General features: G+C 42.3%; 7 protein-coding genes across 16 annotated transcripts; 4 read left to right on the top strand and 3 right to left on the bottom strand.

Moving 5' to 3' along the window:
• Positions 1 to 1,891: 1,891 nt before the first annotated feature.
• On the bottom strand, positions 1,892 to 11,938 carry slc13a1 (solute carrier family 13 member 1). Of its 3 annotated transcripts, none has more exons than XM_061037078.1 (15): positions 11,618 to 11,938; positions 10,377 to 10,505; positions 10,048 to 10,184; positions 9,599 to 9,765; positions 8,857 to 8,896; positions 8,657 to 8,738; positions 8,241 to 8,398; positions 7,843 to 7,962; positions 6,672 to 6,770; positions 6,341 to 6,442; positions 4,617 to 4,708; positions 4,224 to 4,318; positions 3,288 to 3,449; positions 2,675 to 2,812; positions 1,892 to 2,577 (listed from the first exon to the last, which is right to left on the bottom strand). In XM_061037078.1, exons 1-15 carry the CDS (start codon positions 11,720 to 11,722, stop codon positions 2,434 to 2,436), a joined length of 1,770 nt encoding a protein of 589 aa, XP_060893061.1. In that variant the 5' UTR covers positions 11,723 to 11,938; the 3' UTR covers positions 1,892 to 2,433. The 3 variants fall into 3 exon arrangements, with proteins under 3 accessions (XP_060893061.1, XP_060893062.1, XP_060893063.1); XM_061037079.1 differs by having other exon boundaries at positions 7,843 to 7,899; XM_061037080.1 differs by lacking the exon at positions 11,618 to 11,938 and having other exon boundaries at positions 10,361 to 10,491.
• Positions 11,939 to 12,991: 1,053 nt separating this feature from the next.
• On the bottom strand, positions 12,992 to 28,186 carry iqub (IQ motif and ubiquitin domain containing). Its single transcript, XM_061037071.1, has 14 exons — positions 27,782 to 28,186; positions 26,073 to 26,189; positions 25,654 to 25,755; positions 24,283 to 24,417; positions 23,221 to 23,388; positions 22,729 to 22,904; positions 20,032 to 20,187; positions 19,285 to 19,495; positions 19,022 to 19,197; positions 16,630 to 16,800; positions 15,418 to 15,594; positions 15,065 to 15,313; positions 14,773 to 14,958; positions 12,992 to 13,207 (listed from the first exon to the last, which is right to left on the bottom strand). The coding sequence occupies exons 1-14, from the start codon at positions 27,945 to 27,947 to the stop codon at positions 13,055 to 13,057; spliced, it is 2,343 nt and encodes a 780-aa protein (XP_060893054.1). The 5' UTR covers positions 27,948 to 28,186; the 3' UTR covers positions 12,992 to 13,054.
• Positions 28,187 to 31,827: 3,641 nt separating this feature from the next.
• Positions 31,828 to 40,726, top strand: LOC132972977 (ankyrin repeat and SOCS box protein 15-like). 2 transcript variants are annotated; one of them, XM_061036147.1, is made up of 10 exons: positions 31,828 to 31,904; positions 33,540 to 33,647; positions 33,750 to 33,802; positions 34,133 to 34,264; positions 35,428 to 35,592; positions 36,438 to 36,683; positions 36,829 to 37,000; positions 38,563 to 39,088; positions 40,144 to 40,297; positions 40,409 to 40,726. In XM_061036147.1, the coding sequence occupies exons 2-10, from the start codon at positions 33,544 to 33,546 to the stop codon at positions 40,582 to 40,584; spliced, it is 1,728 nt and encodes a 575-aa protein (XP_060892130.1). In that variant the 5' UTR covers positions 31,828 to 31,904; positions 33,540 to 33,543; the 3' UTR covers positions 40,585 to 40,726. The 2 variants fall into 2 exon arrangements, with proteins under 2 accessions (XP_060892130.1, XP_060892131.1); XM_061036148.1 differs by lacking the exon at positions 31,828 to 31,904 and having other exon boundaries at positions 33,755 to 33,802; positions 40,409 to 40,725.
• Positions 40,727 to 42,125: 1,399 nt separating this feature from the next.
• On the top strand, positions 42,126 to 47,792 carry LOC132972976 (ankyrin repeat and SOCS box protein 15-like). 6 transcript variants are annotated; one of them, XM_061036140.1, is made up of 10 exons: positions 42,126 to 42,213; positions 43,714 to 43,812; positions 43,902 to 43,939; positions 44,223 to 44,354; positions 44,548 to 44,706; positions 44,798 to 45,043; positions 45,468 to 45,639; positions 46,148 to 46,691; positions 46,818 to 46,971; positions 47,050 to 47,792. In XM_061036140.1, the coding sequence occupies exons 2-10, from the start codon at positions 43,718 to 43,720 to the stop codon at positions 47,205 to 47,207; spliced, it is 1,698 nt and encodes a 565-aa protein (XP_060892123.1). In that variant the 5' UTR covers positions 42,126 to 42,213; positions 43,714 to 43,717; the 3' UTR covers positions 47,208 to 47,792. The 6 variants fall into 6 exon arrangements, with proteins under 6 accessions (XP_060892123.1, XP_060892129.1, XP_060892126.1 ...); XM_061036142.1 differs by having other exon boundaries at positions 42,155 to 42,213; positions 43,717 to 43,812; XM_061036145.1 differs by lacking the exon at positions 42,126 to 42,213 and having other exon boundaries at positions 43,722 to 43,810; positions 43,904 to 43,939; positions 44,223 to 44,358.
• Positions 47,793 to 53,619: 5,827 nt separating this feature from the next.
• On the top strand, positions 53,620 to 60,572 carry lmod2a (leiomodin 2 (cardiac) a). Its single transcript, XM_061036139.1, has 3 exons — positions 53,620 to 54,120; positions 55,717 to 56,922; positions 58,791 to 60,572. Exons 1-3 carry the CDS (start codon positions 53,854 to 53,856, stop codon positions 58,809 to 58,811), a joined length of 1,494 nt encoding a protein of 497 aa, XP_060892122.1. The 5' UTR covers positions 53,620 to 53,853; the 3' UTR covers positions 58,812 to 60,572.
• Positions 60,573 to 63,808: 3,236 nt separating this feature from the next.
• wasla (WASP like actin nucleation promoting factor a) lies at positions 63,809 to 90,387 on the bottom strand. Of its 2 annotated transcripts, XM_061036137.1 has the most exons (11): positions 89,724 to 90,386; positions 82,840 to 82,974; positions 81,434 to 81,520; positions 80,484 to 80,580; positions 79,289 to 79,312; positions 72,509 to 72,710; positions 72,051 to 72,093; positions 68,029 to 68,182; positions 65,418 to 66,043; positions 64,765 to 64,873; positions 63,809 to 64,401 (listed from the first exon to the last, which is right to left on the bottom strand). In XM_061036137.1, exons 1-11 carry the CDS (start codon positions 89,826 to 89,828, stop codon positions 64,340 to 64,342), a joined length of 1,644 nt encoding a protein of 547 aa, XP_060892120.1. In that variant the 5' UTR covers positions 89,829 to 90,386; the 3' UTR covers positions 63,809 to 64,339. The 2 variants fall into 2 exon arrangements, with proteins under 2 accessions (XP_060892120.1, XP_060892121.1); XM_061036138.1 differs by lacking the exon at positions 79,289 to 79,312 and having other exon boundaries at positions 89,724 to 90,387.
• Positions 90,388 to 98,741: 8,354 nt separating this feature from the next.
• On the top strand, positions 98,742 to 110,142 carry hyal6 (hyaluronoglucosaminidase 6). The gene is made up of 4 exons (XM_061037087.1): positions 98,742 to 98,869; positions 105,454 to 106,422; positions 107,407 to 107,496; positions 107,971 to 110,142. Exons 2-4 carry the CDS (start codon positions 105,487 to 105,489, stop codon positions 108,451 to 108,453), a joined length of 1,509 nt encoding a protein of 502 aa, XP_060893070.1. The 5' UTR covers positions 98,742 to 98,869; positions 105,454 to 105,486; the 3' UTR covers positions 108,454 to 110,142.
• Positions 110,143 to 114,512: the final 4,370 nt, after the last annotated feature.

The raw sequence follows: 114,512 nt of genomic DNA, 5'->3' as shown, positions 1-114,512 counted from the left end.
AAAAGACCTTACTTATTGCTATGTTACAAAGATCCGGCCTATCCATCATGAGCACTTTTTGTTCTGGCAAGCCGTCAACCGACGATCTTGAGGAGCCTAGGAGAGCTCAAGAGCTCCCAGGAAAGTAGGTGGTTAGTGACTGAGATTTATAGATAGATACATGCAGTAATATGATGTACTGTATATGCACAGAGAGAGAGAGAGAGAGAGAGAGAGAGAGAGAGAGGAGCTCAGGGTGCCAGTTCCCCCGGTAGTCTAAGCCTATAGCATCATAACTAAGAGCTGGTCTACACCAGCACCAGCCCTAACTATAAGATTTATCAAAAATGAAAGTTTTAAGTCTATTCTTAAAAATACAGACTGTGTCTGCCTCCTGGACCCCGGCTGGAAGGCGGTTCCAGAGGAGAGGAGCCTGATAACTGAAGGCTTTACCCCCCATAGTACACTTGGAGACTGCAGGTACCACTAGTAGGCCTGCACTCCGGGACCGCAACGCTCTCGAGGGACAGTACGGCACTAGTAGCTCCTTCAGGTAAGATGGTGCCTGGCCATTTAGAGCTTTGTAGGTGAGAAGAAGGATCTTGAATTCTATTCTAGACTGTATAGGGAGCCAGTGCAGAAAAGCCAGGACAGGAGTGATGTGGTCCCATTTCCTGGTTCTGGTCAGTACACGAGCTGCAGCATTCTGGACCAGTTGAAGATTCTCTAGAGATTTGCCAGAGCACCCAGACAAAAGAGAGTTACAATAATCCAATCTGGAGGTAACAAATACATGAACTAGTTTCTCTGCATCACTTTGCGACATGATATTCCTGATCTTGGATATATTACGAAGGTGAAAGGTCAAAACTAGAGTTATAACAATAGAGTTATAACACTTACAATGTAGTACTCAAACTGTTAATGTATGGTTTAGACTTTAAGCTACACATTTTGTATATGTTTATTATTGCACATAAATATGATAATAGATCTGATTATCTCTGGAAATACCGTGTATGGAATTGACTGTACCTCGCTACTATTCTTGTACTTTTATTCTTTGTCTCGCGGTTTAGATAGATTCTGAATTTAGCAGGTCTATAGGGGTAAAATTTTGCTTTACTGTGTGATACCTCTTCTTGAATAAACTATCTTTGATTGTAAAAGGTATTATACAGTCTATGGAAGCAACATGTGTAATATTTACAGTCTATGGTTCCATCTACGTTTTAATGAGGGGTCTGCACGGTGGTTAGCACTGTTCCCTCACAGTGAGGAGGTTCCTGGTTTGAATCCCCGTCTCACAGGAGCCTCTCTGTGTGGAGTTTGCATGTTCTCTTCGTGCATGTGTGTGTTCTCTCCGGGTGACTCTAAATTGTCCGTAGGTGTGAATGTGAGTGTGGCTGGTTGTCTGTCTCTATATGTCAGCTCCTCTGTGATTGATTGGTGAACAGTCCAGGGTGTAACCCCGCCTCTCATCCAATGACAGCTGGGATCGGCTCCAGCCCCCCACAACCCCGAATCGGAAAAGTGGTAAAGGTAATGGATGGATGGATTAACGATTGTGCAGACGATATTAGAAGCACAAGTAACAGCTTCCATCATCACCATAAAGTTGAATTAACACTGTTCTATAAATTGTCTTCTATAGATATACGATGCATCCAAACTTTTAATGAGAAAGAAGTTAAAAATGTTAAAATGTTTCAGTGTGTTGCTCTAGTTCATATTTTGTTTATGCAGAATTTGTTCATGGTCTGTGTTTACAGGCTGTGATTCAGAGACTCTGTGTCCACCAGAGGTCAGTGTTTCTGTGTTGTTTCTTTCACTGACTTCAAAAGCCTTCGTGTGTGAGTGAGTGAGTGTGTGTGTGTGTGTCAAAAGATAACCACATTGGAGCTAATCAGCATCACATTCTCAATAGGTAGTGTTTTATTAAAAACTAACACAACATAGAACAAAATGTATAAAAATATACATAAAATTTGCATATGAATATTAAACCCAACATGATTTAAGAGTTATCTTTATGTCAGATTAATACTTTATTTGGTACGGCAGTAGCTCAGTCTGTAGGGACTTGGGTTGAGAACCGGAGGGTTGCCGGCTCAAGTCTCGGTGCGGACCAAGTCTGGAAGTTGGTCTGGTAGCTGGAGAGGAGCCAGTTCACTTCCTGAGCACTGCCGAGGTGCCCTTGAGCAAGGCAGCACTGACAAGTCATGTAAAAGTTAGTAAAAAGAAAACTACAATAACAATTTTTACAGAGAAACTGTTGGGGCTTCAGGTGACAAAAAGCTGTAAAATAAAAGTTCCTCAGAGTGGGAGGAGCTTTAAAACACCTGAAGAAGAATAAATACGCTCTCTCAGCATGAGGAATTCCCAGAGAGCCTCTGAAGAGTCCCAGCTCGGTCCCTGAGCCTCCCACTGAGATCTGTTTTTGGGCACCATTCATCACGGCATGGTGGAGTTGAACCCCGGGAGGACTGGCGCCCATTCAGGGTACGTATCCAGAGAGAATAATGGAACTCCCCACGTTGAGACGGCCAACAGCGTGGCAAGGACGCCTATCATGTTGACGCCGAGCCCCGCCTTCACCTGCAGCAGCAAATACACCCCGAAGATATGGTTAGTATTTTACACTGGATATTTCTGCCTTCAGTGAGCGTGGATCATGTTGAGCGTCTGGACTCACCATGTCCAGGATGTCGATGTGTCCGTAGGCGAACACGACAGCGTTGGGCGGGTTGGACACCGGCAGTAGGAAGGAGAAGGATGTGCAGAGGGTGGTGGGGATCAGGACGTACAGAGGGTTAACGTGGATGGCCTCAGCCTAAAGAAAAAAAAACAAACACAGAGATCTGTCTATCTTATATAAAATAAAGATCAGGTTTGACTTCATCATTTAACAACAACGACAGTGATAAGATGAACAAAGTGCTTCAAAACAAAAAATACAAAAAAACTTGACAATGGACTGTATAAAAAATGGACGCAGTCTCAGTGAAGTCATCCATTTTGTTTCTGAAGAGCCATTATGAAGCCCAATGATGCCAGTCGCCATATTGGAAATGCTGTCTACACCTCACAAAGAGGCAAAGAGGAGGAGCTGATGCAGCCTTAATTCCGGATTAGACGCGGATTAATAATAGACTTCACATTAGTTGTATCAACCAATGCCTGCAGCTTTTATTGCTAAGATACTGTACATTGTTTTTTATAATTTGCAGCAACATTATGGAGGAAAAAAAGGCAATGACATTAGGAATCGTTTGTAAAGGTCAATAAAAACATTACAGTGAACCCACCAAAGGAGAGAGGATGGGGAGGAAGATGGTAATGGTGGCAGCATTGCTGGCCACCTCCGTCACTGTGGTGACGATGATGCAGGCGACTGTGATAGTGGCCAAGACTGGCAGGTCACCCAGAGGTGTCAGCAGCTTGGCAACCCACTGAGAGAGGCCTGATACCTGCACACACACATACACAAACAAACACATATTACGACCACTGAATTATCAGTCAGCAGGATTTCAAACTTGTTTAAATGTCAATAGTTGAGCACTAAGCAGAAGAAGCGGACATAATTGTTCTGTGTTTGAGCTATAATCACCTGTGTTCTGCATTGTTGTTAGCATGCTAATGTTAGCGCTCTTTAGTTAGCTTGTAGCTTCACATTGCATGTAAATTGACAAAGAACGACCGTGATCTAAAAACTCTGACTTACTAAATAATCAGTGAGTATGTTCTTCTTCTCTCTAGTCCTTGACTAAAACAGCTTTTATACACAAGGGGAGGAGCCGGCCGTCCCGTCCATGTAAACATGGCTCTGACAACAACACAGCCAGCGGGACTCGAGCTTCTCACTCATTGTAGACAGTCATGACTCAAAGAGACATTTACACAGGATAGACTTGATGTCTGCTTTATTTATGTGTTTACATGTTGCACATTCCACATAGGTAGTTAACTTTTGTTTTTTTTTACATTTTAATTGTTGATATTCTTTCGGAAAGTGAAAGTTGCTCAAGCGATTTAGGTCGTCTTGTATTGATTTGAGTAATGATGCGAAATTTAGATTTTACTACTTCTAATATAGGGGGACTTGAGAGATCCTGTACGGGCCTTTTCCATGTTGTGCCTTGTCTTCCCTGTGACAAGGCATAAAGATAAGAACTGTTTGACATGATTGGGAGCTTCAGGAGAGCTGGTCAATAAACCCTGAGGTGAGAATGTGTTTTCACCTCTGTGCCTTCAGCGAGTGCAAAGCCTCCACCGACCAGCAGGGCGACCTTCCAGGGCATGGAGACCTGGAACTCTTTCCAAGAAATCATGGTCTCTGGATGGAGAGATAAAAAAAACATCCTGCTCATATCTCTGCCGACAGACAGAATCCCTCTCTCGGTACAAAATCAGCACCATAAACACTCATTAACATTCATCATGTTCAGGATATTATGGGCTATATTTATCAGACACAAAGAAGAAGGATTAAAACGAAGAGTATTTTCCTCTGAATTGATCCAATATGAAGTGGAAAAGAGCAAAATAAACAACTTGAGTGAACGCACTTCATTACATAACACGTGAATAACCCTTTCCGATCCCAGATGAATTGTTATATTTTGTGTATTTACCATATTTCTGCGAGGGTCCGCTGGCAGGTACGATGAAGAAGAGGAGACCCAGCAGCAGAGCTACAGTGGCGTCGGTGATGTAGCCGGAGGGACTGCAAGAATCAAGGACAAAAAAAGTTATAAACCAGGATTTTTTATTATAGCAAAGACAGGAAAATGCAGGACACAGCTATTGTTTTGAGGAGCTCTGAGACTTATTTAAACTGGTTGAAGAGGAGTAGAATATGTCACCTTTAAGACACTTTCTGACTTCCCTGTTAGCGCAAGTGAAAAATATTTAAAGAAGGCTTTCAGTCTGGAATTTGATAGCTGGATGTTTCCTACACTGAATTGAACAAATACAACTGTTGTGACGGTCAGAGCCTCACCTTTAACCGCCAGGCTTCTACTGATATGTTCTCTCTCACTTGTTCTCAGAGGAATCAGTTAGCCAGATTCAGAGCATCTGGGCCTGGTGGTCTCATGGCGTCAAGCCCAGTGTGTGTGTCTCTCTCTCTCATCCAAACCTGGCTCCTCAACATCCCACACTTCATTATGCCACACATCCACATGCACACTACTGACAGACACACTCCACATTTGCAATCACCCTTTCAATTGTTTCCTTTAAAAAAAAATGTTTTTACAATAATTAATTACTATTTGCAGTCAAATATCTCATCCTTATGCCGACTTATGACACCATGCATGACACAAAATATGTTATTTTCCTGACAATTAAATAATGTGATATGTTTCCTAAAGTGTTTGAGTACTAAAATAGAGGGACGATTCAAATGATCTTAAAGGGTAATGTAAGGCTGTTTTCGAAACCGCGTACTACATACTACTATCTAAATCAGTATAAACTGTATACTGCATACTGAGTTCAACAGTAGTATTTAGTATGACTGCCAGTCGTCGGTTATTTTGCAGTATGCAGCTTGGCACGGTTAAACTGGTTTCCGGTCCTGGAATGCGGAAGTAAACAACAGCCCATCTGGAGATAGTTAACATAATTCAAATAAAACAAGTCTACAATCTCTCATATATTCTGTCATTTATACACAATGCCCTGGGTTGAAATATGATTGGCATGCTATTAAAGTTGTAGTATACTTTTCAGACATTCAGGTTTAACAATAATATGTAGTAATAGAACAAGCCAAGGACCCTGTAACTGCAGCTGCTGCTCCAGCTGTGGCACATGCACTGTACAGTCTAAAAAGCAGGAAAATCCGAGGTGGTAAGACATATACTGTAGGCCAAATATATAAACATTTCATATTTGTTACTGGTTCATGCCCATTATGTGCCGAGATATTCAGTCACCGCCACCGACGAGATCAAACAGCTGCGCTCCGGCATTTTGATCTCTGACCTGGCACTTTGCATTTTGGGGAAACAGTACGCGAGGTAGACTGGTCCGATGCATACTGTACATTTTTCCTGAATCAGTATGACATCCTGGTATTTTTGGCATACAGTGGATCTCGCGGTTTCGAAAACAGCCTAAATGTATAGTTTCTTTATTAAAATGGATAAATTTTCCCTGAGATTATCCTACTTGTGTCGTGTTTAGCAATCTTAACACAAACAGAAGTTTCATTTTGTATATTTTCAGCTGCAGATGAATCCACTTTGGTGCTCGGTGGAGGGACTGCAGTCTCTTGCGCTCTTTTGCACGCTCTGTGGAGATCTGTGTTCAAATAAATCACAGTGAAATAAATAGTAAAGTGACTCACTGAGGGAAGAGAGAAGCCCAGCCCGTTATGAAACCAGGAGATCTGGTCAACCACAACAAAACCATCAGCAGGAAAACTGAACCAGTGAAGATCTCCTGAGGACTGAACGGAGGGAGGGAGGGGGAAAGAGAAGTCATGATTTATTTTGTGGATGAGTAAAAGAAACAATACTGCATACACAGAATCAATGTGAGAGAATGATCAGATGTTTATGGAAGCCTTAAGAGGACATGCATCCATACATTTTATTACTCCTGCACACAAAGTTTACATTCATGAATAAAACTAAATTAAAGAGAGAGAGAGAGAGAGAGAGAGAGAGAGTAATCACCTCATGGGTCCCAACGACCTGTACTCTTCTTCTATCACTCTCCTGGCTGCCCGGTCGCCCTCGCTCTTCCTTCCTCCACATCTCCACAGGAACCTGAAGCTGTGTTTGTGTGTGTGTGAGAGAGAGTGTGTGTGTGTGTGTGTTCAGGGCACACACGCTGATTATATGATTGCTAGCAGACAGAAAAATGCTCACATTGATCTACATTGATTGACTGTGATCGGGTAAAATGCATACTGTGTGATGGTCACCAGCGCCCATAATTGACCTTTCTGACCTTCCATCACACAGCTAATGCTAACATTAGCATGATGACCATGCATCGTTTGCAGGTTGTATTAGCATGAAAGAATGGAGTTCTGAGATTATATCCAACATTTGTAATATCCATCTAGAGTTACTCATAAAGTCAGTTTGTTTGAAAGTATTTTTACTCCTTCAAGACTCAGAGTTAAACCTAAGAACCACCACCAACTCCTTCATGAAAAATCACAACCCAAGTTTCTGTTATTTTTCAACAAGTCATATTTATTGAAAGGTCACATATTCTGCAAAAGACACTTCACCATGTTTCCTAACACTAATATATGTCACTAGTCTGTCTACAAAGTCCATCCTCTCCATCTTTCGCCTGCTCCACTTTTCAGAAAATGTGTGCTCAAACAGGCCGTTTGGAGATTTTGTCTTTATGACATCACAAAGGGCAGTAACCCCTCCCCCAGGTGGGTGACACTCCCACAGCTAGGTGTTTGTTCTGCCCTCTGAGTCTGCCTTCTCACCATAAACAATAGGATATGGAGCGAGAAAGCCCGAGACACCCAAGCCCTTCTAGAGAGGGGGTGTGGTCAGACACACCTCATTTACATATTTAAAGGTACAGACACAGAAACAGCCTGTTCTGAGCAGGGCTGAAATAGAGGGGTTTACAGGTATGCAAACATTTTTATAAGGAAAAAGCTACTGACTATATCTTTAAATATGTAATATTCATTCAAACCAAGCGACAACCTCTGGAATTGTAAAATCATGCAGTTCGTCGAGTGTCCATTAGAGGCTGGCTGCAGGAACACCGGAAGTCACATACACACCACAGACAAAAAGGCAGTTTTTACAGCATAAATAAACATATTTGCAGCATGGTACAAAAAAACAAAATAGGGGGGACACTCACTCTGAGCCAATGAAGAGCCAGCACAGCCAAATCCATGTGAGCAGCAGCATGATCACACTGATGGGCAGACACAACAGGAGCCAGTTCCCAAAGTTTACACAGTTACAGTTTGGGTAAATCCTGGATTCAAAAACAAGGATTGAAGATTAAATTCAGTTTTTTTAAAAGCACATCAAAGCTTTGAATGCATGCAGTTTTAGATTTGACAAATGCCAACCCTTTCACAGATTGAGTTATTTTCTATAAATTTTTCTCGCCTCAAAGCCTTTACAGGATTCTCTGTTTTGTCTGTCCCTTCTTTTTTGACTTTTTCCCCTTTCCTTTAAATGTGACGGCTCCTTTTCTCTGTTTCATACCCACACCATACACCCAGCATGTCAGGAGCACACAGCACTCACTGGTTGAGGTACTCGGAGAAGATGAGGTTAGGCGAGGTGCCGGGCAGTGTGCTGATGCCTCCGATATTGGAGGAGTAGGCCACACTGATGCACATGGCTTTACAAATCATCAGGTCACGTTTACTCCTGCTGGGAGCCGCAGGCTGACTCATGGCAACCTGCAAGACAAAAATTATAGTTGAGAAACAGAGAGGAAGGAGAAGCAAACACAAAAGTTGGTCTTAGTAAGAGAACAACAATCTGATTCATTAGCAGTGGCTTTAGTGGCATTATCGACATTTATTGTCAGTCTCTCTAGGTGTCATTTTTAGGGCTATATATGTACTTGTGGTTAAAGCATGCGCAGCACCAGCAGTTTGAAACATGAATAATAATTGATTCTACAGGGATGAATGAATCTGTAAGTGTTTCTGTACCTGAGCTGCAACGGGCTGAGACACTGTCTGTATCTGAACACAAGTCAACTTTTCTTCAGGAACATCTGGACGCTTCTGGTTACTGAGAGACACAGATGTAATAAATCTCCCACAATGCCCCGGGACAGTGAAGGAATCACAAAAAGACTACAGTGATCACTGAGCAACAGTGACCATTAAGGAAGCATATCTTCTCATACCTCACATTGTCCTCCATCTTTTCAACATGGCAGTCAGTTTCTGCAAGAAAAACAGACCTGGGTTGACTTCTCTCTCTTCTTAAGGTGCTGCTGTGAAGTCATTTCATGGCAATTAACTGGAAAGGGTGGAAAATTACCTCAACAAGCACCTATGATGCTTCGCTCCCAGGGTGATAATTATCACTTTTCTTTCACTCCTCTGAGCTTGAGTGAAAGTGCTGTTGGTGTTTTTTTTTTTATTGTTGAACTTTATTTCAGGTTGGGAAAATATGTGACCTTTGAGTATCAAATGCTTGGTAGCTATAAGACTTATAGTTAAAACTTTTATTAAAAGGTATACATAAAGACTTGTTCTTATAGTTAAAAGATCAAAAGATGAGTGGTGCCAATTCGCTGTAGAGTAATTTTTAAAGTTAAAATCTTGTTATTACTCGATGATGAAGAATTTGTAAAGTTAAAATCTTGTTATTACTCAATGGTGAAGCTTAAACAAACAATTCCTTCCCAATAAATTAAAGCCCTAACTAATACTTTTTATGTGACAAAATCAAAAAGCTCAAGTGCTAAGTGTTGCTTTCAACGCAATGTGGTAATACGGACACATTTCAGTAAATGTACTGAGGAAAAGTACTGAGGTTGGAGTTATATGTGGAAAAATTACGAGTAATGGTAGTGACATAATCTCAACTACTCTTTGATCCTTCTTTTCGGGAGGATTTATGCTATTAATAAATCCAGGTACCATCAAGTTGCAGATTGGGGTTGACTTCACCAGCGCCTCCTCCTTCGTTGGCCTTTAGGATCTGCTGGAGAACAGCCTCCACGATGGGCATCACCATGGTAACGGCTGAGGTGTTCTGGACCCACATGGAGAGGAACGCACAGCCGGACATGAAGCCCAACATCAGCCTGGAGAGGGCAACACACGGCCTCCTCAATAAGCAACTTAATACTGTCAATGTTACTATCTAACCTCAAGAGAATCCCTTGATAGAGTGCACCGATCGAAATTAAGCAAATATAGAGAAATGTAAAATGGCTGAGAGTCAAGGGCTGAGGGAATGGAGAGATTTTGATTTTATTCTAGTGTGGGACGTGTTGAGGTGATTTTTTTACCACATGAGATTGTGTTTCCACATATAAAAGACGATATTAAAGTCATATTTTGGAGGAGAGAAGGGTGTTGCTCACCATGCAGGGTTGACTCCTACCATGAGGACGAGCCTCAAGGCGATTCTGCGGTGGAGACCCCACTTCTCAATGGACGTGGCGAGGCAGGTCACGCCCACCAGCAAGAGGTGGAAGTCTTTAAAGTACTCCTTTGCCACCTGGAGGAGAAACAGAGAGCGAGGGATAGGAGAGTAAAAGTGTAAATGATAGAAAGCAGTAAAAAGAAACGTAGATTTGCACACAGCCAGGTGCTATATGTTGGTGATGTAGGGATATTAAGAACTAAAACTTTTTAAATGTTTTTAAAGTAACACAAATAGTGTGGCCTGCTTACAGATACATGGACTCACATCTGACGACTTCATGATGCCAAACATGGGGAAGAGGGCGGCGGGGAGCATTGCGGTCATGGACAGAGGAATCACCTCCGTCACCCAGTACGTCGCCAACAGCAGCAACACAAAGGCACATTCTGCCTCCTACAGTGCACAAAACACACACACACACACACACACACACACACACACACACACACACACACACACACACACACACTGGTGTATCAGCTTCGACTTTAACCTCCACATAGAAATATTATACTCTACTTTCCCGAAGACAATCCCAGCAGTTTTGATATCTCTCACTCTGATCCTGTATTTGATCATGCCTATAAACCCCTCTATTTCAGCCCTGCTCAGAACAGGCGGTTTCTGTGTCTGTACCTTTAAATGTAAATGAGCTGTGTCTGACCACGCCCCCTCTCTGGAAAGTTTGGGTCGGCTCGGGCTTTCTCGCTCCATGTCCTATTGTTTATGGTGAGAAGGCAGACTCAGAGGGCAGAACAAACACCTAGCTGTGGGAGTGTCACCCACCTGGGGGAAGAGTTACTGCCCTTTGTGATGTCATGAATGGAAAATCTCCAAAAGTGGAGCAGGCAAAAGATGGAGAGGATGGACTTTTCTCATCATTGGGGGGTTTGTAACACAGACTAGAGACACATATTACTGTAATGAAACCATGGTACTGTAAAGGGCATTTAGCACAATATGTGACCTTTAAGAATCTGAAACATTTTTATTGGCCTGTTGGCTCACATATACAAAGAATATGACTTTGATTAACTTTGCTCTCAACATACAAATGGATAACCTAAAATATTAAACAAATAAACAAAAACTGAGACTAAAAATGTATTTATAACCTCCTCTGCAATGATTAGAGCCACCTGTCATCACAAAATCTTCACCCTTTTAACACAGTAAGAATTGATTCTTGTATTTTCTTACGCAGGTTTTCTGTAAGTTTGGTTCAAATTTGCACCATAATTCAAGGGAAATCTGGCCTCTGTGTGCTGACGCTGCTTGAGCTCAGGTACGATGTATATGTTTGTTTCCTGAAAATCTGCTAAACAATATTGGAAAAACACAGAAAAGTAACTCCAAAGTAACTGTAAACCCTAGGGATTCAAATCTGTTACAGAAGTTCTTTCAGCTCAGTTTAAATCGGCTCATGAACTCTAATGAATGTTTTTTTTTCTATTATAATCATTGTTGCCCTCATAGCAATGGTCTTTTATTTAAAGGAGAATCACCTTTGTACCGATGACAAGAGGAAGAGGAAGCAGCAGCAGCGGCGTCAGAACAATCACGGCGACGCTGCGATAGTACCACAACCTTCTGCTCAACCTCTGCAGCATTTTTCACGCTTCCCTTTCTTCTGTTTGGAGGGTTCTCGCTGTAATCCTGAGGTTGTAGGTAGGAAGACTGAAAAGCCGATGATTGTTACCACGATGTTTGCAGGTTGACCTTTGGAGACTCCAATCAAACACAGTTGCAGGTTACGCGTTCGTATCTGCAGCAGTTTTCTCCAGCAAAGATACCAAAGCTGGTTACTCATTGCTGGTTATCTTTGCACCGACACAGAAGTGGGACAATAATGTGACACAACCTCTTATTTATGGTACTTTAAAGAGTGTGGGATTTCACACTTTCTACATTCACACACATCTGTGGACGAGGAAGAATGTTTGAGTGGTTCACTTTAGAGGTTTTGTGACTTTTTCCAAATGTTCACAGCGATTGTAGGAAGCAGTTGAAAATGTTGCTTTACAGTTTTTCCTCGTCAAATTATTTACGGTTGATGAGATGCTAATAGTCTAGTGTTTGTGCTAAGCTAGGCTAAAACAACGTTTATGACCTTTTTGCAACTAGTTTAAATCTTCATTTACATTTTTTAATTCAGACCAATCTGCTAAAAAGAGATTAACATCTTTCGGAGTGTTTTCTTAAAAGTATAAAAAATGCATTTCTTGCTGGTTTTTTAAATATGTCTGAAGTATTTAGTGAATGATTGATTCAGGTGTGTCAGTCACCTGAAAGACAACAGAGGTCAGTGAGTTCAGTTCACATGTGTAATAAATGAGAGCTTTACTCACGGTGTTGAGCAACCATTCAGGCTCCTAAAGGAAGTCATTGCTGAGGATTGCTGTGTTTCTTTCAATTCAATTCTCAATTCTTTCAATTCTCCACAAATTTATAACAGATTTTAACTGGATCACATTACAATAAAACAGTCCAGGGTGTAACCCCGCCTCTCGCCCAATGGCAACAGGGATCAGCTCCAGACCCCCACCACCCTGAACGGGAAAAAAAAAAACGGGGGTGAAACTCGGCATGTTTTCATCCATGCTGAATTCATGGAAGGACATAAAGATCTAAGTAGAAGTTGTGGTAAACTTATACTTGTATATGATATTTGTAAAATCATGAGCGATTTAAAAATCTATCGTTCTTTTAAGGGAGTTTTGTGACTTTGTTCCTTTCAAAACGTTGCTGTCACGTTCACTTTCTGTCAACGTGACTTGACCTTGGATAAGCAGTAGAATATATATAGATAGAAACTACACTGGAATTAATTGTAATATAATGAACTTTATTCCAGATTTCAGACAAAATGTTTTTTAAAAGTGATGGACAGAATGAAGGAGGGAGGAAACAGTGACAAAAGAAAGGAAACAAAGGGTTCTTTCTTAACGAGCCGAAGCAGGTGTGCTGTCGGTGGTGTGCTTGTCCGTGGCTGGCTGAGGGTCCAGGTACTCAGCCATGACGGAGATCTGGCTGAAGTGGCGACGAGCCAGCGTGTGTTTGTGTTGGATCCTGCGGATGAACGTCCCCTCGTACGCCTGAGACACACACACAAACACACACACACACACACACACACACACACACACACACACACACACACACCCATACGCACACACACAGGAGGGAGACTCTGTTAGTGTAACAGCTGGAGTTCCAATTTAACCAGCTGTTTTTCACAGTTTGACCAGATAAACAAAGACACCAAAACAAAGTGTCAGAGTGATCACCATGGTTTGTTCACAAGGCAGGAAGCATGTTTATTTTTTTTTACCATCTATTAGAGGTTACATACAAGATGACCTTTATTGTGGAACACTTTGCAGAACTAGTCTAACAGGAAACTGCTTCTTTGATCCGTGTCAGATCCATAAGGAAACGATTGTACCAGAGAACGTCTTATTACATTTCTCTTAAGAGTGTGTGATTCTCAGTGCAGGTAGAGGACACGTCGTACTCTCAGATGGAAAAAGAAACCATATCTACCAAATGTTTTGAATTCCCCTCCAGGTGTTGAAAAGGACAGACGTGGACCTTAGTCCACAAACATCTTATAATTTCATCCAAGAGGGAAAGAGAAAGTTTATTACAAATTTGAAGATGTTCCTTCAAGGTTTTCCAGAGATCAAATTTTTTTAGAAGAACAGAAAGAATGAACGGAGGGACGCATACACGGACAGAAGAATGGACAACCTGAACACAAAATGTCTGTGGCAAAGACGTTCACCGGAGCAGAAGAATATAAGGTGGACGTGGGAAAAGTTTTGCTGATGAAGAAATTAATTTCCTCATTTCAAGGTTAATAAATAGATCAAAACATTGACAGGAACTGAGATGAAGTTGTTAACTTTATTGTAATAAACTGTTCTAGGGGTTAGCAGACATTTCAGAAAGTCAACCTTTTCCTCAACAGGAAGTTATTTACCTCTTAAAGTAAACTCAACTAAGGAACTTAATCATAAACCATTACAGCTGGTAAGCACAAGCTGTACCAACTCATAGTTCTGACCACCCAGTTCAGGAAAAGTACTTCTCTAAGAGCCTGGGAACTATATTTGATTATTAGATTATTTTTAAAGTGATGATTCAAGTTTTGGTGAGTCCAACTGTTTTACAACACAACAAAGATCATTTTTGATCCTATCAGAATGTGGTCAGACTTAAAGGAAGAACGTGCAACTTTTGGATCCAGTAGATGTCGCCCTTGAGCACCAGCATGAAACCAAAACAAACTGCTGTTTGGCCACACCTCCTCCATACTGAAGCCTCCTCTCTCCTCCAGAGACACACCTCCAACCCCCCTCCACTCGCGTTTGCACAAAGGAGTAATCAAATTGGAACGCACATTATTTAATCACTAAGCGCAAGAGGCTGACAAAATTGTCCTTGTCTCGAGCTGCATTGTTGTGTTAGCATGCTAATGTTAGCACTCTTTAGTTAGCCCGTAGCTTCACATTGTATGTAAATTGACACAGAATGACTGTGATCTAAAAACGCTTATGTGACATTCTAATTAGCAGTAAGTATGTTCTTCATCTTCTCTCTAGTCCCTCACTTAAACACGGTTCCACATATGGGTGTGTAAGTGTTTACTTGGACACACCTTGTGGATGTCTTCGACCTCCAGGTGAGCTGAGGTCTCTTCTTTGGACAGCAGGATACAGTTCCAGGGGCTCCAGTCTCTGTGACGCTCCCAGCGGACAAACACAAGGCTGAAGAGGTCGCTGCTGCCGTGGAGGGCGGAGTGGGACGCCCAGATCACCTCCACCAGGTACCTCACATCCTCCACCTGGGAAGAGACACATGTAGATGTAAAGGTTGGTGTATAATATATTCTCTATATCAGAGCCTACTGTGCAGGAAACGGGAATAAACTCTCTGTGGTTTGGGTTCACCTGCAGCAGGTAGGGGATCTTGGCTTCCGGGTTGGTCTGCTTCTCGTCGCCTCTCAGCCTCCTCAGGATGTTCTTGTAGCAAGATACGTCACTACGGGGTCCGGCTATGTTTTCAAGTCCAATGCAGTCTTGGCAACGACCGTTGCGACGGGCGTTGGCAGTTGGGCGGAAGTTGGCAGATTGTAGGTAGCGATTACAGCCGCCGCAGAGAAACATGTTGTCCTTCAGCTTGGAGGGATTCTGGGGAACCTGGGGTGTATTTCACATCATATGGATATAATTATACATTATCTATCTGCAGGAGTTCACACGGTGTACAGTATGACCTCAGACCAGCAGGGCTCTTTGTTTACCTTCAGCAGCCTGGCAGCCTCGGGGTTAAACGCTGGTTTTTTGATATACTGAAGCAACAAAGTGGAGATCCTCTTCCTCAGTCCCTCCAGGCTGGCTGCTTTAACCCCCCGAGTCATCAGGTCCACCTCTCTGTCAATCAAATCCATGATGTCCCGGGTCAGCTGACACTCATGCTCCTGTCCAATAGGATGGAAACACTATTTTTTACACATTTTGAGCAAGATTGTGTTCCCAAATTAAAACTAAAGTGATGACTTTAAAGCAGCAATGTGCAGGAATTCGGTTTGGAGCCCACCAAAGGTTATTACCAGATGTTTGCTCGGGGCATTTCAGTTTAAATTTCTTTAACTTTTCAGAAAGATGCTGTTGATGTAACCGGCGCTTTTTTCTAACTGTATGATATCCCCCGTAGTTTTGCCGCCTAAAGATCGTGTCTTGTACCCACATCCTCTTGGCTCCGTGTCTGATCGGGAAATAATCTATCTCAAATAAAAAAAAATTCTGCTAAAAGTAACGGAGCAGTGTTGGTCATACAGCGGCCGTTGCCATAGGGACAGGACGGATGTGCAGAGCTTTTCTTCTCGCTTCATGCACCTGTTCCTAAACGCACAGCCAGCGGAAAAAGACGCTAGGTGGACACAAGGCCTAACTTGATCATTTCCAGGTTTGGGACTCGTTCCTGCAGCACTTTTTTTAAAAGTACTGTTCAGTGTTTTTTCACTTCCATTGGCTTTCCTCAGCCTTGTCATTCTGGGCTTTTCTCTGTGGAGGCTTACCGAGCTTTTATGCAAGAGAGGTCCTCAAAGTTGTTGTTTTTTTTAATCTGGTGCCTTGCAAAAAAAAGTGCTGAAAGACAGCCAGGGAAAGTGTGCTTCTCGTACAACATATAACACAGTGCAAAGGTAGAAACAATACTTAAGGGACTGCAGATGAGAATTAGCCACTGTGCATTGTCCCTGAAACTTTAAAATGAATGAACATCTAAATAAATAATGTTCAGAATAGCTCACTATACTGAGAATAAATTGTTTCCCTGAATGCAGAGAAGCATTAAGAAGAATTTGGACTATACACGCAGACAAACACAGATTCTGCATCATAAATTATTAAAGTGTGAGCTTGCAGGCAGGACAGGAATGTGTGTGTGTGTGTGTGTGTGTGTGTGTGTGTGTGTGTGTGTGTGTGTGTGTGTGTGTGTGTGTGTGCTGTACCTTCACAGTGTGTTTGAGTGTCATGAGGACGTGGAGTCTCTCCTCCTGGTTGACAGCGCTCAGGTTGGTGTTGTTGTAAAGTTCTTTCAGCTCTCTGGCTCGGATGGTGTGTTGTGTGTCCATCTCGATCAGTCGACCGTCTGCTGCTCTCCACTGATGAGGAGCTGCAGACTGTAACACACAATCACACTGTTAGTGCGGCTGATCATGGTGTGAAAAAACATCGCTGCTAACAAAACTGCACTAATCACTTCTACTGCCAGTACTATAACGGCTCGTGAAAATAACAGTTATTGTCAACAATCCTAAGACCATTACTACTACGCATAATGAAGTCCTTCAGCTGGCATTACAAGCACAACTTTAACTACTACTGCTCTTTCTTTTTCTTCATCTCCTACTACCACTCATGCAACTTCAAGATGAAGCACAAGCTCAAGTCCTACTACACCCGTTAAAACTACAACTTCTTCCATAACTTCAACCAAGTGTCCTACTACCCCTTGAGTTCCTCTCATGGTACAGCTAGTAACAATCCTCTCCTCCTCCTCCTCCTCCTTTTATGAATGCTACACATGCTACAAATCTATATCAACTATTGATGCTACTTCTCCTGCACTATTTTCTCCTCTACTAGTGTCATTCCTGCAACTTATATAACTACTACCTGCTTTAGCTTCTGATATTACCAAACTTCTTCTTCACCTAGAGCTACTCTAATTTTATTGAATAAAATGTACCAAAAAAACTCAAAACAGTGATGTATTTTATTTTCCCGTGGTTTAATCACTACAGTGTTTCAAAGCCACTCCTCAGAGCTGTAACGTATTTAGTAAACTGGAACTGTAGAATAAAAATATAATTTTGATTAATGTGGTTTACTCAATGTTCTCCTTAGTAAGCTTTTATGGGGCGCCGATTGTAAAGTTGCGCACACTACAAATAACAACAATATTTCTCCACATTTAGCCCTAAAACATCACTTTTTATTCACATTTAGAGAAATATTTGTGAACTTTGTCATATTTACTTTTGTGAATAAAAATGTAAGATCATTTCATTGACAAATATAAATGTTAAATATTATATCTAAATGTTGAATGTTTTATCTAAATGTTAAATGTTATATATAAATGTTAAAAATACATGTGCTGATTCTAAATATTTAGCTACATTTCTAAACATTTAGTTTACATTCTAAATATTTAGCTTTGATCCTATATATTTAGCTAAGATTGTAAATATTTATAATCAAAGCTAAATATATAGAATATAAATTAAATATTTAGCAACGACTTCTAAATATTTAGCTAAGACTCTAAATATTTAGCTTTGATTTCTAAATATTTAGCAACGATTTCTAAATATTTAGCTAATATGCAAATTCACTCTACCGCCCACCGGAAGCACCAAAATAAAAGTTTGAGGAAGCGATCCAACCATTGTCTCCTACAGGAGACTGGTGGGATTTTGAAAATGTCGAACGAATTAGCGGAGAATATTGGAAGGGCCGTTTTGGCTGCAATTCAGGGTTTTCAAAGCACTACTTCTTCGGTGTCGGACACAGGATCTTCCACAGCGCCATCACAGCACTTGGTACGTTTCTTTTCTAACGGCTTGGATCGCTTCCTCAAACTTTTATTTTGGTGCTTCCGGTGGGTGGTAGAGTGAATTTGCATACATTGCATGTAGAAATGTAGCTAAATATTTAGAATCAGGACATGTATTTTTAACATTTATATATAACATTTAACATTTAGATAAAATATTCAACATTTAGATATAATATTTAACATTTATATTTGTCAATGAAATGATCTTACATTTTTATTCACAAAAGTAAATATGACAAAGTTCACAAATATTTCTCTAAATGTGAATAAAAAGTGATGTTTTAGGGCTAAATGTGGAGAAATGTTGTTGTTATTTGTAGTGTGCGCAACTTTACAATCGGCGCCCCATAAGCTTTGACTACGCAAACTCACCCTGACTCTGTCTTTGATGAAGAATTTACTGAAATAAAGTTGAATCATTAGACTGAATATAAGAAGTGGATGCAGTGTTAGTTTAGAAAACTACAGTCTTGTTTAGAGTAAAATGTATGATAAAGCAGAGTATGCTTTAGGGTGTGGTTACCTTGTGAATGACAAAATACTATTAAATCAATATGTCAACCAGGGATAGAGGTTCAGAGGTTGTCAAAAAGCTCAATTCTGGCTCCACAAATGTTTGTGGTGATCTCCAAATATCAAGACTGAGGCCTCAAAAATCCACACATCAACTCTTATGCAGTGTCTTTTTGTGTAGCCTTTTATGTGCAATGTTGTACATCCAACATACGACTTTTCAGGAGTGGGTTTGGAAACCTGGAATCAGATCAGTGACTTCTCACCTTGTCCAGGAAGCTCCTGACTGTTTTGTCGTAGTTGCTGTTCTGTGCGGCGATGCGATGGCGTCCAATGGCGCCGATGAGCTGAATCTCCTGTTCCAGCAGAGAGCAGAGAGCGGCCTTCCTCTCAGCTCCTCTCAGGGTGGCGTTAATCTGCTGCTCCTCCTCACACCTCCACTCTGAAACACACATACACACAACATTTGACTCTCCAGCTTCAACACACAGATTTACTTCCGAGTGAGACCTCCTCATGCACAGCTTACTCTCTAGAGCGTGGAACAGCAGGTTGAAGTCCTCCCTCCTTTGCGGGTTCATCCAGCGGTGGCGGCGGTCTCTCAGCTGTTCCTCCTTCTCATCCGTCCTCCTCCTGTCCTGCAGCTCCAGCCAGGCCAGCCGCCGTTTCCGGTCACTCTTCAGCCGTCTCACCTCCTGCTGGGCCAGCCAGCGCCGAGCAAACGACTGCAGACGGATCACCTGGGGGGGGCCCGGCGAGAGAGCAGGGACACATGTCACCACAGCAGAAAGACAAGCAGGAGGCAGCACAAATAAACACATGCACCTGTATTGATTTTATTCATTTTTATTTGAAAAACGTGTTTCTTTAAATATTTTCAGTGTAAAACTATTGTATGTTGAGGGTGAGGGAACGGCGCTAGCCACTGCACCTCCATGCAGGCTTGAATGATGACTGAAAACCTTTCAACATTTATTAAAGTCCATATATGAAGGGATTTTACACCTCAGGTGGGACATTACATTCGGAAGAATTTGATTCAAATGTTGAAAAGTGCATAAAAACTTCGAGACACACCAACTGTTGCTGACTAACTAACTCATGAACCTTAACTCTGCACCTCAAAATGAGCAGTTGACCCCCTGACCTTTCCTTCAGTGCCACTATCCGCACAAATCTTCTACTTGTGTTCAACTTTGAACGAGGCTCTAATTAATTTTTTTGCATCACATAAATCAGGCAATATAATCACACAACACACTCGCTGTTCACCTACAGCTTTCAGCCTACTGTCGTGATACTCGTCAGCGGTGATGTAGTTGCCCGGGGCAACCAGCTTGTCGCTCATACAGGAGACGTAGCAGCCGATCCCGGACATCTGGGTGGAGACGTCGACTGCACACTGCTGGACCTGAGACTTCATCTCTGCTGTCTGATTGGAGAATAAACACACAGAAAGGCACATTATAATACATTCAACTTAAGTTTCACTGATTGATGCCTTCTGCAGAGAATAAATTGACCCCGGGCGCTGTATCAAATTTCACATGCAAATGATCCCTGCAGCCAATGACAAATTTATATGCTAAAACATTACTCAGTTTTCCCCTGCAGACAGCCTCAGTGCCGATATGGATGAGCTGTATGATGCAGAGAAGCAGGGCGGCTGTGAACACCTCCGGGCTGAAGCCGAGGTCACAGGCTCGAGGCTGAATATTAAGGTTCGGAGCAGGCGGGATGAGGTGGGCAGTAACATTTAACATTTTCCAGGCTCCAGACACAGATTGATGATACTGCTAAAATAAATGTTAAAGAAGGAAAGCTGTTTAGAGTCAGAGAGCCCTTTAATTATTGCTGACCTTTAAAAGATGTCTGAAACATTTTCTGTGTGTGCAACAAGATGCTACACGCCTTCACATGCATGTAGCAGGTGCACTCGTTATATATGTGCAGCTGTATCATACGCTTCAGTGCAGAGACCATAGAAATGAGTGACAAACAAAAGGTGGCTCTGTGAGTGTTGACATTGGTTTCCCTACAGAGAGTGACCCCTGACTGACTGACCGACTGCTTTATGACGGACATGAACATGACATGTTTCATTAAAGGAAACTCAAAGCTCACAGGCTGTGTCACTAACAATCCCAGACGTTTGTCTCTCTGTTTGACTTGGGCTTCTAAGTGAGAGATATTGCTTTTCAACTTTAAAAAGGTAAGATTGCAAGACTTGCATACCGCCATTACCCTTAGCAGGATCAGTCAGTAAAACAACATAAAATCAATATCGTCCGAAAAATCCTTTGATCCACTAAGAGATAGGGATTAATCCAGACAGCACAGGTGCATATTTTCTGTGAAATGTGATTTTAAAAAGTAATACAAACTTTGTTGGTAGTCTGACTGGCGGAGCTGCGATGTGTCTGTTTTAATTTAGCTTCATAGTATCTAATATAGTATCTTAACCTTACCCTCAGAGTCTTTGTGCCTGTCAGATCTGTGGTTGCTCAACCCATGTGCAGCACAGTGTGCTTCCACCAGGAGTTAAATGTTATGTGTTTAAGACCCGATTCTGTAGCCTGGGTTTTGTTTGTTGAGAGATAGTAAAGTACAAAGTAAAAGAAAAAAACTTTTAAAGCTCAAGCCAGGGTCAAGGGTCACCTTATCTTGACAGCTTACTGAATAGAGAGTTCAAGTAACCATGACCATCAGTGTCATTTGAGCTGTTCTTGTTCATTTTGAAAAAGTGACTTAAACAACCTAACCTGGTTCCTGGTAAATGAAACATTTAAAATGAAATGCGAGGAAAACGATAGAAGGTATATTGATGTGTGATAAAAGGAAAACCCAGCTCGGAATAAAAGAAAGACATCATGGATCAAGAGGCCAACAGGCTGCTGTGCTGTGATGTGTAAAAAACTTTAGTGAGGGGCAACAGGTCAGCTCATCACTGTGACAACATACATACACATACACATACACACACACACACACACACACACACACACACACACACACACACACACACACACACACACACACACACACACATACACACACATACACACACATCTCATTAGTGCAGCACTGACTGTCTGCCCATATGTAAGTTCAAAACAAGCCAACCATCATTATATCATTGTGTGAGCAGGCATGTGTGTGTGTGTGTGTGTGTGTGTGTGTGTGTGTGTGAGGTGTGATCCAAAGGTAGAGGGCAGTTGTTTGCAAAAGATGAATCGTACACAATTAATACTTATACACTCCCCCTATCTGATGAGGTAACACACACACACACACACACACACACACACACACACACACACACACACACACACACACACACACAGCCGCACTGATTGACAACATCCCTGCAACACAGTAAGCTCTACCTGATCATAAACAAGCCGGCCTTGTCATTTCTTTCTGAATCACAGCAGGCGGAGCTCTCTGCATTATTGCTGACCTTTAAAGAGGTCTGAAACATTTTTAAGTCATTTCTAAACTATAAGTGTGTGCACATTTTTTTTTAAATGTTGTAAATTGTCCTTTCTTATTTGTTAAAATAATTGCACAACAATGTCAGAAATAAAGTAATTAAAGTAAAACCCTGACGCTCAGCGGAGAGGTGTGACTGTGACCGTTTGTCTTCTGTTGTCTGGTTCAACGAGCTCATTTGCATCCTTTCTCGCTGTAATTACATAGTTTAATTTGCACATGGAGTCATGTTCTGTCTAACGGCTGAGTAAAAACGCTGGTCTGCAGTAATGAATGACATTTAAATGCACCACACACACACAAACACACACACACACACACACACACACACACACACACACACACACACACACAGAGATCCTGCTGTGTCTCTGTGTGCCTCCATGTGTTTCCCTGAACTTTTTTGATTCTGTGGTACAGAGACAGACGCTGATATTCTCATGTGATATTTCAGTGTTGAACCTCTGCACAACCTCTGTACCTGTGTGTCACGGCTGAAGACGAGCACTCCTCTGTCAGGCCGCCTCTTGGGCAGTGTCTGGACGGCAGCGTGGTGGTACTCCGCCCCCGTCATCCGGTGTTTGTATCCACCCAGGAAGGCCTTCTGCTGACGGGGACGCTCGATCTCCACCACCACCTCCTCAAACGCGCTCTGACCTGGAAGTGACAGAGTCCTTTTACTGGGACTGAAAACATCATTCAGCAGACTGTAAATGATGTCCAAATATCCTAAATGAAGGTGATGGGATTGAATAAGTCAATAACCACCAGTCTGTCAAGTTATTGATAAAGAAAAGGCAGCTGGGATCTGCTCCAGCCCCATGTGAGCCCTAAAAGAGTAGGAATAATACACGGTTGGATGTTTCAGGTGTCCTGCTGTGCAACTACCAGGCAGTTTGATTCATGGTTGATTCACATCCTGCAGCTAGAAAGAGATGTAAAAGTACTTCCCTGAGGTCCAGGAGGTTTGCACCTGTTTGTACTCGGACCGTGATGACATCCTGCATGTTGTCGTGCTCCGGCGGTCGAACAGGGCGGAGTGGGTGTGCGTTTGGATCCGCTGAGCTCATCTCCATCCGGGTGGAGCCGTGAGGCCGGACACCGAGCTCCATCAGGCTCTGCTGCTCCTCCACCTCTCTGCCTGAAAGAGAACAGGCAGACGCTGAAAATAGAAGTCTCACATTCAAGAGTTAAATCTTTGGATTCACTTCATTACGTTTAATGACGGCCCTAAGACGCATGTCTGGGAAATTCTACAATATATATTTATATTAAATGTATATTAAAGGTAACAGATATTTAAAATTATAATGTTGAAACCGAGATTCCTCATGACCACAATATGCTGAGTCAAAGTCCAACACTCCGTCCAGAAACACTGCTGAAACCACCAAGCGATTCAGTTCGGTACGGTACCCATTTATTGGCATCTCCACCGTCAAAAGTTGGGAATGGAACCAACATAGGGGATTTGTACCATCCTACGTTTTTGGTACCCTTTTGTTAGGGGGGGTCTTCTAAGGCAATACATGACATAAAAAGAACATAAAAAGACACAGAAGTGGCGCACAAAGCAACAGAGCTGGCTATACGAGGCTAAACATAATGCATCAGTTTAATTACAGACAGTCTATCACAGGGAATCCAACGTCACCACCCCCTCCCACTTGAATTCTCCTGATTATATCCTGCTGTGCTCTCACATCAGCTCACTCTGACTACATGCAGAAAAAAAATTATAGGAAGCTGGAGGGAGAAACTCCTGAAATGGCTAATGGCAGTTTGAAAGTAGTAGAGGACTTATTTTTTGACAAACTGTAACAAGTAGGTTATGGCAGTATGCTGAAGAAGCACAAATATGTGCAATCACATTTTTAATGATACCTTAAAATTTTAGGGAAGTGGACCCTAACTACACCCGCTAACTACCCCCCCCCCCCCCCCCCCCAGTGTTCACACAAACCTTAGACCACCACTCACAACTTCCATCTGTCATGAAAAAAGAAAACCTTTCAGGCTAGAGAAGTCAACGTACCATCCAGAGAGATGTGCAGCACCTCAGCAGGAACTCTGAGCTCTGAGGCAAGATGACGCTTCAGCTCCTCAATGCTGAGCCCGATGGCGAACGCCACAGTCATCACATGACCCCCCGGCACCAGCACCACCTTTACTGCAGCCGGACAGAAACACATTCAGAGATGTGTTTGTTGATTTCTTAAATTTGTTATTTTACTATGTGAGATTTTATTATGACCGTCTTTATATATTTCCTAAAACAACAGCAAAACGAATGTTTAGCTTTGGTAATGTCATCGTGATGGATTATATCGTCTGCACTGTCTTTTGTTTACATTTTTCTTTAAGTTTAATTCTCAGAGCAGTCTGAGTCTTCTGTCCAACAGTGTCTATCCATTGCCTCAGAATTATTGGCTCTGGTTAGTGTCATATATTTGTGACTGTCGTCTTTGTTGCTACTCATAAAACTTTAATCAGATATCAATCCTGGTGTTGTATTATTCCTGTAGCAGGTAACCTAGAAACAGCACGACATGTCACAGGTACTTCACTGCCTACTCGTTATGCTCTTCACCATCGTATCATTGGCTTTAGCCAGTTCAACAATACAAGAACATGATCTGAATTCTGTTTGTTATTGATCTGCAAAGCCTTCCTATTTACCATTATGCTAATAAACATGACTGAACTCAGTTAAATCTGTTTTTTTGACTCATATTTATATGGTTTCGATGCATATTTGTCTAAGTTCCATCAGGAAACAATCATGCTGGAGAGTGGTAGCAGGTAAAGGGACAAGCAAGGCCGCCCATAAGGGGGAAAGCTTTCTGGGGCTCAGTCACATGTGGAGTTTAGCAAAAAAAAACATGGTCAAGCCTTAAATTAAGCAACAATATTTACCTAAATACCATTACCTCTTAAAGCAACAGACACACATTTTATTTATTGTTGCTTCATTAAATTGTTGCCTGTTTCAACTCTTTTTAAAATGATACAGACCATGTTTAGTTGTAATGTTACGGACATAAGCTGGACCAGAGGGAGCTAGGAGCCAGGAGGCTAGTGCTAATACTACTGATTAGAATTGCATGTGTTGATTTAAATAATATCCTGGGAGGGCCTATTCACTGGGCCTTTAAGGGGACCCAGCCATTTCTGCGGACGGGCCAGGGGACAAGCTTGAAAAGACATTAAGGATATACTGTGCTCTATACATACATCTATATCTCACCTGCAGCTGAATGAGGATAAATATATACTGTCTTTTCTATACATTAATCTCACCTGTAGCTGAATGAGGATAAATATATACTGTCTTTTCTATACATTAATCTCACCTGTAGCTGAATGAGGATAAATATATACTGTCTTTTCTATACATTAATCTCACCTGTAGCTGTAGAGTTTCCAACATTTTCTTTTCTCGGACGCTCTCTAAGCTGCTCAGCATCATCAGGCAGATCAGCCTGAGTTTCAGCCTCTTCCTGCACACCTGTAGGGCCCAGCAAGGGAAGATTTTCACATTGTAAACATATTGATTGCAACACAAATGCATCTGATAATCAATACAGGATATAATATTGTAATTTCTATCCAGTGCACAGCATCCATGGGATTACGGTGTCTTTCTGCCGGGTGGACTGAAATATTAAAACCATTTGATGGATTTCAAAAGAATGAAATAAATAATGTATTCCTTATTTAACCAACACCCCAAACATAATCATAATCTCTCCACTTCTAAACAAAGGTTCCTGAACTTCAAACTCAAGGTTTAATTAGAGCTATACTTAAACTTTATTTTTATACCAGTTTCTCCTGACAGCCCAACAGTCTCTGCTTTCTGCGGCTCCCTAAGCTGCTCAGTGTCTTCATGCAGGTCAGTCTGATGTTCAGCATCTTCTGCAGCTTCCAGCACATCTGCATCTGTCAGTTCAGACCGAGGAGACACATATGAATATGTGGACATCACTGGAACATTTTACAACAGGACCTGAATTTGAGCACTTTTATCCCTTATGGACACTTTAGAAATATTATTTTTAACCGCCCAATGCCTGACTATAACTGTTTTATTTGATTTTAATTACTGACTTATCACTGTAGTAATTTCAATCTTTAAAATTATTTTAGTGTATATATTTTATTGTTCTTATTGCTCTTTTATTGATTTTATTTTCTGTAGTAGCTTTATCTAATTTCTCGTTGTTTATCATTTATGTATGTTTTCTCGGCATCATTGTAAATGAGGGTCACCCTCAATGATCTCTCCGAGAACTTAAATAAAAGTTGATGATGATGATGATGACTTATGACACAATGTTGAATAATCAAACGTAACGACCCATATGCAGGTAAAGAATTTTTTTTTTTTTTTTTTTTTTTTAAAGGCAAAAATGAGAGCTGACTTATTATCAGTTCTGGTAATAAAATCTCCAACTAAAGATCCAACACAAACACTCAAATAAACACAAGGACAAACACTGGAAGCCACAGGGGGGAAATCTCCAAACATGAAACACGGTAGGGTAGTCAACTCCAGATTTTGAGTTAGACATCGATAAAACAGTTGTCATGTCTGCATTGATGCATTAATCGCTAATTAATAAGTCTTAAAAATGATATTTGTAGTGTGTTTAATTGACTCCATGTTTTCTTTTTTTTAAATGTCAGTATATAATTGGTGAGGTATATTTGCAAAATTAACATTGAACTGAGCAATTGGAGCATTCAAATATTCATTATTGAGTGAGTACACTTGTACCAATTTAAATGAGTGCTCCAAAAAAACAAAAATCTTCATTTTAATATCAGTCTGGATTCACCTGAGATTAAACTGGATTCACCTGAGGTTAAACTGGACTAACCTGAGGTATAACTAGACTGACCTGAGGTATAACTGGACTCACCTGAGGTATAACTAGACTGACCTGAGGTATAACTGGACTCACCTGAGGTATAACTAGACTCACCTGAGGTATAACTGGACTCACCTGAGGTATATCTGGACTCACCTGATGTATATCTGGACTCACCTGAGGTATAACTAGACTGACCTGAGGTATAACTGGACTCACCTGAGGTATAACTAGACTGACCTGAGGTATAACTGGACTCACCTGAGGTATAACTAGACTCACCTGAGGTATAACTGGACTCACCTGAGGTATAACTAGACTCACCTGAGGTATAACTAGACTGACCTGAGGTAAAACTGGACACACCTGAGGTTAAACTGGATCCACCTGAGGTCAAACTGGATTCACCTGAGGTCAAACTGGACTCAAGTGAGGTCAAACTGGACTCACCTGAGGTATAACTGGACACACCTGAGGAATAACTGGACTCACCTGAGGTATATCTGGACTCACCTGATGTATATCTGGACTCACCTGAGGTATAACTGGACTCACCTGAGGTATAACTGGACACACCTGAGGTATATCTGGACTCACCTGAGGTATATCTGGACTCACCTGAGGTATAACTGGACTCACCTGTGGTCAAACTGGACTCACCTGTCGGCTGTCTGTCAGCGTTCACCTCCTCTCCTTCATGCCCCGGCTCTCTGTCTCCCTCTGGAGGCTGCTCAGGTGTACTCCCACCTGGTTGTGCGTTTGTAAGCGTGTTTTCATCATCTTCTTCTTTCAGCTCCTGCTCTGTGTTTTCTCTTTGCTCCGACATGTCAGCTCTAACTGACCGGCTAACTTGTTACCTTTCCTGACGTTAAGTCAACTGTGCTGTAAATCCACCGGAAGCTCATGTCCGTACGAACAGTTGTGAGGCGGAAAGAACCGTTTCCACTTCTTCTCGTCAGAACATCTCGTTTTAGTCCGTGTTTGTTTCCTTTATTAACTTTATTTAACGAGCGTTTCAGTTAGCAAAGCACAGCTAACGCCGTTTTCCCTAGAACGTTAGCTTGGTTCCTAGGCAACGCCAGAGTGTACAGGTTGTTATAGCAACCACAAACGCAACTCCGTTCTTTCCGGTTCTCTTCTGGATTTATTTATTTATTTATTTGCTACTTTGTATTAATTCTGAATGTATTTATTTGTTTACTACTTTTAATACAATATACATTTATTTATTTATGTATTTATTTATTGGCCACTTGGACTTCAGTGTGGCACAAATACATCAATATCTTGTTATAGCCTACATAGACTATTATTGTTCTCGCAAAGTTTTAAATTTATAAACGTAAATTTACCAAAGTAACCCAAGTTATACCTTAAAACAATTACAGGCTACTTCATCCAAACACAAAAATGCCATTAAAACTGTGAATTTGAGCTCCCAATTTAAGGTTAATATTCAAACTGTGATCTTAATATGAACTAAACTAAATGTACCTGTTTTATTATGTTGTCCCCTGGCTTCTTTGCTTTTGTTTTCTGTCTGTTTTTATTTTATTTTTATCATAAATGTACCTTTTTTGTACTTATATGTTAGTATATAGGCTACATATATGTTTTCAATTTACACTATTACACTGTATTGTTGTAGCCTATAGTGTAAATTTCTACTTTGATATGAAGTTTATTGCCAAACACCTTAGTTTTTACATCCGAACCTTAACATTTTGTTGCTTTTTTTTTGGCATTTTTCTATAAACAAGTTTTTCTTTGAATCTCTCATAATGACATAAGAGAGAACTTAACTATTTTTTTTACCAGAATTTTAAGCTGTTACCCATAAAAATAGTCAAATGATTGGCTAAATTGTGATGTAAATTCACATTTAGGCCTAATAGAGGCTATAAAAACAACGGCCCTGTAAAATATGATCAGCTTTCCATATTTAAACCAAGAGGAAAAAAAAGTCTTCCGAGGAAGATGCCTCAGAAAATATATTTTACCTGCTTAATTTTCCAGTAAGCTATATGTTGCAGGAACATACTTTCATTATAAGCCTATTACTAGAATTAGAAAGTATAACCTAAATATGAAACAGTTTAATTACACATAATGAGAAGGGTTAAAGGATTGAATTGGTATTATAAGCAGACATTCTTTGACGTTAAAGAGGTTTGTGCTGAGTTTGCAGTTTAGTGTCCATTACCTCAAACATTACCTCAAACATCTCCTAACATAAGCACTGCTTAAGTTTGGACAGGTTAAAGCTCCTTGTGTCAGTGCAGGGATGAAATCTGATATGGTTGAGTAGTTTTGAAGCATAGTACCATGAACATACTGTACACACTGCCGATATATAGAGCTTTATTGTGAGCTGTATGCTTCTATTTTCATGTCTAGGAGCCAGAGAAGGCGACACAGTGGTCCCTGTAAAGCTCCACTAATCTGCTGCTGGACATCTGCTGGATCCCCAGAGATCACTCGTCCTGCAGCAGAGCGGGTGGGGGACTGTGGGCCCCCTTCCCCCGGTGTAAACCTGTCACACACACAGGTACTCGTTTATCATGAGGAGGTATGCCGGTGCTGTTAACACTGTCAGGATGACACAGATTCACACTGAGACACTTAAACCCCTCACTGGGACCGGAGCAGCAACAAAGACCTTCTGATCTGGGATCTGGAGAAGAATGTGATGTAATATGACGGCCTGAATATTACAAAATAAGATGATACACCATACAACATGATTTAGATATGATGCAATAGGACCACATGTGAAAAGAAATACATTGACACAAGGACTGTAGGTTAACTTGAGATACCTTAGTACACCTACATTTTCAGTATTTTAGCTTCTTTTATATACCAACAATTAAGAGCTCTTCACTAGGCCTGTGAAGACTGTTTCGTCATGAGCCGGGGATCCGGCCGAAGATTTCTGTCATTTAATAAGGCAGTTTTTTCTTACCACTGTAACTTTTGCTGCTTTGCTAAAGTGCTCATGATGGATAGGCCGGGTCTTTGTAATATAGCAATAAGTAAGGTCTTTTAAAGTGTCTCGAGATAACACTTGTTATGAGTTGACGCTATACAAATAAAAATTGATTGATTGATTGATTGACTTTCTCTTAAATGTTGTCTGGTGGCTTATAGTGTTGTAGTCAAGACCACACTAACTGAGACCAAGACAAACCCGCAGTGGGGGTTCTATAGTCTGCTGGGGCTCTAGGCAAAAATTGATTAAGGGCCCCTCCAACCACTATTATATCTAAAGTGTCAAGCTGCTCTTCCTCTTCCAGTAAGTTTCTAATACAGTAATACATGACATGCTAAGTAGGGCAATGAGAGTGAGTGCGGTCAGATTGGGCCCCTCTAGGGAGGTTTACTACTGCCATTGCAAAATTTGTGCAATTCTGAGCTACTGCTGTTGTTTAAAGTTTGTCAGGCCTTGGGCCCTAAGCAGTTGACGGCCTTGTCTGGTGAGACAAGCAGCACCTCTGCTTACCAGAGGCCGAGACAAGACCAAGACATTTCTGGATGAAGATCGAGTGAACACCAAGACCTGGACCATAAATATCACAGAAAAATATTATCTTGTGTTTAGGGGGCGCGTCACTAATTTAGACCGTAACATCGGGAAGGTTGCAGCCGTAACTGAGTAGGCAAACCAAAATACAAATGAACTGAAGTTATTTGTTGCTTTAGAAAGAGGGGTTTTCTGTCTAATCACAGTAATGACATAAGAAAGAACCCTGTCAATGGTGGTCTTGATTTAAAATGTGGAGTCTGAGACAGAGACAAGACAGAGTAAAAATGCTTTCAACTCAGCGACCGAGACCTTCGGAAAGTGGGCTCGAAACCAAGACCGATTTCGAGTACTACAACGCTACTTGTGAAGCTTATCAAATTTTGAAATACTAAATGTGAGAGAGAATTTTCAGTGAAATGTCAGTATTTAAATAAAGGCTTAGACAATACCAAAAAATGAAATGAAATGAAATGAAATGCTTCCCTGAAACAAAACGCAGATTGCAAGCATTGTTTCTTAGAACCATTACTTATTAAACAAACAAGAAAGAGAAACGTGCTCTTTGTCTAAACATCAGATTAAAGTGGACTGTCAGCAAAACTGTGCTTCACTAGACTGCATCCGAAATCCATGGATGATTAATCTATAAATAGTTTCTAATGCAACTTAACTCTGTTGACAACCCTGACTTTGAACGGGATGATGTGTTTGGCTGTTTTTGACGAGACATCATATAAAGGGACGCCGGTAGTCTAGTGGTTAGTGCAATTACAAACTCTTCCTTCATCACAGAGGATTTAAAGAGTTGCTTCATTTTTCCTGCAGCTCTTTTAGCAGTTTACAAGACATCCTCCATCTCATATTTCTGAGGCAAACCAGCGGAGGAAAAAAATAGACCCTGTTGATTTTGCTTTCCACTACACAATAGACGCTCAACTGGTTGTCTGCACGAGTCCACGACCTCTAAGCCCCACAGGATTGTCGGATCTCGAATGTGGGATTCCCGCCAAACGCGGCAAAGACCTGGCTTAGCTCTCACAATGGCACATGTAACGCTCTATATATAAGACCAGCAGGCAGGTGTCGGACACACGCCCATCTCTGACTGTGTGTGTGTGTGTGTGTGTGTGTGTGTGTGTGTGTGTGTGCAGGCAGGGCAGAAAGGAATCTGAAATCAGGTCACACCCAAATATAAAAACACTCGAAGCTGTTAGAGGAGAGGGAGCGTTCAGTGTGAGCCGCTGATACACCTCACAGGTGAGACGTTTTTTAACTTTAGAGATGTGCAGATATATGATTTTTGACCATGTTTCTGTCATAGTTTGGATTTTTTTTGTTGTTGTTGCTGGGAGGTGCTGAGTTGAAGTGAATTTGTTGGCAGTAATCTTGCATTTCTGTCTCTCTGTCTGCAAAGAAGGAGGACACTAAAACATGATGACGTGTAGCTCTGCAATCTTACCTGTTCGTTAATCCAAAACTGGAGCACGTTATGTTTTTTTGTCATGGATTGGAGTTCTTAAATAAACAAAGAGAGGTAACTTTAACTCTGCCTTATTTCTATTTCCTAGAACTTTTCCTGGAAAGAAGCAATACAATTTGAGGTGTAATAGGAAACTTCTTTGAATGAAAGCTTAATTTAAAGAAAAGACAAAATGTGTCAAACCTTATCCTTCACATTGTTGCTGAACTGTTTGTGGTATTTTTGTAATTTTTGGAGGAAGGTGTGACCGTAATTGAAAGAAAGCAGTGGCAATTCTAGAGTCTGTTGGGGTGCGAAAATGAATTGGGGGCCCTCCAAACAGCGTTCATCACTATTTTGTCTGCCAGTGTCCCAATGCTTACTCTTCATCCTCTTTTTTTCCTGTTTCTTTTTTCTCTCCTATAGACTGATAATTCCTCTTCACTTTTCTTTGTTGACTTTCATTGGAAAACTTGGTTTTCATGGCAATAACTCATGCAACGCTTGCAAAAATTTGTACATTTTTGGCCACTGCTTTGGGATAAGTTTGTGAGCCCTCAGGAGCCCCCTACCGGATCTAGGGCCCCAATCATTAGCCTCTCTTGCCTGTTGACAAGCATCACCTCTGAAAGAAAGCTTGGGGCTGGAGAATAATTTGGGGTTAAACAGTAAATGATCAGAACATGATAGCTCTAACTTGCTAAAAAAAAAAAACATGCCAGGTATCTGCAATCGATATTATTCGCTGGTGAATAACAGGCTTTAAGGAAAATGTGCACACTGAGATAGTGAACAGATGACTTCTAAGAGTGTCTTTGTGTCCTGCAGAAAGCTGAAGTAGATATTTTTCAGGTTGCCATGACGACATGCTGTCAATCACAATGCAGCAATGCCTTGTTATCTATTTGATTGAACAGTGGACCATGATCGTAATTTACAAAATGAACAACTTGTTGAATTGAAGACGACTTGATTAAAACCATAAACTTACTGTGAAAATATTTACAGCCATAATCAGTAGATGTAGATTCATTTCCACTTGGATGTCAAACAAATCGCCCCCTGCAGGTAATTAGTAAGAATGCAAGTTTAAACCACTGAGTACAATACACGTCTGTACTAATACTAACAACACAAGCTAGAGGTTTTATCAAGGTAAAACATCAGGTTTGAATGATCTTATCATATTTACATACAATCCTCTTTTTCCTTGATACAAACTGATTTCAAGATTTGATCCCATCCAATAGTTTGAATCCTGTTTGATTACTTTTGAAAAACTAGTTTCCTGGAGACGGTTGCTCTCGATCAGTCTGTAGCATGAATTTTAAGTACGGGTAAAAGTGCTGTAAAATTCAAATCTGATGGGGCCCCGGTGACATTTCTGTCCTTGAAATTCAGTCCATCAACTGTCATGTGTCTCCTCCCTGCAGAGTGATGAACCCGTATGAAGAGTATGGTGAAGATGAGCTCAACGACTACATCATCCAGTTCAGTATTCAAGACTCCTGCCAAAAGGCCTTCCTGAAATCTGCTGCAAGGTATTGCCTCCACATCCAAATACTTCACTCACTAAAAAAACAACACAAAGGTAAGATGCTGAAACCAAACCGAGGCGACTGCCCTGTGCTTCTCTCCGTTAGTTTAGAAGCAGCAACAGAGGAAAACCTGAGAGTCCTGGCTGCCATCGAGCAAGGTAGGCTGGACATCACGCTGGAAATGCCTCCATAATTACATTGTCTTTTATGTTTGGTCTGTTGGCTCTCCTGTGTGAATCACACGGCCAGCAGCTGCAGGTGAGGACTGCCAGACAAACAAACACACAGAGAGGGAGACAGATAAACCCAGAGCTGGGGGAGATGAAGTGAGCGAGAAAGGAAAGTAGAAAAAAACTTGATTTATTTGCAGGAAAAGAAAATCCGAAAAATACATTTTTTCTGCTACAGGGAGTCCTGGATATTTCTCATGACGTTTCTCAACAACTTTCTGTGCTTCCTCCTTAAATATGTTGGCTGTTTTCTTTCAGGTGAGGTCGTAGTACTCAGACAGATGCTGAAACAAACCTTCGCCTTCGTAGAGCCGGACAGTCATGGCTGGCTTCCCCTCCATCGAGCAGCGTCTCAGCCCGTCCTGGAGGTTCTGGAGACTGTCCTGAGATGTAAGACGGACTATTTGGTACTAAAGCATGTCCCTTTGTTTGTATTTGGTCTTTCAAGTGCAAAATATTGACTTAATTAAGTGCAAAAGTTACAAATTTGGAGAAAAATGAATGTGCAACGCAGAAAATAAAAACCTCAGTAAGATTTGGGTTATATTATGTTCATTATCATGTGCAATATTAGGGATTCATTATGCAAATTATTGTTTTAAAGGAGGTGTTCGGACACATCCAATTTAATCCTGCACACTTGCATGGCATCACCAATTTATTAGCATAAAATAAAAACGTTTTGTTCCCTCTTTTTTTTTATTATTTGTCAAGTGTGCTCTAAACAAACTTGAACTGTGAACACGGTTGGCAAAAGTTCCAGAGGGACCGAAACGTTGAGAGTGTTTTCAAACAAACTGGTGATATCGAGGGAGAGTAGTGTGCAGGATTTTTTTCTTATCAATTATTTTTCTTATCAATTATGCAAATTATTACCACACGCAACAGTAATTACGTCCATGTGCGACGGTGTATAGGGACGGAATTGTTGATAAATCATCTGTATTGATTTTATGAAGGAGAAGCTTTATTCACAATAAGACTCCAGCTCTTTGCCTGTTGTTCAGTTGACTTAAAGTTAGGGTGAGATAGCATTCCCAGCATGGAGACCACCATCAAGAGGGATCTCTAAACCGCCTTCAGTAACAGATGGATGACGTCACTCAGGGTTGGTCCACTATATTTACAGCCTATGGTTTAATGACCCCCCTGCCTGTTACTACTTTGCTGTCAAAATCTGCAGCTAAACTAATCACATGCTAGGTACCATAGCAAAAGAATTCAGGAAATATATCCTCTAATCTAAAACTGAGGAGGTGACATGAATAAAGGAACTGAATAACAGGGTGAAGTGTCAGGTTGAATGAAGGGGAGTTGGTTGGACTCCGGTGACATCATCAAAACAATGGCTGTCTAAAATAATCCACAGATTACTTCAGTTAGAAATGCTGCTGCTTCCCAGCTGATGCCAACAATCCTCTCTGTCTAAAATAACGTCTGCTGTCACTCTGCAGTCATTCAACCCCTAGGTCGGCAGACAGGGAGGTGTGCACGGTAAACCTGTTTAGCTGCCAGGTTAGCACAGCTGGCGCTCTGTGTTGTGTTTGTGTCAGTGGCATCTCAGGGGCTGAATCTGGAGGAGAGGACGGCCGTGGGAGGAGAGACGGCGCTGACGCTGGCGGTTAAAGCCGGGCTTGTGCAGCACGTGAAGAGCCTGCTGGTGCACGGAGCCTCACCTCACAACACCAACAGCAAGAATGAGACGCCGCTGCTGCTCGGTAACATTGTAGAGCCTGAGGTAGTTTTTAACAAGACTGATTGTCCGATGAGGAATGGATGACTTGGAGCAATCAATCTGGACGTGTCTGAAACTGCATTCCTTCTGAAGACCACTAGAGGGCATTTCCAGGAGTGTAATAGAAAATTTGCCTACATCTCACCTTATTTATGACCTTGGAAAACATTTTTCTAATGTGTTTATAGTGTCAGTCACAAGTTTAACCTAGTGTTTCACACTTACACAAAATACCTGTAAATTCCTGAATTTTTAGGGGTCAGCTGCATGTGTGAATGCAAACGGCCAAATATTTCTCCCCGACTTTACCAAGAATTTTTCCAAATAGCCCCCTAGGAAACGTCCTTGTTAAAACAGCAGGAAAATATTCAGGAGAATTCATCATTAACGAGATCGTGATCACTGACACTGGCTTGTGTGTTCTCTGTGGATGCAATGACAAAGTTTCATTATGTTCTCTGTTGGCTAAGTATGTTCTTCTCCACTCTTGTGTTGATATTGTGAGCATCTCGAACTACTCGCAGCATTGATATAAACATAAACATTGTCATCATAGCATCAGTTTGTACTTTGGCTTGTCCATCATTGTCCGATAGCGAAAAGCATCCCACTGTGGAGTACATGTGTGAAAACATGTGGACTTCTTTTCAGTCTGTCTTCTTCTTGCGACCCGTGGAGTTGCCCCCTTCAGGCCAATAGAGAAGATGCATGTTTAAGGGAATTCACTATGACTTCACTCTTCACTATTTGAAGAAAAAAGCTGAATATTTATCTTCAGTAGTTTTTCGTACTTTCCAACTAAGACTCACCTTTGACACCGTCTTGCAGCGGTGAGGGCCGGCTCTTACGAGATGACGTACATGCTGGTCGCTCATGGCGCCTGGGTGGAGCAGGTTTGCCGGAAGAAGTGGACGGCGATTCACGAGGCGGCCAAGGTCGGCAATGTGGAAATCCTGATGCTGCTGCTGAGGAACGGCGGGCGGGTGAACCACAAGGATGTGACGGGAGGGACGCCGCTCGCCGTGGCTGCAGAACATGGTCACTTTCACATCGCTGAGATTCTACTGAACTGTGGTCAGTCTGAGTATAACTGCAGGTTCTAAGACTGTGGATTGAGGGATTAACTTGTTTTCTTTTTTTAAACTTCCCTTTTTGAATGTTTAAATATTAGGTTTGCAAAGGTTCAGTCTCCTCATGTTTTCTTCTCTCTCTTCCTCAGGTAGCAAGGTGAACTCTCAGGCCTGTAATGGGGAAAGTGTCCTGCTGGATGCAGCTGGATCAGGAAACACCGCCTGTATTCAGCTGCTTCTGGATAACGGAGCAAACCCCAACCTGCCCAGCATCACGGGACACCTGCCCATCCACAAGGCAGCGTACGCCGGGCACTATGAGTGAGCTCTTTTTATAAAGCACTGCCAGACTATGAGTTGTAAAAACACACTGCATTTTTAACAACAGGAAGTGCAACTGATCTGCATATCTGAGAAAAATATGTGTCGTACCATGCTTTAGGATATATTCAGAGGCCATACAGTAAAGAGACGGTGTACTGAGTGATTTCCTGTATCCATGTTAAATGTTTTTTTTTTCAAGCAGCAACCTCTGTTGTTGATAAATTGAGCCATGTCAGAAGTGCAAAAAAACTGCAGTTCCTCAAGTGTCCACTTGAGGTTATCACCAAAAACCAACAAATCCCCTTTAGGTCCCTTCTGAAAATGCAGTTTTTAAGGTTTATTTTAGGAGTTTTTATGCCTTTTTTAAAATGATAACAGACAGTGGATATAGGATCAGAAATCAAGGGGAGAGAGAGTGGTAAGTCCAAGGCAAATTTCCCACACAATAAAGTTAACCTTAATCTTAATCTTAAATGACATGCTGGAAAGGAGCCTCAGGTCAGACCTGAGCCGCCAGTTTGTAAATGGCGCACTAACCACCAAACTATTGGCGCACTAACCACCAAACTATTGGCGCACTAACCACCAAACTATTGGCGCCCAAAAAAATGCCTGTTTTAACAAGAAAATCAACATGTTTACAGACTAGTTCAATCAACAGCTTTGGGTCTCTATATCTCTTTATCAGTAAAAACTGCACAGAGGTGATCCTTTATATCACTCAGCAATTTTGATAATATTAAGGCAAAGAGCTTTACTTACATTTGCATAGATTTGGTTGTTGCTGAGTTGAATGACAGGAGGACATATTGTGTCTGTTTGTCAGGAGGCTTAAGGCCCGCCTTAGCTCTTTGGACACCAATGGGTGATGTCACTGAGACTACATCTACAGTATCTTTTAGTATCTACAGTTCTACATGGTTTTTCAACCTAACATACAGCTGGTCCTGTTTTACTCTTGTAAAATGGGACATGTGTGCACAGATTATACCCAATTCCTTTTCCCCTTAGTCAACAAAGTTAATATCAGAATACACAAGCCAACATTCGTCCATTTTTTTGCCATTTCCAACCAGATAAACATTTGAAGGTTGTTTACCTTTTCTTGTCTTTGGCGCAATACAAATACATTATCTTTGTTCCAGATAATCCTTGAAGAAGTAAATGCTTATGGCCAGCAGCGATCAAAACTACAAACTAGAAAGCCTGGGTTACTCCTGGGTACTCCTCCTCTTATTCCTTGGGTGTCTTTTGTTTTAAGGCTATTTCTTCTCTTTACGACATCATTTTGATCAAAATGGGCAATTGACAGGTTGTGAATCAGCTCAGGGTATCCCGACCAATGTTTCCAGTCATCCATTTTAAGGAAACAGCGCACAAGAAAATGAACAGAATGACACGATTCCTAAGGGTAAATCCACTGATTTGTGGACTTACCATTCAGACTGGTTTTTGGCATTAAAATGAACTGCCTCTGTTACCAGATATTTAGACTCATATTGTTTTAAAGTCTTTGCTTGCATTAACTGATTTGACTGTTTTGTTTTCTCTAACCACAGTGCTCTGAAGATGTTGATTCCTCTGACGACGAAGAAGGCCATCAAAGAGGCGGGTCAGAGCCCGGTCCACTCTGCTGCAATGGGTGGTCAGAGTCGATGTTTGGAGCTCCTGTTGGCCTGCGGCTACGATGTCAACTACCGAATGAGCTCCAGAAACTCTGAAAACTACCGAGATATGAGGAGGAGCGCTTTGTACTTCGCCGTCTCCAATGGGGACGTTAAATGCACCAAAACCCTGTTGGCAGCTGGGGCGAAGACAGACCTGGATCCGCTGTGCTGCCTCCTCGTGGCGGTCAGGTCGGGGCGGTATGAGATTGTGAAGCTGCTGCTGGCGGCCAAAGCAGACGTGAACTGTTACTTCACGGTGGTTAGCGACACGGTGTTTCCTACAGCGTTGCAGTACTGCCTGAAGGACGAGGTGATGCTGAGGCTGCTGCTCAACAACGGATACAAGGTTGAAAGTTGTTTTCACTGTCACCATGACGACGGTTTCGATGCCTTTGACGAGGGGGAGCAGAAAATTCCAGTGAGTGCAAAGTGTGTTTTTTTATATGGTTTCTATATGAATGTTGGATGAGAATATTAACATATGGATAACATTTTTAAATCAGCAGCAGGTTAGTCAGATTGGAAACAGGTCTGATCCATAGAGTCCATAAAGATTCGAGCAGTAACTGGGAGCCAGTGTAAGGAGATGAACAGCGGAGTGACATGCTTTTTTAGGGAGGTTGAAGACCAGCCGTGCTGCTGCATTTTGTATCATCTGCAGGGGTTTGATAGTGCAAGCATGAAGACCTGCCAGTAGGGAGTTGCAATAGTCAATGTGTGATATCACAAGAGCCTGTACCAGGAGCTGTGTAGCATGTTCTGACAGGTAAGATCTGATCTTCCTGATTGGCAAATCAAAGCCACTTGAACCTTAAATGTTAGCTATAGATTATGACACATTGCCCCCCAGACTTGTCTTGTGTAATTCAAGCGGCAACAGTGCTGAAAAATGAAGCCAATGCATCCTGCAGTAGAGTGTCTGCTTGAGGCTCCAGCTCTCAGCCTGTCGTTAGGTTGACTGAAAGCTAGGGTATGTCGACATTTCCAGCATGGCGGCTGCTGCAGATGATCCTCCGGAGCCCCCTGCAGGAACAGATGGCTGACGTCACTCAGGCTTCATCCTTTAATATTTTAGTCTACGGTGTGATCACACTGAGCTTGACCTTTGATATAATCAGCCACCCTTGAGTCGAAGTAGACATTTGTGTCAAATTTGACGATGGTCCTTCGATTGGTTCCTTCACAAATGTGTCTCAGGAGGACTCCCTGCACCCAGGCCCTGCTCCTTTAGTCAACATGTTGAGCTGTTTCTGGCCAAACCCAAAGCGCTAAAAAAAGGAGGACAGAGTATACAGGACCTGTAGGAGAAATTGAGAATAGTGGATAAAGCTGAATGTAGAAAAACTAGAGATATAAAAGAAACACCAATACGGTAAGTCACAGTCAGTAATTATTTCTTCTGAATTATGTTTCCTCTACACAAACATATAAGGACAATATTAATAACGACCTCCTTCATGTCTCCCTCTTCAGTTCTGTGAGTTCATGAGCCTCTGCTGTGTCAAGCATCTGTCCGGGATCGTTGTCCGGACTCTGCTGGACTACGTGAGCCACGTCCACATTTGCTCCAAACTCAGAGTCCTGCTGGAGAAACAGGCAGAGTGGACTGAAATATGCGACATCCTCAGTGAGTTTTTTCACCACTTTTTAAAACAGTAATCAGACAGAAGGCCGTTTTATGAATCCTTTAAATTGTAATGATCTTCTCTCGAATCATTCTCCGAACCGCTGTCTCCAGGCAGTCCTCGCTCCCTCAGGCACCTCTGCAGACTGGAGATCAGGAGGCGTCTGACTCTCAAGAGACTCAACAAGCCTGAAATCATGGACTCACATGTTTTCCCTCCCAGACTGAAGAGCTTCATTCTGTATCGGGAGCTCGACCTCTATAGCCAGGACCCTGAACGCATCATGTGATGACTTTACCTGCAAAGAGTCCTGTTTTTTTAAAGGACATTATTATCTGTGTATTTTCTGGTTTTGATAAACATAATACTTTATAAATAGATCATATTATTTTTATTTTCATGTACTTTTTTATTATAGATTGTAAGTATTGATTCACACATAATATTTCACCCCTTTTACTCAAATGTCATTTTAACAACTGTCTTAGTTATTTGTTTTTATATTGAGGGCGTCTATCAATGTGTTCAAGGCCTTTATTTGGTGCTGATGATTAGTCAGTCAGACTGCAGAATATCTCACCAACGCATTGATGTTTTGTTTGGGTCTCCTGAGGCAGAACATGACATAAAAAGAACAAAGATAGGCGGGATGCAGACGAAGCCACGCAGTCCACTATACAATGCTATATCGAACATTTTATGCTATGTGGTTTGACAGAATCACAGTACAAACAAAAGAGTGGAGAAGAACATACTGGTGAACAGAAAACATAATGCAGCAGTTTAATTACATGCAAGGAGATCGTAGTGGTCGCAGGCAGACACTCTATGCACCGTGCAGCAGTCACAGTATATAAATTTCACTCCCCCTCCGATTGGCTCGAGGTGAATTCTCCAGAGAATATTCTGCTGAGTTCTCACGTCAGCTCACTCGGACTTGCTGTGGAAAAAAACACTAGGAGGGCTGGCAGGAGAAACTCCGGAAAAAGTCTGATTAAAAATGTGGCTGCTTGTGTTCACACATGTGTCTGTGTTCACACATGCAGCTCACTTAAAAAACTCCCGGAGCTTTTCAAGAGTTTTTACAAGTGTGAAAGCACTAAAACAGAGTTGTGAGAGGGCGTCCTACACAGATAATGTGTGAACAGCACATTTCTGAAAATATCAGGGCCTGGATATCCTGAATGTATCTAATACGTGTCAGGAGTTCATGTGTGTCAAGAGCTAATATCTTAGGAAAAGAAGAAAGTTGCAGATTTTTTGTTAGCATGGCCAACATTTGGCCTGCAGTACTGTTATTGCAATCATAAGAAGTACAAGAAATCATTCACTATTTCCCTCCTGCAGCAAAGCATAAACACGTACAGTCACTAAATGAATGTTTTTTTTGTAGCTACACTGTTTTCTACATTAACATCATGCTAAAACCTGCATGTGAAAAAAACAAAGAGGTGAAAAATCAGAGTTGTTAACCTGGAACAGATGGATAAAAGGTCAAAAAGGCGTTGGTCATTTCACTCTTTATGTGTCTTCATTATTTCAACAGGTTGTTATCCGCTCGTCTCATAGTATTCAAGCTCACGGTGGATGGATCTCTAGTTAAAAGCATGTGGCTTCATGCATCACAATAACATGATAAATATTCATACAGGCCAGCTGTATATAATATATATATATATATAATATATAATTGTTTGTCATTATAAGTGGGAAATGTGTGCAGACTGACATTACACTTCATTTGATTCTGTGGACCCCCTGCATGTTAACTACACTGGAGCAGGTGACGGCTATAAATAGTGTGCTGCAGTTCATGTGTGTGTGTGCGAGGAGGGGGGGCAGTTCAGCCATGACACAAACACTCTGCTGCTGCTGCTGCTGCTTCGTCCTATGACTCCAACACTGACACATTTATCAGGTGAGAGTTATTCAAACTAAGGTTTTTATTATGTTTCAGGTGTAATTTGCAAGTTTTCTTGTGCAGGATGCAAACAAAGTCATTAGATTATGTTATGCCTGCTCACCCATGTCATATGTGATCAACAGAAAGGAGGTCAGGGGTCATAATGTAATATTAAGAAGAGCTTATTCTGAAGGAAAAATAAGGTTTAAAGTTAGAGGAAGCAGGTATATTGAAGTTTAACAGAGGAGAGATTGAATTTGATTGTATCTGTTGAATGCGTCTCTGTGATCAAATGTACGTTCACTCACCGACACCGGAGAGCTTTGACCCAGTTCCCAATAAAATACTGAATGGGTCTAAACGGACCCGAATCAGAGGAATCACTACTACCTGCACAGGATACTCATGTGGACTTTGCTTATTGTTTTGTTTGTTTGGACTTTTTACACTTTTCATAGCCTTCGTGTCAAACACTATGCAGCTCTTTTTCCATCGTTTTAGTGCAAGTCCCTTTTTGCAATTCAAGTCCTTTGCTGAGTTTTTGTTAAACAATAAAACGCAGCTAGAAATCCCTTGTATTTATTTTTTTGATCCAGTAGATGTTGCCCTTGAGCAAACCAAAGCAAACTGCTGTTTGGTGATACCGCCGCTATTCTGAAGTGACACACATCCAACCCCTCTCCACTCACGTTAACACGATTAATTAAGCACCATTAAGCGGAAGCAGAGGACAAAATTGTTCTTTGCTCGAGCTGCGATTGCCTGTGGCCTTCATTGTTGTGCTAGCATGCTAATGTTAGCACTCTTTCGTTAGCTCGTAGCTTCACATTGCATGTAAATTGACACAGCATGATCGTAATCTAAAAACACTTACGTGACATCCAAATAATCAGTGAGTATGTTCTTCTTCTCTCTAGTTCTTGACTAAAACAGCTTTTATACACAAGGGGAGGAGCCGGCCGTCCCGTCCATGTAAACACGACTCTGACAACAACACAGCCAGCGGGACTCGAGCTTCTCACTCATTGTAGACAGTCATGACTCAGAGACACATTTACACAGGATAGACTTGATTTAAGATATATTTATGTGTAAATTGTCGCACATTCTTACTTTAAGCTACTTCAAATACGCCGTCATCGTGCATTCTTTCCAATAGCCAGCAGAGGGCGACTCAAGTGGTTGAAAAATGAATTATTTTTACATAAAAGTGAGATAATTAGCCTATTGCTCACGATATTAAACACTTCCCTTGTAATTTTATTGTCTCTTTTTTCTAATTACAAGTCTTCTTCAGTTCATCATGTTGGTAACAGTATGAATAAATAGAGTCTATGAATCAAACTGACTTGGCAATAAACCTGATTCTGGTTCTTACGAGTCTAAACTGGCAGGTTTTGTAAGTGATTGCTCTGACTGTTCAGCCAGGACCACTTTTAGTTGAAGGTGTATTTAAGCGGCTGTTGGATAAAGAAAGGTCTGAAGTTGTGACAGTTGGTGTCTGTGTAACGTCAGAAGGATGGATGACGTGGAAGAAGATGAGCTCCTGGACTACAACATTCAGATCAGCATTCACGAGTCGTGTCAGAGGAACAATCTAATAAAATCAGGAAGGTACAGTAACATGAACCGATTTTACTGAACATATTCAAGTTTAAAAGGTTTTTTTTAATGTACCTTCATTGTCTTGTTTTTATGTTTAGGAGTGAGTTTCTGAAGCTTGTTGGGGCCATCAAACAAGGTACAAAAAAAAAGTAAAATGTTCCTTGCCATTCAAACTTTGGTTAATGAGACTGGATTTATAACACAAGCATAATTCCGGGATGAATCCCGATTTAAAAAATGTAGCACAGAACAAACACCTAGCTGTGGGAGAGTCACCCACCTGGGGGAGGGGTTACTGCCCTTTGTGATGTCATAAAGGGAAAATCTGCCAACGGCCTGTTTGAGCACACATTTTCTGAAAAGTGGAGCAGGCAAGGTAAGTAGAAAACTACTTACAGAAACTGTCCCTGTCCCTGTAGGTGACATATTGGCTCTGCAGGATCTCTGTGACTTCCCAGCAGCCTTCAACCATGTGGATGAACGCGGCTGGTATCCTCTACACTGGGCTGTGGTCCAACCTCTGGTTCAGGTCCTGGAGATGGTGCTGTATGGTGGGTAAGAGGTCTTAAAATTCACATCAGTGCAGCCTTAAAATGAGCTCCAAACTGCATCTGACGTTTTCAGAATTTGCTTTGTGCACCAACCAGGCTTTCAACAACTTTATTTAGTAGCAGAGGATTTTCTTTGACAGCCTTTTGGAAGTGAATTCTTTGAAATAACTTCTTCTTTTCTTGTTTTCTTCAGCATCTCGTAGTCTGACTCTGGAGGAAAAGACCTCAGAGGGAGACAGCTTCCTGACTCTAGCTGTAAAAGATGGTTTGGTTGAAAACGTCAAGACGTTACTGAACCACGGAGCTTCTCCTCACACCACCAACAACATGAACGAATCCCCTCTGATTTTAGGTCAGAACCATCCAAGTGCCAAGTCCCACTAGGAAAACCTTTCTGTCCATCCTAATTAAAATGTCCTCATCTTATGATGCCCTCCCTGCAGCTGTCAGAGCTGGATCTCCCCAGATGGTTTCCTGTCTGATAGCTGGAGGAGCTCGGGTTGAGCAGGTGTGTCTGAAGAAGTGGACGGCCATGCACGAGGCCTCAAGAGCCGGCTGTGTTCACGCGGTGGAGCTCCTGTTGCAGAACGGGGGTCAGGTGTCAGAGACGGACCAGCATGGAGTGACTCCTCTGGGGATCGCTGCAGAGTACAGCCACCCTGAAGTCCTGGAGTTCCTCATCAAACATGGTAAACCCATTACCATGCTCTTTAAAAATATATCGTCAATGAAGAGCTTTTTCAACATTTAAAGCTCTTAGGTTTTCATGTCACACTTTTTGTCAGGGTTTCAAGCAGGACTAGAAAGTATTTTAGTCAAGTGTAGGGGCTAAAAGTAAAAAGCTGTTACTCTACACTTACAGAGTATTTATGCTTTGTAACTTCCTCTCTTTGTTGTGGGAGCCCAAACCAGCCAAATCCAAATCCAACTCTTTGGAAACAAACTGGATAAAACTACTTAACCAGGGTTTGATATGTCAGAAGTTAAGTTCTGTTATTTCGCTATAAAAACTCGAAATTGGGCAATAAATTTGACATTCCAAAAATTATGGCGGACTTCCTGTTGTGGTCCTGACATGGTAGTTGATTTTTTTTTTCTCTGCCTCTCATTAAGGTGCTGATGTAAACGCCCAGGCACCAAATGGCGACAGCGTCCTGTATGACGCTGCAGGATCAGGGAATCCAGACTGCATGGAGATCCTGCTGCAGCATGGAGCAAATCCCAACATCCGCAACCTAAGTTCGCAACTGCCCATTCACCGCGCCGCATATGAAGGACACTACCTGTGAGTGGGGCCGTATTTCTTTACTGCTTGACTACAGTTTAAAGGGCTGAGCGTCTTACTGCAGCTTGTTTGTAGCTCAGTTAAAAAATAATCGAATAACCGGGTAATGCGTTGGTCAAGGGATGGATGTTTTTAATGGTTTTATTAACAATAAAAACCAGCTTCTTGTAATCAGGCCTTTGAGAGTAGGGAATGAGAACCGGCAGACCTGAGAGCTGCAGGTCTGCCGGTTGATTCTGGGCCGCCCGCTTGAAGGACAATTGCTTCCCTATATGGGGCGCGATCTAACCGCTAGGGCATCTAGCGCCCCAGGGCTAATGGAAATCAGTCCAGACAGGAAGTGGAACAAAATGCATCTGCCCAACAAATAAAAAACTCGCTCCCAGATTGTTCAGGATCCAAAGCAAGTAAACAGATTTTGAAATGTTTCAACTCTCTCAAGTTTTATGTTGGACTTTATCTGGGTAGTTCACTTCTTTAAAAATCTTCAACTTCCTTTCTCCATCAGAGCTTTGAGGATGTTGATGCCGATCACCACTAGGCGAGCTCTGAGGCTGTCCGGACACAGCCCGGTCCACTCTGCCGCTGATGGAGGCCACGCCCACTGCCTGGAGCTCCTGTTGCAGAACGGTTTCGACATCAATGCGCTGTTAGCTCCTCACCTCTCCGAAAATTACGGCGACATGAGGAAAAGCCCGCTCTACTTTGCTGTCTCCAATGGGGATGTGACCTGCACTGAGATTCTACTGAGGTCAGGGGCCAAACCCGACCTGGACCCGCTGCGCTGCCTCCTGGTGGCGATCAGGTCGGGGCGATATGAGATCGTGAAGCTGCTGCTGGCGGCCAAGGCAGACGTGAACTGTTACTTCACCATGCTGAACGACACAACGTTTCCTACAGCGCTGCAGTACTGCCTGAAGAACGAGGTGATGGTGAGGCTGCTGCTCAACAACGGCTATGACGCCGAAAAGTGTTTCCACTGTAACCATGACAACGACGACTGGGAGGACCTAGAATCTGGTTTCTCACAAGATCAGGAGGAAAAAGTTTCGGTGAAGTATTTCCTTACTAGAATAAGAATGGTATTCCAAAGTATAAATCTTAACTAAGCAGAACAGTTTGTTTCCAAATCTAAAAGTGTGACTACCTGTCTGTAACGGGGAGTTTTGTTCCTCCAGTTTTGTGACTTTGTCAGCGTCTCCTGCCTGGTGAATCTGGTTGGTCGAGTCGTCTCGCTCCTCCTCGAGTACGTCGGTCAGGTTTCCCTCTGCAGAAAACTCACAAAGATCCTGGAGCATCAGGAGGAGTGGCCTCACATTCACTGGACCACACGTGAGTTATTGTGTTTTAAAAATAATCTAAGCTTACAGCTGCAGTTGCAAAAACAAACTGCTTTTCTGTGCGATGCAGGTAACCCTCGCTCTCTGTCTCACCTGAGCCGAGTGGTGATCAGAAAACACCTGAGCTGCAGCAATCTCATGTCGGTCCACCTGCCCAACAGGCTGAAGGACTACCTGCTGTTCAGAGACAACGACCTGTACGCCCAAATCCTCTGCAGAGAGGACTGACCTCAGCCCGACCCCTGACACATCTACTGGGTCTTAAGTGTCAGCGATGACTTTGTATTTTTTTTTTTTCTTTTTACTTCTGTGAATACAGAACTGGTCCTGTATTTACAAGAGACCTGAAAAACAACATCAAAATATGAATTAAAAAGTGTGAGGGATGAAACATTCATCAAGATACTTGCAGTGGAATTCCAGAAACAAATGGCACATCATAAATTCCTACTACATCGTTAAGGGGCAGCTTTTGGTTCAGCGTGTTTAAACTGCAAACTCAACAAAATCGACTTATAGTCATTTTGTCAAACTTGAACTGCATGTGAATTTATTTTGAAGTTATAAGGTAGCTGGTTTACTGTAGAGAGTCTCTGAAATAGTGTGTCATGGTCAACAAATGTTCAAACCCCCAAACTGGGACCCGAAAGTGTACAGCGTGTCCATGCAAGCACACATGTTCTGTATGAGCCTAGATGCACATATCATAAGTGATTTTAATAGGGTGGGATATCCTGTGTGACTGTTTTATGAAGGAGCCATTAAGAATATTACTGTCCTAGCTGTTGCACAAATGAAGCATAAATCATTTGTAGTTCAAGTGTGGGAAGACAAAGCCTCTTATGTGCGATCTTGCAGAAATAAAACACAGACCAGGTGACGTTCAGACCACCATAAGAGTGATAGGATAGGTTGTTGAAGAAGTAGGACTGTGTTCCTGTTTAACATCTTGCATTAACATCCATCCTGGGTGATCTGATAACAAGTGGACACCGTTAATGCATGGTGAGACGCTCCCCAACGCATCCTGAGGACGGGATAACTCCGATAACTCAGATAAGTCAGACCACATGCAGAGGTGGTCTGGCACACATTTATCCATATTGGTTTGGTAGTTGAAACGCGAATGCCTTCGGGGCAGCATTAAGGACCAACCCCTGCAAATATCAGGAGTTTTTCAGGAGTTTTCTGCAAGTCTGAAAATCCTTATAAAACAGTCTTTACAAACAGGCGGGCAAGTGTGATCTGAATTCAAGAGCTGAAAGGACACGCAGTGTTAATGCAAAGTGTAAAGGCGCGTTCTTAAATGCTATCCACTTGCTCTCCAAGAATGATTACCCAGTGTGAATGAGAATGCAATGTGTAAACAGCCTTTTTTGTTATAATGGTGGAACAGAAACTGCTGAGAAGGGCATTATAATTAATGTATCAACAAAGTTTTACTTGTGTAGCAAAAGCAAGTCAAGCTGTATACAGATCAGAATTTAGGGAGGCTGCTCATTAAGATCAAGTGTAGTGATTAAACCTTTGAAATTAGAAATAACAGCCTGTCTTTTATACAAACCTGTTTCAGATAAAAGGTATGGTTCTTGTGAAATGGAGCTTAGTTGAGGGCTTGACTATTATATTTCTGCTGTTGTAAATAAAATGTATACTTAATTTCGATGGACTTGTGCTGTTTTATTATACATTACCTGACAACCATTAATGTTGTGCAGGACGACAGATTCATGAATTAGATGCATCGATTTTATAAGAGAAATGGACCTATCCTCTTGGTTTCAAAGGTGAAGTCATTGTGGAAGTGCCTGAAGACTGCATTTTCTTTAATGGCCAGAAGGGGGCGACTCCACTGGTTGGAAACAAAATTGAAAATGAACGTACTACTCTGTACATTTATTACGTTAATAAAAAAGACACTACCACAGCAAACTGTCAAACTAAAGCAATGTGCATCATCAGTCCTGCAGTCTATATATGGTCACTAATTTGTCGAGGAAAAAGAGGGAGACGGTCAAAAGACAAATTTGAGGCTTCAGAATAGCACACACATCAACCGATGATTTCACTTGACAATGACAATTTCTGATACACACTCTGGATAAGTAAAAGCTTTGGTCAAAGTATAACATGAATCAAGCACCAGAGGAGGTTTGTGACCCTGTACAAACCAGCTCTCTCAGAACGCTCCGATTTGGTGTGTATGTCTCTTTAAATTCAATGAGCCCCCCCTGAGTTTTCCCAGTAGAAATCACTCCTTTGCTAGCGAGAATAAAAATGGCGGACCTGCGCAAAAGTTTTGCTCTAGGCTGGGGGTGGAGTCCATGGGTGGAGATACCAGGGGAGGGGAGTTTTTTTTTTTTTTACCAGAATCCCACTGTGACATCACAAGGAGAGCACATTTGAAACGGAGCATTTTTCTCTGTGTTGTAAGACTTATGCAGACCACAAACAAAGGAGTGGATGGGTTTATTTCACATTTTGTGGGTCAGTAGACACTCAGGTTACCCAAATATATGTTCAACAACACTGTAGAAGTGGATTCTTCATAACATGGCCCCTTTAAAGAAAACACTGAATGCGAGGGTTTAATTTGTACCGGATCCTGCCTTCCTGTTGAAGTTGGATAATTCTAACACGCTGGTTCTCTTTTGGATGGGAGGATTTTCGAGAGAGGGAATGAGAGAAAGATGTTGACGCCTGAAGCTGTGAGTTTTGTTGACTTCACATGAGCTATGCTGCCATGTGGGTTAATACTCTCAGTAGTCTTAATTAATATGAGCTAATTAAACATTATCATAGTTTGCAGCTGTCACTGTGCGCCTCCATTATTGATTTTGTGTGGTTAGTTTGAGTGCTCCGGTTAAGCAATGTAAAAAAATATCACTGTTTGTGATGACAGTTATTAATTACAAACATAATTGAGTCACAGAAGAAGAAGAGGATTTGTGCGGGAAAGACGGGAGCTTGATCAGATCGCAATCGGATCTCAATGTACACTGAATACTTTTTTTTTAAGTTATCTTTTTTGGGTCATTTACAGCTGAAGAGAGACAGGAAATGTCGGGATGAGAGAGTGGGGGACGAGATGCAGCAAAGGGCCAAGGTCAGACCCGAACCTGCGGCCACTGCGACGAGTACGCCAGTCTCTGCACATTGGGGAGTGGGACACGTCTGCTTGGCAAATACCAGGTGAAAATTTAGTCTACTCGGTGGCAATCATTTTAAAGCCATGTTTAAAGGGGGTCTACTACATCATCAGGTTCTTGTCCCCCCCACTTCAAAACCCCTTTGGGCGCCACTTTGACCTGCACACACATTCGGTCAGCTCCCTGGAGAACCTGATAACAAAAGAGGAGGTCACATTGTTTCAAACGACCTCCAAACTGCGGACAGCAGCCTGCTGTCGGGTCATATCAGAGGCAGCTGTAACCAGCAGGTGTGTTAATGTGCTAAAACAAAGCTAAACATATACGGATTAAAGCCAACAGTAAAACAGGGAGTGTACACCACATCAAAGGATTTTCAGGTGACAGCGCCTCTGTAAACAGCTGACTGTGTTTCTGTCTGTTTGGATTGGAGTTAATGCAGCATTCATTTGGATTTTCGACCTCTATCCGACTACCACGCTCTGTTCACAGCTGTCAGTCATGTGACCTGCACCGAGGCCTGGAGGGCAAAAAGAGTTTAGGAAAGTGTGGTCCACCATTGAACACTCTGTGGAGCTGCTGCACAGTCTTTCATTTTCCATCTCTTCAAAACGACAGCACAGGGGACACTATTTTAATCTCTAAAACATCCTCACCAGAACTTCACTTCAGTGATGTTTACTTGAAGTAAGTGGAGAAATCTTCCCCTTACACCATCACCAGGATGAAAGTCTACAAAAGTACAGACTGGCTCCGGATAGCCTTTTGCAGTTATGACGCAGAGGATAAAAATACTGATCATTATAGATTGAAATATTATGGTAAATGGCGTTTGGTCATTTCAATCCTGATCTATCAACTTCCACCCGACGTCCCTGACGCCCAGCCATCACCATCAGACTGTGTCGTCCCCTAAACCACCGCTTCCTCCTTCATGCACGGCCTGCTCCGACCTCCACCTCAGCGGCAAGGAAGTGAGGACAACAGGAACGTGAGGAATACAAAGGAGAAATCCTAAACGAATCATGGAGATTTGTGTCAAATTTTCAAAAATTATCTTCATACTGATTCTGATGGATATCGCTCCCCTCCAGCTGAATTTGTCAAAATGAACTGAAAACCGACGTCTGAGGAAGAAAAATGAATCCATAAACTGATCTATGATGTAAAAAAGAGTCTGCAGGAAAGAATATCCAGTGTCCTTCCTAACGAGGTCAGAAGTGCAGAACCCAAAGTTATATCCTGAACCTTGTTTTGATTCTAAGTCTGGACTGCACAACCTGATGACTGATGCTTATCAGCAATAATCCAGGTCAAGGGTCAAATTTACAGCAGCTCTAGGATGAGAGTGTTGTTATGTCACTCAGAGCCTTTTCACTTCAGACGTGTAACGTGATATGAGTGCAGAGCAGCTTGTTAAACACGCTCAGTGATGGACGTGTGTGTTGTTATTGAGCTGTATCTGTCGTCCTGGCAACCAAACAACAACTCTCTCCAAAAACCAGAAAGACTGTCGGTCAGACCGTCACAGCCAAACAAACGTAACATGTGATAAGTACAGGGTGCACAAAGAGGACAACAGCTACATGGTTAGGATTCAATACAGCAGAGTATTATATATATACTATATATAAGAGGTGAGGATCAGAAAGATATGTTGCTCTCATTCTTATCTTCAAGTTCAGTTTATACACAGGATGCTTTTATCGCTCTAAATTTGTTGCACTAGATTTGACCTCCATATGGCCTCATGAGACAAGTGTTTCCTTCGCTTCAGATCTTTCTTCACAAAGTTGAAGTTTGAAGTGTTTTGGTGAAACAGTACCTAAAAGACCAGTGGTTCCCAGAGTGGGGGTTGGGACCGTGTTTGGATAAGCATGTTATAAGCACACCGAGGAGACGGCAAAGAACTAGTGGCGACAAAGGCAGTGAGAGGAAATAACTCTCCATGCCAGCAGGCGGCGTTAGTCTGTTGTTATGATATGAGAAGACCATTTTCACACCGCTGTCGGCGACCACTCGTATTATAGGTAGCCTACTAATGGAGAATAATGTCTGATAAAAACGCCCACTTGGAGACCAGATAGAGTTGCCAATATAAAAACAAGCCCAAAAATCGAGTTTGTATAGCCAGCCTAGTGTCCACCTAGCATTTTTCTAATTACCGTATTTTCAATGAGTAGAGAGCGTTCACAGCAGCAGACGGCCGTTAACAGCGAGCACTCAAGTTGAAAATCTTTCAACTTTTCAGAAAGGAGCTGCTGACATCACCGGCTCTCTTTTCCAAATGTTTGACATTCCCTTTAGTTTTGCTGCCTACAGGTTGTGTCTTTTACCCCTGTACTCACAGGGCCAGAGTTCAGGTGTCCTGCCTGGTAAAGCATCCCACCAGGACAGCTCAGGGGGGCGGCCAGTAGGATGGGCAGAGACTGAATAGACTCTGGGGTAATCAAACACAGGTGAGACTAACAAGACACAGGTGAGGACACACAAAGGCAGGAATTACCACAAGACATGATACACAGGGGCAACAACTACAAAATGAGAGACCAAACTTGGAAGTAATACAATAAAAATACTCCCAAGGGAATCAAGAAACATCATGTGGAAGAAAGAGAGAAAATAAAATAAGAAAGGAAATGTAAACAAATGAAATAAAGAAGACTAAAACAAACAAATCATGACAGTGTTGTCTGTATTTGGATTTGTGCGTGCATTAATGATACAAAGATAAAGTTAGCAAAATCCAACACCAAGAAATATCTCAGGTAATACCTCAGAGAGCAGGAGGGGCGAGAGAGAGAGAGAGAGAGAGAGAGAGAGAGACAGACTGCTTTTAAATATAAATCTGTTCATTCACCCAGGGCTAAGTTATGCCGTATAAGATCCATTCTGAGTGCCTGCTACTGTGCATAAGGTGTGTGTTTCCTTCTCTTCCAGGCTTCATAAAAATATGTGACCATATGTGAGGTCATTCAAAAGTTGGATTTCTTCCTGCCATGTGCCTCCGTTTTGGTGCTTTATGAAAAATTATTTAAAAGCGTGGTTAACCCTGTCAAAATTTGGAATTGAAACCAGAAAAGAATCTGACAAATCAATCTGTAATGACATTTTAAAGTTGATCCGTTCTGTTGTAAACAACATTCCCACGGTCCACCGTCACTTTTCCTCACAGCCAGCCAGCGGCCCTGTACTGTCGTAATCCTCTGAGAGTGTTTCCCAGACAACAACACCACCACACTGTGTTTCTAAGTCCTGACACGTTACATAATGTTGCAGAGCTTCATCTCTGATGTTTCCCCCACAGCGATTCGTTCCATCCAATTTCTTTAGAGGCACGAGTCCCTGATAAGCTCTGAGCACAGGCCACTCCGAGGGCTCACATTCCCAAAGTAAGCCTATCTCAATGAGCCCCCCCCCCCCCCCCCCCCCACGTTCAACACCCTAAAAAAAGACAGGACCATCAGCGGCAGGGCGACACTCCCCTTTCTCCACACCACTCTCCTCCAGCTGCTACATGAACAAGGACTCTGATCCGTCTCCGGTAGTCCAAAGCATCCCTGATCTGAAGGAATCTGATGGAGGACAAGTCAATGAGCTAAAGAGGATTCAAGCAGGAGAGCCAGAACAACTTACTGAATATTTAATCAAGCACACGAGGAGGTGAAGTGGAGAAAGACTTGAAGGTAGAGATTCACAGAGTTTGGAAGAAAAGCGCAGAAAGCATGAGTACCTCAGGGTACCGCAGGGACACAAAGAACAACGAGGAGGTGGATGAAGATGAGCTTTTGGCCTCTCTCTCCTTCGACGAGCTCCAGGAGCTGGAGAGGGAGCTGGCTGTGCTCGATGACAACATCCCGATCGGCCTGAGGCAGAAAGACCAGACGGCCAAAACACCGACAGGGACCTTTGACCGGAACTCTCTGCTGACATATTGGGAGGAGGAGAACAAGGCGCTGCTTAAAGACGACATACTGGAGCCTGTAGGGCAGGTAAGAGGTCTCAGTGGTACACTAAGTTTTATCCATTTCTATTTTTAACAACAACAGAGTCACATCCATGATGGTCATTGTCCAAATCATCAAACAACATCCATGTTTCTTCCACTTCTCCAGTCGTCCTTAAGAGGCTAGATTTTCCCAAAAATGTATTTTGTATTGCAGCTGATTTTGAATTCATGGGCGTCACAGCAGCTTTGATTGCTGCTTGTACGCTTTTTACCAATTTGCAATCATTCTGACAGGAACTAGAGTAACTAACATGAAGTCATATACCTCATTTTGCATCTGACACACCTTGTTTTTTATCTCTCAGATTGAAGAGGGATGGAGGAAATATTTGTGTTTTTAAAATATGTGAAAGAATTTAAACCCCAAACGGCAAGACGATAGATGAAGAAGGCGTTAAATGGAAGAGATCGCATCCCAATCATTTAAAGACCCTGACACACCAAAGAGATCGTCGACCGTTGGTCGTAGTTGGACCGTCGGTGAGCGATCGTTGCTCTGTTTTTTTGCGGTGTGTCTGGATCTGTCGATACCCGTCGGCCCCCATCTGCCTTTTTTCAGCTGATTCGACATGTTAAATCTGCAGTCAGCGCCCCCCACCCCCCACCCCCCCCCCCATACAGTGTGTGCCCATGAGGTAAATAACTAATCAGACTAAAATTGTTTTTTTTAACCAGTCTGTAAACATTTTAATTTCTACTGTAAAAACTGCTTTTATGAATGGTGTGTGTATGTGACTTCCTGTACTTCTGCAGCCAGCCTCTAGTGGACGCTTGATGAACTGCAGGATTTCACACTTCTGCATTGGCTTAATTTTTCAACACCGGAGATTGCCGCTTTGTAACAAGTCAACAACTGTCACTATCTGTGACAAAGATAACTGTTGTTTAGCTCAACGTCCTGAAAGCTCTTTGGAAAAAATCTGATTGAAGATTCAGTTTCAGTGGGATTAAAAGAAACACTCAAAAAATGTTTCCCATGAAGATCAGTTGACGCCTTATCGTGGCTCTAATTCAGTCTGTGTAAACAGTTGTAAAATGGCCCGTGGGGCCATGAAGGGGAAAAAAAACCCCAGCTGACATCCTAGTGAAGCCTTCAGGGTCTTTCATCTAGAGAGGGAAATTTAGTACTCAGTGTTTGAAACCTAAACCCCTACCTGGGAATTAAATTCTGAGGATCTCTGCCTTTGTTGGCTCCTTTTATTCAAAATGTTAAATGTTCTAGTACAAATAAATCTTCCTGGTTTAAAAAAATCAACACTTTATCACTAGAGAACACATTGAAGTTTCTCTTAAGGACATTAAATGTTTGCAAACTAGGATATGAAGTTATATTCTTAACTCTTTGGCCTAAGTTCTAGGATGTTTTGTTATAAGAACTCTTTAATGATGTAGAAAGTGTCATGTATCGAGTGTACTTAGATGTGTGGCTGGAGGGGGAAAAAAAGTCTAAAAATAAAGACTGTGAGAAATGCCAGCTTTAATGACCGTCTGACAGTGTGGGAGAGGGTTGTTAATTAAAAGTCAAAGGCCGGAGAATGTCAGGGTTCAACCTAATTTTCTGTCCTGTTATTGTGTGCAGGAGGGACACCCGGATAAGATCATCGAGGAGCAAGTGACAGTCTCCACTAGCATCAAGAGTAAGACTCTGGACGGGGACAGAAAGAAGATGTTGCATAAGGGGAAGAAGGCACAGAGTGCCGTGAGCAAAACTGATGCAAAGCAAGATGAAAAGAAAGACGAGTGTAAAAAGGAGGCTCTGATCAGGAGTAAATGTCCCTCAAAGAACGGTGTGTCGAAAGGCACTCGGAGTGAGTCTAGGAGGACTGAAACTGCAAACCAAAACCTGAACGCAGACTCTGACAGACTAAGCGGGAACCCGACAATCATTGACAAAACTCTGGAGCAGATCCTGTGTGACGATCCCACCATGAGGGAGGTCAATCTCAACAACATCGAAGACATTTCCCAGGAAACCTTGCTTCGTTTCGCAGAAGCCCTGTGCTCAAACACTAATGTCCACGTTTTCAGTCTGGCCAACACCCATGCGGATGACCGGGTCGCCTTTGCTATCTCCAAGATGCTCAGAGAGAACGGCTGCATCCAAAACCTGAACATCGAGTCAAACTTTGTGTCTGGTCAGGGCATATTGGCTGTGCTGGCGGCGCTTCAGCACAACAGGACACTGGTGGAGCTTCGCTTCCACAACCAGAGGCACATCTGTGGGGGGAAGGTGGAGATGGAGATGGTCCAGCTGCTGAGGGAAAACACCACTCTGCTCAAGCTTGGGTACCAGTTTGATCTCCCAGGCCCGAGGATGACGGCGACCAGTATCCTGACACGCAACCAGGACCAACAGCGACAGAGGAGGCTGCAACAGAAGAAGGACCAGAGTCCTCCAGAGGTGTCCGGACAAAGTCCTGGATCGTCTGCAGAAAACAAAACACCAAAGAAGCCTTTACAACCGTTCAAGAAGGTTGAGAATCAGAACAGAAATCCTCCATCTTTAGACCAACCGACGAGAAAGATCGCCGAAATGGTCAAACAGCACGAGGGCTCAAACATCACAAAGAGTCAGTCGAACCTGAAGAAGACAAAGTCAAAGAAGCTGAAGAACGGCGCCAATGAAAAGGAGAGTGCAGATATTGTCAAAGACCTGAAGAACTCGTTGAAGCCGTCAGTCCAGAAGAGACGAGACGAGCCGCCACGCCTGCCGCCACCACAGAGGTCAAGTCGTGATGACCTGATGGCAGCAATTCGAGGGAGCAGCATCATGTCCTTAAAAAGGGTAAGAGTCCTTGTGAGCCTGTCACTGACAGATCTATGTTTGAGGTTTGAAGGAATTTTGTTGTGCTGGAGTGAAGCATCACATTAATAATTGAGCCTCCAAAAGCCATTACACAAGTGTGAACGCCGACTGTCATTAGAAGACACCCTCGGTCACTCTGGGAATTCCTCGGCTCTCTGTCAGGTTATAAATATCTTGACCTCTTCACTGCTGGTTGATAAGACTGATGGCTCACAGAGCTGATGGAAAAAGGGCTGATTAGTAGACAAAAACAAAGTGTTGTTCACATTTCAGTGAGCTTTAAAGAGCTTTAAACTTTAGTGCTAAGAGGAAACAATTTCTCACTCAGGCTAGAAAATATGTCAGATTGTTCGGTGGCCATGCGATTCAGAATATGATTTAGGTAACACCCTGGCATCAATTATGCAATTGCATGGCTCATGGCTATTCAGAGATACGCCCGGATAGTGTGAATAATAAGATGCCTGGTGTAAAACTTAAAAGATTAAACTGCTGAAACCTTAAAAAATGAACTGGTTTTGCATCAACAACAGTTTACATGGCAATTTGTCACAATAAGATTACATGTATGCAACAGAACTGCTGGGAAATATTTTTTAAAAAGACATCAGCTTGAGTTTTACATACCTCTGCAATGTACCTGAAAGTAATGCAGCAGAACACCTAAGCGGCAACTTCCTGTATTGAAAAATTAAGCCAATGTGGAAGTGCAAAATTCCACAGTGTCCACTAGAGTCTGGCTCCAGGAACACAGGAAGTCACATACAGACCACAGGCAAAAAAAACTGTTTTTACAGCATAAATTAACATGTTTACAGCCTGGTACAAAAAACAAATAGGTCTGGTTAGTTATTGTCATCACTGGCACACACTGTACAGGTGGGGAACTCCTTCATTGATTTTTTGAAGTGGCTCCATTTTGATTTTATGAATGTTACATGTTATCCATAGTTAGGCGTGTAGCTGACATGATTGACAAGTGGGCGATGTTTTATAGTTTGTCAAGAGGCTTAAAACCCGCCTCAGCTCCAGCTCTCAGCCTGTCGTTAGGTTGACTGAAAGTTAGACTGAGACAGCATTTCCAGCATGGTGGCTGCTGCAGATGAGCCTCCAGAGTCCGCTGCAGGAACAGATGGGTGATGTCACTCAGGCTTCGTCCATCTATATTTACGGTCTATGAGCGTGACACAACACAATTTAAGCACTGTAAAACATTGCAAAGAAACTCAAGAACAGTACGTAACAATGCCCCATTACACAGTGAAACTTAACTAAACAAAACATGTTACTACATATCATACGACACACATACCAGGAAATGTAAATACTTAAGTTTCTTTACTTACTAACATGGATTGAAGCCAGTCAGAATCAGAATCAGAATCAGTTTTTATTGCCAAGTACATTTACACATACAAGGAATTTGTCTTGGTGTATTGTTACAAAAAACAGTTAACAAAGGAAATAAACAAAAAAGTGACAGATATCCAAACGTTTCCTTCAGGCTTTCATGAGCTTCTTTCTGTGATTGTTACAATTGAAATGTCTGATTTCACAACATCTTTAAAAAGAAAAGATGGAAGTCACATTGTGTTGAGGCCTCTTGACTTTGATAAAGGGGAACCTATGGTGTCATAATTTGGAGCATTAGGCCACTGACCAAGCGGCTATATTGGATGAGTTTGAAGTGAGGCTCTTAAAAATCCAGTGTCTATCTTTTTTTGATGAATAGACAAAAAAAAACACTATTAGTGTTAACGCAATTAAATACGAAACAGGATTTCTGAATGTCTTTCTCGTAAACATCTGGCTGTGACTTATCACCTGTGCAATGTTTTTATTTTCAGGTGGATCCGACACTGGCCTGAGCTCACCTGCTGATCCCACCTCAACTTTTCTCACTTTGTATTGAAATATTACATTTTTAATTCACACTGAATGTCACTCTTAAATATTATCATATTGAACAACAGATTGCATCTTTTGTGTGTTCCAGATTTCACTGTTGCATTTTTTTAATGGTGAAACATAATGGGAATTCTCATTTGCAGATCAATATAATTTATGTTCTGACTCAGTTTTGCAAAATAAAACACAAAAGGTTTTCTTACAACACTTACTTCTTACAGACATTAATATTCTCATGTCTTTACTGTTGTTTTTTTCTTTTGTCTCACGATCAGAACAATACTTAATGGTTGGAAACACTTCAATTTAAACAAGTTAAAGGAGCAGTATATAACTCTGACCCCTAGTGTTTAAAATGGGTACTGCAGTCTAAATTCTAAACATTGTGGAGAGCTGTCTCCCCCCGCCCCCTCCTCTCTAGAGTCGATGCTCACACAGGTTGCCATGTGGTGGACACTGAAGCTTCAGTGTTTATCCAGCTCTGCATCGGTCTGTAAACCTTTCTGCGTTCTAACCTCTCTCCATTTTTCAAAAGCATCTCCAATATTGATCCTAGTTTGAGCACGTTTCTGCTCGTGGAGCTTATTAGAAACATGCAGAGGCTTTTTAGGTCGGGTACAATCACTTCTATCTGAACCAGTTCTCTTGCCCGCTTCCATCACTGCAACACCTGTTGGTTTGACCTGATAACTGCTCTCATATCTGGCAAACCGAGGGGCGTCCAAAACGGCCGTGTGGGGGTGCCTTAAAACTGCCTACCTTCTCTGGTCCAAACAAATCCAGAGCATTCAGGACCAGAAACTAAAGTTAGAAGGAGGACATACTGGCTGCTGCATTGTTGTCAGAGAAGCCAGCACTTCAACATAGCATGTTTCCTTAATGTCTGATCATATAGTAAGGTCAATTTATTTTTGTGGAATTCAAATGTTTTTATTGAATTTTTCAAGGGCATGGTACATGGCATTAACACATTTATGTTTCAAGGTTACAGTAACACTTAGTTTACACAAATCGTGGAGGCAGACTTAAGTACACAGATCCAGTGAACATAAACAACTACAGCAGCAAGCTCGAAATGGTCATCCTTTCAGAGATGAGACGGAAAATTATTTGGGCATGTCATCCACCTTTATGTAGTCCCAGAACCTGTCCCAGGGAGACCCCGCCTCCACCCTACTGTCTCTGAGTCTGTTTAGCATACACTCATAAGATGCTGTTTCAGTCATTGCACTGACCCATTCTTTTACATGTGGGGCCTTCGATGTTTTCCAGTGTAGTAGGGTCACTTTATCATTTCAGTCACTACACGTCTCACTGATTGCTCCTTTAATTTACAAAGGATAGTGTGTTCTTTAGGCTCCAATCTGACATTTGGTTTTACTACTCAGTTTTCTTTTTTCAATGAATAACTCGTGTTGTTAAAGACGGCTCCCAGCGAGAATAAACCCGACAACGAACTCACTCAGAGATGTAAGATGAGCTAACGAACTGCAGCTGCTGCTTTACTGTCCATCAACACACATACACTCCCAGTTAATAACAAGACAGAGATCCAGACAGGTTTACAGTGTGTGCGACAGGCAATGTGTTTTTCACTGTGTACACTACAGCTGATTATGTTACACTACGAGTCTCTCAATAAAAAACAACAAAAACAAAATCTTTGTTTTGTTGATGTTTTTAAATAGTCTGGGATCATGGGAGTTGTTGTCTTTGTTGTTGACCACATTTGAAAATGGAAATCTGAGGAGACGGAGCAGTAATTCTGGTCGATGCAATGTTTTTAAATGAAGGGGTTGCTTCCACCTAAATATAATGTTGACTATTTTTGGTGAGAAAGTTAAAAAGGTCACAGGTTTTAGTACAGTATGCGACTTGCAATTAAATTTCAATAGTTAATTCAGATCAAATTCATTTTTAAGATTTATTTTTGAGGTTTTTGTGCCTTTATTGGAGAGATAGGACAGTGGATAGAGGAGAGAGAGAGAGAGCGAGAGAGAGAGAGAGAGAGAGAGAGAGAGAGAGAGAGAGAGAGAGAGAGAGAGATAGAGATAGAGTGGGGAAAGGCATGAAGGAAAGGAGTCACAGCTCGGATTCGAACCTGGGCCAACAAAAGCCTATGTACATTCATGGGGTGCACGCATTGACCACTATGATGGTGCCCCGATCAAACACATTTTTAATCGCATGTTTGAAATCCCATTATTTCTATTAAAAATAAGAATTGTTAGGCTTTTATTTTGAAATGTCGTACTGTCTTAAGCTGAGAGTTCTTACCCAGCTGTTTGAATTTGGCCGTGCTTTTATTTTGAAATACAGTAAGGCCCTTCCTGTAGATGGAAGGTTAGGACATGAAGTTAAGCACAGAAACAGTTAGGGATCACAAACTGAGGTCAAACAGCTCAAAGGAACGGTAACAAAGGTCAGTGTGTGATGTCATAAGGTGGATATTACTTCGGACTCGTCTGAGAGTGTTTTTTTGAGAGACAAAGACACCCCGAGACCAGAGTGCTCCGAGATCGAGTCAAGACCAAGACCATAAATGTCACTCACTCAGACCGTAACCCCAGGAAGGGGGACAAAAATCAAATTATGAATGAATTGATGAAAGAGCTGTTCCCTTCTAATCACAGCGTTGATGGGGAAAAAAAGCCCACCAGTGTTGGTCATGATTTAAAATCAAGAGTGCGCCCAGTCCGATAAACAGCAGAGCTTGATTATGTAACCTTCTGAATGTGAATCACTCCCTCGCTCTCTCTCTCTCCCTCTCACACACACACATAGATTCACTGAAGTTCATTAAACAGCTGCTCAGAGTAAATCTGGACCCCCCGCAGGGAGACACAGAGGGGATTGAAGTCTCAGCGTGTGACCCCTCTTTACATTTATCAAATGCCACTTGAATGTTAGACTAAAGTTTAATTGGAGGAACATTAAATCCTTCTCTTATAGAGTGCTGAGAGACGCAGCACAGTGTCTGCGTAACGACTTCTCTGCTGTCCTCTTGTTGACCCGTTGGGAGTAGACGCCACAAATACGTCAGGTTGCTACATAAATAACAATGTCGTAAATATCTGCATGCTGTTTCCTTTTGGATTGACTTATTGGTAAGGTCAAATGGATGCTGCTGCACTTCTCCAATTCTTAAAATGGTCTAGGTCTTGGCTCGGTCTTGTAAAATGTTTAAATGTCTTGGTCTTATCTGGGTCTCTGAACTCTCCGGTCTCCGGTATTTTTTGGTCTTCACTTCTACAATTCATATATCAGATGCTTTTATCCAAAGCGAAAAACATCAGAGAGTAAGAACAACACAAACGAGGATCTAGAGAGGAGACAATGTCAGGAAGTGCAAACAAACAGCTTTAAAGATGACATATTATCCCCCTTCTCCACCTTTTCAAACAGTCCCGTGGTCTAAATTAAACATCTGTGCTGTGCTTGGGTCAAAATATAACATGAATCAAGCACCAGAGGAGGTTTGTGACCCTGTATAAACCAGCTCTCTCAGAACGCTCCGTTTTGGTGTGTGTGTCTCTTTAAATGCAATGAGCCCCCCGAGTTTTCCCAGTAGACATCACTCCTCTGTAGCGAAAATAAAAATGGCGGACCTGTCCAAAACTTTTGCTCTAGTCTGGGGGTGGAGTCCATGGGTGGAGATACCAGGGGAGGGGAGGTATTTGTTTTTTACCAGAATCCCACTGTGACATCACAAGGAGAGCACATTTGAAATGGAGCATTTTTCTCTGTGTTGTAAGACTTATGCAGACCACAAACAAAGGAGTGGATGGGTTTATTTCACATTTTGTGGGTCAGTAGACACTCAGGTTACCCAGATATACTGTATGTTCAAAAACACTGTACAAGTGGATTCTTCACAATATGTACTATTAAAGTTTGATCGGACACACAGGTGCTGACAGGAAGTGACCCGAGGCAGAGCACAGCATTGACAGCTGTTCTTGAGAGTTCTAATCAGAATCAAAACCATCATCATTAAGGTCGTAGGTGTTCATGAAAGAGCTGGGTCTTTAGCTTTTTCTTAAAGGTGCAAAGGGACTCTGCAGGGTAAACAGTGAAGACCTTTAGGTAATAAAACAAACAACAGGACTCACATTTCTCAGTAAATATTAACATTTATTTAAGTATACAATTTAGTATTCTCATTGCCCCCCATCCCTCCCCTCCCGACCCTTTTCACAGGTTTTCTCTGTCAGTATGTCGGCTTGTCGGTGCAGCATTAAGCCTCGCTGGAGGACGGTAAGAACTGGTAGACGAACAGTTAAAACGAGCATGAGTTACGTCTTTACACACGGGAGGATCACAAGCATCGCCAAACCCACAAGCTGCTCGCAAAAACGCCACATTTGGTTCATTATTATTATTATTTGCTCTTTTATTTATTCTCCACGAGGAGGCATTTTCAGTCGCATTGCATAAAAATGAGAGTTTGTTAAATTAAAGATGGAGGAGAATGTTCTGATTTCTTTTTTTTTTTTTTTTTTTTTTACGCACGGTGTGATTTTAGTTTGAAATACCGACCGGAGTGCCACAGAATTTTCCCTGCTGCAGGAAGTAACGGAATGATGATGTCACAACAGAAACAACCAATCAGACATTGAGAACAAAACGTCCATCATTTCACAAACGCCACAGTGTGTGCGAGTTAACGTTGACGTCTTAAACAAAGAAAGTCCTGAACCTCAGTCGTGTTTTTAAAAAGGTCAGGAGGTGCAGCTTTCACGTCCCGCTGGAAAGAACAGAAAAATGTGACAAACGCACACCTGAAACGACACCAAAAACTCAACGATTATATCGACAGTGTGCAAATAAACGGCTGTAACTTCATAGAAAAAAGAAACTGGACATGAGGCGACTGAAAAGCCGCGTTTTGGTCAAAGGGTTCATGAAAAAATAACACGACTAAACTACTATTTATTAGGAAACTCAGGGTCATGAAAATAGTGTCATCTGGAGTTCTTTTTATTTTAAACGGACCGCCGTCAAACACAAAGAGGATCCTGCCTGTTTGGTCGCACGTACGTCTCCCTTTTCAGTTTCTGTAGACGAGGAATGAAAACATGAAGAAATTAGAAAATCCTCCGCGACGGAGCTCATGAAGACTCTGAGTCAGCGGAGAAGTAGTGTTTGATTTGATGATCATTTATGGTGAAATGACGCCGGCGGTGTCTCCACTTTGTGCTGAAGGGGGCGCTAAATGCATTCTAACAACAGGTGGATCCCTTTTGGGGGGGGGAGGGGGTTGAAAGTGGAGAGTCTTTTAACATGACGATGTGTGACGGACAGATGAGGTATTGCACAGATTAATGATCATAAAAAAAAAGCAGAAAAAAAGGCGGAAATAAATATACAGCCAATTCATACAACATTTACATTACAGTTTTAGTCAGATGCTGGAAGATTTTTTAAGATGATGTTTTAGTGTCAACGGTGAGGATGAGGCCGAGGTTGGAGAAGAGAGACTTCTTCACTAGTCCTCCCACTCGTCGTCGTCCTCAAAGTCCTCGTCTTCTTCGTCGTCCTCGTCTTCGTCTGGGTAAAAAAAAAAAAAAAACACACACAAAAAAGAGAATTTGAAGTGTGTACGACCCCAGAGAGCTTCATCACATATACTCTTCACTTCATCAGGTGAAAACTGTAGAATATGAGATTCCTTTTGAAGGCTAAGTTCAACATTTTGGTGAGAAAAACATGTTTTTTTTTCTCAGTTTGAAAAGAGAGATGAAGATCGTTTTAATGTCTTACTGTGAAATTTGACGCCTCAAACAGCGAGCTAACGTAGCTGAGCACAAATGCTGCCAACAGGCTGAAACAGCTAAACCCAACCTGTCGGAAGAGTTTTACATAATGTCTAATGACCCTGACGTCATGGTCATAAGTTACCGGTGTCGTTACCTGAGGAATGGATGGCTTTGCTCCTCTTCTGCATCACCTCCATGAGGGCGCCGACGATGCCCGATGTGGGTGCCGACGATGGAGGTCCAGACTCTGGATGATCTGGCACCTGGAGACACACAAAAAAGGATCCAGTCCATTTTAGTACAGCTGGAATCCAGCGAGAGAGGCAAGAGAAAAAGGCCTGAGATGTAGGTCTATTAACACTTTAGAAACCTTCTGTTCTTTTTGTAGTTATTATCAGAGTCCTACCTAGTAACACCAGGTACATTCATGTACAGGCTAAGCGTGTCTAATGACACATTCCTACAGTTTGCATGCAGTTAGGAGCTTTAATACAAAAAGGTTGTTTTTCTGTTGTCATTTTAGCATCCTGCACTGAGAGAATAGATTCCCCCCATAACTCTTAGCAGTTCTTGTTGTCATAAAAAATACCCTGGATATACTGAGGACACTACTGGACTGGTTTGATATTGAAGAAAACCTCCATTGGGGCGCTGTTCGCCTCGTGGTTAGTCTGTGCAGACCATGTACGGAGGCTACAGTCCTCGAACATGGGCGTCGTGTGTAAATGATCAGGTGTGAGGGAGATGACATCTAATCTACTCTTTGGACGCCTGTGATGTGGGAATCAGACTGTGTGGTGGTCTTACAGTCTTGAGCTGGATCCCCTGTCTGATCTGGTCCAGCAGGGCGTCCCGTCCAATGCCAGAGGCCGGCGCTCGGTTGTTCTGCTCCACCTTCTTCAGCTGGGCTCCTCCTCTGATCTGCTCCAGCAGCGCCGACTTCCCGCCGGGGCTCGGCGAGTGAGGCGAGTCTCCTCCGCCACTGATGCTGTCCAGCTCCGGAGGGGGAGGGGGGCCGGGAGGAGGAGGTGGAGGAGGAGGTGGGGGAGGCGGAGCAGGGGCACTGCCGCTGACAGGAGACTGGTGGGCCAGTGGAGGAGGTGGAGGGGGCGGGGCTTGAGGAGCGACAGTAGAGTGTGTGGAAGAGGGAGGAGGAGGGGGAGGGGGAGGCTGATGGTGGTGATGGTGGGGAGGAGGAGGAGGCTGGTGACCCCCCCTGTTGGGAGGAGGTGGGGGAGGCGGGGCTCCCAGAGTTCCTGGTCTGGTTGGAGGTGGAGGTGGAGGAGCTGAGGCGGGAGCTCTGGATGGAGGAGGGGGAGGAGGGGCCCCACGCCCCCCTCTTGACGGGGGAGGAGGAGGAGGGGGTGGAGCTGTGCTGTGAGGGGGTGGAGGAGGAGGAGGGGCGCCGCCACGGGAAGGAGGTGGAGGGGGAGCTGCAGGAAATTAAAAGACAGAAAAAATTATAATGGAACATCACATCTGTCTACAAACCCCCCAATGATGAGAAAAGTCCATCCTCTCCATCTTTCATCTGCTCCACTTTTCAGAAAATGTGTGCTCAAACAGGCCGTTTGGAGATTGTCCCTTCATGACATCACAAAGGGCAGTAGCCCCTCCCCCAGGTGGGTGACACTCCCACAGCTAGGTGTTTGTTCTGCCCTCTGAGTCTGCCTTCTCACAGTAAACAATAGGACATGGAGCGAGAAAGCCAGAGACACCCAAGACCTTCCAGAGAGGGGGCGTGGTCAGACACAGCTCATTTACATTTAAAGGTACAGACACAGAAACAGCCTGTTCTGAGCAGGGCTGAAATAGAGGGGTTTATAGACATGATCAAATACAGGATCAGAGTGGATTTAGAACAAGACACTTCACAGACATGTTTTGAGGAGCTCTGAGACTTATTTAAACGTGTTGAAGAAGAGGAGAATATGTCACCTTTAAATTATTTTAAAGACAGTTTCTAATTCCAGCTCCTCCAATTTTAGTTAAACAAAACAAGGCGGTAAAATGTGTTTACCTCCAGGTGTTATCAAAATTTAGTGACAACCAATAATTTTCCAATACCTGTCAAGGGTGTCAGATTACTTTCTTTAAACAAACTGCTAAGCATGAAAAGAACTAACATCTTTCATATTGTCTTGTAAAGCAGACCCTTGATCTCTTAGGTACACGCACGCCTCCATCCCCCTTCATTCAGATTCTGGTCACACTGCAATCTTCACGGCTGCTTTCAAACGTTGCAGTTTACCATGAATAAAACATGGAGAGGAACTCGGGACAGAAGGAGCAGAGTCTGTCACAGAGGATAAAAAATCTGACAGAGGATTCTGTTTAATGTGCGCACCTCAAACCTGCCGTCTGATAATAATAAAAAAAAAGAAAATACAGCAAAGAGGAAGGAAGTGATGGTTCAGGATAAAACTGTGAGACAACTTCAAATCAGTTCTTAAAAAAATAGTTTGAGTTTGAAGTCAAAGAGAACTCAACTGTGACACCTGCAGGAATAACTCAAACCTTAGAACCTGAATAACCTCCTCATTATGAACACCACAGTCCTCAGGTGAAGAGTGAATATAAGGTAGTAATGTGTAGATTATATCGAGTATAGATAACTGTTTTAACCGACTAGTCTGAGGAAGAGCATGTTGGTTTGAAACGCCATTAAATGTCAATAAATCCTTCAAACCGGAGCTCCTCGGTGTGCGGCTCTTGTTTGCTTCTTTTTGAGGCCTTTCCCCGACTAAGTATTTAATGCACATAGTGGAACCTGATTCACCAGATTTTGCCCAAACAAAAACATTTTTATCTCACCATTTGAAGATGTACTGAACTCTCCTGATCATAACAATATACACAATTTAAATCCAGTGAAAGATTAAATCCAAACACGTTAGATCCAAAACGATCCACAGATTGCTTTAAAAAGACTCAGCTATTCCTTTGACATTTTGATCGACATACTTTTTTTCCTCTTTACTCTTATCTCAGGGTATATTTGCACAGACACAAACACCAGGAGTACGCCTCTCGTTCTGAAAAGTTCCACTTGATAAAACATTATTTAGGAGTTCAGCATCAGCAGCCGTACATTAACATGAACTCAATGAGTGCATTTACAAGAGTGATGTACGGACAGTGGACTCTCTCTCTCTCTCTTTAATAAAAACAGGTTGGGAGTATAATTGGACAGCCTGCAGTGCAATTAAAAAATCAAATTAAAATTAAATCGATGGGATGATACTCTAGGTTTACATGAAGAGGGAGCTATTTTAAATCAATATTTACATGTTTTATTTTTGTATTTTTTGTGCCTTTATTTTGAGACAGGACAGGAGATAGAGTCCGGAATCAGGGATTATTTATTTCTCTGAGAGAGTGTGTGTGTGTGTGTGTGTGTGTGTGTGTGTGTTCTCACCCTGCCTCCTGAGCTCGTTCTTGACCGCCTCCACTCCTCCCTTCTTCTCGATGAAGTCGTAGATGACCTTGGACGTCTCGCGGTCCTTCAGCTGAGCCTCGGAGATGCCGCACATGTCGAACAGGTTCTTGAGTTCTGGGTCCAGGTTGTTCAGCTGCAATGCCAACGAAACAAAGACCATTTAAAAAAATAAAAAAATAAATAAAAATAAAAAAAATACGCACATCAGACTGACGACATAAATCTTTGTGTCAAGCTCATTAGTCAGTATAATTTGTCTGCTCAGGACACAGGGGCGTAAATATCGTTGCTTGAAAAGGAAGTCTGAATAGTGCTAATGATTTAGCAAGCTGAGAGTTAGCAGGTTGTTAGATTTGCAAATACCTGATCATAAACAAAGAAGAACATTTTGATATGATGACAGCACGCGACCCTCCTCGGGTGGAGATGAATGTCTGGACCAAATCCATCTCATAGGTCCTTCAATACTTTAATAAAAACTATAAAACCTTAACTGCAACGTGGTGCACAAAAAAAGACACAATTTCTGAAAAAAATTGGACCTTTACAGAAAAGTCTGGTCCCAATCCATCAGGAGGATTTCTTTATGTGCATTTTTCAGGAACAAGTGAAACTTTAAAATCTTCTAGCTTCACACACAGGTCAGAGGATCACTCCCTTTCTATCCCTCTGGTGGACTTTAATATCTGCAGCGATCCATCTGAGAGCTGTCATCATGTTTCACTCAGAAGCACAAATGTCAGCTGAGTGTCTGCGGTGAATTTCACAGCAATCCATCAAATAATCGCCAAGAGGGCTGACAGACTTTACACCACAGCAGTGGCTCAAAATGTGCAATTTTTTCAATGACAGTAGGAAACCTCCCGAAGGGGGTCCCACCTGACAGCACTCCCTCTCGTTGCCCTGCTGTCAGATAGCATGCATTGCTGTTTTGAAAACCAAAGACCAAAGAAAGAGGAACAAAAAGGAAGAGGAGTAAGCATTGGACTTGGATCACCGTTGGAGATAAACGCCGGTAGGAGGGCCCCCCCAATGAAATGTTGCCTAGGGCCCCAATAGACTGTAGAATCGCCACAAGGTACAGAGAGCGACTGCATTGCCGTGCTGAAACAAGGCTGCAACAGGTAAGGTCCGTCTCCCTTTCCTTAGTTGGCAGCCGCAGCAATTATGCCACAGGCAGCAGACGCCTGGAAGCCCTCGACAAGGAGGACCGATGTACTGGACTTAATGTGAGTGAACCTTAAAACCTGAAGTCTCACATGAGTTAAATCATGGGACCCGAGGCCGCCACTTCTGTTGTTTTGGCATCTTTACTGAAACTGGAGACAAAGTTTTTTTTTGATGGGACCATCATCATAAAAATGCTAAATTCTTTCTGCCTAACTTATCATGTATCAGTGTTGTTTTATTTATCTTATCCTCAGTTGTGACTTCCCTCATCATTTATTCCTTGCTGATGTTATGAGTCCAGTACTTGTTGACGATCTTTGTTCCTCCTTCATCTGATCAGAAACACCCGACGACTCGTCTCAGGACCGTGACATGTGTTCACTCAGCCTCATTAAAATCACAGCTGAAGAGTTCCTGGCTCCTCTGTGATGAGCTCTACTTAACACACATGAATATTTCAACATTACAAAATCAGTGAGTGTCTTCTCCCTCTGCAGAGAAGTTGAACCATGGTGTCAGGGTGCCACCTGGTGGACAGCAGGTAGAATTACAAGCTGCCAGAAATACAAAAAAACCCTCTGCTGCTTTGGATCAAATCATACATGAACCTGCTGCTCCGCACGAAAATTTCAAGGAAATATTCACACCACGGTTTGTGTCACACTGCAGTGCATGCTGGGAATGTGTTGTTTGTGAGGTCACATGTTTTCAGGGTCGTTTTGCGTGCTGGGTCAGTCGAGTAAACAGAGACAATCAAGAGGAAGTGAGTGGAAAGCGGCCGGCCTCCTGCAGGTTAAGCTTGTCAGTCAGAACGCGACAATGACACGCATCAGGAGCTCCCGTTGCTATGGGTAACCAGTCCAAGTTCATAAACAAGCTCCCTTTTATAACTACAGACATTTGTTCAAACTTAAATAAGAAGAGTGATGACACAGGCTGTTAACAGTCCCACTCAGGACGCTGCGATGAATTTAAGGACTCGTTTCCTTCATGGTTACCTCACCGGCATGACTGACTGTTTTTGTTCACAATAACGAACGTGTAGTTTGTCACAAGTTGCTGTTTACTAGGGGTGTAACGGTACACAAAAATTTTGGTTCTGTACGGTTCCAAGTTTTACAGCATTTTCGGTACAGTAAAGAGACCTGATGCAACACTCAGGCTCGAGGAACTAGTAATCTGCATGTTTGAACTGTTTTACAATTTACTAACTAAAAGTTGTGTCCCATACCAGCGGCCGCAGCCTTCCTTCACACTGAGGTGTGCTTCGGCTTTGCGGTCCGTGTGGGAACACAGATTAAAACACTTCTGTTCCGCGCGTACTCGGATCCACGTGTGGACCGGACCGAAGGTCCTGTACCGAAACGGTTCGGTCCGAGTACGTATACCTTTACACCCCTACCGTTTACACATTCCTCATCTTCAGGTTTCCCTTTGTTTCCTTAGAGTTTGAGCTTGACGTAACAACTGATGTACTAATAAACCTCTTCCAACCGTGCAAGGGCCAAGGAAGAGTACCGTACTGGAGCACGGTACCGAGCACTTTCAAACTGTAGTCTGTAAATTCAAACTGGAGTCTGGGGGTCAAACTTGCTCGGGTACGGTACGGGTTACCTTGTGTGAGTGCGCCCTGACAGCTCACTGCAGGAACAGACTTTGTTTACATTTTTCCACAGCAACGATCCACAATGAGTGAGAGATTTGACTCTTAATAAGACTGTCTTCTCCAGGAAATACTACTCATACAAGTACAGGACAGAGTTCACAGAAAGCCAAAATCCATGCAAACAGAGACTTCCTGACGGGGGCTTTAAGTCATCGTCCAAGCACTTATCAGCAATTTTCATCTTAAGGTTAGATAAAATATACTTCATTGTTTCCATGGGGAAATTTGTCTTGGACTCTGTGCTGAAGTAACAATATTTTATGAAGTTTATCACCAAAATAGTTTTTAAAAATAATTCATATTTGTGCGGTCACTAAATCGTTATGTCCTTACTGATGAAAAAAACAAAACACCAGGAGACAGAAACAAGCTGTGGTGTAACAATGCAACTTGATCAAAACGATTTGTGCAGTCGTCCAGTACATGTTTGAGTTCAGTTCAGTTCGATCAGACTGAAATACTAAGAGTTCAGATTGTGAGGTGCATGCATCCTTTCACAAGTTTTTACCTCTATCACAGTGTCGGTCAGTCTGTGGGCTTCACTCCCCGTGTGTACAAACAAAAATGGACAGAATTCTTTCCATTTTGACAAAACAGCTCTTGATTTAGTTTAATTTTGTGGACATAAAAAAATGCAGTTAGAGTAAAATCGCAGTATATTTTATCGCAATTCACACAAAATGTTTAAAATAGCCATAATCTGAAATTGTGGCTCAGGTATTGTGATGATATCGTATTGTGGAGCCTCTGTGGATTCCTAACCCTACTGTTGAAGAGTTTAAAGTAACAGTTTTACAAAGTTCTGCTCATGAAAAAGATCACAAAATGTTGAGACAACTTCATACAACAAAATACATTTTCTGTGCCTCCAAACCAAATTCAGACAGAGTCAGTGCTTTTGAACATTGTGCATAAATGCATATGTATCAAAACTGGTTCATGTATTATTTGTCATGCAGCCCTTTGATGACTTATCGTGGCTGCAGTCTGAGTCTCTCTGGAACACTCCGAGTCTGTGTGCAGCTTCTGAGACACGCAGCGAGATGTTAGTGAATATGAGCAGGAAGCAAAAAGAGCCTATTGTGTGATGTCATCATGCAGCCACCACACAGGTCACTATTGTGCTCCTAAGTGTGTGTGTGTGTGTGAAGAGGGGGGTACTCACATCAAAACCTGTGTTAGGATCCCAGCCCACATGACCGATGTGCCTGCAGAAGACGGGACAGAGTTGTTGTGGTGAGATCACACACACACACAAACACACACACGTCTACATACAAACATGTCAATGCACAGAGGTACAGGAGCTATTTAACATGTGCACATGGGCGGCCATGTGCACATGCTAAATAGTGAGCCCACACTCAGACATCAGTCACTGAGACAGAGTGGCCATTGAGCGACCTCAGACTCTAACGCAACATGTGTACTGCAGCAGAGTGTTGCTCCGGGATCAGACAGGACGCACACAGATGCATTTCTGCAGGAGGTCATAATAAAAAAGTTTGACTCCAATAACTTTGAGAAGTTCAAAGATTAATGATGGGGGGGCAAACGTCTAAATCCTCGTTCTGCTGCACCGTTGCACCTTCAATCCGTGCTGAGCATTCACTGTGAACTCACTGGAAGTTGCTGGGCGTGCCGATGTCGGCCTTGGTCAGCTTCTTCTTCTTGCCTTTGGTCTTCTTGTCCTTCCGGTTCAGGCCGCTGTGGCTCAGCATGTTGTTGAGGTGGTACGGCTGCTGGTGGCTGTGGGAGTTGTGGAATCGGACGTTGTTGATCTCCGGGTTCTTGATGTCCACCGTGGCCATGTGCAGAGCTGGACCTGCAAATGGAGGGGGGGTAGAGAGAGAGAGAGAGAGAGAGAGAGAGGGAGAGAGAGAGAGAGAGAGAGGACAGTCAGAGATAACTTCAAGTTTCAAGACTTTCTGACACATTCTAATGCCTGTTACTGAGGTAGTGTTGTAGTACTCGACATCGGTCTTGGTCTCAACTTTTTGAAGGCCTTGGTATCGAAAGCATTTTTACTCGGTCTTGTCTCGGTCTCAGACTGGGCGGACTCCGGATTTTAAATCAAGACCGGTCAAGACGACCACTAATAGGCTTCTTTCTCACGTCATTACTGTGATCAGAAGATTTTGTGATTTTATCGGTCTAAGTAAGTCCCGCCCTGCCTTGGTCTTGATATTGGTCTTGACTTGTCCTCGTTGCCTAAATGTCTTGGTCTTGGTCTTGACTCGATCTCATCCTGCCTTGGTCTTGGTCTTGGTCTTGGTCTTGAGTCGGTCTGGATCCCTTAATGTCTTGGTCTTGTCTCAGCCTCGCCCTACCTTGGTCTTGGTCTTGGTTCGGTCTGGATCCCTAAATGTCTTGGTCTTGACTCGGTCTGGACCTTGTCTAGGGCTCAGAGCACTCAGGTCTCAGGTATGTCTTGGTCTCGGTTAGTGTGGTCTTGACTACAACACAATATTGAGAAAACTAAATTCAACATGTTTAGACTAAATAAGAATCTGAACATTATCAGTTAGATTCACATGTACAAGTGATTTATCTTTGTAGCATCACAAGAAGTATAAAACAATAAATAGAATGTGGGGACCAAAGTGAGCAGGAGTACTCCTTCTGTCAATAAAAGTTTCTGTCTTTGGTTCATGAAAAGAGCTGCAGAGCTTCTACATGACTGTGAAAGACTCTTACGCTGACCCAGGCAGGACTTCATACCGTTTGTTTTAAACAGTATCACTTCTCAAACCTCCATCAGTGTGACCTCAGTAATCCCCGGCCCCTCAGGGATCGATATGGTCGTGTTTCATGTTCACCAGCTGTAATCCTCTCCCTCTGCACGGATCGTTTATGAACTTTTCTGATATAAATGTCGACTGGCTCTCCCATTCCCTCCCGTCGGCCCGAAACCGTTCACTCCTCGAATTCCTCATAATCTCTCCCAAACCACAGCAGCATCTGACATAACTACTAATCCACCGCTAATCCCAGTCCAAATCCCTGGACTACCCACAATGCTGGATGTCTATGAACAGACCTACATGCTCGTCTCTAATCTGCTGTCTCCTGAGGACCAGGACCAGGACAAGCAGAGTTATGTTCCACTTTAAAGCAGAGCTGCATGAGAGGTTTCTGCACAGGCCTGGGTACATGTTTGTAGCCAAAGTCATGAATTTTTTTGATCGTCAAGAAATGGAAGCAGACAAGATATATGATTAGCCACAAAAACTGAAGAAAACAGTGGGTTTTAAAGACAGTTCTTACAGCTGCTTCAAGATAACTTTTGAGAAATTTGGCTTCTTTTGTTTGAAGAAAAAGTTATTTCAGTTTCTTCTGGGAGAGGTAAAAAGAGCACAGTTTCCTTTGAATGAACTACTCGTCAGAACTAGTATCTTAAACTTTACACTCTTATCCATCAGTTGACAACTTTTAAGACCCAAAAACGTAAGGATGCTGTTTGTCGAAATTTAAAATAACCGAGATTCCTGCAGATCCAGTTAAGATTATTAAAGATTATTCTTAGATTAAGAAGACATATCAATTAGCAAGCTAGTTTAAATCCTTCAAACCAACTGGTGGACTAGTGTGCAATATAGAAATTCAACAGGTGGGATTTTAACAAAACTCTGGGTCCTGATTTGATGTCATTCTTGTCTTTGTTTTTGAGAGCCTCAGTCCACACTTTTCCCGACGTCCTCATCATCATTTTGTGCAATGAGTGTTACTAGAAACATTCATGAGTCAACTAGTTTACCAGTAAAACATTTGAGTCTTACTAGTTAACTTTTATGACTTCGTAAATCTCTAGAATAACGAGTGGAACTTTCTGCTCTGACTAGTTAACTTGAAAAAAACTTTGGATCCTAACAAGTGAAATAGTTTGGTCCATATAAGTCTATCTAGTTCACTAGTAGATATTTTGAACCTTACTAGTGAGCTGACAAAAGTAGTTTCCACACTCAGCGGAAAGAATCACAAAGACTGAACTGCATCGGCTGACAGCATCATGAATTGTGCATCACTTGGCTGATCACTTCCCCGTCTGAAGGTTATCATCCATTAGGGCTATTGGCTCAGATAGAATTCCAGCAACACATTCCCGTAAAGTTTGCAGCATCGTGCAACGTGTCGTTCTTCTTGTGATTAACGAGAGGAGCTGTCAGCACCTTTGATCTCTGCTGCTGCTGCTGCAGGAGCTGCACTCTCACGCTGACGCAGTTCATCTCAACCCCCGAGATAAATGAAATGTTTGGAGGAGAAGGGGAAGCTCTTTTTCTTCCAGTTCACTGTGAAGCACTGACTCGACAGATGTGATCAAAACTGTTTGTGACGCAGCGAGTGATCTAGAAAGGGCAGCTTGTCCAGATGAAATAACTCTCTCGTCTCTCTCCTGCTGCAGACAGTCTCCACACATCTGGGAAAGTTGTAACATACCCTGCAGGTGTTGAGCTCTAGAGAGATTTAAGCCCTCATAAAAAACAACAATGACCAAATCAAAATTGGTGGAATTGTTGTCACTATAAGTGAAAAGTCTTGCTGTGGCGTCCTTAATAAGAGCTGCTCTTCTGTTGCCACAAACTTCATAAAGATGCAAATATAAAACTCTTCATTCAGGTGGATTTAAGGGCTGGTGTTCGTCAAATTAAGCCTTTTTGTAAATATCGCTCATTTTGCAAAGAAAGGGACGAATTTGCACCTAATGTACCTCATTAACATATTACAAAAAAAACAAGAGAGCACAGTGAGAGAATTCTCTCTGCAGTGAAGTTAAAGATGGGTTATTAAATCTTGTGTTTGTTTTGAGAAAGGGACGGTTTCTTTCGTCTCGTTTTTAGACATTGTGTCCAAACATTTAAGCTGCTAGACTTTTTGCAAAACTCTTGAGTTGATTTCCAAAACAGACCTGCAAGCAACAATTTCTAAATCTTTAGTCACAGGATGCAGCCGTTCATTTCCACTCAGGCACGTTCATGCTGTGAGCGTGGAGCACATGTGAAGGAGCTTCAGCCGGGTTTAAAAGTTCACATCAGGTACCGAGAGAGTCCGAGGCGATCCCTTCAAATTCCCCAACAATCTGAAGAACCGACACCAGCAGCCTCTTTACTGTTTCTATTGATGCTCTCATAATGAGGACAAGAACAAAACGTGTGACACGGAGAGAGGAGACATAGTACACTGTACATCTCAACAAGAGATTTGAATCCAGAGCAGCAACGTCCCACTGTTCAGTCTCATGTTGCACAAGTGAAATGTCAGAATGAATCTGTGTCACTGCGGAGAAAACTTCGATGAACAAACGATGTGAGGCACAAAGCCGCAGAGATGATTGAGGAGTCGGAGGATTTGCTGAGTTCATGTTAATCCCGCAGCCGCAGTGTTTGGCAACAGTCAGACGGCTTAATGAAAGCAAACAGTCTTTTGGGAGGACGTGCAGACTCAGAAGACCTCAATTAGAGCTCTGGTGCACTTTGTTCCTGGTGGTGATGAGGTGAAGGCAAACAAACAAAGTAAAGATAGCAGTCTGGAAAGTTTCTCAGCGAGAGAAACAAGCTGCACAGAGCTATTTTAACCCCCAGAACACGTCAGATTGCCATAATTAACCGTCTCTTCTACTGCTGCCTTCCTCAAATCATTCAACATAATGAAACATTTTGAACTAAGGCAAACTTTCTGATCACAGAGACAGATGGTCTCTGTGATCTCTCAAGCTTCCACCAAAACTTTTCAATCTTCAGACAAAAGGCACAGATTCCCCTCGCACTGTCAGTCGGAGCACTTTCAGTTTTTTTTTGCTGCGTCATTGTAGAAAAAAAGAGAAGCAGGAGCAAAAGAAGGTCAGGCTGCAAACTCTGCGTCCTAAAATCACCCTGATGTGTGGTCGCCGTTAATATTTTTTAATTCATGGAAGCCAGATTTAAGCGTCTGCTTTTCTCTTTCCAAAAGAGACTCAAACTGCTTTCACACATGCACAAAACTCGTGAACACAAATGGCATGACTTTTCCTTCTAGACCCCAAGTACATTTTCTTCATGAATTTGAGTCGAGTGGTTGTGTGAAGGCAGCACCGTGTCGCCCCCACAACCACCGCCGTCCTCATTCATGCACAGCCTGCTCCGACCTCCACCTCAGAGGCAAGGAAGTGTGGACAACAGGAATGTGAGGAATACAAAAGGAGAAATCCTTCCTGCATCTTATCCCATATGCTCTTTTGTAAAGCGTCTCAAGATAACACTTGGCGCAAGAACGTCTTTATCATGAGAATAAAGCCGCTTCATAATAATAATACATTTAATTTATAATGCACTTTACATTTTTGCAAAAAAATCTCAGAGAGAGACAGAGAAAAAAAAATAAAAAATCAACTAAACAACGAAGGAAACTAAAAGCAGAAGGCTCTGTTAAAGAGGTGGGTTTTTAGGGCCCTTCTAAAAGCGTCCGCAGACTGTGGCGCCCTCAGCGGGTCGGGGAGAGCGTTCCACAGACTGGGAGCAGTGGAGCAGAAGGCCCGGACTCCCATGGTGTGGAGTTTAGTTTCATACTCTTTTCTACCAGCATGTTCTTTAAAACTCAACTCAAGCTTTTTAAACACAAGTTGAACAAACATCAAGCCTTCATCAAGACAAAGAGAATGAAAAATGATCCCTTATGTGCTGTATGTGCTGTCACTGCATTTATTGAGATTTTGGGGAAACAAATGCCGTCAGCCATATTGGATTTGAATTTGTTGCAGTACCGCTGTTGGCCATTTGGTTAGAGTGGCAGCAGGTTTGAGAAGCTTTCTTTGTTTGCAAACTAAACTTTGAATCATGTCTGAGGGTTCTCAGTAAATCCTGGCACATGCATCATAATATTTGTTGGACGTGAATGCTAAATATATGCACTTATTGCTACTAAAAACATTTATTTAGGAGTAATTAAAGTAAATAAAAACAAGCTGAGTGGAGGTAACTGCAGGGATTACAGATTAGGCCTAATGTGCATCACAACAACAGAGAGCATGTGGTCTACATATGGCACAGATGGACTTCCTGCTGGCCAGATTAACCTGCAGCAGGCTCGTCTCTGTGTCAGTGTGCGAGTCACAATGTCTGCGCCAACGTGTCAGCAAACACCACAAACACAGACTCCTGCTATTTGTCATCGAGTCGTGCAAAAAAAAAGAAAGAAAAGGAAACAGACGTTCAAAGAGCATGAGGGCTGTTTTTAATCAGCGTCTGGCTTCTACATGTCACACAGCGAGCTGCTTTGAACACTCTGCTGCAGTTTGATACGTGTACTGAAGAGTCTGCAGTGGGAGCCAAAGTGGGCCTCATTGGAGTTCAACAGTTGTGTGCACAGTTTCTTGTTTTGTCTATTTCTGTGAGTTTATTTTTATTTCTTTTTATGATGCATGTTCTTCCTGTGCATGCACAGGGTTTCCCTCCAGGTACTTTGGGGTCCTCCCACAGCCCACAGTATTTGTGGATGCGAGCAGGAATGGCTGCATGTTTGCATATGTCGGCCCTGTGATTGATAGGCGACCTGTCCACAGTGAACCCCGCCTCGCTACCTATAGCCGTTTTCACATACGCACTCCGGATAATATCTAGATATTTACAGGAGGACTTCTCCCGAACTAGCCGTTCACATATGCTCCTCACAGCGGGGGACTATCCCTGTCAGAGGGGAGGGGGATCGGGGGATTTCCCGAGGTAAAACGTGACGTAAATAAACAAAGCGGAAGTAGCGGCCGTAGCAACAGAGTCCGCTACACAACGTTATCATGAGAATATTTGCCTTTATATCAATGCTATGTGTAATCCAATGGAATGACAACATCAACAGAAGAGAGGAGAACAACATACTGACGAACAGAAAACATAATGCAGCCGTTTAATTACGTGCACTGAGATCGTAGTGGTCACGTGCAGACACTTTAGGCAGTCACTGTATAGAAACGTCATTCTCATTCTATTAGCCGCGTTCAGACATCAGCTCACTCGGACTTTCTGCGGAAAAAATACTAGGGGTCTTGCTGGAGAAACTCAGGGTAAAGTCCGTGCGAAAAATGCGGCTGTTTGCGTTCACACATAGCCTAAAGAACCTCCAGGTAGCCAAATCTCCAGAGTTTTTCAGGAGATTTCCGTATGTGTGAAAAGGGGTTTATGACAGACCATGAGCACGATAAGCAGTATATATAAAAAATGCATGGATGGGTTTTTCACACCAACCACTATGCTACCGACGCCCCCTATAAAGAGGTTTTATAATAACTATTACTTCATCCACATTCGCCTGAGAAACTTTTAATGCACGTGTAAAGCACTTTGTTACTTTAATTTAAAGTGAAGTTTTAATGAGGAAAAAACCCCTGGAGCCGCTCTGATGTAACATGTGATCAGAAATAAGGGTTTGACGTACCATTCTTAGGGTCACCTCTCTTCTCTGCAAAAAGAAAAGTTCACAGTTTCAGAACAAAATCCACAGGACCAAATTAGGAACATATGAATAGAAGAATTGTAAAGAAGCGAGAGAAGAGGGTGAGTTTTTGGAGCTGAAGTTCAGTTAGTGTGACTTTACGGTGGGCGGGAGAGGGAGAGAGAGACAGGGTGATGGTTTAAAAGCTCTCAGGTGTCAGCGAGGAGTCAGACAGAGAGTTCATAAAGTCCTCGATGTTAGTAGAAGAGAAGAGAAGCATTGAAAGCTCAGCAGTGTTTTTCTGTGCGCCCTCAGACCCCCGAGTCATCATCACAGTTTGAAAGGTGCACTTGAAAAAGGCCGACATGCTGAGAGGAGCCTCGCTGCAGAGACATCTACTACACACAGTTTTTTACTGCAGCAGAGAGAAAACATACCGAGCTCACAGAAGGAAACTGTCCCAAACCAAACCTCAAGTCAAGTCTCAGATTAAACATGGTAGGTTCTGTGACGTTTCCCTTTTTGAATACCAAACTGGAGGCCTCTTTAGTAAATCACTTTTTTCTGCGATGCACATTCACAAATACAGTTCAAGAAGGTTTTTTTCAGGACTTTTTGTCCTCCCCTTAGTGTTGTCATGATACCAGATTTTTTAACTTTCAAAAGATGTTGACGTCTGCCTCGATACCACGGCAACAAAAACAGAAATCCTAGGCACCAAAGATTGGTTAAGTGCTTCTTTTAAATGATCCAAAATGTTATCAAAACTACTATAAAGTGTCTAAAGTGCACAAACATGCTGGAAAGTCGTCAGCTTATCTGTGCGATTTGGGGCACAACTCACACATGCCTCTCATAAGCACCCGTCTTGTGAATATTAGGTACTTTTTCTTTAGCTGTCCGATACCATCCTTCATTAAAAGAGGATGCATCATTTGAAAACACATGGTATGAAAAGTATCAAACATTTGGACGACTGTGGTTTGATTTGATGAGCTGTGAGCGTGTCCTTGATGCAGCTGGAGATCAGAGACAGGTTTGAAGTCTCGTTAGCAGCAGAGGTTGAGAGTTATTTTCAGTCTGAGCTCAGGTGTGAAAAGGTTCAGGGTCATAAAAGGTTAGAAGAAGCCGAGAGAGAGAGAGAGAGAGAGAGAGAGAGAGAGAGAGAGAGAGAACCAAACTGGATCAGTCAATTTACCAGTTTTGCGTTGTCGTCTGTTGAGCAGGTCGTTGATGGCGGCTCGGAATCTTTTGGCTTCTTCTTCACTTGCAAAGTTCAGACCGACCTGACATGTCTGAGAGGAAAGAGAGGGGGAAAAGTTCAAAGATTAAAACTCCTGATAGTTGACAAGAAGGTTACTCCATGACATAAATCTATCCCAGAATATAAGGAATAAAACCAGCTGTGAGTATTTATAAATAGAAATCAAAAATGAAGGATTTGAACCTGGACTTCTGGATTACGAGCTTGTGATAGGGCTGCTTGAAAGACCCCGAGACCTTTTTGAAAACCAGATACAGACACTCAACATTGCTCACTGATAAGGTCTGGACTGATAGATCCAGACTCTTCAGATAATGAGGGTGTCCACTTCACTTTTTCCACAAGTCTCAGTTTCTGAAGAAGTCAAACTCAACCTTAAGGGTCGTCATAGTTTCTAGAAGTCTCTGTTTTCACACATGCACTCGTGAACATTTCCAGAGAATTTCAGAAGGACTGCCTCTGAAATCGTCCTGATCTGGTGGTTCACACATGCAGCTCACATGCATGCTATCACATGATAGCCGGAGACTATCCCTGTCAGACGAGATGCTGAAAGCATTATGAGAAACATTTTTCATGCTAATTTCTGCAGAATAAACCCTAGGAGGCTGGCAGGAGGAACTCCGGATAAAGCCTGGAGAGAATCTGAAAGTGTTCTTTTCTGACTAACATGCAGCTTTGTTTCAGATGTCCTCTTTCTTTGAGCTCAGTCAGAAACAGCAGAGAGCGTTTAAAGGGCAGACAGGAGCTCCGCGTGCGCCTCACATTTCAGTCTGTGTGGAAAACTCGCAGTGATTATCGCACCTTATTAAACCGAATGGGACCTAATCAGTGAGAGCCGCTTGCTGTGGAGGTTTGACAAAAAGAAGAAGAAGACGACTTACATCTCCGGTGAATGAGATGAAGTAGGATCTGGCGCTGCTGATGGAGAAGTTGTGGTACAGCTCCTGTTCAAACATGGTTTTCCCTTCCTGCAAAAAAACACAAGACAGAGAAAGAAGTGTCAGAGAAAGATTCCCCCTGAAGTGTCGAGTGAACACACCTGTGACTGCAGGTTTTCTCCACTGAATAAAAAACATTCTCACATTAAAGTGCGTCTTTTCTTTAAAAAACAAGAGTCTGAAGATTGATTTTCCTCCTTTCAGACAGAAACTGCTCACATTTAAAAAAGTCAGAAGCTAATAAAGATTTATACAAAAGAAAAGCTGCTCAGTCATCACCTCTGGGCCACCATACATGTGTGGTGACTGTCAGCAGAGACTCTGTCCTCTGACTGGATTTTACTGTTCTGGTTGACTCTGGATGTTTTAGGAAGCTGGTGTATTTCCTCTAGCCAGCCTATGACAGCGCGCAGGTGAGTATAGGGGTGGATCCAATTCAGCGCTCGACGCGATTCAAACTAGCAAATACGAGTGGACAAAGCTCGTTCCAAAACGAGGGTGAACCTTGTGTTGGCTTTTACTCGTGGACGTGGAGTTGGGTCTGCTTCCTGTTGGACAGGTAGTTAGCTTGTGCTAGCGTGCATTAACTTGCAGTGTAGGTACAAGCAGCGACTTTACGCTGCATCCTGCAGTGAGTGTGCGCCTCTCGGGGCGATGAGCCCAGAAGCAGGGGCCCAGTTTGAAAGTCGTGTTGACAAGCTGCAGTGAACACAGCCACTGACTCCACCTTTAAATGCTTCAAGGAAAACTAATCGACCAACAGAGATATAGAGTCAGCGAGAAACCACAGAGATGATGAGTCATGATCAGCATTACATTTGGATTACTGCATGTTAGGTGAGCTTGAATGCTCCGCTCAGCAAAAGTCATGCAACACTGACAAACAAAAAAAAAAGAAAAAGAGGAAAAAGAAAAATGGTTTGTTGCATCGTTTAAACCACTGAAGGTTTTGTTCATACTCTGACATCCAGACTGATTCAGAGCCTGTGTGCTCATCAAACAGGAAACACAGGTCAGCTGCTTAATCACCACTAAAACATGAAAAATGTCCCATTTAAGTTTAAAGCATCGTATTCATTCTGTCCATAAATTCCAACACATCAAATGCAGTCTGCAGCTTTTGGATTGAAAGTAGAGATACCAGTCGGAGACGTCATCCGGGAACGCTTCCTGAAGTCAGAACTCTCAACCTGAGCTCAAAATCCAAGCTGCTGCTGTGTGCATCAAATATGTTTTAGCATTTTAGTCTTGTTTTTTTGTGTTAATATATCATTCACTTGTGTCTGTGTGTGACGTCATTCAGAAACGATCCTCAGGTGTTGAGGACAGCGAGGTGGGTTCATGCTCACCTTTATGTCGAACACTCTGATGAAGTAGGACCTCTGGGGGTTGTCTTTGACCAGGCAGGCCACTCCACAGCACCTCTTCACCCAGCTGCAGCTCCGATCAGCTCCGTACACCTGGACCACCGCCGAGCACAGAGTCTGAACACAGGAGAGAACAGAAATACAAGATGCTCATTAACCGCACAGGCTCATCTGCAGTGCAGGTGCATTAAATCATCTGGATACATTTAACAATCTGGTAAATAGAAGGCTGAGAGTTTGAACAGCTCAGCGATGATCTGCCATTTCGTGTCCAGATTTTACACACACATCTGGAGCATCGCTACAAACCCACACATGTCGCAAAGCATCCGACAAGGAAGAGGAAATCTACATGATGCAAAACCTTTAAATAGTGATGAGGGTTGCAAACAGTCGACACCTGCTCAACCAGTTTAGAGACAAGACGAGGTCACCTTTGGAAATCAGATCAAGTATGTAAATATCTGCACAATGGATTCTCTAACACTGTGAATAAAATGATACAATCATGAATTTGGGGCGGCAGTAGCTCAGTCTTTAGGGACTTGGGTTGGGAATCGGAGGGTCGCCGGTTCAAGTCCCGTCATGGACCAAGTCCGGAAATTGGTCTGGTAGCTGGAGAGGTGCCAGTCCACTTCCTGAGCACTGCAGAGGTGCCCTTGAGCAAAGCACCGAACTGCTCTGGAGCGCTCAGCTGTGGGCAGCCCCCTCACTCTGAGACCTCTCCATTAATGCATGTCCATAGGATCCTGTTTGTGCATGTGTGTAGCATGTTCATTGGACAGAGTGTAAAACTGAATTTCCCCATGCAGGATTAATAAAGGATAAATTATTATTATGGATGGTAATATGACTGCTCGTTGGTTTGTGATTTCAATATTTGGCCTTTTGGAATAGATATGAATATTGCCCCTCTGTCTTGTTTAATTTTCTTTAAATGTGAAGCTCGGTGTACAGAGGTGAAAAAGTAGACCGAGTTTAAACCAGGCATGGTATTTATGTCGCAGTGAGCCTGGATAAAAGAATAAAAAAAATGGATTTTCTCCCAATTAGGATCTAATACTGTTTATCACGGCTACAAAATATTCTTGAAAACATTTCAGAAAAATTAGCCGACTGATAGTAGTGTGATGTGCCAATATCAGCAGATTAACAGCCTGATTTACCGGTTAACGAGCATGTTCTTCTCCGCTGTTTCACTGACACTGTGAACACATCCAATTACACTTAGCATTGATATTAAGGCAAAAACCGTCACAGAAGTGGACTTTTGCTTCTTCGTCTGCCATCTTGGTTACGTTGTAAACATCACACTGTGACCTCCTCAGTGGGTCTTGTTGGCTCCTGAGACCCCCGTCCCCCCTTCTGCTGTGAGGGACATGTGTGAACGAGAAAGTCAGGAGGATTTGAGGGCGGACTGTCCTGAAATTTTCTAGAGATTTTCAGGAGTGCATGTGTGAAGGCTTTAAGGAAAAACAGATCCAGACGACATTGGTGTCTTCCTTTTTTGACAGATTTTCAGTCTGGAACTGCAGACCTCTTTTTGTTTTTGGGGATATTTGCCTTCAGTGTTCAGCAGTAAAACATGAGGTCCGATGACTTAAGGTCTAGCTGTCAAGTTGTTCCACTGTTAATAAAACTGGGACTGTGTAATAAAAAGGTGTAAATGCGCTAAATTATTCAGCAAATACGGACAAAATGTGTGTGACCTCTTTGACCTTACAGTGAGTATTTCATATCCAGTGTGTTTGGCTTCTCTCCAGAGAGTTTAACCTTTGTTTCTGCCCGACAGGAAACAGACTCCAGCTGCTGTCCTCAGCACTGTCCTGTCCTCGGACTGTCCTGGTTTGTGGTTTTGAGTTTTCTGCAGAATTCTGGCTGCCTTGAACCCTCTGCCAGGACTAAGTAAGTCCAGCCACGGGGGGAGGAAAGGGGAAATGCCACAGGGCCGGTTTCCTCCTCTGTGATTTATGACTGCAGGTCAGAGGACGAGCAGGAAACACTTTGCACCATGAAATCACCACTCAGCATGACGCAGGAAAGGTCAGAGGTCGGGTGTTTCAAGCCTCGTTTCAACTCCAACTAAGTCTCAACATTGGGGAAGAGTGAAAGAATCAAACCACAAAGGACAGTGCTGAAGGTTTAGCCAATTAACCACGTCGCCATGGTGAGCACTTCCAAATCATTCGTCATTTTATAGATAGATTTCATCAGTCATGACTCATCCCAATGTTGATACTTTCATACTAAATATTTTATGTCCTGTTTATTTTTATTGTTAATGAACAAAGAGTAAGGCCCCGCGTTCAGCTAGCGATTTATTTTTCGGGGCAGAAAGGCGCTGGCTGTGCCCTCGGAAGCCCGTGCATGAAGCGTTTGTGTGCTGAGAATAACAGCGCTGCACGACCGTCTTGTCTCTATGACAACAGTATTTTAAAAGCTGCTGCAGTACGACAGACACTGCTCCTTTGCTTTTCCAATGTACGTTTAATATTTGAGATTGGTTTTCCATCACCATGAGCATCAAACGGAGGATGTTTGTCCTCCTGCGTTGTCTGGACACAGTGTTTCTTGTTTCTAAAGTCTGTTTCATGTTTTCAACTGGCTGCAAAACAAATTTCCCCTCTTGGACAGTAAAGCTGAAGTTGAAGAAGGTGAACTGTAATGTCAAATTTAACGACTTCCAGATCTCCTCATCAAGCAGAAAAGATTGAAAAATCAGCAGTAAATATCCAACAGTCCTCCGTCCAAACTATCCAGTTCAGTGCTTCCCAAAAACTTTTCATGTAATCTGCCTCGAGATAAATCCACCGCAATCTCTTTAAAGCCGGATTAGGAAATTAGCCACATAATTTAGGAAGCTTACATGATAGATTTCTGTGCTTGTGTTTATTTCTTTAAAGAAAACATCACTTTGAAAAATGTAATACCACCTCGTGTAAAATCTAATATTTCATTTTCAGATGCACATTGGCAGCATAACTTTTAGTCTCATTGTGGTCACAGATATCCATCTAACTTTCTAATCCTTCCCCCCCACCCCAGGAAAACCCATCCATCTGTGCATTTGTACAGAAGACACAAAAGCCATTTTCACATATGCACTCCGTATAATATCTAGATAATTACAGGAGGAACGCTCCGTAGATTCTCCCGACCTAGCCATTCACATATGCTCCTCACAGCGGGGGACTATCTCTGTCAGAGGGGAGGGGGATTGGGGGATTTCCTGAGTTAAGACTTGACGTAAATAAACAACGCGGAAGTAGCGGCCGAAGCAACAGAGTCCGCTACACGATGTTATAATGAGAATATTTGCCTTTATATCAATGCGATGTGTAATCCAATGGAATGACAACATCCACAAAAGAGAACAACATACTGACGAACAGAAAACATAATGGAGCCTAGTGCTGGGCGATATATCGTGAAGCTCGATTTGATCGATATTTAATTAATGCTTGATATGGAAAAGGGAACATCGATTTTATTTTTTAAACTACTAAGTTTTCTTGCGATATTTCGTTGCTCCGCGAGATTTCCGCGGCAGCGCTTGTTGAGCGGAGACGCAAGGGCGGAGGAGACTCTACTCCTGCCGCTGAGTAGCCTAGCTCTTGTAAGCAAACAACACGGAGGAGAAAGAGAAAGATGCGAGCGAGGCCGAATTACTTCCAAAAAAACGGCACATAACGCAGGGCTCGACATTAATGAATGATAGACAGAGTCCGGGCTAGCTGATTGCACGTTCAGATGGCGGCTTCACTACTGTCACTTCACTCAAATTGTAAACTCGCACACAGATTTTAACGCAGGTTTTCTCTACCAAAACACACGTTTGGTAAAACGGTTTTAAAACCATCAGATCCCTACAAAAGCCGAGCTTAAATCAGCATTCAATGAAAAACAATCACCGGAAGAGTCGAGAGTGACAGCAGGGCATGACGAAAACAGAAGGGAGAAAAGTTTGAGCCACAGTGACAGACAGCTGGAGGAGCTGGAACACGTTAAAGTTAAAGACTAGATCCTGGTAAAGATGAAAGTTATTCACAAAGCATCTTAGCCCTTAAAAGAGCTCCTAAAGTAAAAATCTAAGGATGAAGAGTTTCTCACAGAGAAGAAAGAAGGAGAGATTCCAGATCTATCACAGCCTCATATTATTATCAGATTAAGTAGACTCTTACAGTTACCATCATGGTGAATAAACATGAGCACATAAATATCAGAAGAATACACAATATTTTTATAATTAGAGCTCAATTAATTAAATAAAAGTTGTAATTTAATCTTCCATCAGAATGGTTCAAGAGTAAATTGGTGACTGTTATTTTTAGAATCAAAAGTAATGTTCCTGGGCCAGTGGTTACGATGGTCGGGCCAGTGATATATTTTTTTATACAGTGGAGATTCAGTTTTATAGGCTACATTTATAAACTTTAATACGATAAATATCGAGTCATATCAAATATCGACATTAGGCAAAAAAATATTGTGATATCAAATTCAGGCCATATCGCCCAGCACTAATGGAGCCGTTTAATTACGTGCACAGAGATCGTAGTGGTCGCGTGCAGATCACTAGCCGGTCACTGTGTATAAACATCATTCTCTTTCTATTGGCTCGAGTTGAAATCTCCGGAGTATATGCTTCCGCGTTCAGACATCAGCTCACTCAGACTTTCTGCGGAAAAAATACTAGGGGTCTGGCTGGAGAAACTCCAAAAGTCAGCGGGAAAATGCAGCTATTTGCGTTCACACATAGCCTCTCCGGGTAGCCAAATCTCCGGAGTTTTTCAGGAGATTTCTGTATGTGTGAAAAGAGTTTATGTTTCTGCTGTTGAACTGAGACCGGCTCCAGTGACTAAGGGTGCACTCACACTAGGCGACCTATCCAGTTTGTTTGACTGACTCTGTACCTTGCTCAAACATGATACACTTTCTTGTCTATTTTTGATCATCTTATAAAAAGATCCAGGACTTCAATCTGTGGTCTGATCCAAAACAACATAATACCTTATAAATGTAATGGAATAAACGTATGTGAAACAAAAACCCAATTCATTATTTTGGCCTGCAAATACTATATTATTTGTGGATTTTAAATTGCCCTACAGGTGTTTCACCCTGCATGTAGAAACTTCCTGCAGTCCTCCCTGCAGGCTAAGCTCTGATACCGACTCTGAAACCCGCAGCGGCTGACATTCAAAACCTGCTGAGCTGTCCTGAAACCTTCACATTACATCAGCCCCCAAAAAAGACGAGATAGCACTGGACTGGAGACCCAGATTTTATGAGAGTTGGTCCTTATCTGAGAATCGCTTTATCAGAGTATGATTTGTTGTATTAGTACAGGAAGGATAAAACTATATTCAGCAGAACAGTATCCAAGTGTTGTTGGTTTTCACATCAATGAGTCCCTTTAATTTAAATGATGGTTTTGTGTGGATGCTGTGGCTTTGTGGGAGGGATATGTGGGCGGATGGGTGTGTGAGAGCCTTTATGTGTGTATGTTGTGCGTGACTGTATTGTTGTGTTTTTGTGTTGGACAACCTCGAAAACGAGATGGTTCATCCATCAAAAAAACTGAATTTTTCATAAATGAGTGACGTGGCCCTGGGGTGACACAGTGGCATCCATCATAACAGCTGGAAGCATCAGATAAATATGGAAATAATGGGAAGCTTCCTGTCCCATCTCCATATGTCAGAAACATAAACAACCATCCTTACATCGAGGTTGGAAAATAAAGTAGTTCACTACAGGCCTGGCAGCTTTAAAATGATAATCAAAACAAAGGTTAAGTTTGCCTGTTGGGGGTTAAAGTGTCACACAAGAAGTCTCAAGTAGATTCAACAACCAACCTCCATCCTGTGACCACAGCCAATTCCACTTTGTAAACACCTTAGTATAAAAATAAATAAAGAGTAATGCACACATGACAGAGCTGTGCCCGTAGACATGACGTACTTTGTCACAACCTGTTTAATTGATACACTGCATTACATGTGGTTGGTTTTAGAGATGTAACTGACTTACATGGTGCTACAAGACCATCAACCTTTGTAGCAGCAGTAGCGTACAGACCTGCATGATGCGTCTGGTGTACCACCTGGAGCCCTGCTGGGGACTCCTACAGTTTCAGGTGTTAACTCAAAGAATAGGATTCACAACGGTTTTTGGACTGTTATGGGGCTTTCACACTTGCAGAAAACTCCTGATATTTGCTGGAGGAGCTGTATGCATGAACGCAAACAACCCAATTATTCACCTGGACTTTCTCCTGCCAGACCCCTTGTATTCTGCATGTGGGTTCATTTTTGTTTAATATGTTTGACAAAGATAAAAGTAGTGTTTATGTTGTCTACAATCTTACAACTATTATTTATCCATATTAACATTATTATTGTGCTTATTTCTGTTTTAATTTTCCCCATGTTATGAAAGTTGTAATTGCATTAATGTTTAGATTTATCAAGATCCTGTATTCAAAAACAGGTCAACTGTTTCTGTAGTTTCCAACAATGTATTAATAGCTACGTTCGCCTTAGAATAAATGTTATATAACAAGAGGTTAATGCGCAAACCGTTTACAAAGTGGGTCTCCTTCCTGCTCAGGTAGCTGAACACGTTTCAGAATTTGTGTAAACAAGGTCAAGGAGTCTGAAGGGTCACCAATTTCGTTGCAACACCATGCCCCCGGTTTGAGCACCACCAAGGTGCCACTACAGATTCCTGCTGTCTAATGCCAAATAAGAAGAGGTATACTGGATTAGAAGGGCACGTGCTTGTGGTGGTTTAAGACACCTGGGCTGGATGAACCAGCACCTTCTTGAAACCTGCAGGTGGTAAACAAAGTGGGGGAAACTTACGGCGCATTTCCTGCCCAGGTAGCCGAACAGGCACTCGTTCTCCTGCGGGGTCAGGAGGATGGAGCCGACGTTTGCAGACCTGCGGGGAGGCGGGTGGCTGTTCATGGCTCTGGTTTTTTGTCTAGTGCACTCCGAAAATAAAGCAGGTATCCTTTGAAGGAGTCAGCAAACACTTCTTATTACAGAAAATCCATGCGGGCTCCGGTTGCTGTGGCCTGCAACCGGATCATCTCCACCGAGTCCGACTCCGAGCTGGAGGGCGGAGGAGGTCGGTGGTGTTATTTTCCGGGCTTGCTCCTGGTTAAGCAAGAACCTTGACGCCTCCTTTCAGTGCTGGATTAAAAATATTATCCCTCACTGCGTGTCTGTACGCAGCTAAACGCTCAACTTTCATTCGGGAACTCCAGCAGCTGCAGCATCGATGCGTACATCCAACATGGCAGCAAGACGGAGCAGACGACTTTAAAGAGAGCCGACAGGGGGGTGCTGCTTTGGACTAACTGTAAAACAATCCAGTGTATTATGGATTAAAGAGTGAATTTGTCACACAAACAAACACGAATCGACTATATTTAAAATCTAAATTACTTAAAATGCGTGTAATGAGTATATTTGGTATATTTTTCAGTTTAAATGTCGTTGCTAACACAGAATGGTTCGGTCCGATGTGGCAGCAGGAATGCAGCTTTGCGGAGGGAAAAAGGAGGAGGGGCGGAGGGGTTTAGCGCGTGGAACGGGATGGAGTGTGACGGAGAGGGGGGAGGAGCCAGGTGGCGTCTCCGTCATTAAATATTGAATATTTTGGTACATTTAATGCTTCGTGAGCAAAATATTAAAATATTTAGATTTGCTTAAAAATAATGCGACACAAAAATAAACACAAGATGACTTCAAAATGATTAATTTGCGCCCTATTTAGAAAGCAATAAGTGCTAAGAGGTTTATTCTGCCAAGGTTAAATTAGTTTGGGATCTTTCATTAGTTTTATTTTTATTTTTATGTCGTTCTGACTTTTTGTTTCAGTTTAGTTTTCATTAGTTTTTTAAGCAGTTTGTCAGTTTAGCTTTTATTTTGTACAAATTAGTTTAGTTAGTGTTTATTAACTTGAGGGTTAGTTCTATTTTGTTCTTTCTTTTTGTCTCTTTATCATAAATGAGAGAAGATTCTGAGAAAGTTTTCAAGCAACTTCCTCTTAAAAAAATCCCCCTTAAAATATTGAATAAGAAAGGGGAAAACATTTCCTCAGTCTGTGGCACCCTGATTTTGGGGTCACAACCTTTAACATTTGGGAACCCCGGGATTAGATCATGACATCACACTGTCATGTGTTAAGACTGCTTTAGTGTTGCTGCACTCATTATGTGGATTAACTTTCAAAGAACAGCTAAGCCGCCCTCTCTTGTGTCATACTGCGTTTTTAAAAGACTAGTGTCTGAAATAATAGTAACTGTTTTACAGTAAAATGTGAAATAATTGAAATGGACATGTTTGCAAGTATGAAGATGTGTTTCAGCATTTGAATTGCTGCAGGGCACACCTAGAAATGAGACCTCGGTGTCAGTGGGTCCTCCCTGCTAAACTAAAGGTTAAATTAAAAGAAAAGCAAAGAAAGGTTTTACTGACAATGGTCCGGGTCATACACATTTTTTAACGTGTTGGCTTTTTGGATGTACTTTTGTCTTTTTTATTTTTACTGGCTTGTTCTGCCTTGCCACAAAACCAATCGCCCTTTGGGGACAAATAAAGTCAAAGTCAACTTTATTGTCAATTTCAAAATATGCCAGACATACAGTGGAATTGAAATTGTGTTTGTCTCTGTCCCGCGGTGCAATACAGCCAAAATAAGGTAAAATAAGATGAAAGTTTAATTTGTCAACTTTTAAGAGTCGTATAGTGGCAGTCTCTTGGCTCGATGGTGCTGACAATCCTGGAATAAAGAGGCAACAAACTGCTGCTCTGAAATAAGTAAAAGTCATGACAAATTAACTTCAATTAACTCATTACGTAAAGGTCAAAACCACATTCAGCCAGAGACTGGGTGTGAATGCTGCGGTGGCATATGGATAGATGTCGGCGGAGGTCAGTGTCCTGCAGGTCCCGCTGCTATGTTAAAGCCTGTCAGAAGCATTAACACCAAACTAATCTGTCCACCAGCTGCTTCTGCACGCTGCCGTATAAAACATGGAGCGGAGGCCACACATGAGGAGTTAAAGGACTATTCACAGCTCACACAGAACATGCTTTGTGACAATAGTGACATCCTGCTCGAGTCCCATAGAAGCTGCACTGTTCTGTACAAAAACATGACTCAATCTGAAGTACTGGACAACAACAACATCCTGGAAGTGTTTCAACACACCTAAAGATAAGAAGAACGCAGGAACTATGTTGAGAGTGGTGCTAGAGAAAACTTTAAGGGTTCATCATCTGACAAGCAGGAAGTGGAATCAGGGTTTAATTTAAAAACAAATCCAACAAGAGGGAGGGTGTGAATGCTGTGGTGCTTGAAGACTGTGGTTCTCAACTGGTCAGGACCCAAAGGTTGGTCAACGAACAATTTTCTGTGGGTCTCAAATGTGCGCCTAGCATGAAAAAGTGTCAAGAAGTCTCTGAAGCGCTTTTTAAACATGTTTGTTTTGTTCCATCTCTTCCTTCTGTTGCATGTTTTGAACCATCTGAGGTCCAAACTGCACCATTTTTCATTAAAGAAATGAGACAGGGGGCGCCAGTAGCCGAGTGGTTAGTTGGCATGCCTGAAACATGTAGAGAGGCTGAAGTCTTTGAAGCGGGCAGCCCAGGTTCAAATCTGACCTGTGTCTTTCCCGTATGCTATTCCCCGAACTCTCTCTCTCTCTCCCCCTTATTTCTGACTCAATCCACTGTCCTGTCTCAATAAAGGCACAAAAAGACCCCCCTGATGATAGACCAGTGGAGAACCACTGCACTCAGCCTTACATATCTTTTAATCATTTTAAAGAGAAGGGGTGAGGCTTTGAGATTAGCCCACAGTGTGATTCTACCTCGCCAGTATTTGATTTATTATTTTTCTTTAAAGATTAATTTATTCGCTTTTTTATGCTTTTATTGTATGGATTTGACAGTGGCTAATGTTAGGGGCAGAGAGAGTGGAGAATGACAGACGGGAAAAAGCCACATCGGCTCAGAACCTGGGCCGACTGCTTCGAGGACTAGTACGTCGGGCACGCGCCCTAACCACTCGGCCACCAGTGCTCCCAATGTAATTTATCTTAATCTAAATGGCCAACCGGGTACCCAGTACACAGCCTTAACACGTTCCCAGGTGCGCACAGTTGCAGGAACATACCATGAAAAAAAAAAAAATCAAAACACATTGGCACACTGAAAATAACCTTTACCTTTTCTTTTTTCTATGTCGGACTTTTCTGTCTTGTGCAAATACATGTGCAAATAAAATAAAACAAAAAATTCAAAACAATCTTGTTCATTTTAATGTCTAAAGTGGATGGGCATCAGTTGACACATTGGGAGACTTTATTTTGTGTATTCAGGTACTTCCCTGATGGTACCACTAGATGGCGGTAGACTCCTGGCCCTCTAACCTCTCCTGTGGTTTCAGCCCCAAACTGCACACAGAGCAGAAACATGATCAAACTTCAGCTGCTGGAAAAAAAGGCTGTAAAACGTTACATGAGGTACATCAGAGCAAATTATCACATCAACATGTGTGCACATTTTAGCACCACATTTTTAACCTCCAGAGCGGGGAAAGTGAGTCATATCATATTTTGAAAGAAGAGGATGATTATCGGTACTTTGTCGAGACAACCTGTTGTTGTTTTTTAAATACATGACTAAATCGGCTAAATCGGCACTGATCCAGATAGTTTACATGCTAGAAAAGTCTTTTTTTTTTTGCAGGTCAGAATATATTTCCTCCCACAGTCCAAAGACATGCTCGTTAGGTTAACTGGTGACTCTAAATTGTCCGTGAATGTGAGTGAGGCTTCTTTATGTCAGCTCTGTGATTGGCTGGTGAACAGTCCAGGGTGTAACCCCGCCTCTCGCCCAATGACAGCTGGGATCAGCTCCAGCCCCCCGCGACCCCGAAACAGGAAAGCGGTAAAGACAATGGACTGATGGATGGAGGTCAGAATATAGCTTTGTTTAATTTCACAGGAGTTATGGGGCGCGTCCCATGTACAAAGAGCTACAGTCCTGAAAGCGGCGACCCGGGTTCAAATCCACCCTGTGGCTCCTTTGCTGCCACCCTCTCTCTCTTCCTCCCTGATTTCCGACTCTATCCATCGTCCTGTCCTTTTAATAAAAAGGTATAAAACACCCAAAAATAAATCTATAGTCAATAAATGACTATAAATGAAGGTTAAAGGATACATGTACTGATTCAGGCAGTTTGCATGCCAGAAAAGTAGTTGTTTATTTTGCAGGAGTTATCGCACTTTTTATTCATTTTGACTTTTTAAACTTGATAAAGTTCTTTTTTTTTCTTCTGCATCACCAAAGCGGTAACGTGAGAGGTTTAGAGAGACGTGAGGAGTGCCTGTGATGACGCCCTCTTCCCAGAAATATTCCTCTGAGGCCCAGTCGTAACTTGGGCTCTTTTCTCTCAGTCTGCCGGCGTAATTGAATCAAAACTGCTGCAGAACGGCGTGATGGGAGTCTTCATGTCTGTCTGCGTTGTTTCCTGTTCACCAGCCGGTCCCAACAGATCAGACAATCACAGCCCTTTACTCAGTGATTGGCAGTGATTGTGGGGAGAGAGAAAGAAAGTCTGTCCGGATCTTTTCAGCCTTCTTTTTCATTCTTCACACTCTTTTTGTAAATGATTCTGCGTTTCTTTCCTCTCTCAGACGACCAGCTTTCACTCTGTCTTCAAGTGCGCTCTTTTGGAAAGGCTTCAAACACTTCTGACTGTCCAGCATGTTTCAACAAAGCAATTCAGCAGGAAATTATCCTCTGAGCACCATGTCAGTATGAAATACATTTAATTACAGCATTGTCTATGGATGAGGAAATATGTTTTAGTCCAGCCTAGAGCCCCATGACATATATGTCAGCCAATATCTGACAATTCTAGATTCATCTTTAAAGGCATCTGTGTTTTCAAATGTCCGATGATATACATGGTGATGACCCGGTCACCAGGCCACTGGCAGTCTTTGGCTTGCCGCTGTTTTTCTGTCGGTGTGATTGCTACAGGAGGTGTGTCCTGGCTGGAGGCTCAACGACAGAATCGGCTGCACCTTGGCATGGTGCACTCCTGTCTACAAAAACTTTTGCCATGACCCACATGAGTCATATACAGATGTGTCTGTATATGCACATTTTGAGCAACAGGGCTCTCTGCAATTTGCACCAGCGCTTTACAGTCATGTGCACTTAACCTCCTGTCTCTTTAGCACTTTACCCCTGATGGTAACTTTATTCCTGGCTTGTTATGAGCCAAATCGCATTCCCACTTGTGTATTGTTATACGTGTGTCTTTGTTCACTAATGTACAGTTTATGTTGTTGTTTGGTTTCTGCTTGATGTCGTGCTCTCTGTGTTTTGTGATTATCTATGTAGATTTGTATGTTGTGTACCACCAACCTGCTGGGGGACTACAGATGAAGTAGAGCGGGATTTTCCAGAACAACTTCACCAACCACCAAGGTGCATGAAGAGTGAAAGGCTAGAAGAGGTCAAAAAGCGCCAGCAACACTTGTAGTATGAAGATGAACTTTATGAACAAATTAGTGTTGCAGTAAAGCCCAAATTCCCCTCCTGGCAATCAGTAAAGGATATTTTAAATGTATCTTATCTTTGCATTATCATATCATTGCAAACTGCAACATGTTGCTCAGTCCACACAGAAAAAAAGCGGTGTTCATTTCAGCTAAAAAAAAAACCAACAACATCAGCCGCCATATCAAGAATTACTCGATTTCTCTCCCATTAAAATCGTTCCCATTTGAGTATCAAACAGTCTACAACAGAAGAACATCGTAACATGCAAACTGTTCTATAAGTGTATGTGTGAGCATATCTGGCCCAGGTTTTTAACAGCAAAAGCCTCTGCATTACTTCAGCATTACGATCATCTTTCCCTGAAGTTTGATCAAGCTTAATGCTGATCTTTGTAAATGCAGCGTGTTTATGTAGGTGTGAGGGAGGTCTGAAACTCTGCTGGTTGTATGGAAAAGCTTTATGGAAACCACCCTTCCTCTGTGTCTCCAACACTAACATCCACCTGCACTGCTCAGCACTTCCAGTATTTCTGCAGCTGGCAGGAACTGTTTCAGCTCAGCTTCTGCTGCAGTCAGTCAGTCTCTCTCTGTGTGTGTGTGTGTGTGTGTGTGTGTGTGAGATCTGACTGCTTGTTAAGAAACATCACTCAGGAGGCCCGGCTTTATCTGTGAATGTAAAATGATCCATCAGCGGTTACTAAGAAGGAAAAACAGGCAGACAGTCCAACAGTCTCCCCGATCAAAAATAACATTTTGCTACGAGGCACAAAGGACGCATATGTTTCAACATGAATATCACTCAAGCGGCAACCTCCGGTGTTGAAAAATGAGGCAAATGTAGAAGTGCAAAAAACTGCATTCTTTCAGGGTCGGCTTGAGCCTGTCCCCGGAACTCACATACACACCTCATTAAAAAAAGCCTGTTTCAACAGTAGAAATTGTTATTGGCTAGTTATTGTCCTCTTGGGCACACACTGTCGGGAGTGTGAGTTATGGCACAAGGCTGACCTGATTGACATGCGGGCGCGGTGTAGCAGTTTGTCAGGAGGCCTGTAGTAACTCGCCTCAGCTCCAGCTGTTAGTCTGTCCTTGGGGCGGCTATGGCTCAGTTGGTCAGAGTTGTTGGCTCTCAACTGGAAGGTCGAGGGTTCGATCCCCAGCTCCTGCAGTAACATGTCTGATGTGTCCTTGGGCAAGACACTTAACCCTGAATTCATTGGCGCTGCATGAATGGGATTAGCTACTTCTGATGGTCTCATCATTGCCATCAGTGTGTGAATGTGTAGGTGTGACATGCGGTGTAAAAGCGCTTCGAGTAGTCAGAAGACTAGAAAAAACACTACAGTATACAAGCTCTTGTCCATTTACCATTTACTGTTAGGAGACAGGCTGAGACAGGATTTCCAGCAAGCCTCCAGAGCCCCCCCCCCCCCCCCCCCCGTAACAGATGTGTGATGTCGCTCATTCATACTATATGGTATAACTTCACCATATATTTGTGCAGTGATTTGGAGTTGGTTGTTTAAGTCCATTTCTTCATCCCTCCCAAGCTGCATCCAAATCCTCCACTTTGCAGATATTTCCTGATATTTTATATTTTTATATTTTATATTTCTTTCATGATAGAAGCGGGTGGACTGATGAAAGAAGCATGCTTCTGGCATGGCATTTTTGGACACTGTCTGACACTTTTTGCGCAGATACAATCAGGGGAAATGAAGTCAGCATATCGTCCTGTGGCTCTGCTCTCACTGTGTGAGTGTGTGAAGTCGTACAACCAAAATATCAACCGTGCCAGAAAATCATCAGACCTGTCGGGAGCAGCTGATCTGCCATCGAGCCTCAGAGTACTGCACGACGGATGACGGACGATCGACCTAAATTAGTCATACAACTCAAATATCTGGTCTTACTCGGGCTGAAATCGTACAGTGTACGCCTGGCTTTAGGTAATCATTAAAGTATTAAGATTCAAAACTCTGCCTAGCATGGATGATATCATCAACACGACCACTCCCGGATGCTGTGAATGTTTCAGACTATTTCCTGCAGCATTCACTGTTTCTTCAGCTCAGCCTGAATTCCTGCAATTCTGAGTAGACATTCCCATCCAGGTATGGGTATATACTGTATAGTCAGAATTGATCAACCTTTAAAAACACTTCCCTTTAAATGCAGCTGATCAGTCCCAAGTTGCTTGCCATCCTAATAAACTTGAGTACATTTTTATTGGCCTCCCACTGAAAATGTATAGGTCTAGAGTTTTCTGCATGTTGCACCAGTTTCATTGGAGCCGAAAAAAGGCACAAAGCAAGCTAAAAAGTTCAGAGGGATTTAATCTACATCTGCAGTTTCTGCTCAGTTGTTCCCTCCGGCGAGGTCACGGGTTGAAGGAATGTACCTTGATTGTATCTACAGTTTGTGTTAGCCACTCCACAGCTGGGTTGAGCTGATATTGCTTTACAGCTTTAAGGAAGTGTGGTATTAAAGTAAACTTTGGTTTAGAGTCCGCCCTGTTGGGGCAGCAGTAGACTGATGATTCTGTACATTTCTGATGTGCTGATGCCGAGGTCAAGCTGTATCGAGAGTTGGTGTAAAAATGTTTTCTCAGCTGGAGTGATACAAAAACTACATGTGGAGACAACACCTTCCACAGGGTCGTTGACACAGCCATCAATCTCTGCTGTAAATTGTGTGCAGAGTAGCAAGGTTAGCATGCTAACAAGCTAAACTAAGATGGTGAAAATGGTTGATATTTGATCTGCAACACTTAATTAGCATCATCAGTGTAAATATTGCTCCGCACAGGCTGTTCATCTTGTTCAATTGTTCTCTGCAGAAATAACCCTGCAGCCTATTAACGAAATTTAAGATATCCTCAAGTTTGAGTGATGGCGTTTGACGACCCATGCTAGCTTTAAAGGGACTAGTTTGGCATGTTGACAATACAATGATCCATCAGTTTGAAACAGACCAAAAGTCGAAAACTCGAAGGATAAAATGCAGACGCAACTGAACATAATGTCTTTGAGTTTGTGATGTCACTGATGAGTTTTGCCACAATAAAGAGTTCAAACCTAGGTTTTTTTATTGCTGTGGATGGAAAATGTCTCAGGTATCCTTCGCTAACAATTGGTCTTTATAGTCTAGAATATTCTCTCCTCTGCTGTTTGGTCCACTGATTAAGAACTGCCTGTTTGGGCACTGATGAGGAGGGGCCAAACCAACAATAGAGGGGCATCAGTGCCCCCGGGAGCATCCAGGGACCTGAGAGAAGGGGGGGTCAGAGACACAGAGGGACAATTCAGCCGAACGTCGGATGGACAACTTTCATATCTGAAGTTTAAAACACACAAGAGAAGAGAGGAATTAACCAACAGGAGGACCGTGATCCTCAGCACCAAGAGAAGGGGCGAGAAGGTACGTCATATTTTTAATTACGTTTTTCTATGTCTTCTTTTCCAAATATTAAAAATAAAGCAGTTATGATGGTGAGATAATATGATTTCTATAGCTATGATCTTTTAGTGGAGGACTGTCATGAAAGTCTGCCTCCATTGGTGATCTTTGAGTGTGACTAATTCTTCTTAATTGGCTCTTGAAGTCGTACAAATTAAACAATGACCCATATACCGCTAACTTGAGTTAAAGCATACAAGTGTTTATATCTTCAAATTTATTGCGAGGCTGCATAAACACTGTTAATGGAATTGGCAACGAGAAAGCATCGAAAGTTTTTTTTTTTTTTTTGGTTGGCCGTTAGTCGAGGCAAGAAAGCTTTGAACCTTCTGTCTTGCTTTCATCATATAGCGATACTGTTTTAGTTCTAAAATGATACCTGGATGGTTTGGTTGCTACAATACAAATATTTTCACATTAAAGTAGCAATATGTAGAACTGAATGAAATGATAAAATGACCTTACTCTATGATCAGACATTAAGGAAACATGCTATGTTGAAGTGCTGGCTTCTCTGACAACAATGCAGCAGCCAGTATGTCCTCCTTCTAACTTTAGATTCTGGTCCTGAATGCTCTGGATTTGTTTGGACCAGAGAAGGTAGGCGGTTTTAAGTCACCCCCACACGACTGTTTTGGATGCCCCTCGGTTTGCTAGATATGAGAGCAGTTATCAGGTCAAACCAACAGGTGTTGCAGCGATGGAAGCGGGCAAGAGAACTGGTTCAGATAGAAGTGATTGTACTCGACCTAAAAAGCCTCTGCATGTTTCTAATAAGCTCCACGAGCAGAAACGTGCTCAAACTAGGATCAATATTGGAGATGCTTTTGAAAAATGGAGAGAGGTTAGAACGCAGAAAGGTTTACAGACCGATGCAGAGCTGGATAAACACTGAAGCTTCAGTGTCCAGCACATAGCATCCTGCATGAGCATCGACTCTAGAGAGGATTGGGCGGGGGAGACAGCTCTCTACAATGTTTAGAATTTAGACTGCAGTACCCATTTTAAACACTAGGTGTCAGAGTTACATATTGGTCCTATGAATACATATTGTTAATTACCCTATATCTAGAGATGTACTTGCTGCAACGTACATATTCATACATGTATCATTCACAAATATTACATAAATTATCCTGAAAATAGCCATTTTGCATGTTGGAAACTGATAAATTCTATGCTTTAAGCATATTTTCATGCTTAAAAAGTCCTTTTTTGTTAAGTAGAATATAAAATACAGCATTTCTGGGTTGGCTGCATTGGAGAAATAATCACCAGTGAGCTCAATTTTGAAAATATCCTGTTTAGAAAAACATATAAACCACTTTAAGACAAACTGAGACTTGATTGCTGTTAGGATGTGTCCTCTTTGGATCCATATTGTCGACAGTGTGTAAAGGGAATTTTAACATTTAAACAAAGAAAAAGCCCCTGAAGAAAATTCTCTACTCCGGCTCTGAAATGTGAAAGTAAAATGTAAAAAGCAGCTTCACAACGTTGCAGCAGTGAAAAGTGTCTGAGCACTGGTGTTAATAAAACCATAAAATCACATCTGGAAACTGCAGCAGAGAGACCGCAGCCTGAGAAACCACACGTGAACATAATCAAGACTCTACTGAATCCTGGAAATGAACCAGATAGAGTCTGTGTGTGTGTGTGTGTGTGTGTGACTGTTTGACGTTTTGACATTTCAACAAGCAATTAGTTTGAGGCAGGCCGAGGACTCAAATCAGAGCCAACTCAACTTTGTATCTTCGAGATTTTGAATGAAAGTATGTCACACAATAGTATACTCTACGTTTAACAGTCACAAAGGGAAAGCATTGGACTGAATATATACAAAATCCTGATGATTTAGTTATTCCTAGCGCCTTGCTAGTAGTGGAACCAGAACAGTCACATTTTTCCTGTCAGTGGTGCCACAGATAAGGTCACAGGGTTGTTTATATTTACAGCGGTTTCTTTTTATGGATCACACAAATCCAAACTCAAATTCCTACAAATCTTGCAGACAGAGGAGTTGCTCTGCTGGATGTGCAAACATATTTCTGTCTTAACTCGGAGCATGATGGGATTGGAGTTTGAACATGGAAAAATACTTCTTCGTGAGTGCACAAAAGTCAAATTTCATGGTAAGTAAACAGTAATCCAATCCTGTTTGCTACTTATTTTATATTGAATATTTTTTGCAGATATAGGACCCAAACAGTCATGTCAATTTTTAATAATTCAACTGCATAAAGGTGACATATTCTCCTCCTCTTCAACCAGTTTAAATAAGTCTCAGAGCTCCTCAAAACATGTGTGTGAAGTTTCTTGTTCTAAATCCACTCTGATCCTGTATTTGATCATGCCTATAAACCCCTCTATTTCAGCCCTGCTCAGAACAGGCTGTTTCTGTGTCTGTACCTTTAAATGTAAATTAGCTGTGTCTGACCACGCCCCCTCTCTGGAAGTGCTTGGGTGTCTGGGGCTTTCTCGCTCCATGTCCTATTGTTTACGGTGAGAAGGCAGACTCAGAGGGCAGAACAAACACCTAGCTGTGGGAGTGTCACCCACCTGGGGGAGGGGTTACTGCCCTTTGTGATGTCATGAAGGGAAAATCTCCAAACGGCCTGTTTGAGCACACATTTTCTGAAAAGTGGAGCAGGCAAAAGACGGAGAGGATGGACTTTTCATTTTCGACCATTGGGGGGTTTGTAGACAGACTAGATACACATATTAGTGTTAGAGGAACATGGTGGAGTGGATTTTGCATAATATGTGACATTTAAAGGTACGCAACTGAATGGAATTATTTTCTCATAGACCAGAAGGAGGAGGTGCAAATAATCAAAAGACCACAATTAAAAATAACAGGTGCAGAGCATATGGCTCTGATATGGGATATATATACTGTTTAGTATGAATACAGAGGCATATACAGTGAATAAACTGAAAAGTGCAGAAAAACATTTAAATGTTTTCTGTTTCATTCTTCATCACAGTTTGTATCAGGTTGGATTATCCGCAGACCTTTTCAGATTCAGATTCTGTCCTTGGTTTCAGATGTCTTTATTCAGGGTCCATTAAGTATCGGGTCAAGACATGCGGTCTGGAGAATTAGTCAATTAAGGACTTGATGCACAGCCATCTCGCTTACCCACAAAAACACACACTCTCACACACACAGCTGTGTTGTAGACACGTTTGTAAATCCACACATGCATCATCTAATGTACATGTTGGGAGTCAAATCAGCAGTCTGACTCAGACTTTCTGTGGTTTTCAAACCCACCCACAGACACACACCTACACACAGACACACACACACGCACACACACTTCATGATATGTGGTGTGGCTACAGAGCGACAGTCCCTCTGTCTCTGGTTGTTAGACATTAACACTAGATAATTAACTGCTAATTCAAGGTTGGATTCATATTTTCCAGAGAGCTGGTAATGACTCAAACACACTCACTGAGACCAAAGACCCCCGAGTATAGCATCACCAAAACTGCACACACGGCTCTGCCAAAACACAACAGATAAAATCCAGCTAAGGGCAAGCTTGATAACATCCACGCCCTCCCCCTCTGTGCTCCCTCAAGAGCCGTAGTAGAAACTATGTCGTCTCATGTCTCATTCAGCGGAAAGTAAATTCACAGTATAAACTCCATCATCATGATGTGCTTTGAGTGTGAGCTAGTGCACGCAAGCGGTAGAGAGCGAGCAGGGAGACAGGGAGGCGTGTGATTGGTTCATCAGATTGGTACCTCATGGTAGACATTGGTTGAAGTTTTTACAGGCTTACAACTGATACAGAAGACGAATTTTCTTCATTCCTTTTACAGAGCACATGAGTTATTCATTTCTGTCAGGACCTAAAGACAAGTTCAACCTAAATCTTAAAAAGTGTATGTGGAGGAAATGACCAACCATGGCTTTAATAGGTGTAATGTTTGGCATGGTCTCTACACAACATAAAAGTATTTACAATGTAGGCCTAATGAGAACTTACAACAAACAAACACGAGTGATAACATTCCCAGATAATATATGAATAAGATAATCTACCATTAATGACAAACGCTTTAAGTTTCCAGCTGGTTAACTCATCAAGCTAGCTTTTTGAAAGTGTAAAATAATCATAGCCTAAAACAAATTCACAGGATGCTTACACGACCATGCCAATATGTTTGTGAAAACAACGCTAAAAGTGTTACCTTTTGCAGTTAACATATTCTATCGTCATAATCCTGGTAAAAATTAGCATGCTAAAAGACGCTTAACTTCAAGTTTTTCTCCATCTCCAGTACTCTACTGAATGAATACTCTCTAAGACACATATCAAGGGGCGTTCAGAGGTAGACGCATTGGCCTGGTGCCGTCTGGTCAATATAACCAACATGGATAAACTAGGGGCAAAGGAGTTCTAATTTCTGGTAACACAAAAGTATTCCAACATTTGACTTTGGTCAGTATGTAATAAATCAATGTAACTATTAAAGGCAGTAATGTTGTAAAGTTACAAGTTATTTTAAAAAGCAACGTTACCCAACACTGGTCATTTGAACAAATTAAAAGAGTTGACCCAAAGGAACATGTTGGATCACCAAAGTGTTTCCAATTCTTCCACTAAGGTCAATAAATGTCCAAAATACATTTTAATGCAGTCCATCCCATGCGAATAGTTGTTGAGGTACTTGAGTCTGGACCACAGCGGTGGGCCGACTGACTGGCATTGCCATCCAGTGCTCGTAGCTCACAAGTGAACCTCCTTTCCTCATCTGGATCCAATTAGCCGAGTTCAGCAGCTTTTTACCATTTTGTTGTGTCTGTCTGAGACAAAACTGAGTCTCCTGTGTCAGTTTGGACTCAGATGCTGATTTTGGGGGGTCTTTCTTGTGGTTTCATGCTGCGGTGTTTTTCAGAGATTCGGTGGTTTCGAGGACAGCCTGAGTGGCTTCACCGCACTTTGTTTGTCTTGGATCAGTAGAAAAACCATCTAGCTCGGAGAAACTTGTTAGAGACACAGCCTGGGGAAATGCTTTCATATGCTGAGCCGGACAACAGGAAACTTTTTTTGATGAATTACCACCTTGTAAGATGTTTTTAGGGGTTACATTATGACAGTTTATTAGTCCTCTTTCTTCCACCATCTTCTCCTAAAACTCTCTACAGACGAGAGCTGACTCCACTCTAGATCCACATGCAAGATTTGCTGGGATCATAAAGTTCTCATGCCATTAAAATCATCAGAGAACATCATCTCCAGGCCGACGCTTCCTCAAGCCACCGGCGGTTTTCCCGCTCCGCTGCTCTACTGTACTTACAATCCCACAAAGAGAATGATGGGAGATTTTCCGTGGCTTCCTTGGAGGCAACCTCAGTGGCCATGTTTCCCAAGAGCCGGGTCACAATATCTTTCCCCCTGACTTTGGAAAAACTGAATTATGAATTACTTGCATGTGAGTGGGGGCGCCAAGGGCAATTATCTGGGGAGCTCTTGCATAAAGAGCTGGAGGGAACGCTGTGGAAGAATGTCAGAGAAGAAAATAAAAAGTCAGAGCAACAAAAGAGGCTGAAACTGTCCTGAATATATAACAGAATGAAAAAGGATTGTTAAGCTTTATAGTTGTAGCTGTAATCTTTGAAATGCTTAATTCTGAAACTCATACAAATCTTACAGACCCGTCCTTCCCTACATGCAGAACCTGCGCTGTGCGGAAGGCCTCATCATCAATGGGGGTCATCATGATTGTGCAAATGTTTGCAGAATGAGAAATATAACTAAAGGTAATGTTCCATCCAGTGTTTCCTATACGCATAAACTTTACCTGAATGTCACAAACATGTAGCCTTTATGATCAATTCGTCTATATTTAGTCTATTTTTCCATTTATTTTTGGAGAGATGACACGGAAGATATTTCTCTCAAATCATGCAGGCCTGAACTACGGTGGCCAGGAGGTGTCAGAAGAATAGATATCCAAAACACTTTGCAAAGAGCAATGACAGGAATGTTTAAAAACCGGATACTTACAAATCTGTGTTTAAATGATGTAAGGAAAAGCTGCAGTTGATTTGTTTTCACAAAGCAGAATTATTTGTCTTTTAGGTATAATAGTGCTTTCACACTTGCAGAAAACTCCTGAAAAGCTCCTGATATTTGCTGGGACAATATCCAGTGCGGTCCTCCTGAAATTATCTAGATATTTTTAATTTTTTTGAAGAATGGAATCAGAATCTATGAAGCCAGTCCTGCAGGAAAGTCCACAGCAGGACCTCCTGACTGAAGAGTCACTTAGTTATTAGTTATTAGAGAGTAAAGTTTACCCTGACTGTCTTCCCTGTCCAAAGCATCTCTTACTTTGGGAATCCCTTTCATCAAAGTCCTGCTCCCTGTGAGAACAGGGGAGCTTTGTGTTTTGTTGTGGAATCTGGAGCGTTCACTTCAGCGCTCATCTCTCATGTGTCATCGTACATTATCTCTGCTCGTTCAACCTCACAACGTGTTTATTTTCTCTCTCAAACATGTTGATTCTCTTGTCTGCCTGTGCAGGACCACTAATTGCTCCATGAAGAATCGGGGGCCATGGCTGTGATGGAGCTCCGTCTCCTGGCTCTGGCTGTGTGGGTTTGCGTGGGAGTGGAGCTCCAAGTTCAGGGCGACCAGATGAAGCCAGCACGGGCACCTCTGATCCCCAACCGGCCTTTCGTCGTCGTGTGGAACGCTCCCACTGAGTCCTGCCGCCTTCGATTCAAAGTGGACTTGGACCTTAGCGTTTTCGACATCGTAGCAAACTTGAATGAAACCCTAAGTGGACCAAACGTCACCATATTCTACCACAGCCATTTGGGATACTATCCATACTTCTCCAACTCTGGGGATCCTATCAACGGTGGACTACCGCAGAACCAGAGCATCTCAAAACACCTGAGCAAGGCCCGCTCGGACATTGACAAGCTAATCCCCCACAAGGACTTCAGAGGCCTGGGTGTGATCGACTGGGAAAACTGGAGGCCTCAGTGGGTCAGAAACTGGGGCTCTAAGGACATCTACCGCAACAAATCCAAGGAACAGATTCGGAAACTTCACCCGAACTGGCCGGAGAGCAAGGTGGAGAACGAAGCCAAAGAGAGTTTTGAGAGGGCTGGGCTTGCATTCATGAATCTGACCTTGGCGTTGGCTGAAGGTCGCAGGCCAGACGGGCTGTGGGGTTTTTACCTGTTCCCGGACTGTTACAACTATGGATACAAGCAGCACCCACAAAGGTACACCGGTGAGTGCCCCAACATTGAGCACGTCCGTAACGACCATCTGATGTGGCTTTGGAAGGAGAGCACGGCCCTCTACCCGTCAATCTACCTGGACTACGAGCTCAAGTCCTCCCCCAACACTGTCAGGTTCGTCCACTACAGAGTCAAGGAGGCTATGAGGATTGCGTCCATCGCTCGTACAGACTTCACGTTGCCTGTGTTTGTCTACTCCAGACCGTTCTACGCTTACACCTTTGTGGTTCTCTCAGAGGTAAGTTGTTGTTAGAAAAATTAAGCCTCCAAACTCAAGGCTTCAAAATGGGAGTCTACAATAAATATGTGATGTCATCGCAGCCATGTCCACTTCTTATGAACAGTCGACAATCAAGACAAAAATGGGAACCTGATTAACTTCTAAATCAGACAATTTGTTCCAGTCAATAAAAATCTGGAATAAGCTTGTAGTCAACCACCATAACAAAAATAATTGCTTGGGAATTGGAAAGGAATAAAGTTATTGGCCAAACCTTTACTGCTTGTCCTCAAACCTCTCCTCTAGTTTCACTCTAGTTGAGTTGTTGGCCGTAATTTCAACCTTTCAGCTGATTTACAAACAACAGAAGAAGAGAAAGACATCCAGTCCATTTTGGTAAATGTTTACAGAGTGAACCTGCCAGTCAAAAGTTGCAGACTTTTTTTGGAGAAAAAGACAAGCTAAACTCAAAAACAGAAATGGTGTCTTGAAATAGCTGAATTCTAAAAGTCTACATTTAACCTTTAAGTTGTTCTCTCTGTCATGATGGTTGCCTGGCTGTCCCTGGTAGCTGTGTTTGTGTGAATGTCTCTGAAACGTTCTCATTATGCCATCACCAGAACAACTGACTCGAGTGTGTACTTTCATTAGTTAGTTATTTTTGAGTAGGAAAGCTGAAGAGACGCAGGAAATGTTGGGAGAATAGAGTGGGCGGTGACATGCAGCAAAGGGGTGAAGTCAGATTTGAACCCACAGCTGCTAGGACGAGGATTAAAGCCTCGGTACCTGGGGCCTGCAACATAACTGCTAGGCTATTGGCGGTCTCCTGAGTATATACTTTAAAGATGCTTTGAAAAGAAAGACTCTTCTCAGTCAACAGTTGGTGGGAAAATGTGAATCATTTTGAATTCCTGTATGTCTAAATAAATGGTTAAATAAGTAAATGGTTATATTTTAAATCAGGTGTTTGCTAGTCTGAAAGTGACTGTTATTGCATTTCAGAGTGACCTGATTCACACGATTGGGGAGAGCGCTGCACTGGGAGCATCAGGTGTTGTTCTGTGGGGATCATCAGAGTATGCACGGACACAGGTACAGTACAGTTACTACTGGTGAGTGAGATGGAAATTGGGAAAAATAATAACATCAAAATGACTTACAAAAATTAACATTATAAAGAATTAATCAAATATGATATCAATTCAATATGAAAACCATGCATAGAATAAGGGATGAATGAATGTTGGACGTGAATTTTTTTTCCTCTTGATTGGGGCGGCTGTGGCTCAGTAAAGTCGGTCGTTTCTCAACCAGAAGGTCGAGGGTTCAATCCCCAGATCCTGCAGCCACATGATCCAATGTGTCCCTGGGCAAGACACTTAACCCCAAGTTACTCCTGCTGCTTCGTCCGTGGTGTATGAATGTGTATGCATGGAAACAGTTAATACTGACACTTTACACAGCATCAGTGAATATTAGACCTATTTGTTCTCCCTTTATTGAAAACACTGGGAACCTTTGTTTTTAAAGTGTAATAACTGTGATTTTGTCCTCTGCTCTTTTCAGAGAAATTGCCTGACAGTGAAGAAGTACATCGACGGTCCTCTGGGACATTACGTCATCAACGTCACCTCTGCCGCCAAGCTGTGCAGCAAGGCACTCTGCAAAAAGAATGGCAGGTGTGTACGCAAAAGCCTCGACTCGGGCGCTTACCTGCACCTGAACCCGCGCTTCTTCCACATCCACCATAACCCGGCACCCAGGGGCCCCCGCTTCCAAGTCAGAGGTCACCTCAACAACCACGACATCCTGGACATGAAGCACAAGTTCACCTGTCAGTGCTACCAGGGCTGGACCGGGGTTTACTGCGAGATGCCTCAGACTCCATCACGTCTTCCTCCTCCACCTCAGCCCGCCATCCCTCTGCCTCACCCACGGGAGCACAGCCTGCTGGGAGATATCCTGCTCCTCCTGTCCCTCCATTTCTCCTGTCTGTGTGTCATCATGTTCCTGGGACTCTGTCTGATTATAAAGTGTCTGATTCTGTAGACACCAAGACTTCATTTTGGGACTGAAGAGTTGTTGTTGAGATAACAATAAAGATCTTTAGAAGGAGAAGCTACAATTAAATGTGTGACATTGTGCTCTGCAGTTCCTCAAACGTCCACTAGGTGCTGCTCCAAGAAAACTGCTGTGAAATGTGTCGGGAAACACTCAAACTTTAGAATTCAAACATCAACAAATACAGTCATGTTTTTGTGTATAGGTCACCTTATGTTTGTCTCTAGGAATTTCAATAAAAGATCACATTTGCACCATTTTGCTTTTTTAAAATTGCTCTACCAGGGAATAAGTCCTGTAAGGCCCATGTCCACCTAACGTTTTTTTTTCTGAGCGCATGCATCTTTTTAAAATCGTTATCAAAGAGTAGAGAGCATTTGGATCAGCAGGCGGCGCCCCAAAGAAAAAACGCAGCTCCCAGCGTCCTTTTTGTGCGGTTAAAGTTGAAAATCTTTCCTATTGAGTGTGTTATGTGGACTTGAGTGTCCCGGTTCTGAGCCTTATCCTGGTTTTCATCATCAGGGTAATGGTGTTTATATACACACAGAGAAACCTGGTTATTCATATCCCTGTATGCATGACAAATACAAGTATGCCCCTTTCTGATTTCTGCACCTTCTTGGTGCAGGCGCCAGTGATGTTTATTTTTTTACAACAATGTGGCATTTGGATGCTTCTCCCATTTAAATTTACAATTATATTTATTTCATTTATTACCTAGAGAATCCAATCTGGAGTTTATTTTGTTGGGCAAAAGCACAAAATAAATATTATTCTCCTTTAAAACAATAAGTAAATCAAGTGAGACAGTTCTGTCATATTACAGTCACACTCATTTGTCTCGTGTTGGATAATGACTGTAATGAGGCTGACTTCACAGACGGCTCTTCATCAGCCTGCTGACAGTTGGGTTGTGATGGAGAAAGTCAGCCAGATGAGTCACGGCGAGCTGCTGTAGGCGGTTTAACAATAGTCCCAGGAGAAAGGGAGGAACAAACACAGCTCAGGGGGGACGTGAGGAGGGAGGAGACGTTTCTGTAGCTTCATGATCCATGTCTGTTGAGTATGTGAGGATTACAGAAAGTGCTAAAGTCAGCCAAATTAAAGTCTTAACTTCACTTTAACAGAAGCTTTAGAGTTGTAGAACTAATCTGCAGCTGCTGCAGGATCAGAGAGCTCCTCCATATCAATGTTTACACTTTAAATTTAAAGGTCACATATTCTCCTCCTCTTCAACCAGTTTAAATAAGTCTCAGATCTCCCTAAAACATGTGTGTAAAGTTTCTTGTTCTAAATCCACTCTGATCCTGTATTTGTTCATGCCTATAAACCCCTCTATTTCAGCACTGCTCAGAACAGGCTGTTTCTGTGTCTGTACCTTTAAATGTAAATGAGCTGTGTCTGACCACGCCCCCTCTCTGGAAGGGCTTGGGTGTCTTGGGCTTTCTCGCTCCATGTCCTATTGTTTACGGTGAGAAGGCAGACTCAGAGGGCAGAACAAACACCTAGCTGTGGGAGTGTCACCCACATGGGGGAGGGGTTACTGCCCTTTGTGATGTCATGAAGGGAAAATCTCCAAACAGCCTGTTTGAGCACACATTTTCTGAAAAGTGGAGCAGGCAAAAGATGGAGAGGGTGGACTTTTCTCATCATTGGGGGGTTTGTAGACAGACTGGAGACATATATTAGAGTTAGAGAAACATGGTGCTTTAAGCAAAGGAGCTGAAGGAATACAACTTATTATTGTTTATGTATTTTAAAAAAATATTTGTAGTAATTACCTAAGCAAGTAGATTTTGGGAGGGTTTGATTATCTTTGACATCTTTTTTTGAGATGAATAACTAAAAAGTGACCGTTTTAAAGGAATAGTTCATTAGTCAGGGGAAATACAACATATTTAAATCCTTCTATCAGGGCATAACAGTTAAAGCAGAACTCAAGAATAATGCATTAAGATTTCTCTCTTAAATGTTAGAAATATGCTGATGTTATAGCATTAAGCTAAGAGCAACAACATGGGTTGCTCCATGGCATGGGTTTGAATCTGAACTTGGCCCTTTGTTGCATGTCGTCCCCCACTCTCTCTCCTCCCAATTATTCCTGTCTCTACTCAGCTGTCCTATCTCATTCAGGCAAAAAGACCAACAAATATTTTAAAAAAGAAAGCATAAAAACTGTTCATGACGAGCTACTGAGGCTCTGAGCTGAAACCGAGTCGGTTGAATAATTTTGGCAGCTCGGCTCTGCAGGAGTTATTATCGGATTATGATGATTGACAGCACAGGAAATAAACAGACTCGGCATCTGCAATTCACAGCCCTCTCAGTTTCATGTTGGAGTGTTTTTTCTTCATCTTCATCTGAGAAAAAATTGTTGTGAATGAAAGTTACATCAGAGAGAGAATAGTGCGACTTTATCAACATAGCTTTCCCTCTCGTTTCCTCCAGCTCATACGATACCCCTCGTTATAGAAATAAACTCCAGAGGTGCACAATTCAATCTGAAACACAACACCTGCAATTTTACAAACCACAGACTCTGTTTAGCTCCTGTACTCTGACTAATAACCATAATCAGCTTAAGTCTAGTGTCAGCACTCGCTCTGGATGTTCAGCTCATGTGCAGACTCAATGTGAGTTTGACGTTGTCTCTTAAAATGAGAGGGATGATGTTTTGGAGTTATTTACTTTTTGGTTGTTTTGTAAATTATGGATTGACATGTCCAAGCTGAAGTTTATTTTTTCTCATGAAGTGAAGTTGTTTATGTTGGTTGACCAAGGATGCTCCTCTCTCTCTTTCTTTCTGCATGTCAGTATCTGTAAATCTTCATATTAGTAAATGACTAACCATATATCTTTCTGGGATCTCCTGAGCTCTCTTACCTCATAGGTTCCTCTGGATTGCTGGTGGGGACAGCCTGCTGCTATCTGCCTATCCTTCTCCTTCTTCCTGCATCTCCCCCTATCCCCCCATTTTTCAATCCCTGCAGCGCAGTCTCAGCAAACAGCTGTTCATCATGAGTCCCGTTCTGCACGAGGTTGCTGCCTCTTTAGTTTTTTATTGCCACTGTAACTTTGCTAAATGTTGCTAAGGGCTCATGATGGATTAATTTGATTGATTGATTAAAAGAGGTTCTTTTTGGACACACAGATGTACTGCACCTCTAGAACCAAACCAAATACGTTAAGCTCATCTTGTCTGGTAAAGAAGAGTAACAAGATATGTTTGACTTGAAATTAGAAAGAAATTAACTGGCTTTGTAGTGTACTTTCCCTGTGTGTTCATGTAACTCTGAACATCTGAAAACTTATACTATTTACAAGTCAAACATTTAATTTTAGGGTACATATTCAAAACAGAAAAAGACAGATTCATGTATATTCATATTTTTGGTAGGTATTTGTTAAGCGACAACTTGGAAGTGCAGTTCCTTAAATGGCCACTTGAGGCTGGCTCCAAAAGTGAGTCAATCCCCATAGAGTTATAATTTCACAACTTTACAACGGAGTCAAACATGTTTAAAGCCTCGACCAAAAACAGTTTTCTCCAAAATCAGTGGTTCTCCACTGGCATAGTCTCAGCACCCACCACCAACTCCTTAAAAAGAAACCGCGACCCCAATTTTGAATATTTATCAACTAATGAGATTTTCTTTGTGAAAAATTGTGCAGTTTGGACCTCAGACAGTACAGAAAAATATGACAGAACAAAGAAATGAAACTAAACAAACACGTTTTAAAAGTGATTTTTTAAAAACTTCTTGACCCCACTGGCAAAATTTCACGACCCATGGAAAAACGACTCCACGACCCACTTTTGGGTCCCGAACCACCAGTTTAGAACCATTGGCCTAAATCACTTACCAGCCATGAAAACTATACACAAACTGAAATAAATCACATCAAAGTATGCTGGTCAGGGTGTGATCAATTTCAGTGACGGATTGGTCCTGCTAGGCGTTGCTCTTGTCCAAATATGGTCACTTATGACTGAACAAACAAACATGGGGTTGGCCAAAATACCAGTTAGGATCACAGTTTGTAATCACAGTTGACTTATAGGGAAAAAATCCCGTCTCCGTAATAACAGAATCAAAACAACATCAACCAAGAACCTCAAAGGTAACTGTTGAAACACACGGGATGTGATGTGACAGGATTTCAGACATCCGCTCTGATTGGCTCGTCATGAGCCGTTTCCTCGACTCAATCAGCAGCATCTTGGTTACAGGCTGGGAGGGAAAGCAACTAAATATTTTTGACCCTCGTACACAAGCAATTAACCAGATCTAAACTGTGACGAGTTATGATCCAGGTGGATAAGATGTCTGAACTTCAAAAATGCCAGATGGAAACAACATGTGAACGTGCTGCTTATTTAGGAAAAGATGACTTACCATGTGCAAACACATCATTTCATTATTTCAAAATTTAACGTACACTGTAAATACAAAAAGTCATAATAACATAAAATTCTAAGTTAGTTTTACTTCAAGTCTTTGGAAATGTTGTGTTAACTCAATATAATATGTTTATGTCACCTCAATTGAAAGTTTTCCAACTTTGAAAAGTGATTCATATTAAGTTAAAAATGGCGAGCTCTGTCAAAGTCAGTTAAATAAGAATGGATTACAGCCAAAAACATCTTAATATGCAGTCGGAAAAACATCAGTGATAAAGGTAAAAAATGGACGAAGCACCAAGGATATCGTCCAATACAGTTTAATTCATGGATAAACCACCATAAAGCATCACCTCTCTGTTTTAAATAAAACTTGTAAACTAAAAGTGGTACTAAATATGGATAGAGAAATATATCACCGTCCTAATTCGTGTGATATTAATTATCCAATGGCTGGTGCTGACACTAAAACATGATGCTCTGAAAATAATGAAGAAGAGACGTTAGAGTGAGGGCCTGCACATGAAAGAGTGCCCGAGCAGTTGGGGTTTCGGTGCCTTGCTCAAGCGCACCAATTTCCAGACTAGGTCCACACCGGCGACCCTCCGGTTCCCAACCAAAGTCCCTACAGACTGAGCCACTGTCGCCCAAACATCAGTATATTCAACTTCTAAACATGACTAGTTTATGAAGAAGCGACATAGAAAATGTGTGATTTTTTTTCAAGCGCCGTAATAAAACAGTAACTCACTTTTACCCAATATATCATAATTACAGACGGTAACAGACACTGACCCTGATCACCAAGTGGATTTCATGGCCCAGACTGAACATCAACCCTGTACTGCAGCCCTACTCGTGGTAATCCTTGGACGAGCAGAAGTCTATCTTTATTTGAGACTGGAGCTGAGTGTCTGGAGAGGATTAAAATTCTGCTTATCAGAAAATAAAAACTAGCACTTACAAAAGAGGGTCTCAACTAATGTCTTTCAAAGATCCTACATCCAGGTACCTGAAATCAATGCAGAACCTTATGCTTCCATCCTTCTTTGGTATGAGCATCATTAGGTTACACCACTCGATGATCCCCAGGGACAGCATCAGGTTAACCTCCCTCATCAGTGAGGCCAGCTGGCGCTCAGGGATCCTGTAACTTAATCTTCTCACAGAAGCACCTTCTCTAACAACAATGTCATGTTCAACAATATTTGTTCTCCCAGGATTCTCCTTGAAAACTTTTGAATCACAGATAGATCTCACCTGAAGCCGTTGGCCGTCTGAGAGTTTACTGAGATCATGGTCTACCAAGTCAATAGAGAGAGGTAAGTGTTGTTCATCCACTTCTTCATCCAGCACACTTCTTATTAGCATCACTTCTGTTTTTCTTTCAGGTCGCTGCACCCACTCTTTTAAGATAATGATGTGTAGTACCCTACTGGAGCCTGAGTGTCCTAAAGTTTCTTTAGGATTTGGAACGGTCCTTGCCATTTAGCCAACAGTTTGTTGTCATCACTAGGTAGGAGCACTGACTCATCACAGCTCTCAGCTGGATGACATAGGATACAACGTTAACAGATCCCCCCTTCCCTTTCCCCCCTCCCAGATCTCTCTCAACAGTACCAACGGCCCCCAAACTTCATGTCCA

This window comes from Labrus mixtus, chromosome 4 (assembly GCF_963584025.1).
Source record: "Labrus mixtus chromosome 4, fLabMix1.1, whole genome shotgun sequence".
NCBI lineage: Eukaryota > Metazoa > Chordata > Actinopteri > Labriformes > Labridae > Labrus > Labrus mixtus.
Note: the sequence above shows the minus strand (reverse complement) of the source record. Positions and strands in the feature narration are given on the sequence as shown.

Excerpts from the sequence above, each read along its gene's own strand:
- slc13a1 (XM_061037078.1), bottom strand. The coding sequence starts at position 11,722 with ATGCTGCAGAGGTTGAGCAGAAGGTTGTGGTACTATCGCAGCGTCGCC. Across the intron at positions 6,771-7,842 it reads TGGCTCTTCATTGGCTCAGA|CTTCAGGTTCCTGTGGAGAT; the intron begins GTGAGTGTCCCC and ends ACACAAACACAG. Across the intron at positions 4,319-4,616 it reads CGGACCCTCGCAGAAATATG|AGACCATGATTTCTTGGAAA; the intron begins GTAAATACACAA and ends CTCTCCATCCAG.
- iqub (XM_061037071.1), bottom strand. The coding sequence starts at position 27,947 with ATGTCGGAGCAAAGAGAAAACACAGAGCAGGAGCTGAAAGAAGAAGAT. Across the intron at positions 25,756-26,072 it reads TGGGCTGTCAGGAGAAACTG|GTGTGCAGGAAGAGGCTGAA; the intron begins GTATAAAAATAA and ends TGGGCCCTACAG. Across the intron at positions 22,905-23,220 it reads CACGGTCCGAGTACAAACAG|GTCAGAGCGCGTTTGAGGAG; the intron begins GTGCAAACCTCC and ends TGTCACTTCCAG.
- LOC132972977 (XM_061036147.1), top strand. The coding sequence starts at position 33,544 with ATGAACCCGTATGAAGAGTATGGTGAAGATGAGCTCAACGACTACATC. Across the intron at positions 35,593-36,437 it reads TGAGACGCCGCTGCTGCTCG|CGGTGAGGGCCGGCTCTTAC; the intron begins GTAACATTGTAG and ends ACCGTCTTGCAG. Across the intron at positions 36,684-36,828 it reads TGAGATTCTACTGAACTGTG|GTAGCAAGGTGAACTCTCAG; the intron begins GTCAGTCTGAGT and ends TCTCTTCCTCAG.
- LOC132972976 (XM_061036140.1), top strand. The coding sequence starts at position 43,718 with ATGGATGACGTGGAAGAAGATGAGCTCCTGGACTACAACATTCAGATC. Across the intron at positions 43,940-44,222 it reads TGTTGGGGCCATCAAACAAG|GTGACATATTGGCTCTGCAG; the intron begins GTACAAAAAAAA and ends CTGTCCCTGTAG. Across the intron at positions 44,707-44,797 it reads CGAATCCCCTCTGATTTTAG|CTGTCAGAGCTGGATCTCCC; the intron begins GTCAGAACCATC and ends CCCTCCCTGCAG.
- lmod2a (XM_061036139.1), top strand. The coding sequence starts at position 53,854 with ATGAGTACCTCAGGGTACCGCAGGGACACAAAGAACAACGAGGAGGTG. Across the intron at positions 54,121-55,716 it reads TACTGGAGCCTGTAGGGCAG|GAGGGACACCCGGATAAGAT; the intron begins GTAAGAGGTCTC and ends TATTGTGTGCAG. Across the intron at positions 56,923-58,790 it reads GCATCATGTCCTTAAAAAGG|GTGGATCCGACACTGGCCTG; the intron begins GTAAGAGTCCTT and ends TTTTATTTTCAG.
- wasla (XM_061036137.1), bottom strand. The coding sequence starts at position 89,828 with ATGAACAGCCACCCGCCTCCCCGCAGGTCTGCAAACGTCGGCTCCATC. Across the intron at positions 80,581-81,433 it reads TCATCTCATTCACCGGAGAT|ACATGTCAGGTCGGTCTGAA; the intron begins GTAAGTCGTCTT and ends CTTTCCTCTCAG. Across the intron at positions 66,044-68,028 it reads GAACGAGCTCAGGAGGCAGG|CTCCCCCTCCACCTCCTTCC; the intron begins GTGAGAACACAC and ends AATTTCCTGCAG.
- hyal6 (XM_061037087.1), top strand. The coding sequence starts at position 105,487 with ATGGCTGTGATGGAGCTCCGTCTCCTGGCTCTGGCTGTGTGGGTTTGC. Across the intron at positions 106,423-107,406 it reads CCTTTGTGGTTCTCTCAGAG|AGTGACCTGATTCACACGAT; the intron begins GTAAGTTGTTGT and ends ATTGCATTTCAG. Across the intron at positions 107,497-107,970 it reads CAGAGTATGCACGGACACAG|AGAAATTGCCTGACAGTGAA; the intron begins GTACAGTACAGT and ends TGCTCTTTTCAG.